Genomic DNA, 144,179 nt, shown 5'->3' on the forward strand with positions numbered 1-144,179 from the left:
TCCCCCGCTGCAATACTGTAATGCTCCTATACTGAATAAAATCGTTTAAAGAGCCACAGTGGGCGAGTGCCATTTTTCTTCTTTTCTATGTATTGGATTATGGACTATTAGGGGCATTTATCATTGTCTTCAGAGCCGTTTTTGTGTGTAAATTTGTCTATTTAGGCGCAGTGCTGCACCCTCAGGCTATTTTTTGCACCTTTTCGTTTCACACTTTTTTTTTTTTTTTTTTTTTTAAGGTGCATACAGTCCAGCTGTTGAGGTTAGTTTATGCAGTGGTAAAGAATTTATTAACAGACTTTGTGTGAAAAGGCGCAAAAAAATAAATAAAAAAGGCGCAAAGCAACTGAAAAGTCTCTAAACTTCACCAGCTCAGACTTCGCTTAGCTTAGCTTTTTGGTGTATGTGAAGAGTGAAATGTCAGTCGCGCAGCAAAAATAAAAATAGCTAAAAAAAAAAAAAAAAATCACACACATCTTAGTAAATGCCCCCATTGTTCTGAAATCGAGCACCCCCCGGTAAGTGGTGAAGAGTGCAGTCTCCAGCAAGAACGGGTGTATTAGGCTCTAGCCTAGGTAGTGCAAGACTTCTATTTGCTACTACAGATTAGCATAATGTGAACTTTAGCCTTACTGGAACTGATATCAGAAAATGACCTATTGTTTTTATCAGGTTTTTATTTTAGACATCAATTTGTATTGCATTTCTATGTCACTAGCTATATTAAAAATATTAATAATATAAAAGTGAATATCTGAAGTTTTCACTCTGGCTACTGAATCTCAATAGGCAGATATGTCTTGTTTTGACATGTTAACAGTCATATTTTCACAGGCAGGATTACATTGCATTCATGTGTGTATAGATATAGAATTCCTCAGAACATGCCCACTTAGAAGTAAATTCATCCAGGCTACATGTTTCCACGGTCCATGTGGTTGCCATAAAGCATATCTCCGAAAAGATTTTTTTGTACTCACCGTCAAATCTCTTTCTTGAAGCCTTCATTGGGGGACACCTATACTGATAGGTTTATGCTCTTGCCACTAGGAGGCGCTGACACTAGGAAAAAAGTCAGCTCCTCCCTGGAAGGATATACCTGCCCACTGGAAGTGAGGTAATCAGCTTTGTCCCAAAGCAGTAGTAGAAGCTAACAAAGACAAAAGTCTGAAGGACCCTGTAAAAGAATCACGGAAAAAGAACCAGAAAAGATCATCCGGATAAAAAAAAAAATCAAGATATGGGCGGGGAACCCACTCATCTGTAAGGTCTGCGGACAAGACCCCGGGCCAGAGACAACCGAGGCCCAAAACTGAGCTCCTGGAAGATTCCCCCGTCCATTGAGATGGACTAGGACGCCAAAACCAGAACCATCCTGGAAGGAAGTAGGAAATCAACCCCAAGGAACACAGAACCAGACAGAGGACTAGCCCGGCTAGGAAACAAAAATGGCAGAAAAGAGAACCCAGAGTGAATTGAAGGTTCCTGCGTCTCCTGGAGGACTCACACCTGAAGGGTACGTAAACCCAACGTCCGAGAAACGTTCCGGGAGACAAACTTCCATGCTGAGACAAGAAGTGCGGTACAGAAAGACCGCCCCACAATGGGATAACAGAAGTCTGGTCAGGAGAGCTACACATGCCCGAGACCTCAACCATCACTAGGGCCCAAAAGAACCAGTAGGGCCAACCTAGAAAAGAAGGCACGCCACAGCATACTAGGAAGTGTCCAAGGCAAGGAGACTAACCAGACATGGACCCAGTGGTCTGAGTGGACCGAAGCAACATCCCGTCAGGACGGGAATAGAGGAGGAACAAAAGTGAAGGTACCTCCAGAAGACTGTGGGGTCAGTGTAGCGCAGCTTACACAGACAAATAGAAAGAACAACAAACCCCTCCACTGCAGAAAAAATTGTACAACTAGACTTGACATATTTTGTAACGGACCAGAAGATGCATTATAATGGCAGAAATAACTAAAGTCACAAAAATTAAATAAATGTAATAGTGATGATAATAGTAACGGAAAAGCAGAATAGAGAGGAGAGAAACCATAAAGGAGAAAATTCAGCATCCAACGCTTATTTTTTGTGATTTTTGCGACTTTTGTTATTTCTGCCATTATAATTCATCTTCTGGTCCATTACAAAATATGTCAAGTCCAGTTGTACTATTTATTCTGCAGTCAGGGTCCTTGTTTCCCCTCGGATTTTCTTGCTTTTCCATGCTGTGACTGGTGTTTACATTAATATAATGTGCACCAATTATATTTGGTGCGAGAAGGATTTAATTATGTCACACCAGAACAGCAAGATTTAGCAGTTGTTTTTATTTTGTTATTATAATAAAAATTTAAAGCATTTTTTCTCTTTCTATTTGTGCTACGTTTTTAAATAAGTATATGTAATTATATGTGCAGGTGTATTGTGACGTACCCCTGGCACTGTGACCATCACTTCCCTACTGCACATAAGCGATCCAAATGTGTGGAACAAGTGTATGACTAAGACCTTTCGAGAGCGAAACACGTCACATTACCTGAGTTCAAGTGATGGGGACTGGGGAGACTCACTCGTAACTACACCTTGGCAGTAGGTTACCTGAACTTCCGTCCTCGGTGTGCGAAGTGTATAGTAGTGGACTCGACGTAGTAGTAGACCATGCAGACAACCGCCTGGCTGACTGGTATAGGAGTCCTGACTGCTCAGGGTCACTCCATCGAACCCCCCTACAGAAAGTGGGGTATTGGAGCATGACCTAATGTGTGACCTGGGGGTGTAAGAGACCCAGCAGATGAAAGTCTTGCTGACTGGCATCAGTCCCGAGTACCTGCAGGGACCCTCATCCAGAGTCCCTATACCAGCAGAGAGGAACGTGAAACCTGACCATGCCCCCGGCAGCCCAGAGATGGGAGACCAACAGCGATGGAGACTGTGCAGACAACAGTCTGGCTGAACAAGTACACTTCCAGGCGCTGAAGAAAAGGGGACAGCCAGATAGACGATCACTGTGCCCCTCTGTCACCTGTGGGAGGGAGGGGCAGGCCTAGGAGCTATGGATAGTTTCCCCAACACTGTGGGGGATCGGGGGAGGCTGAGGAGCCGTGGAATGCATCCCTGTTACCCCGACCAGGGTCCATAGGACACACTGGGACACTACTTTGCACGCCTCGCAGAGCAGTGAGGTACACGAACTCCAGCCTCAGATGCATCAGCTGTGTGATGTGAGGAAACCACGGAGGCCACTGTCTGGCTTACAGTTATGGGTCCATATTATACAACGGGTCACTCCTTCGGACACCTCGTACAGCAGTGGGGTACCGGAACTCCAGCCGCAGATACATCAGCTGAGTGATGAGGAACAAGGCGATGAAGGAAACCATGCAGACCACTGTCTGGCTGGTATGGGTCCATAGTAGACAACGGGTCACTCCGTCGGACACCTGCACTATTAGTGGGGTACCAGAGTGCCAGCCGCAGCAGCTGAGAGAGTGATGATGGATGACCAGCGGACCTGACAGAGCGTCCTTAGAGTCTGCCAGGAATGCAAAAAACTCTTCCAAGGGCACCCGACCAGTGTCTCGCCTCTGTAGGTAGGGACTGGAATTTGACCGTGGCTGCAGGCACAGCATGGCACTCAGTATTAGGGGGGTGACAGTCATCAAATATAACCCTGAAATTTAAGGGATCATGAAGAAAATAGGTGCGCCAGAGGCATACCTCAACTGACAACGTACAGGGCGACTGAAGGAATAAAGTGGCCCCCAATAACGTCCCAAGAAAAGGGACCCTGCAGATATTAAACTGATAAAAACAGATGTGTCAGACCAAGGCTGTAATAGCGCTTGGTTGCCACAAGGGGGAACCCACATCAATCAATGAAAAAATCCAGGGTGCCATATAATTGATTGACTCAAGAGGGCGCCGAATACCATTTAATGGTCTGAGAGACCAGCTGTGTTTTTTTTTATTTTTTTATTTATTTATAACATTGACAGATAGCGCAACAGATTCAGTCTTCTCATACTCACCCTGAAGTCTTCAACCAGCTTATGGCCACGCTGCAGCATAGCAGGCTAAGATAGCAGGGCGAGCAGGGGCAAGTGGGGGACCCGGACTCAGGGTACAACCTCCAGGCGCTGGCCGTTGTCGAGAAGGAGTTGTTCGCTGCCCTGCCTTTCGTGGCTCCGCTCGCAGTGTCTGGAAGTTCATTACTCCGAAAGCTGTGTGCAGGCTTCCTTGTTCGCGGCCGCCCCCTCGTGACGTCACGCCCGCCCGCCCCCTCAATGAAAGTCTACGGGAAGGGGGCGCGACCGCTGTCACGCCCCCTTCCCATAGACTTTCGTTTAGAGGGTGGGCGCGACGTCACGAGGGGGCGGACGCAAACACGGAAGCCTGCACACAGTGTTCGGAGTAATGAACTTCCGGACGCTGCGAGCGGAGCTCCGGAAGGCAGGGCAGCGGACAACCCCTTTAACAGTACATACTCTATATCTGTGCCCCATCATCGCATATGGGGGAACAGGGAGCGCCATGCTCCTGAACCCCCACCTGAAAAAAGGAAACAAAAGGGAGTAAAGAACCTAACTAAACAGCCCTTACTAGAAAATAATAAAAAAGACCAGGTCTGATGAGCACCAGACCTGTGTCTTGCCTCCTACTGACACTAAGCTAAAACCGATTACCTCACTTCCAGTGGGCGGGTATATCCTGCCAGGGAGGCGCAGACTTTTTTTTCCTAGTGTCAGCGCCTCCTAGTGGCAAGAGCATATACCCATCAGTATAGGTGTACCCCAATGAAGAGTGACCGAGAAAACTCATTTTTTGCACAAATCATTTAGACATTAAAAAAAAAATTTGCTTTTTGCAGTGGTCTGTGATTTATCAACTGCAACTTTTTTAAATTGTCCTAATTTTTAGTGAAATCTTACCCCACCCCAGGCCACACTTGGAAACTTGTCTACATATAAGCTATTTTGCTATTTTTACGAAGAACGTGCACCTCTTTGATAAATTTGAGTAAAGTTCACATGACATACACTCTGGGGTAAAAAAAAAAAAAAAAAAAAAGCTTGTATTACACAGACAATGATAAATTCCCTGCATAGTGTTCTATGGGACAGTGTCGTGGGCATGCTCTGTGACCTGTGCAATGGTCAGTGTGCAGGAAGGAGAGAGCAGGAAGTGATCTGTGTCCACTAACTATTGTGAATGATTGATCTACATATAGCTGTTACTTTCAATTATAATCCTGCAACAATGATGACCATGAGGGCTCAACTGCCACCTCTACAAAATAGCAAGTGTCAGCTTATTATTAGGCTTAGTAGCCAAAGTTAAAACGACAAGATTTTAGAGTTTTTTTTTTTTTTTACATTTTGAAAGGGATATGAAGAATTTGAAAAAAACAAAACAAAATATCACCAAAAATACTGTGAAAAATTTATGTTTAACTTAAAGACGTAAATCATTGTTTGACGAAACATTCCCTTTAAAAATCACATAATGCAATTGTCGACTGGTCTCCAATACCGAGTATAGATCTATTTTAATTCTAATATATTATGAAATTCACCTACAGCATTTATAGTAAATATGCACCAGTATGTGGGATTTAAACAGAATGTATATACAAAACAAATGAAAATTTAGCAAAGTGTATATATTACATGAAATTTCTTGGCGGCTATTTATTTTTTTTTCTCTTCAAGTTCTATGACAACAAAAAGTCGAAGCATGACATTTCTTTCTTCTCCACTATATTTGGCAAACAGTGTTCATTTCGCCTCCTGTAGTCTTCTGGTTTGCTTTTCTTTGGCCTAAGAAACAAAAACAAGAAAAATCATGAACTTTACTATTGAATATTTTTATGCAATCGACGAATCTTGCCTAAAGATACTTCTAATAAATGGTCTGGAAGTGAAACTCAACACAAGCTTACATCGTCTTTATAACAACACTAGCTTTTGCCCGCGGCTTCGGTCGCGTTAAATTTGAGGCACCATAGATCTACTTGTAAAGTAATTGTCCCCGTTACTATCGTGGGACATAATGGAAAACGCTTCCCAGTTAGCTGAATACACTAAGAAGAGAAGAAAGGAAAGTTCCGGCACTGCTACTATTTTGCCCATTAACATAATCCGACATCAATATACTGCGTGTACTGCTAACAAATATATGCCAAACTGTGGATCAACATGGGTGGTGCTACACGCTGGCAAAAGATATGGAATCCTTACACAAAAGAGAAAAGTTGTGGAGCAGCTCACCAGGTCCGATGTCTGTGGTTCGAGATGAAGCATCGCGGTCATGCGGCAGAAGGACGTGGAGGCTGTGATGTTACGGGGGGGGGAAATCGGGCGTCGGGCCACAGCCGTATCGCACCGTTTGGTGCTTCGTCAGGCCCCAAGGGGCCTGACGAAGCACCAAATGGTGCGATACGACTGTGGCCCGACGCCCGATTCCCCCCCGTAACATCACAGCCTCCCCATCCTTCTGCCGCCTGACTGCGATGCTTCATCTCTAACCACAGACATCGGACCCGGTGAGCTGCTCCGCAACTTTTCTCTTCCCTTTAGCTACTACATGGCTAACGATTTGCTCGCGAACCTCCCTGGCCATCACTTGTGTGTCATACAATATATAAGAAATGGCCCGAAACAAACAGGTTCCATCTCCAACTACAGGAATAACGTTGTGGGGCACCATAGTCCATTCTATTTTCAACAATTCTACATTCATTGTGATAGATACCAAACTAAAAAGGAGAATTATAGTCAGAATAAAGAAACAAAAAGGGGGAACCCGCCTTCTCGCGCTGCTTATATACTGTCCGGGTGCAGCGCGTGCATGTCACATTTATGAGGTGGCCCGCCTTCTCGCGCTGCTTATATACTGTCAGGGTGCAGCGCGTGCATGTTGCATTTATGAGGTGGCCCGCCTTCTAGTGCTGCTTACATGCTGTCAGGGTGCAGCACGTGCATGTTGCATTTATGAGGTGGCCCGCCTTCTAGCGCTGCTTACATACTGTCCGGGTGCAATATTATTTCATGTTTTGATTGATCATTCTTTGCAGTGAAGCAGGAAATTGTCCCAGGTGTGCTTCAATTGGTGGGGTGGCTGATGTGTAGGAGGGAGAAAAGTGACCTCCCACTTACAAACAAGGGATCAGGGATGCTGGGATGGTAGTTGGAGGTAGGGAACGCCAACAGGAAATAGCCATTTTACATAAACAAAAGCATTAGTGTTTTAGTGGACAGTGAACAGCCATTTATCCTCAAGACAAGCACGGATCCTTCCTAATCATACTCATTACTATCTGGCAGGTAAGTACTTAAATCACTTTATGATGGAGAACCCCTTTAAGGTCATACTGTAGTAACTCACTATCTTCACAGTGAGATAGTACTAAAGCAGGGGATAAACACCCTGATCTTATGTCATGTATGCCTCTACACACCAGATCACCACTCTGTTAACCCCAAATTTCCCTCCCACATCAGAGTTCTCTGCTCATGTATGCACAAGCTACAAGCCTCTTAAAGAGCCAGCGCATGCTAAGTGCCCCTGACTCCAGCCATTGCCCATGTGCAATGGCTAAAGTCCGGGGCCAGCAACCCAGCTTGTTTTGATAGCAAAACTATTTAACACCGATATTAAACATGCCCAATTTCCTCTTAGGGAAAGTCAGCACACTCAAATGACTTTGTTCTTAAGTGTATGGGCAGCGTAACACTTGAGCAATGCATTTACCACCCCTAAGCTCCCACTGTCCTTCCAGGAGTTGCACATATCACAAAATATATTCGTGAAGGCACACATGCTTCCCATTAGCATAAGTACCAGAGAGACTACATAAAATTCAGCTTGGCAACACATCAGATTTTTCTGGTGTATGCACAAAAGCTTAAGAGAAAGACGTACATAAAATTGCGGAACGTACCTTTTCTACTAGTGGTATTAACTGCTGATGTTCTGCTAACGTTTTCAACAATTCCATGATAAATGGAAGGTAGTTGTGCTTCCGTCTGATGTTCTCAATCTGGTTAAAGAAAATAAAACTTAAACAACATTCATATTGATATATATTTTATGCATATATTTGATACATTTTATATTTAGTGCAGTGTTTCCCAACCAGTGTGCCTCTAGCTGTTGTAAAACTACAACTCCCAGCATGCTGAAAGTTGTAGTTTTGCAACAGCTGGAGGCACACTGATTGGGAAACCTTGATATAGTGGATTTTTTTAAGCAGGTAAGGATGCATTCACACTAGGGATTGACCGATATAGATTTTTTTAGGGCCGATACCGATAATCTGTGGAGTTTAAGGCCGATAGCCGATTATTTATACCGGTATAAATTATCGGCTATTTCTCTCCCCCACCCCTGAAGCCGCTGCAGATCATTGATTTAAAGCGGGCGCTTTAAATCAATGAACTGTAGCGGCTTTTGCAGTGCCAGAGACCGCCACCCGCTTCTCTCCCCCTGCCTGTATAATGCCCCCTGTCCTGTGCCCCTCATATATAATGCCCCATGTCCTGTGCCCCTCATATATAATGCCCCATGTCCTGTGCCCCTCATATATAATGCCCCATGTCCTGTGCACCTCACATATGACCCCTGAGGGTGCAGAACAGGGGGCATTATATGTGAGGGGCACAGGAAATGGGGCAATATATATGAGGGGCACATGTCAGGGGGCATTATATGTGGGGGCATTGTATGCGAGGAACACAGGACATGGGGCATTATATGTGGGGGTCACAGGACAGGGGGTATTATGTATGAGGGGCACATGACAGCCCATCCCTGTCATGTGCCCATATAATGCCCCCATGACTTATAATACCCTATGTCCTGTGCCCCTCACATATATTGCCTCCTGTCCAGTGCCCCTCACATATAATGCCCCATGTCCTGCCCCCTTAGGGGGCATTATATGTGAGGGTACAGGACATGGGGCATTATATGTGAGGGGCACAGGACAGAGGGAATTATAAGTCAGGGGGGCATTATATGGGCACATGTGCCCTCACATATAATCCCCCGTCCTGTGTTCCTCACATATAATACCCCCCTGATATGTGCCCCTCACTTATATTTGCCCGTCCATCCATACAGCGCTTGAGCAGTGCTCACCTTTCTCACGCTGCTATGTTCTTGTACTGTGAGTGAGAGCTGCAGGGACGTGATCTCCGGGCGCCGGTGCGATGATGTGATGTCATCACGCCGGCCTGCCGTGCCGCGGCTCTCACTCCCACTGCAAGAATGAAGCAGCGTGAGAAAGGTGAGGGAGTGGAGGAGCGGGACAGCTGTCAGGCAATTGCTCCGCACGGCAAAACAAGGCGTGCGCACGAATCGCGGGACTTCAGTACCGGCCTGAAGTTCGGGGCCGGGACTGAAGTCCCGCGATTCGTGCGCACGCCTTGTTTTGCGCATTATTGGCAGGTTAGAAGACGGTAACGGAAAAAAACGTGAATATCGGCCGTGCCGATAATCGGTCGATCCCTAATTCACACCACTTTTTATGCTTCCAGGGGCTAAATCCAGCAGGAGCATTTTTAAACCGTCTGCTGCCATATTCCTGCCGGACCCCATTCAACTCAATGAGCTGAACAGAGTCAGCTAGTGACTGCAGTTGGGTAATTTTCTGACCATATTCGGCTTATGGCCCTGGCTGAACACCGCAGAAGACCAGGGTGTTTTCAGTCTGGCCAAAAGCGGATAAGTCCTAAAACGTCCCAACTGAAGTCACTCTCCAGATGCAGCCACAAAGTGCACAAAACATGGTGTGAATGCACCCTAAGTAATCTGTATTTATTACAAATTAAAAAAAATAAAAAAAATGGATGCAAAACAAATAATTTTAAACTCCTATTGTGTAGAAGGACCTTGGACAGAAATCACTGCTCCATATGACTATTAACTTTTCCCCCTATTATTTCCACAGCATTGTCATATTGCAGGGCACCATAAAGCAGACAACTACTTTTCAAGTCTAACCATAAAGTCTGAATTATTAGCAACATTATGTATAGCTTATATTGGGTAGAAGCCTCTAGTAGGTAGGTAGGGAACCCTCGCCTTTTGGGTAGAAGCCTCAGTAGTTTAGGTAGGTATGGAACCTACTGCCCTGAGGCTTCTGCATCCTTAGCAAGATAAAATTACATAATCAGGCAGCAAGTCCAGCACCACTCCAGATAACGGAGCGAAAAATAAAGAGGTCTCAGCACGGGAGAGTAGGATAGGGATTTTTTTTTTATGGTCTGCAGGTATTGGGGACATTTGCAGAAGTCCGGTACCAGCATCAATACCAGTATCGGGAGATCCCCAATTACAAGAGTCACCACAAGGAAAATAATAAAAAATATATTTTTAAAGAAATTTATATATATATATATATATATATATATATATATATATATATATATATATATATATATATCCACAGAGGGAGAGACACACACGTTATACTGCGGAATTCTTAATGTGGAACCAAAAAAAAATAAACAACCGAGTGAAGGGTCATTTCCATTTCTCTGTTTGGATACATATTTTTGTTTAATATCATGGAATAAGTGTTGCCAAAATATTTAAAGTCACAAAAAAAAAAAAAAAAAATAAGTTAATTCTTCAACAAAAAGCTGAATAGATACGGAAGAAAAATAGAAAACCTAAAATACCAGGGGCATTCATTAAAGATTTCCCCTGACCCACTTCAATTTTACACAGGACGCTGAAACTGCACGTGTAATGACATAAGTCCCAATAGGTTACGTGCCAATTTGCAACTCAGAACTGATAACGGTCTTGACTTTACAGGTGCTGAAGTGGTGTGAGGTTGGATACAGAGCAGTCACCAAGTTCCTTTACTTGAAAGGCCGCACACCAAAGGAGACGTTCGATGAGATGAGGTTTATGGTGATGATTCCCCATCATGTAGTCAACAACTTGCATCGTCAATTCAAATGTGGTCGGACTTCGGGGCAAACAGCTCCAATTCCAGGGCGACCCCACTCTGCTATTGATGAACACACCTTCCAGCAAGTGGAGATCGCAATTTTGGAAAATTGTTGCATAACCATTCGCCACCTAGCCCAAAATGTCAAGGTTAGTGTGGGGTTCATGGAAAAATCATCCAAGACCATCTTCATATGCATAAGGTATCCGCTCGCTGGGTTCCCTGGCTGCTCACACCTTTCCAGAAGAAGGAACGAGTCGAATGCTCTCAGGCTCGATTGACGATGTGCCATGGAAACCAGAAGGACTTTTCAACAGACTGAACACACAGGATGACAGCTGGGTCCATCACTATCATCCTGAAACTAAAGTCCAGTCGATGCAATGGAAGCATCATGACCACCTCCAAAGAAGGCACAAGCCCAACTCTCAGCAGGCAAGGTCATGCTCACAGTATTTTGGGACCAGCACGGAGTAGTATTGATTGATTTCCTAGCAAAGGGTACCATGATCACTGGGGCATACTATGCTTCACTGCTGCCGAAATTGCGGGATGCCATCAAAACAAAGAGACACGGCATGTTTACCAAAGGTGTCCGCCTTCTGCGAGACAATACACCAGTTCACAACTCACATGTTGCCCAAATGGAAGCATGCTCCTGTGGCTTTGAAATTCTACCGCATCCCCCTTATTCACCCGATCTCGCACCATCGGACTTCCACCTCTTTCTAACAATGAAGTAATTTTTGAAGGGCAAGCATTTTCCAGATGCGGAGACTGATTTCCGAAGTCACAACGTGGATCAACCTGTCGACTTCTACAAGCGAGGTGTTTACAGTTACTTAACCCATTCCCGCAAAATGTCATATATAAACGCCGGGTTGTGCAGTGCGTTCGCGCATCCCGGCGTTTATAAATGACATTCAGTTAACCCGGCGATGCGCAGCATCGCACGGGTTAACTGGCAGAAGTCCCGCTGTTTCCAGCAGGGGACAACTTCTGCTTCACCCCCAGGACCATCCATTGATGGTCCTGGTCAGCGATCACTGTGATTGGTCCCTGTGGACCAATCACAGTGATCTGGGGTGAAAGTTCAGATCCCCCGCACTGCCCGCCCCTGGAAGTCGGGCAGAACGGGGGACGAAGGCTGCAGGGGCTCGCGGGGACCTGCGGCACACGGGGGGAACACGGGGGGAACACGTGGGGACCGGCGGACTTACATGGAGCAGCGGCAGGACCGAGGATCAGCGGCAGGACCGGCCACGTGGACGAGCAGCGACGGGACCGGCAGGTAAGTATGTAGTCCTCAGAGGCAGCAGTGAAGATCTTCACTGCTGCTTCTAGGAGTCTGAAAACTACAACTCCCAGCATGCCTAGACAGCCTTTGGCTGTCTGGGCATGCTGGGAGTTGTAGTTTTGCAACATCTGGAGGGCCCCAGTTTGGAGACCATTGTATAATGGTCTCCAATCTGTGCTCTTCCAGCTGTTGCAAAACTACAACTCCCAGCATGCACTTCAGCTGTCTGGGCATGCTGGGAGTTGTAGTTTTGCAACAGCTGGAGACACACTGGTTGGGAAACATTGTTTCTAACTCGGTGTTTCCTAACCTGTGTGCCTCCAGCTGTTGCAAAACTATGACTCCCAGCATGCACTAAAAGACCATGCATGCTGGGAGTTGTAGTTTTGCAACATCTGGAGGGCCCCAGTTTGGAGACCATTGTATAATGGTCTCCAATCTGTGCTCTTCCAGCTGTTGCAAAACTACAACTCCCAGTATGCACTGACTGTCCAGGCATGCTGGGAGTTTTAGTTCAGCAACATCTGGCCCTTCAGATGTTGCCGAACTACAACTCCCAGCATGCCCTTCAGCTGTCTGGGCATGCTGGGAGTTGTAGTTTTGCAACAACTGGAGACACACTGGTTGGGAAACATTATCTGTTTCTAACTCAGTGTTTCCTAACCTGTGTGCCTCCAGCTGTTGCAAAACTATGACTCCCAGCATGCACTAACAGACCATGCATGCTGGGAGTTGTGGTTTTGCAACAGCTGATGCAAGCGCCCCCCCCCCCCCCCCCCCCCGCCCCGCCACCCCCGTGAATGTACAGGGTACATTCACATGGGCGAGGCTTTTACAGTGGGTTTCTCGCATCTTGAGATGCAGCAAATTTTGCGCTGGGAAACTCGCTGTAATCCCCCGCCCATGTGACTGTACCCTAAAAACACTACACGAACACAAAATAAAATAAAAAGTTAAAAACACTACATATACACATACCCCTACACAGCCCCCCTCCCCCAATAAGAACGTCCGGTACACCACTGTTTCCAAAGCAGAGCCTCCAGCTGTTGAAAAACAACAACTCCCAGTATTGTCGGACAGCCGTTGACTGTCCAGGCATGCTGGGAGTTTGTCCACCCCTATGCAAATCCCTAATTTAGGCCTCAAATGCACATGGCGCTCTCACTTTGGAGCCCTGTCGTATTTCAGGGCAACAGTTTAGGGTCACATATGGGGTATCGCTGTACTCGGGAGAAATTGCGTTACAAGGTTTGGGGGGCTTTTTCTTCTTTAACCCTTCATGAAAAGGAAATGTTGGGGTCTACACCAGAATGTTAGTGTAAAAATGTTTTATTTTTTACACTAACATGCTGATGTTGCCCTATACTTTACATTTTCACAAGAGGTAAAAGGGAAAAAAGCCCCCCAAAATTTGTAACGCAATTTCTCCCGACTACAGAGATACCCCATATGTGAGCGCAAAGTGCTCTGGGGGTGCACAACAAGGCCCAGAAGGGAGAGCGCACCATGTACATTTGAGGTGATTTGCACAGGGGTGGCTGATTGTTACAGCGGTTTTGACAAACGCAAAAAAAAAAAAAAAACACATGTGACGCCATTTCGGAAACAACACCCCTCATGGAATGTAATGAGGGGTGCAGTGAGAATTTACCCCCCACAGATGTCTGACGGATCTTTGGAACAGTGGTCCATGAAAATGAAAACTTGTACAGCCCACTGTTCCAAAGATCTGTCAGACACCAGTGGGGGGGGCAAATGCTCACTGTACCCCTTGTTACGTTCCTCAAGGGGTCTAGTTTCCAAAATGGTATGCCATGTGTGTTTTTTTTTGCTGTTCTGGCACCTTAGGGGCTTCCTAAATGCGACATGCTCCCCGAGCAAAATTTGCTCTCAAAAAGCCAAATATGACTCCTCCTCTTCTGAGCATTGTAGTTTGCCCATAGTGCACTTCAGGTCAACTTATGGGGTACCTCCATACTCAGAAGAGATGGGGTTACAAATTTTGGGGGGTATTTTCTGCTATTAACCCTTGCAAAAAGGTGAAATTAGGGGGGAAACACACATTTTAGTGGAAATTATTATAATTTTTTTTTTTACATATGCAAAAGTCGTGAAACACCTGTGGGGTAATAAGGCTCACTTTATTCCTTATTACATTCCTCAAGGGGTCTAGTTTCCAAAATGGTATGCCATGTGTTTTTTTTTGCTGTTCTGGCACCATAGGGGCTTCCTAAATGTGACCTGCCCCCCCGAGCAAAATTTGCTCTCAAAAAGCCAAATATGACTCCTTCTCTTCTGAGCATTGTAGTTCGCCCATAGTGCACTTCAGGTCAACTTATGGGGTACCTCCATACTCAGAAGAGAAGGGGTTACAAATATTGAGGGGTATTTCCTGCTATTAACCCTTGGAAAAATGAAATTTGGGGGGAAACACACATTTTAGTGAAAAAAAAATTTTTTTTTTACATATGCAAAAGTCGTGAAACACCTGTGGGGTATTAAGGCTCACTTTATTCCTTGTTATGTTCCTCAAGGGGTCTAGTTTCCAAAATGGTATGCCATGTGAGGGTTTTTTGCTGTTCTGGCACCATAAGGGCTTCCTAAATGCAACATGCCCCCCAAAAACCATTTCAGAAAAACGTACTCTCCAAAATCCCCTTATCGCTTTTTCCCTTCTGAGCCCTCTACTGCGCCCACCGAACACTTTACATAGACATATGAGGTATGTGCTTACTCGAGAGAAATCAGGCTACAAATATAAGTATACATTTTCTCCTTTTACCCCTTGTAAAAATTCAAAAATTGGGTCTACAAGAACATGCGAGTGTAAAAAATGAAGATTGTGAATTTTCTCCTTCACTTTGCTTCTATTCCTGTGAAACACCTAAAGGGTTAAAATGATGACTGAATGTCATTTTGAATACTTTGGGGGGTGCAGTTTTTATAATGGGGTCTTTTGTGGGGTATTTCTAATAAGAAGACCCTTCAAATCCACTTCAAACCTGAACTGGTCCCTGAAAAATAGTGAGTTTGAAAATTTTGTGAAAAATTGGAAAATTGCTGCTGAACTTTGAAGCCCTCTGATGTCTTCCAAAAGTAAAAACTCGTCACTTTTATGATGCAGACATAAAATAGACATATTGTATATGTGAATAAAAAATTTTTTTATTTGTAATATACATTTTCCTTACAAGCAGAGAGCTTCAAGGTTAGAAAAATGCAAAATTTTCAAATTTTTCATCAAATTTTAGGATTTTTCACAAGGAAAGGATGCAAGTTACCACAAAAATTTACCACCATGTTAAAGTAGAATATGTCACGAAAAAACAATCTCGGAATCAGAATGATAACTAAAAGCATTCCAGAGTTATTAATGTTTAAAGTGACAGTGGTCAGATGTGCAAAAAACGCTCTGGTCCTTAAGGCCAAAATGGGCTTGGTCCTGAAGGGGTTAAAGAGATGGGAGAAGTGTGTGTGTCCCTAGGTGGCACCTATGTAGAGAAGAACTAATAACTGTGCCAAGTTTCATTACTCTCAGTCCACAGAAAGTGGGTCAAGGGAAATCTTTAACCCCTTAAGGACCAAGCCCATTTTGACCTTAAGGACCAGGCCAATTTTAATTTAACGTTTTCTTTTTTTCCTCCTCGCCTTCTAAAATCCATAACTCTTATATTTCCATCAACAGACCCATATGAGGGCTTGATTTTTTGCATGACCAATTTTACTTTTTAATGGCATCAATCATTTTACTATAAAATGTACAGCAAACCCAAAATATTTTTTGGGTGAGGAAATTTTAATGAAAACTATTTTGCAAATTTTGGAGGGTTTCGTTTTCCCACTGAACACTTTACGGTAAAATGACATGTTTTCTTTGTTCTGTGAGTCAATACAATTAAAATGATAACCATGGTTACTATTACTGTATAGCTTTAAAAAAAATTCAAACTTTTAAACCAAGTTAGTACGTTTAAAATCCCTCTATTTTGACGACCTATAACTTTTTCATTTTTCCATATAAGCGGGGGTATGAGGGCTCATTTTGTGCCGTGATCTGTACTTTTTATTGATATAACATTTGCGTATATAAAATGTTAAAGTTTTTATTGATTTTTTTTTAATATGATGTGACAAAAAAAGCAGCAATTTTGTCTTTTTTTATTTACACGTTTACACCGTTCATTGTAAAGGTTCATTAATATTATATTTTGATAGCTCAGACACTTACACACGCGGTGATATCAAATATGTTTATACTTTTTTTTAACGCTTTTTGGGGGTAAAACGAGAAAAAGGAATGATTTAAATTTTTATTGGGGGATTTTTTTTTTTTACACTTTTTACGTCCCCATAGGGCACTATTTACAGCAATCATAAGATTGCTAATACTGTTCAATGCTATGCATAGAGCATCGCACTGATCAGTGTTATCGGCTATCTTCTGCTCTGGTCTACTTGATCTCAGAGCAAAAGACCCCAGGAGATGGCCGGAGGCAGGTGAGGGGACCTCCGTCTGCCATTTTAGATAATCGGATCTCCGCAGAAATGCAGCGGGCGATCCGATCATCCATTTAAACATGCACATTGCAGCAGATGCCACGATCTGTATTGATCACGTCATCTGAGGGGTTAATGGCGGATATCAGCACGATCGCTGATGTCCGCCATTACAGCTGATAGCAGCCGGGACCTGCAGGGCATGACGCAAGCATCGCTCCGATGCTCGCAGTCATGTACAAGACAAAAATGTACATCCTGGTGCGCAAAGTACATTCTGCACCAGGACATACATTTAGGTCCATGGTTGTTAAAGGGGTATTCCAGTCAAACACATTTTTTCATATCAACTGGCTCCAGAAAGTTAAGCAGATTTGGAAATTACTTCTATTAAAAAAATCTTAATCCTTCCAGTACTTATCAGCTGTTGAAGTTGGGTTGTTCTTTTTTGCCTGACCACAGTGCTCTCTGCCGACACCTGTGTCTCAGCAACTGTCCAGAGCATGCGCACATCCCCATAGCAAACCTTTCCTGTTCTGGACAGTTCCTGACATGGACAGAGGTGTCAGCAGAGAGCACTGTGGTCAGACAAAAATGAACAACCCAACATCAACTTCAACAGCTGATAAGTACTATAAGGATTAGGATTTTTTTAATAGAAGTAATTTACAAATATGTTTAACTTTCTGGAGCAAGGTTGTTTGAAAAAAAAAATATATGTTTTTAACTGGAATACTCCTTTAACCCCTTCAGGACCAAGCCCATTTTGGCCTTAAGGACCGGAGCGTTTTTTGCACATCTGACCACTGTCACTTTAAACATTAATAACTCTGGAATGCTTTTAGTTATCATTCTGATTCAGAGATTGTTTTTTCGTGACATATTCTACTTTAACATAGTGGTAAATTTTTGTCGATACTTGCATCCTTTCTTGGTGAAAAATCCGTAAATTTGATGAAAAATTTGAAAATTTTGCATTTTTCTAACTTTGAAGCTCTCTGCTTGTAAGGAAAATGGATATTACGAATACATTTTTTTTTGGTTCACATATACAATATGTCTACTTTATGTTTGCATCATAAAATTGACGTGTTTTTACTTTTGGAAGACACCAGAGGGCTTCAAAGTTCAGCAGCAATTTTCCAATTTTTCACAAAATTTTCAAACTCGATATTTTTTCAGGGACCAGTTCAGGTTTGAAGTGGATTTGAAGGGCCTTCATATTAGAAATACCCCACAAATGACCCCATTATAAAAACTGCACCCCCCGAAGTATTCAAAATGACATTCAGTCAGCGTTTTAACCCTTTAGGTGTTTCACAGGAATAGCAGCAAAGTGAAGGAGAAAATTCACAATCTTCATTTTTTTACACTCACATGTTCTTGTAGACCCAATTTTAGAATTTTTACAAGGGGTAAAAGGAGAAAATTTTTACTTGTATTTGTAGCCCAATTTCTCTCGAGTAAGGACATACCTCATATGTCTATGTAAAGTGTTCGGCGGTCACAGTAGAGGGCTCAGAAGGGAAGGAGCGACAAGGGGATTTTGCAGAGTACGTTTTTCTGAAATGGTTTTTGGGGGGCATGTTGCATTTAGGAAGCCCTTATGGTGCCAGAACAGCAAAAAAAAAAAAAAACACATGGCATACCATTTTGGAAACTAGACCCCTCGGGGAATGTAACATGGGATAAAGTGAACCTTAATACCCCACAAGTGTTTCACGACTTTTGCAAATGTAAAAAAATAAAAAAATTAATTTACCTAAAATGCTTGTTTTCCCAAAAATTTTACATTTTTAAAAAGGGAAATAGCAGAAAATACCCCTAAAAATTTGAAGCCCAATTTCTCCCGATTCAGAAAACACACCATATGGGGGTGAAAAGTGCTCTGCTGGCGCACTACAGGTCTCGGAAGAGAAGGAGTCACATTTGGCTTTTTGAAAGCAAATTTTGCTCTGGGGGCATGCCGCATTTAGGAAGCCCCTATGGTGCCAGGACAGCAAAAAAAAAAACACATGGCATACCATTTTGGAAACTAGACCCCTCGGGGAACGTAACAAGGGGTTAAGTGGACCTTTATACCCCACAGGTGCTTCACGACTTTTGCATATGTAAAAAAAAAATTTTTTTTAATCTAAAATGCTTGTTTTCCCAAAAAATTAACATTTTTAAAAAGGGTAAAAGCAGAAAATACCCCCCAAAATTTGTAACACAATTTCTCCCAAGTACGGCGATACCCCATATGTGGCCCTAAACTGTTGCCTTGAAATACGACAGGGCTCCAAAGTGAGAGCGCCATGCGCATTTGAGGCCTAAATTAGGGATTGCATAGGGGTGGACATAGGGGAATTCTACGCCAGTGATTCCCAAACAGGGTGCCTCCAGCTGTTGCAAAACTCCCAGCATGCCTGGACAGTCAACGGCTGTCCGACAATACTGGGAGTTGTTGTTTTGCAACAACTGGAGGCTCCGTTTTGGAAACAGTGGAGTACCAGACGCTTTCATTTTTATTGGGGAGGGGAGGGGAGGGGGGTTGTATAGGGGTATGTGTATATGTAGTGTTTTTTACTTTTTATTTTATTGTGTGTTAGTGTAGTGTAGTGTTTTTAGGGTACAATCACACGGGCGGGGGTTCACAGTAGTTTCTCGCTGGCAGTTTGAGCAGCGGCAGAAAATTTGCCGCAGCTCAAACTTGCAGCCAGATACTTGCTGTAAACCTCCACCCATGTGAGTGTACCCTGTACTGTTGCAAAACTACAACTCCCAGCATGCACTGACAGACTGTACATGCTGAGAGTTTTAGTTTTGCAACAGCTGTAGGCACACTGGTTATGTATCACTGAGTTTGTGACCTAACTCAGTGTTTCACAACCAGTGTGCCTCCAGCTGTTGCAAAACTACAACTCCCAGCATGTACGGTGCATGGTGTACATTGACTGCTGAGAGTTTGAGTTTGCAACAGCTGGAGGCACACAGGTCGTGAAACACTGAGTTAGGTAAAAAAAAACTGAGTTTCACAACCAGTGTGCCTTCAGCTGTTGCAAAACTACAACTCTCAGCAGTCACCAACAGCCAACGGGCATGCTAGGAGTTGTAGTTATGCAACCAGCAGATGCACCACTACAACTCCCAGCATGCACTTTCGCTGTTTGTGCAAGCTGGGAGTTGTAGTTACACCATAGAAAAAGTGTGCCTCCAGCTGTTGCAAAACCATAAGTCCCAGCATGCCCATAAGGGAATGCTGGGAGTTGTGGTGGTCTGCCTCCTGCTGTTGCATAACTACAGCTCCCAGCATGCCCTTTTTGCACGCTGGGAGCTGTTGCTAAGCAACAGCAGGAGGCTGTCACTCACCTCCTGCTGCTGCCGGCACACAGGTCAGTCCCTCGTCATCGCCGCCGCTCCTGGGGCCCCGATTCCAACATTGACGCCGGGGATCGGGGTCCCCAGCACCCGGGGTGCACGTCCCGCACCCGCTCACGTCCTCCGGAAGAGGGGCGGATCGGGTTGCGGGAGTGACACCCGCAGCAGGCGCCCTGATTGGTCGGCCGGTAATCCGGCCGACGAATCAGGGCGATCGTGAGGTGGCAGAGACGGCCCCGATCAGCCAGTAATTCCGGGTCATTGGAGACCCGATTGACCCGGAATCGCCGCAGATCGCTGGACATGTGAGGGCATAATGACCCCCCCTGGGCGATATGCCAGCTGAACGATTTCAGCAGGCATCCGGCTCCAGTCCCCAACCGGCTAGCGGTGGGGACCGGAATTCCCACGGGCGTATGGATACGCCCTCGGTCCTTAAGGACTCGGAATGCAGGGCGTATCCATACGCCCTATGTCCTGAAGAGGTTAATGAACACCTCTCGTATGATTTTAGAATAGATACAAAACAGATAACACAATTTTTGTGTAGTGTAAAAATAGTCTGTATAACGCATTCACATTTGATTTGTATATTCATACTGAAGACAAATGATTCTCGTACACACAACTAAAATGCTAATGAACCTAAACCTAACCTTGTATCGTTTAGTCTTCTGTTGTTCTTCATCTAACAGGAGTTGGTATTTAGCAACTTCCGACTGAACTGAGTTTATGAGACTGTTATGGTCAGTTTCCATGGGTTCAACCTGACACACACAAAAAAATAAAGAAAAGTTATACCATAACCAATACAAGTAATAAAACAATGCCATGTTACTTTTAACTATTGTATGACATTTACAAAAAAAAGAATAAAGAGTAGAAAAGTATCCCTGCCATTTAACAAAACTTTTGACCTGACACAGACATATAAACAATTTTGATCAACGTGGGTGTTCAGCCCCCACCAATTACAACGACTGGTGAGAAGTTGGTGGCTTTGTGCTTCACTACCTGGCTGGCTTGCTGAGACCGGCTGTGTTAAAAGTCTATGGAGCCTGAAGGTGATGTCCGCCATTACTGGCACGCCTCTGATAGAAGCCGGGACCCACCGTGCATGGAGTTAGCACAGCTTCTGCACTCACTTCATGTCCAGGATGTAAACGTACATTCAGGTGCATTAAGTACCAGGGCGTACATTTACGTACAATGTCGTTAAGGGATTAACCCCTAAGGGATTGTTTATTTTTGCATTTTCATTTTTACCTCCTCGCATTCTAATAGCCATAATGCTTTCAATTTTCTCAATACAGACCATTTATTTTACTTTTTTAAATTGAGAAAAAAGACTGATTTAACTGGACGGGAGAGAGCCAGGTAGGGACCTTTTGCCCATCATTACAGCTGATCAGGACCGCAGGTGTCCTAATCGGCTCAGCTGAGCTGCCAGGATTCGATTTTTTGCATTTTAGACGTCGCTATCAACTTTGATCTGATTTGAACCAGATGGAAGATGTCTGACATTAACTAAGGGTACCGACTGCTGATGGCAGCAGAGACCATCCCGCTATGATGCGCGCTCAGCTCCTGACCTCGCTTCACAAACTTAAAGTGGGCGCAGTGCGCCCTGCATCCTTAACATGTTTAATCTTGTAAAAAAAAAAAAAAAAAATGTTAAATACATGATATCTGTTGAAAAGAATAAACTACATTGTTATGCCAAATCCTCTTAAGGTCTAATACCCTTACAAGGAGTGATATGGACAGAGGAGCCCTAATAGGACAAACACTAACGCATTAAAAATAAAAAATAAATTATATGGAGAAAAAAAAAACAAAAAAAAAAAACACCTCTGTACAAACCTCTGAAAGTTGTTTCTGCAATTCAGAAATTTTCTTTTCATATATTTTCTTTCTATCTGAAACAATGGCCATCAGATTGAATCGTATTTCCCCTTCACAATACCTGTATAGCAAGAACAGCAGCATTTCCATAGTCAATAACACTTTACAACCCAAACACTTGCACATTTGTTTTTTCCTTTTATGTTCAGACAGGGAATTCTTATATGCCCATATATGCCATACAGCACCCGTAAGTGGAGTTCATCATTATCAAGATCAAATGGCTCTATGGAAACAGTAGAAAGCGAGGAAGGTATGTATACTTTTTTTTTTTCTTTTACCATCTGCCTGAGCACTATTATACAAAACAACTACCTGGACAACCCCTTTAATGGCTGGAAGTTTCCCCAAGAACTCTTGCCAGCTAAACAAGCCCAAGTCACAGCGGTACATTGATAAGCTTTATCAGACCAAAAGATATTATAAGAAAGGGCTGTAGGTATCTTGAAGTAGCTATGTTTCCATGAACGAATTTACTTCTAGCACTAAGCCCTGTATGTCAATCATGCAGAGCAAAAAAGGGTGGGGGAGGGAGGAGGCATGCATGCTGCAGCTCTGCCTGTCCTCTATGGCACTTGAGCTTGGATGGAAAACATGATTTTATTACTTTGCTATAAGCTAAGAGACAGGTTTGTTTTATCTCCCCATATGACAAGGTCTGTAGCTCTGAGCATGATATAGAGCTGACAGATTCCCTTTGAAAGACAAAGATAAAAAAAAATTACATGATAAAAATTATTACTTTTGCATCCGTTTCTCAATCACAGGTCTGACAACACCGATCCAGTCATCCTGATTACAAGGACCTTTAAAAAAAAATTAAATAAAATTGCTTGACAATATAAAACTTAATATAAAGATAAGTACAGATTGCAGACTTTCATATATAGCTAAACATTATCGCAGTGTGAATCCAAAGTTTCTTTTTAAAGAGAAATCACAGATACCTCAACTCAGTGTTTTCCAAATAGTGTGCCTCCAGCTGTGGCAAATCTACAACTCCCAGCATGCCCGGACAGCCAAAGGCTGTCCGGGCATGCTGGAAGTTGTAGTTTTGCAACAGGAGGTTATATTCTGGAGGTTTGTGGAGTATCACCAGTAGTTTGTCTCTAAATAAAACAACCAGTTCCACTATACCGAGGTCAATTGGTCCATCCCTCAAACCATCCAGCTCATACAATCTTCCATTTACAGGGACATAGCTGACAAAGTGAAAAGCATCGTCATCTTTTGTAGAGAATTTTGCATCAAATTCGAACATTTGTTGCCTGTAGGAAAAATAGAAAGGTGTATCACCATCTGAAAGCATCGGCATATCGATAAGACATGTTATCTCTTTATGATTTGTAGGGACCCCTGAAGACTGTCTTCCCCTGGACCATGGAGTTTCCATTCACTTGGCTGTGCAGGGATATGCAGCTAGCCTTGAATAGAGGTGTACTTAAAGACGAATGGAAAAAAAAAAATCAGATCATAGGACATTAACCTTTTATCTATTCTACTGTGACCTTTTTATCTCCTTTACGTGGCTCTAATACACCTTTCTGCCCTCCTAATTTACTAGTTGTTCACTTCCCGCACGCTGTCTTTAAACTACAGGTCCCAGCATTCTTTGCTGCTGCTCTGTGTTCACTTCAACCGTACTACCATTTTCTGCCCCAGTCCCTTGTCCCCAACACTCTAAACAACCATTCCCATCCTGCTTTTATCTGGAAGAAACCTGTTGTACGGCCCGGTCCTTTCACAATACTAACAAGGTAATTTACTAAATATGTGAATTTGCCCTTCTGCCGATATATATATATATCTCTATCGGGTTATAACATGCATCGGCCCACCCTCATTTTTCCAACGCACAACGGGGGTCCAGGCAACACTGTGCAGTAATAGACTAAGGAGGCTACAGTAAAGTACGGTCTTAATTTTCAGGATTGGTGAGAATCTTACACCAATCAAAGTAATGGCAAATCCTAGTCATCCTATAAAGAGATTAGGAAGGTTTATAGGAACTAAAGTTTAGTAATGTGGTCTAGCAAACACGAAGTCAGTGTGAGATGCTGATCAGTGGAATAGCAGCTGTATACAACTAGGGTGGTATGTTTAAAAAAAACAAAAAACCTGCCGTAGAGACATGTTAAAAAGTTTGGGTTTTTAGTGTTCAGACCCCGACTAAGAAGTAGGACAAGTTGGGAGAAGTGTGCACTGAGCATGTTCTTTCCCAGATAAACTGCCACTGTAAGTCTATGGGACAGTATTGGACACCCAGACACAGAGCGGGGAGAGAAACGCTCTGCCACAAGCGTCCCTCTCCAGTCGTTCTAGATGTCTATGACATGTAAAAAAAAATATTAAAAAAAATCACACGTTTAAGTGACATGTAAGGTAAAGTAGTCTTGTGCAACCAAACTAAAGGGTAAAGGCAAACTCCTTGAGATCATCCAGAGCCGCTGCAGGTTTGTGGTGGCTTTTTTTTATTGCCATTTCATCAGTTGCTGCCAATGTACCGAGGATATTATACAAGAAGGATAACAAAACTCTTCCTTCTTTCTGTTCCGATCGGTCACCGGTCTCTTCATTTATACAGGTGATCACTTAAAAATCTATACAGGATGACATCATGACCTCTAACCAACCTACCACACATCTTCATTTCAATCAGTGGCTTAAAAATAAAAAAAGGCATACCTTGCAAAGCTGTTGTGTACTTGGCGAATTACTTCAGAGTTGCTTAATGCCAATCCCTTCATCTAAAAATAAAAAAGCAGAAATATTGATGAACTAAATTCTAACCAAAACACACATTAAAAGGGGTATTCCAGGAAAAAAAATTTTTTTTAGATATCAACTGGCTCCAGAAAGTTAAACAGATTTGTAAATTAGTTCTATTAAAAAAAAATCTTAATCCTTCTAATAATTATCAGCTGCTGAAGTTGAGTTGTTGTTTTGTGTCTGGCAACAGTGCTCTCTGCTGACATCTCTGCTTGTCTCAGGAACTGCACAGAGTAGAAGAGGATTGCTATGGGGATTTGCTTCTACTCTGGACAGTTCCTGAGACAGGTGTAATCAGAGAGCACTTAGAGAACAACTCAACCTCAGCAGCTCATAAGTACTGAAAGGATTAAGATTTTTTAATAGACAATTTACAAATCTGTTTAACTTTCTGGAGCCAGTTGATTTTATTTATTTATATATATATATATATATATATATATATATATACACATACACGTTTTTTTCTGGATGACCCCTTTGAGCTCCGTTGTTTCCTATACGTAAAAAAGGTGCGGTGACAAAGGTATAATCAACAAGAGGACATTAGACAATTATTAAGGACTCACTACAAATTAGGGCTACACGGTTTATCGTGATACTAGAGATTCGCTATTAAATCCAGTGATTACCACCTTGCATTTAAATTTCAGTGGTGGCCTGACCCCAGACCCAACTCTGTGTGCGCGTTTAATAGACTCCTTCCCCCGTTTGTCTGCTGCAGATCCCATTCTCCTTGTACGGTCCTGATGTTTTCTGTGCTTCCTTTTTTTAGTGACAAGAAGGACCTTCCTGCACAGCCAATCACTGCCCGCAGTGGTGTTCTGTCTCAGCCAGTAATTGGCTGATCCAAAAGGTCCTCCAGCACCCTGTTTGTCTCTGAAGGAGGAAGCACAGAAGACACCAGGACGGCAGAGGATCAGGAGCATTGGGCGGCCGTGACATGGGGCAAGGACCGGACAGGACTAATTAAAATTGCCATATTTACATCCGTAATCGCAATTTAAGTTTTTATTCAATTCATTCAGCCTTACTATAGATCCAGCAACAGACCCGACATGGAACTTACCGCAGAATCAAAACTTTGGGTGAATTCTTTAAATTCAGAAAGTGTTTCTCCTAAAGAAACATCAGGATGTGTTGTGTTGAGTAATATGCTTACAATTGCTTGTGTGGCACATGCATTATTTATGACCTGGATGGGAGGAAGAAAAAAAAACCATTAATTATTGTATTGTGTGTTAAAATGTAAAACGAAGACAGTAAAAGACCAACTAATACCCTAGGGGTACTCTACAGGAACTGAACTTATCAGACACTTATCCACAGGATAGGAGATACATTTGTAATCACTAGACCAGTGTTTTTCCCAAGCAGGGTGCCCCCAGCTGTCGCAAAACTACAACTCCCAGCATGCCCGGACAGCCGTTGGCTGTCCGGGCATGCTGGGAGTTGTAGTTTTGCAACAGCTTAAAGGGGTACTGCAGTGGGAAAAAAAAAAAAAATTTCAAACCAATTAGTGCCAGAAAGTTAAACAGATTTGTAAATTACTTCTATTAAACAAATGTTAATCCTTCTAGTACTTATTAGCTGCTGAATACTACAGAGGAAATGCTTTTCTTTTTGGAACACAGAGCTGTCTGCTGACATCACTAGCACAGTGCTCTCTGCTGACATCTCTGTCCAGAGTAGAAAAAAAGAGAAAATCACCATAGAGAACATATGCTGCTCTGGACAGTTCCTAAAATACACAGAGATGTCAGCAGAGAGCACTGTGTTCCAAAAAGAAAATAATTTCCTCTGTAGTATTCAGCAGCTATTAAGTACTGGAAAGATTAAGATTTTTTAATAGAAGTGATTTACAAATCTGTTTAACTTTCAGGCACCAGTTGATGTAAGAAAAAAAAAATTTATATAATATAATATATAATAAATATAAAATATAAAATATAAAATATAAAATATATATATATATATATATATATATATATATATATATATATATATATATATATATATATATATACATATATACATATACATACACACACACACACACACACACACACACACTGACTAGTGCATTGTGAACCATGCAGGGTGCCTTAAAGGGGTACTCCAGTGGAAAACTTTTATATATATATATATATATATATATATATATATATATATATATATAAAAGTTTTCCACTGGAGTACCCCTTTAAGGCACCCTGCATGGTTCACAATGCACTAGTCAGTGTTATCTATAAGTTTCCAGTCAATTTCTGGAGGCCTTTTTGAATAACCATAAGGCTGGGTTCACACTGCAGAATTTCCGGGCAGAATTTCTGCCAGAGATGGAGCCGGCGGTGCTAGGACCGAGCAGACTGCATTGCTGACCCCATAGACTGCAATGCATTTCTGGGTGTTTTTTTTTTGGGAGATCTGCTCAGAAATGCATTGCCATCTATGGGGACGGCAATGTAGTCCGTGCGGTCCTAGTGTCGCCGGATCAATCTTTGGCAGAAATTCTGCCCAGAAATTCCACAGTGTCAGCCTAGCCTTAGAGAAAATCAGCAATAGGAGACCGTAGAAAAACAATATATCCATGCACACAAATAACAGATCTACCTGTTTTGCAAAAAATAAGGTATCCAGCCTGGAATCTTGGACTACAGATCCTGAGGGCTCTTCCCCCGGTTGCCATTTGAAAAGGAAAATTAAACCTTGCACAGGCCTAAAAGACAGAATGGTACAATGTTATACTGAAGTGTCTATGTATAGCATGAAATGCAGTTCACATGCCTTAACAAAAAAATTAAAATATTTAGACCGTATTAGTAGCCAAATGATAACATGTACAGGTGTTGATGAATGCGCCTTAGGCAGCCGACCAAGTGGCAGGACGTCTCGCTATTGCTGCAGCGCCATAAACAAAGACTGACAGGGAGCATGTAAATCACGTTCATTTGCACTCATTTATAGCCCATTTAATCTGCAGAAACCGTAAAGCATGAACGTCACTTAAAAGGGGTAATCCCCTGGGAAACTTTTTTTTTTTTATTTTTATTTTTTTTAAAGTCAACTGGTGCCAGAAAGTTAAACAGATGTGTAAATTACGTCTATTAAAAAAATCTTAATCCTTCCAGTACTTAGCTGTTGTATGCTCCACAGGATGTTCTTTTCTTTTTGAATTTCTTTTCTGTCTGACCACAGTGCTCTCATGTGACACCTCTGTCAGTGTCAGGAACTGTCCAGAGCAGGAGAGGTTTGCTATGGGGATTTGCTCCTACTCTGGACAGAGGTGGCAGCAGAGAGCACTGTGGTCAGACTGGAAAGGACAGTAGTATACAGCAGATGATAAATACTTGAAGGATTAAGATTTTTAAATAAAAATAATTTACAAATCTGTTTAACTTTCTGGCACCAGTTGGTTTAAAAAAAAAAAAAAAAAAAGGCTTTCCAGAGGAGTACCCCTTTAAAGGGGTTATCCTTAGTTAAAAGTTATTACTTATCCGCAGTATCTGGTGGTGGTCAGCCCTTGTCTCCCAGGTGAATGGGCACATGTAAGGAACTTCCCAAAATAGATAAGCCTTGTACTCAGCTATTCTTTGGAATCCTGTAGAGCAGTGTTCCCAAACCAGAGTGCCTCCAGCTGGTGCAAAACTACAGGGTGGGCCATTTATATGGATACACCTTAATAAAATGGGAATGGTTGGTGATATTAACTTCCTGTTTGTGGCACATTAGTATATGTGAGGGGGGAAACTTTTCAAGATGGGTGGTGACCATGGCGGCCATTTTGAAGTCCGCCATTATTAATCCAACTTTAGTTTTTTCAATATGAAGAGGGTCATGTGACACATCAAACTTATTGGGAATTTCACAGGAAAAACAATGATGTGCTTGGTTTTAACGTAACTTTATTCTTTCATGAGTTATTTACAAGTTTCTGACCACTTATAAAATGTGTTCAATGTGCTGCCCATTGTATTGGATTGTCAATGTAACCCTCTTCTCTATATACTGCTATATACTACTATATACACCGCAGGAGAAATGCTAGCACAGGCTTCCAGTATCCGTATACACTGCTATATACTACTATATACATCGCAGGAGAAATGCTAGCACAGGCTTCCAGTATCCGTATATACTACTATATACACCGCAGGAGAAATGCTAGCACAGGCTTCCAGTATCCGTATACACTGCTATATACTACTATATACACCGCAGGAGAAATGCTAGCACAGGCTTCCAGTATCCGTATACACTGCTATATACACCGCAGGAGAAATGCTAGCACAGGCTTCCAGTATCTGTATACACTGCTATATACTACTATATACATCGCAGGAAAAATGCTAGCACAGGCTTCCAGTATCCGTATACACTGCTATATACTACTATATACACCGCAGGAGAAATGCTAGCACAGGCTTCCAGTATCCGTATACACTGCTATATACTACTATATACATACACCGCAGGAGAAATGCTAGCACAGGCTTCCAGTATCCGTATACACTGCTATATACTACCATATACACCGCAGGAGAAATGCTAGCACAGGCTTCCAGTATCCGTATACACTGCTATATACTACTATATACACCGCAGGAGAAATGCTAGCACAGGCTTCCAGTATCCGTATACACTGCTATATACTACTATATACACCGCAGGAGAAATGCTAGCACAGGCTTCCAGTATCCGTATACACTCCTATATACTACTATATACACCGCAGAAGAAATGCTAGCATAGGCTTCCAGTATCTGTATACACTGCTATATACTACTATATACACCGCAGGAGAAATGCTAGCACAGGATTCCAGTATCCGTATACACTGCTATATACTACTATATACACCGCAGAAGAAATGCTAGCACAGGCTTCCAGTATCCGTATACACTGCTATATACTACTATATACGCTGCAGGAGAAATGCTAGCACAGGCTTCCTGTATCCGTATACACTGCTATATACTACTATATACACCGCAGGAGAAATGCTAGCACAGGCTTCCAGTATCCGTATACACTGCTATATACTACTATATACACTGCAGGAGAAATGCTAGCACAGGCTTCCAGTATCCGTATACACTGCTATATACTACTATATACACTGCAGGAGAAATGCTAGCACAGGTTTCCAGTATCCGTATACACTGCTATATACTCCTATATACACCGCAGGAGAAATGCTAGCACAGGCTTCCTGTATCCGTATACACTGCTATATACTACTATATACACCGCAGGAGAAATGCTAGCACAGGCTTCCAGTATCCGTATACACTGCTATATACGACTATATACACCGCAGGAGAAATGCTAGCACAGGCTTCCAGTATCCGTATACACTGCTATATACTACTATATACACCGCAGGAGAAATGCTAGCACAGGCTTCCAGTATCCGTATACACTGCTATATACGACTATATACACCGCAGGAGAAATGCTAGCACAGGCTTCCAGTATCCGTAGTTTCAGGTGCTGCAGAATGGGCAAAACAAAAATTGGAACAGGACACTGAGTTTACGCAGAAAATTTTGTTCAGTGATGAGGAAACTTTTATGTGAATGGTGAAGTTAACAAACAAAACCACCGCTATTGGTCTGACACTAACCCACATTGGATAGATCCCTCCAAGACTGTGGGAACACAAACATTGACGGTATGATGTGGTATATGGGGTACAAAGATAGTGGGGCCATTCTTCATCAATGGAAACCTCAAGGCCACTGGATATGCGAAATTGCTACATGATGATGTGTTTCCCTATTTATGCACTGAAGCTGCACGTTCCCTAAGTTTTTCCAGCAAGATGGTGACCACCACATTATGGGTGTCAGGTCCGAGCATTCCTAGATGAACAGTTTCCTGGAAAGTGGATTGGTCGTCGTGGGCCAGTTGAATGGCCCCCAAAGTCTCGCGATCTGACCCCCTTAGACTTTTATCTTTGGGGTCATCTGAAGGCAATTGTCTATGCTGTGAAGATACGAGATGTGCAGCACCTGAAACTACAGATACTAGAAGCCTGTGCTAGCATTTCTCCTGCGGTGTATATAGTAGTATATAGCAGTGTATACAGATACTGGAAGCCTGTGCTAGCATTTCTCCTGCGGTGTATATAGTAGTATATAGCAGTGTATACTGATACTGGAAGCCTGTGCTAGCATTTCTCCTGCGGTGTATATAGTAGTATATAGCAGTGTATACGGATACTGGAAGCCTGTGCTAGCATTTCTCCTGCGGTGTATATAGTAGTATATAGCAGTGTATACGGATACTGGAAGCCTGTGCTAGCATTTCTCCTGCGGTGTATATAGCAGTGTATAGCAGTGTATGCGGATACTGGAAGCCTGTGCTAGCATTTCTCCTGCAGTGTATATAGTAGTATATAGAAGTGTATGCGGATACTGAAAGCCTGTGCTAGCATTTCTCCTGCGGTGTATATAGCAGTGTATGCGGATACTGAAAGCCTGTGCTAGCATTTCTCCTGTGGTGTATATAGTAGTATATAGCAGTGTATACGGATACTGGAAGCCTGTGCTAGCATTTCTCCTGCGGTGTATATAGTAGTATATAGCAGTGTATACGGATACTGGAAGCCTGTGCTAGCATTTCTCCTGCGGTGTATATAGTAGTATATAGCAGTGTATACGGATACTGGAAGCCTGTGCTAGCATTTCTCCTGCGGTGTATATAGTAGTATATAGCAGTGTATACGGATACTGGAAGCCTGTGCTAGCGTTTCTCCTGCGGTGTATATAGTAGTATATAGCAGTGTATACGGATACTGGAAGCCTGTGCTAGCATTTCTCCTGCGGTATATATAGTAGTATATAGCAGTGTATACGGATACTGGAAGCCTGTGCTAGCATTTCTCCTGCGGTGTATATAGTAGTATATAGCAGTGTATACGGATACTGGAAGCCTGTGCTAGCATTTCTCCTGCGGTGTATATAGTAGTATATAGCAGTGTATACGGATACTGGAAGCCTGTGCTAGCATTTCTCCTGCGGTGTATATAGTAGTATATAGCAGTGTATACGGATACTGGAAGCCTGTGCTAGCATTTCTCCTGCGGTGTATATAGTAGTATATAGCAGTGTATACGGATACTGGAAGCCTGTGCTAACATTTCTCCTGCGGTGTATATAGTAGTATATAGCAGTGTATACGGATACTGGAAGCCTGTGCTAACATTTCTCCTGCGGTGTATATAGCAGTTTATAGCAGTGTATACGGATACTGGAAGCCTGTGCTAACATTTCTCCTGCGGTGTATATAGTAGTTTATAGCAGTGTATACGGATACTGGAAGCCTGTGCTAACATTTCTCCTGCGGTGTATATAGTAGTATATAGCAGTGTATACGGATACTGGAAGCCTGTGCTAGCATTTCTCCTGCGGTGTTGCTATCAGTCTCATGAAAGAATAAAGTTACATTAAAACCAAGCACATCATTGTTTTTCTTGTGAAGTTCCCAATAAGTTTGATGTGTCACATGACCCTCTTCCTATTGAAAAAACAAAAGTTGGATTCAAAATGGCCGCCATGGTCACCACCAATCTTGAAAAGTCCCCCCCCCCCCCCTCACATATACTAATGTGCCACAAACAGGAGGTTAATATCACCAACCATTCCCATTTTATTAAGGTGTATCCATATAAATGGCCCGCCCTGTACCACTCCCAGTATGCTCATGTGGGAGGTGTAGTTTTGCAACAGCTATAGGCATATTAGTTGGGAAACACTTGCAACAGCTGTAGGCACACTGCTTGGGAAACACTGCTATAGAGCACCTGAAATGAAGGTATTCATCTGGAGAGTCCCATCTCATGGTTGGTTGGGGTCAGCTAGTCCCATGATAGTCCCATAACCAGTTCCTGATATCACTTGATATAAAGTGTTAATAAACCTGCCCCACCCAGGAATATATTAGTAGACATTATGCACATAGGTTTGTGTTTCTCTGTATAGGCCTCACGTCCTCTGAACGCTGCTTCATTTGAATGGTAGAGAGCAGGAAACTATTAGATACTATGGCAAGAACCCGTTGGGTTTTCAGCCCAACATAAAAGACAGACACAAAAAAATAAAGTTCACTACACATTAGTTTACCTTGCAACTTACTGTATACCTTTATTGTTCATGAAAAGTGACTTACAGCTGTGCAAACTAAGCGCACCAGCTCAGACATGTCTCGGGGTGTTCATGGTTTCCTATCAGTGAATGAATCTGTTCAACCCCACAATCATCCTATTATATATCTGGAGTATTAATGTGGTATACACCTGGGGGGGTGTTCTTAAATGAAGATCATGCCAACATGAAGCACCAAGTGTGAATACTCTAAATCTTCATTTATAGCAGGGTTTTTTCCAAAAAGGGTGTCTCCAGTTGATGCAAAACTACAACTCCCAGCATGCCCGGACAGCTGGCTGTCCGGGCATGCTGGGAGTTGTAGTTTTGCAACAGCTGGAAACACCGTTTGGAAAACCCAAATTTATAGAATGTGATGTGATGATATATATATATATATATATATATATATATATATATATATATATATATATATATATACATATATATATATATACACACACATATACACACACACACATATATATATATATTTATATAATCTTCTCCATTAGGAGGAGCACTGCAAAATGACCTCCAGCAGGCCACAAATGTGCATGTGTCCACTCAAACGGTCAGACACAGACTCCATGAGGGTGGTATGAGGGCCCGACGTCCACAGGTGGGGGTTGTATTTACAGCCCAACACTGTGCAGAACGTTTGGCATCAAGATTGGCAAATTCCCCACTGGTGCCCCGTGCTCTTCACAGATGAAAGCAGGTTCACACTGAGCACATGTGACAGACGTGACAGAGTCTGGAGACGCCGTGGAGAACGTTCTGTTGCCTGCAACATCCTCCAGCGTGACCGGTTTGGCGGTGGGTCAGTAATGATGTGGGGTGGCATTTCTTTGCGGGGCCACACAGCCCCCCATGTGCTTGCCAGAGGTAGCCTGACTGCCATTAGGTACCGAGATGAGATCCTCAGACCCCTTGTGAGACCATATGCTGGTGCGGTTGGCCTTGGGTTCCTCCTAATACAAGACAATGCTAGACCTCATGTGGCTGGAGTGTGTCAGCAGTTCCTGCAAGAGGAAGACATTGATGCTATGGACTGGCCCGCCCGTTCCCCAGACCTGAATCCGATTGAGCACATCTAGGAATCATGTCTCGCTCCATCCACCAACACCACATTGCACCACAGACTGTCCAGGAGTTGGCGGATGCTTTAGTCCAGGTCTGGGAGGACATCCCTCAGGAGACCATCCGCCACCTCATCAGGAGCATGCCCAGGCATTGTAGGGGGGTCATACGGGCACGTGGAGGCCACACACACACTACGGAGCCTCATTGTGACTTGTTTTAAGGACATTACATAAAGTTGGATCAGCCTGTAGTGTGGTTTTCCACTTTGATTTTGAGTGTGACTCCATATCCAGACCTCCATGGGTTGATAAATTTGATTTCCATTGATCATTTTTGTGTGATTTTGTTGTCAGCGCATTCAACTATGTAAAGACGAAAGTATTTCATACGATTAGTTCATTCATTCAGATCTAGGATGCGTTATCTCAGTGTTCCCTTTATTTTTTTGAGCAGTGTACATTACTATCTATATTTACACTTTAAAATATCTGTACGCTGCAGCATAAACAATATGATCCACTGATAAGCAACCCTATTCAGCAATCCCTCCTGCACATTTTAAAGTAAGCTCTATACATTGTAGTTAATAGCATTCTCCAGGCATCTGAAAGCAATCTCTTTATCATAGCAGATACTGATAACTTTATGTAAGTCAATTAGGGGGAAGGATCTGTAAAGTAAATGTATTTTTCTCCAGTAGAAATACGCTTTAGCACTTAAAGGGGTACTCCGCCCCTAGACATCTTATTCCTTATCCAAAGGACCCCCCACGATCTCTGCTGCTGCACAGCAGTCATCCGATGAACGGAGCAAACGTGGTCGTGACATCACCAGCCTCCGGTGCCGCAGCCGGCGTTCTACAGTGTTTTCCCAAAAATAAACCCTACCCCGAAAGTAAGCCCTAGCAGTATTTTCAGGGTGGGCTGCAACACCGAAAATAAGACCTAGGCCAGGGGTAATCAACTGGTGGACCGTGGCCACATGTAATGCCCGCAGACACAACCCCCCAACCCCCGCCCGCCCTCCTTTGGCTGGTCCCATATCTCAGTGTTTTCCAACCAGGGTGCCTGCAGCTGTGGCCAAACTACAACTCCCAGCATGCCCGGACAGCCTTTGGCTGTCCGGGCATGCTGGGAGTTGTAGTTTGGCCACAGCTGGAGGCACCCTGGTTGGAAAACACTGCCATATCTATCTATCCTACAATACTGTACGGAAGCTGAAGCGGGACCTCCTTCTGTTGCTTAGCAGGCGGGGGCATCCTCCACACTGCTACAGCCCCCATCTTCCCACAGCCCCCCATCCTCCACACTCCTGCAGCCCCCATAAATAAAATAAGCCCTACCCTGAAAATAAGCCCTAGTGCGTTTTTTTGGGACTAAAATTAATATAAGACCCAGGCTTATTTTCGGAGAAACACTGTAAACGAATGCTGGGTGCTGAAGGGAGATCACCGGGAGTCCCAGTGGCAGGACCTCCACGATCAAACATCCTACCCCCTATCCTTTGGATAGGGAATAAGCTGTCTAGGGGCAGAGAACCCCTTCAAAGTGAATCTTTATAGTGAATCTGTCAGCTCTATATCATGCTCAGAGCTGCAGACATGGACAGCTGATACCGGTCTCAGCTGATGGCTGTTTGCAAAGTTATACATTTATGTTTTTCTTCTAAGCTCAAGTGGAAGAGGACGTGGTGAGCTGCAACATGCATGCTTCCCATCTTCCCCACCCTTCCCTGCTTGGATTCAAGCAGCGAGCTCTGTACATCAATCATGTAGGGAGGGGAGGGAAAAGGCAGGCATGCTGCAGCTCAGCATGGCCTCTATGTCCCTTGAGCTTAGAAGAAATACATGATTTTATAAATTTGCAAACAGCCATCAGCAAAGAGACAGGTATCATTTGCTTTATCTCCCCATCTGTAGTTCTGAGCATATTATATAGTGATGAAAGATTACCTTTAAAGTATGCACTTATGAGCCTGCACAACTTTATTATGTATTAGTCTTCTGAACAAAATAAAAGCTAATAAAACTGAGCTTACTGAAGATCTTCAAAGTGATCTTGATCTAAACTCCAAATTTCTTCTACTTGAACTCCTTGACAGCCTGCAAAAGAAAGAAACAATTTTATCTAGTTTCTGACATCCTAAAAACAGAATATATATTATACACACAGTATATATTGTCAAGCATCCCATGAATGAGTCAGATTCTCTATTGCAAATGAATAAGGAAATCAGCAATTTAGAGTCCACTGCCCAAAACTGCTGACAAATCCGATCACCCACATGACGGATCTAGCGGATTCCCGTGTCACAGGACAAGCTAGAGCAGTCATTCAAGAGCAGAAGAGGGTTTGGGAGATTTTGCTGATAAAATCTTCTACTACAGTGATCCCTCAAGTTACATTATCAATTGGTTCCAGGACGACTATTGTATGTTGAAACCATTGTATGTTGAGACCATAACTCTATGGAAACCTGGTAATTGGTTCTGAAGCCTCAAAATATCATCCAAAAATAAGAAAAAAGTGAGAATTAAAGAAAAATAAGTAGATAACTAATATAGATAAAGCAAATCCTTACACATAAAAGTAAAAAAGATCTCCTGGGAGCTGTAACTCTTTTTATTATAAAAATGAAAAACAAATCTGATACAAAACATAAAACAAAAACAAGCTTAACCAGCTATAACAAACATAACATAAATAAAATTACAAAAACAAAATCTGCCTAACCGGCCAGCCCAAATTTACTAAAATATACTTTTACTTTTTTCACATACCAAAAAACGAAATATCACACTCAAACACGCATTCCAAAAAGAACATAAAAATAGCCCAACTTGGCTTATAAAAATATATAAAACATAAAATAAGCACGACTTGGCTATAAAACAAAAGAAAAGGAACATAAAGGTAGCACAACTTGGCTGTAACTCAAAAATGACCCTTACCCAGGGGGAAAAAAAATAAAAAAATAAAAAATTTCAGCACAACTTGCTAATAAATAACACTCTGCCTCACAGCCAGAGATCCACCGGTGAAAGAAGGGCAGGGAAAAGCAGCGCGGAGACGCGGCCGGAGAGAGGGCCCAAAGAGCCCAGCCCCACGCACCGCCCCCGCACGGCCGCAAGGCCCGCGAAGCACGCCCAGCACGGCAAGGAGCCGAGGACGGCCAGAGAGGATCCGCGCGCGGCCCAGAAACCGGCGAGAGCCGGACCCAAAAAGAGCAAGCCACAACCGAAGAAAAGGACAACACCGCCGAAAAGCGAGACCGCGAAGCCGGAGGCGAGGAGAACAGAGACACCGGAGGGGAGCAGCCCCCCCAAGGAGGAAAAAATAAAATATAAAATTTTATACACAAACATGTATACATGCATATACGCAAGCATACACATACACATACATATGCATACATATATATATATATATATATACACATATATATATATATATATATATATATATATATATATACACATACACATGCATATACACATAAACGCACACATATACATACACATAAACACATATGACACGACTTAACTACTGGCCCGACTGCACTATACACTATATAATATAAAACAATATAAATACAAAACCCAATATATACAAAACACAATATATACAAAACTTACTGAAAATACACAAAAATATACTACAGAAAACAACGGAAAACACCTACACTAAAACTGTCCCCTCACCCACACCACCCCTCCTGTACATGGGTCAGAGTCCATACCGTCCATACCGTCCATACAGTTCTCAAAGTCCAGTCCTTAACTGACCCATGTCAGGACCCCAAAACACCACAAAACCACCACCCACAAATACACCCTCCCCACCTAACACTCCTCCCAACCAACTTATATACAAACTTATACATTCTGAACCACCACCCCCTTTAGGCCCAAGTTTGGTTGCCTGTAAGCCCTTCATACCATGTAAATTGAAAACAAAACAAAAAGCTAATGTGCACATGCATCAGCCCACCACCAGGGAGAAGGATGGCAGACCTGATACATAAATCATTTTATACTCTTTCCCTAACTCCCCCTACAATTCTCCCTAATTCTATCCCTACAATAAATCTGACCCTGCCCTCACCCTATCTCTACCCCTATAACACTGCCCCTAACCAAAAATAAAAGGTACTCTACCCAAAAGGTTTAGTACCTAGGGCACGTGAAATGAGAAACCTCTCCACAGGAGAGATGCCCTACTGGTACCAAGACTGCCATACTCCAGAGACCTGATCTTCCCGAGGTCACCGGTGATGTTCCTACAGACCTCCACCTCGGAGAGGATTTTCTGTTGGGTCGACACTAAGCACCGTGCGTTCCACGTGTAGTACCTAACCACTAAACTGACTAAGAATAAAGTGCCCCGATCTCGGCCACCCAGGTTCCTGAATGCCCCATAAGCCCACTCCGGATAGGCAAGGCCGGCAAGTTGACTCCAGCCGATGGAAGCGCCCACCCTGTTGTAGACCCCTATGTTAAAGGGACAATGAAGCAGGAAATGGTCCATGCTTTCCAGCGTGTCCCCGCACTCTTCTCGGGGACATCCCCGGTCATCAGAGTTCCTGTACTTCAGGTTGTCCTTTACACATAGCTTCCCCTGAAAGCAGCGCCAGGCCAAGTCCCAAAACTTCTGGGGGATCCTTTTCATGTTTAAAAGATACAACCCCTCCCTCAGATCCCGACCTGGGCAGTCCCTGAGCGCCAGAGGCTTCTGGAAGTGGGTCAACAGAACCCGTTTGTCAAGGAACTGCCTCGACTGGGTCCTGATCTCCCACACTCTCAGACCCCACCGACGTATCGCCTTCAGAGTCGGGGTAGCGTAAGCCGGAAGATATCCATGGGGCGTACGGAGGTCCTTCACTTGCCCTCCTGTCTCCCATTCCTGGAAGAAAGGCCGAAACCACTCCTTGCAGGAGAGTACCCACGGAGGAGCCCTCTCTTTCCAGAGGTTAGCAATGTTGGCTTTCAAGAAGGTGTTCGTTAAGAACACCACGGGGTTTACCATAGATAAACCCCCTAGTCTCCTCGTGCGGTACGTAACCTCCCTCTTGACTAGGTTCAACCTGTTCCCCCATAACAGTTGGAAAAACAGGCTGTAGACCCTAGTGTAGTAAGCCTCTGGTAAGATACATACACTGCCCAGATAGATAAACAAGGGGAGCAGGTACGATTTGATCAGGTGTACCCTTTCCCTGAGGGTCACAGACCAACCCTTCCACTGGTTCACCCTCTGAGTGGCATCCTGGAGCTTACCGTCCCAGTTTTTGGTGGGATAATCATACTGGCCGAATGTGATGCCCAGAATTTTTGCTGACTCTTGGAGCCCTGGAAGGGTGTCAGGGAGATCAAACGTGGGATCTCCCCCTCCCAGCCAGAGACTTTCACACTTATCCCGGTTGATCTTGGACCCGGATGCCTCCGAGTAGCGGTCCACCTCTGACATCACCACATCGACCTCCTCCCGTGAGGAGACGAAAATAGTGACATCATCAGCGTACGCCACTACTCTCTGGGCGACATCCGGCTCCGCCAGAGTCATCCCGACTCCCGCCAACGGCCCACAATCTACCCTCCGGACGAAGGGATCGATTGCGAACACGTATAACAGCGGGCTCAAAGGACAACCCTGACGGACTCCGGACCCCACCTCAAAAGAGCGGCCAGACCAACCGTTCACCAGCGGGAAACTCTCTGCCCCTGCATATAAGGTGACAAGCCAATTCACAAAAGTACTCGGTAAGCCATATCTCAGGAGGACGGACCAGAGGTACTCGTGGTTCACCCGATCAAATGCTTTGGCCTGATCCAAGGACAGCATGTACCCCTTCCAGAGACCCGCACTACTCCGCTCCACTGCCTCCCTGACACTGAGGACAGCACTTAAGGTGCTTCGGCCCGGAACAGAGCAGTGCTGAGCTCCCGAAAGGAGCCGGGGTGCAAATTTCACCAACCGATTAAACAGTATCTTGGCCAGAAGCTTCCTGTCCGTATTGAGAAGAGCTATGGGCCTCCAATTCTCAATCCGGCTAGGATCTTTACCCTTTGACAGAAGAATCAGGGCTGACCTCCTCATTGACTTTGGTAGAGTGCCCGAGGAGAGACACTCATTGAATACCTCAGTCAAGAGGGGAGCTAAAGTATCCTTAAAGGTCCTGTACCACTCGGATGTTAAGCCATCCGGACCTGGCGACTTCTTGGGGGCGAGCCCCTCGATCGCCAGTCTCACTTCCTCTTCCCTGATTTCTTCTGCCAAAACATCAAGAGAGGTGTCTACCCCTGGCTCAGGAATAGTTTCAGCCAGGAAAGCCGACATCCCGTCTCGATCTAGATCCTTCCTTCCCAAGAGGTGCGAGTAGAAGGATCTGACGACCTCCAGGATCCCTGATCTGGACCGATTCAGAGATCCCGTACTATCAATCAGTCCTGAGACCACTTTACTACTCACTGACATCTTACAGTTCTTGTAAGGGTCGGGCGAGCGGTACCTCCCGTAATCCCTCTCAAAAACCAAAGATGCGTGCCTATCGTACTGACACCCCATCAGCAAGGATTTCACTCTGGAGATATCCTCTCGGCTACCTCCAGTCGAGACAAGGAGCTCGAGTTTCCTCCTCAGACCCCGATACAGGCGGTACCTATTCAGGGACCTGAGGCTCGAGAGCTGGCGGAAGAACCCCGCAACCCGCTTCTTGAATATCTCCCACCACTCTGACTTACTACTACAAAAGTCCAGTAAAGGTACCTGACTCTGAAGAAAGTCCTCAAAGGACTGTCTTATCTCCGCTTCCTCTAGGAGGGACGAATTCAGCTTCCAATAACCTTTACCCATCCGGGGGGTCTCTGAAACATTCAAGGAAAACAAAATCATACAGTGATCGGAGAATTCCACCTCAACCACGGACACTGTGGAAGAGACGGCTTCCTCCTTTAAATAAAACCTGTCTATCCTAGACCTGCAGCTACCTCGATGATAGGTGAAACCCACGTGGCCTGAGGGGCTCCGGATGTGGGCGTCCTCTAGGCGAGCTTCCCTAACTATATTATTGAGGGCCACGCTATCGTAAGCCAGCGGACCATTGGAACCTCTCCTATCTTGGGACCTCGTGACATTATTGAAGTCCCCTCCAAAAATCACTTGCCGCCTAGTAAAAAGGAAGGGCTTAATCCTCATAAAGAGATCTTTGCGGCCCCACTTGGTTTGTGGGGCGTAGATGTTAATGAGCCGGAGCTCTTGCCCCTTCATGAGGACATCTAAGATCAGGCACCTCCCCATTTCTAACTCAATAACCCGTCGGCATTCAACCGGAGCGGTAAAAAGGACCGCCACCCCACTATACGGCTCAGCCGCAAGAGACCAGTGGGAGGGACCGCACCTCCACTCTCTTCTGGCTTTTACCAGGGAGGCTGAATCTGACAACCTGGTCTCTTGCAGATACAAAATGTCGGCTTCAACACGGCCGAGAAAATCAAAGGCTGCGAATCTAGCCGTATCAGACTTTATGCTGGCACAGTTAATGGATGCCAGCGTCAATGGGGTGAGTGCCGCCATCATGGGTGATTAAGTTAGATGGCCTCACCTTTATTTCTTCTTCCCCTTCTTCTTCGTGCCCTCATCCCCAGAAGAAGAAGAAAGGGCAGGACCGCTTTTACCCCTTTTTTTGGACTCACTCTGGTCCATATGGTCCCCGTCTCCGTCCGACCCCGGTCTAGCCCTGCCCTCTGAGGAAGGTGCCTCAACAGGACAGGGCCCAGTTCCCCCCAGAGGCTCTCTCTCCCTAGGCACCTCGCCCTCACCTTCCCCCTCCAAGGAGGGGGAGGAGATGTTATCAAGGACGAGGTACCGGTTTGACAGGTCAACCAGAGGGGGGGCAGTCAGGCTTCTGCTTTGGACCCGGCCCGCAGTACGAGGGAGAGAGGGCTTGGACCTCTTCTTTCTCCCTTTCCTTTTGCCCTTGTCTTTCTTTTTGGCCTTCTCTACACTCTCCTCATCCACACTTTCATAGTGGGAGGAATCGGAAGAGTCGGCCATATTGCCTTCCTCTTCGCCCAGTCTCCTGACCTCCTCATCCAGCACGTCCTCCTCCAGGGCTTCAGTCATTTCAGGGCCAGCTTCAGGAGCAGGGGCCGGAGCTACCCCCGTCACTTGGGCACTCTCCTGCTCCCTACTCCTCCTCCGATTTTCCTCCCGCCTTAGTTTGGCGGGGCCCTTCTTCCTCACTAGCCCTGGTGCGCCCCCATCCCTGCTCGTACCCTCTCCAGCCGAGGCAACTTCACAGCTCTCCCCAGCCGGAGCGGCCGCCGCACGGGCGAAGGCGCTAGGACAACGGCTGAAAGGGTGCCCGAGGACACCACACAGATGGCAGCGGATCTGCCTACAGGATGCGGCCAGATGACCCACCCCACCACACAAAGCACAGACCTGTACAGTACAAGCTGCGCTAAAATGGGTGGGGCTACCGCACCTGTGACAGACCTTAGGCTGCCCCTGGTAGAAGACCTGGATCCTGTCACGTCCAAGGAAGGCGGCTGACGGAATGTGGGCAACCGTACTCCCTGAACGCCTGAGTTTGACGGAAAACGTCCAGGCCCCGGACCAGATCCCGTGCTCATCAATGTTTTTCTTGGGCATGTCCGTCACATCCCCATACCGACCGAGCCAGGTCATGATGTCGTAACAAGAAAGTGACTCGTTACGGGTCAAAACGGTCACCTTCTTGACCGAGTTCTGACGGGAAATTGCCTTTACGGCAAAATCCCGCCAGCCGGGCTCGTTCTTCGCCACCTCGTAGTTTGACCAGAAGAGTTCGAGACCCTCTGGCCGAACGAAACTGACGTCAAACTCGGACGTACCGTAGGGGTGGATCAGGGCAAAGATGTCACTCGCCCTGAATTCCATCTGGAGGAGGAGCTCAACCACTTTAGCGCGAGGTGGGCACGCATCCTCACCCCTCCAAATCAGACGGACCACATTCCTGCGGTTATTGTCCTGCCCGGTTGTCGGGAGGGACCAGACCACCTCCCCATTCTGCTCTCGGAAAGCCCCCAAACCGTGCCTCTCTATCCAGAAAGGCAGGTCGACCTCACCCCTTCCCTCTACCTGGATCGACCTGTCTCCCCTACGCAGAGCCTCCAGGAGGCGCTGTTGCAAGTAACCCCCGGGGACGGACGGAGACGGGGACCCCCCTGGACCCCCGGCAGCGACATTAGCATAGCTCCTAGGAGCAGTCACTGCCGGGGGGGCAGCCGGGCCAGACCCAGACCCAGACCCAGAACCACCATTCACACCACCACTCACACCACCACTCACATCATCCTTTTTCCCATTCATACCACTACTCCCACCAACATTCACTCCACTGACACTCCTCTCATCCACAACACTACTACACTCAGCATTCTCACTCATACCCTGCCTAACTGATTCTGGGCTGGCTGGGATTTGTAGTACCACTGGCTTAATTTCCGGCTTGGCTGCTGCTGCTGCTGATGATGGCTCCTCCTTCTGAATGATCAATGGTGCCTCCTGAGTCTGGGGCTGCCCCACCGAGCGCACCCCAGCTCCTCCCACGGCGCCATTGCCGGACACTGATCCCGACACCGGGACACTCCCCCCCCTCACAGGGGAGTGCCCTGCAGTGCCCGCAGAACACACTGTACTCGGGGGACCGCCCCCCGAGCACACAGACACAACGCTCTCTGGCGCCCGGACACTCCCCCCCCTCACAGGGGAGTGCCCCGCGGCGCCAGTAGTGCCCACAGTACTCGGGGAACCGCCCCCCGAGCACACGGCAGCGTAACTTGCCCCTGGCACTTGGACACGCCCCCTGCCACCCTGGGGCGGTCCTGCAGTGTCAGAGCTGCCCGGCATGTGCCCATCCTGCCCTTCCCTACCGACAGGATGGGTGGGCTTCACAACTATTGCGCCCTTAGCCTTTCCTGACGCCTTACTGTACTCCCCGTGCTGGCCCCGCTCCACCACAGGAACGGGGTCTGGCAGTTTGGGGGAGCCCGCAGCCTGAACCAGCTTTGCAGCTGGCCCAGACTGCTGGAAGGGGACAAATACATATTGTACCGTCTCCTTTGTCTTCCTTTTCTTGGACCTCTGCTTGACCACCACATCTTCACACTCCTCGTCCCCAAAGGTGAAATTCTGGAGGTGGGCTGGGGACTCCTGCATCACAATTGCCCTCAGCAGACCCCCAGCCTCACCCTCCACGTCATCCTCCTCACTCTCGCTTGGCGGAAGTGCCACCTGTCCAGCCTCAATGTAGCTGTCCTGGGTCTGGGTGTCACCTGGAGTAGCTACAACTCCCACACTTTCCTCCATCTTCTCCTCTTCACCACCATCCTCACTATCTTCGCCGCCACTACTCTCCCCATCATCCACCTCCACCTTACCTGGGGATTTCGTGGCGGCAAACCGATTGCTGTTGATCAGCTTCTCCTTGAAGAGACCGCTCCCCTCCAGTATCTCCGCTCTCCTCGCCTCCAGCCTCACAATCTCGCCTTTCAGCGATGTTATCCTCTTCTTCAGTTCTGGCTTGCTCTTTCTGGATCCGGTACTCATCAGACTCTGGGTCGCACGCAGATCCTCTCTGGCCATCCTCAGCTCCTTGCTGCGCTGCTCGTACTCCGCAAACCTTGCGGCCATGCGGGAGCAGTACGTGGAACTGGACTCGCCGGGCCCACTCTCCGACCACATCTCCACACTGCTTTTCCTTGCCTTTCTTCCACCAGTGGATCTCTGGCTGGCATCTGTAGCCTGGGTAGCAGAGCCTGCATTGCTGCAGACTCTGCCCGATCTTCTCCCGGCCGGAACAATGGCTGTCGAAGTTTTCACTCCACTTCCCGCCAGCCTGGAACGGGGAGTGGAGCCACGAGGCTCCATTGCAGGAGCTTCTTCCCCAGGAATCTGCCACAAACCTGGGGAAGGCTTGTTGGAAATCTCTGCTTGGCTCTGCTCTGCTGGAAGTCTCAGGAGACACACCCGCACACACCCTGCTGGGAGCTGTAATCACTGTCTGTGTCAGTGTTTCCCAAGAAGGGAGCCTCCAGCTGTTGCAAAACTACAACTCCCAGCATGCCCGGACATCCTTTGGCTGTCCGGGCATGCTGGGAGTTGTAGTTCTACAACAGCTGGAGGCACCCTGGTTGGAAAACGCTGGTCTATGTAGAGGACAGGAGCTTCTTCAGGGTCCTGTACAGTACACAGTGTCCTAAAAAAAAAAAATGGAGCCGCCCTCACCTGGTGTCCAAAGGAGCAGCTAACCCTGGTACAGGTAAAGAGTATAGAACATGTAATACCTCCCTGTACTGTAGGGGGTGCTACCAGACACCAGTCAGTGCATGCACTTCAGTAATACAGGGGTTTTATCAGTAAATGCCCATTCTGATTGGTCGGTTCTTCCAGCCATTGACACGTTTCACACATACGGACTGTCTGTACATTGTATGTTGAGTCTGGTTTCAAGTTACAATGGTCCAGAAAAGACCATTGTATGTTGAAACTATTGTATGTTGAGGCCATTGTAAGTTGAGGGACCACTGTATATACAATTTTTCTTACATACACTGACAGCAGTGAGCACTACCAGTGAACATTAAAATTCTTCACAAGTATCTCCTTTGCTTACGAGATTGAACACTACTAGCCACACAGTAGACTAAGAGTTTTTCAAGACTAGCTAACGCGGGAAAAAAACTAAACCAGAGAAGGTTTTCTCATGAACACACATGGCCAACTTGATCTCAGGAACACCCCATCAACCAAACAGTCCCATGTCTACGTAATGCGGAATGTCACATTACGTAGAACTGGAATTCCGCTGCTCAGTTAGTAGCAAAGCTTCCAAAAAGGAACTGGATTCCTGGGGAAGATTGAGTCCCGCGACTGCGATTATGTCCTTCGTTAATTGCAGTGGACATAAGTGCTGTTTCTGGATCATTTTAAAAGGCACAGATCCAATGAGGAACAAGGCCTAATTCCGAAACCTTAAGGATGCGTTCCCACAGGGTGTATACGCAGCGTATTTGACGCTGCACAAAATTTATGGCAGCAGCGGGAAATACGCTGCGTATTCCTTGCTCACTATACACACAGGGCTTTCCGGTGGCAGCCCTATGTGTGTAGTGAGTTTTGGAGGCGGGGCCGCGCGTCACAGTCACGCCGGCACACGGCCCCGCCTCCAAAACTCACTTCACACATAGGGCTGCCGCCGGAAAGCCCTGTGTGTATAGTGAACAAGGGATACGCAGCGTATTTCCCACTGCTGCCATAAATTTTGCGCAGCGTCAAATACGCTGCGTATACACCCTGTGGGAACGCACCCTTAAGGTTTCGGAATTAGGCCTTGTTCCTCATTGGATCTGGATTCCCATAAATTTTGCGCAGCGTCAAATACGCTGCGTATACGCCCTGTGGGAAGGCACCCTAAGTGTACGTTCCCACCTGGCGTATTTGCTGCGTATTTGCTGCTGCGTATTTTATTTTCCCATTGAAGTCAATAGGTAGGAAAATACGCAGCAGCAAATACGCAGAAAAATACGCCAAGTGGGAATGCACCCTAAAGGAGTATTCTGGCCAAAGACATCTTATCCCCTACCCAAAGGATAGGAGATAAGGTGTCTAATCTCCACGCAGAACCAGCATTCTATGCGGGGCTGCTACTCATGTCTGGGAAACCTCTGTGTTTCTGAAACTGGAGACGTGATGTCACGCCACGCCCCCCTCCATTCATGTCTATGGGAGGGGCAGTGATGGGGGCGTGGCGTCACGTCTCGAGTCTCGGAAACAGAGGTTTCCGAGACTGGAGCAGCAGCCCCGCATATAATGCTGGGGACCCCCGTGATCTTGCACACGGCACCCCATTTGTGATTAGTCCCCGGAGCGTGTTCGCTCCGGGTCTGATTAGCGGCGACAACAGGGCCGACGGCGTGTGGCGTCACGCCTGTGCAACATCACGCTACGCCCCTCAATGCAAGCCTACGGGAGGGGGCGTGACAGCTATCACGACCCCTCCCATAGACCGCCGGCCCCGTGATCGACAGTAATCAGACTCCCCCCGATCAGGCATCTTATCCCATATCCTTTGGATAGGGGAAAAGATGTGTAAGCACCGGAGAACCCCTTTAAGGCCAGTCCAAATATTTTACTAGAGTGCATAACCATCACCCAAAAAAAAAATAGGCTCTTCCCACAGTCTTAGGTATAGATCCACAGATTTCAACTACCAATTCTCAATCCATGTAGGTAACCATAACCAAATATAATCATTCATGTAGATGCACAATAACCCATATACATATAGTAAACAATGCCCAACGTGTTTCTGTTAGGATTCTTTCACACTACAAAATTACTGTTTTACTATTGCTTTGAAGATCCGTAGGAAGTTCTGTCTGTAAATCAGCTGTAAAACGGCAGTTACAAAATCCTATACGGCCGTTAGAAAATCCCATTGTAGCCTAAGGGATTTTTCTGATAGCCGTTTTAACCCGTTATAGCCCGTTATTAATAACGGACGTTATTTTGTGACGGAAGATAGTAAAGGGAGAAATAGTGCATGCAAAAAATGCTGTCTCTGCAGCTATTGCCTCCAAATACAGGAAGTGAGGGCAGGAGCTTGTCCTCGGCGCACAGAGCCCCGCTTGTCCTCGGCGCACAGAGCCCCGCTTGTCCTCGGCGCACAGAGCCCCGCTTGTCCTCGGCGCACAGAGCCCCGCTTGTCCTCGGCGCACAGAGCCCCGCTTGTCCTCGGCGCACAGAGCCCCGCTTGTCCTCGGCGCACAGAGCCCCGCTTGTCCTCGGCGCACAGAGCCCCGCTTGTCCACCCTCACTTCCTGTATTTGGACTCCTCATGGAGACACACAGGCAATAGCTGCAGGGACAAAAATATACATATTTTTTAACCAATGTATATTACAAATATACATGTAATGGTATTATCCACATTATATAAAACTTTTGGTTGACGACAGGTACACTTTAATTCCATTCCTTCTTGGTTTATTCCAAACCTCTCATTTTTAATCCCAGCTCAGATAACTCTTTTACCAATCCAGATTAACTAGCATCCTCCCATACTTTTTCAAAAATTGTGAAAGTCGCACCAATAAGGAACCATATGTTGTCCCCTTTGCCCTCTACAGTAAGTGGCCTGTATCATACTCACCTACCCCAATATCCTGATGCTAGCTTTCCTATATATACCTCCCGGCCTCGCTCTTCACTGCCTCTTCCATTCATTTATTTATACTTTTTTATATCAGATTTGTGTGATTATATCAACATCCAACAAGACAGTAGTGATATTACAATTATGGCAACAATAAATGCCTAAACAAAGGGGGAGATTTATAAAACCTGTGCATAGGAAAAGTTGACTAGTTGTCCATAGCAACCAATCAGATCACTTCTTAAATTTTTCAGAAATGAAAGAAATGATCTGATTGGTTGCTATGGGCAACCTTTTCTATTGATTAAGTTCTGATAAATATCCCCAAAAGATTAGCTGTATGATTTACTTGAGATACAATAAGACAATAATCCTCTCATATTGTTCAGAGCAGTGTTTCCCAACAGGGGTGCCTCCAGGTGTTGCAAAACTACAACTCCCAGCATGCCCAGACAGCCAAAGGCTGTCTGGGCATGCTGGGAGTTGTAGTTTTGCAACACCTGGAGGCACCCTGGTTGGGAAACACTGGTTTAGAGAATAACCTAGTGGTTGGAAAGGAATAATTAAAGGACATCTGCAGCGTGCTTAACACTTATCCCCTATCCATAGGATAGGGGATAAGTGTTTGATCGCGGGGGGTCCGAACGCTGGGACCCCCTGTGATCTCCTGTACGGGGCTGCGGCTGTCCCGTACAGGGGGCGGGCTGGCCGCAGCATGACGTTACAGCCGGCACGCCTCCTCCATACATCTCTATGGGAGAGGCAGCGTTCGTGCCTTCCCATCTCCCCCATAGAACTGTATGGGGACGGGGAGGAAACGAGGCGTCAACGTCGACCTCTAGGTCAACGCCACGCGCCTTAGCGCTCACCATGAGCGCTAATGGCGGCGCCTCGTTAGGGAGATCGAGGGGGGTCCCAGCGGTCGGACCCCCCGCAATCAAACACTTATCCCCTATCCTGTGGATGGGGATAAGTGTCATTCCGCTGCAGTTGTCCTTTAATACAGCGAACACTGATCATAGTGTACAACAAGTGGAGAGCATTAGAGATGAGCAAACTTACAGTAAATTTGATTCGTCACAAACTTCTCGGCTCGGCAGTTGATTTGATTTATCCTGCGTAAATTAGTTCAGCCTTCAGGTGCTCCGGTGGGCTGGAAAAGGTGGATACATTATCTCCTAGGACTGTATCCACCTTTTCCAGCCCAGCGGAGCACCGGAAAGCTGAACTAATTTATGCAGGGAAAGTCATCAACTGCCGAGCCGAGAAGTTCGAGACGAATCGAATTTACTGTAAATTCGCTCATCTCTACAGAGCATCTGTCAGGTGGCAGTGGAAACATAGGGAGGTATTTATCCATTTTGCCTGTTGACCGTTTCTTTTTACCCTTCTTTTTTTCACTTTGGTTTTCGTGGACATGCACCAAATTTATCATTTGGTGCAAGTTGTTAGTAATTTTGGCTCAAATGTTGAAATCAGCCGTTCACAGCGCCTTTTACACAGAACTTACCGCCACAGAGGACGCGTATTTTACCCTGTAGAGCAGCCATTTTGGGGTCCCTCCTGCAGTATATCAGCAGGCGACATGAGGTATTTTCTTTTGTGGGGTTTATAGCCACCATGTGAAATGGATTTTATTTTCAACTTGAGTAGTTAATTTTTTTATTTTTTGGTTACTTTAGTGCAGTGGTCTTCAACCTGCGCAGATGTTGCAAAACTACAATTCCCAGCATGCCCGGACAGCCGTTGGCTGTCCGGGCATGCTGGGAGTTGTAGTTTTGCAACATCTGGAGGTCCGCAGGTTGGAGACCACTGCTTTAGTACTTACCTTTCCTGAACCTGTGCGGCCATGTCCAATGCTGGCTAAACGGAGGGTGAAGGTCCCACAGGATAGTATTGAGAAGCCCTTTTTAATGTATTTTGACGCCTTTACATTTTCTGACATTGCTAAGTGAGTTTTCCAAGTGCAAAATTTCTTGGTGGTGATTTGCGCCCCAAAAAACGGGATTTGCGCTAAAAATTGCGATCTTTGGCGCAAATGATGAATTACTGACTAAAGTTGAAATCACATACAGGACCGTGTGATTTTGAGAAAGTTGTAAAAATGACAGTGGAGAAGATGCGCCAAACTTTGGCGCAAAAAGACACTGCGCAAGTATTGCACCAAAGTTACGTAAAAAAAACACATAAATCCTTTGATAAATACCCCCCATAGTCCATAATAGGTGTGGAGTCTGGTAAAAGAACACATATGGCCCAAAACAGGTCACAAAATGACACTGTCCAATCCATAAAAAAAAAAAAAAAAAATTATTATATATATATATATCTATCTATCTATCTTTTTGGGTGGCAGCACTTCCGAAAAAATGGATATGGTGCAAGCAGTCTAGGGGCCCTGGTCTTGGGTCCAATTCATACAAAACATAAAGGATGACCGCAGTACTCAGAGTGCTGCGGTCATCATAATATATTATATATACCGTATATACTCGAGTATAGGCCGAGTTTTTCAGCACGATTTTTCGTGCTGAAAACACCCCCCTCGGCTTATACTCGAGTGAACTCCCCCACCCGCAGTGGTCTTCAACCTGCGGACCTCCAGAGGTTTCAAAACTACAACTCCCAGCAAGCCCGGGCAGCCATCGGCTGTCCGGGCTTGCTGGGAGTTGTAGTTTTGAAACCTCCGGAGGTCCGCAGGTTGAAGACCACTGCGGCCTTCAACATCATCCAGCCCCCTCTCACCCCCTTTAGTTCTGAGTACTCACCTCCGCTCGGCGCTGGTCCGGTCCTGCAGGGCTGTCCGGTGAGGAGGTGGTCCGGTGAGGAGGTGGTCCGGGCTGCTATCTTCACCGGGGAGGCCTCTTCTAAGCGCTTCGGGCCCGGCCTCAGAATAGTCACGTTGCCTTGACAACGACGCAGATACGTCGCTGTCAAGGCAACGGCTCTATTCCGGGCCGGAAGCGCGGAGAAGAGGCGCCCCCGGTGAAGATAGCAGCCCGGACCACCTCCTCACCGGACCACCTCCTTACCGGACAGCCCTGCAGGACCGGACCAGCGCCGAGCGGAGGTGAGTACTCAGAACTAAAGGGGGTGAGAGGGGGCTGGATGATGTTGAAGGCCGCAGTGGTTTTCAACCTGCGGACCTCCGGAGGTTTCAAAACTACAACTCCCAGCAAGCCCGGACAGCCGATGGCTGCCCGGGCTTGCTGGGAGTTGTAGTTTTGAAACCTCTGGAGGTCCGCATGTTGAAGGCCGCAGTGGTCTTCAACCTGCGGACCTCCGGAGGTTTCAAAACTACAACTCCCAGCAAGCCCGGACAGCCGATGGCTGCCCGGGCTTGCTGGGAGTTGTAGTTTTGAAACCTCTGGAGGTCCGCATGTTGAAGGCCGCAGTGGTCTTCAACCTGCGGACCTCCGGAGGTTTCAAAACTACAACTCCCAGCAAGCCCGGACAGCCGATGATGAAGGGGGGGGGGGGGGGTGTGGGGATGATGAAGGGGGGTGGGGATGATGAAGGGGGGGGGGGTGTGGGATGATTACAAGGGGATGATGAAGGGGGGATGTGTGGGATGATAAGGGGATGTGTGGGATGATGACAAGGGGATGATGAAGGGGGGATGTGTGGGATGATAAGGGGATGATGAAGGGGGGATGTGTGGGATGATGACAAGGGGATGATGAAGGGGGGATGTGTGGGATGATGACAAGGGGATGATGAAGGGGGGATGTGTGGGATAAGGGGATGTGTGGGATGATAAGGGGATGATGAAGGGGGGATGTGTGGGATGATGACAAGGGGATGATGAAGGGGGGATGTGTGGGATGATAAGGGGATGTGTGGGATGATGACAAGGGGATGATGAAGGGGGGATGTGTGGGATGATGACAAGGGGATGATGATGAGGATGTTAATGACGGGTCTGGATGATGACAGGGGGGGATGAGGTATTTCCCACCCTAGGCTTATACTCGAGTCAATAACTTTTCCTGGGATTTTGGGTTGAAATTAGGGGTCTCGGCTTATACTCGGGTCGGCTTATACTCGAGTATATACGGTATATATATATATATATATATATATATATATATATATATATATATATATATATATATATATATATTATATATATATATATATATATTTAAAATGCAGTATGAACCTAGTTATATTAAACATCTGCATGGGGTTTCTACAAATCTATAGAAAGCCAGGGGTATCAAGCCAACAACCCCAAATCAAACTTAAGGGGGACTTTACATTTAAGGTAGCATTTGGTGGTGTTTGGTTTAAAGCCGATGACAGTGCGCAAAATGGAGGGATTCACAGTAGAAGTATGACAGGAGTTTTCCCGCCAATTTTGCTGTTGCTCTCTGGGCAGATGTACTCAAGGTAGCAACAGTTTATCATTGGTCAAAGCTGGAGCATCATGTGATCTAGCAACAAGGGAAGATCTTTCCTCATACCCAGTAACAGGTCGGTCATTGGGCCTTGTTATTACCATGTGACCCAGGAACAAGGGAAGATCTTTCCTCATACCCAGTAACAGGTCGGTCATTGGGCCTTGTTATTACCATGTGACCCAGGAACAAGGGAAGATCTTTCCTCATACCCAGTAACAGGTCGGTTATTGGCCCTCCGTATTACCATGTGACCCCATTGTCAAGTGTACCTGTCGTCAACAGAAACTTTTTATATAATGTAGATAATACAATTATATGTATATTTGTAAGGCTGGGTTCACATCACGTTTTTCCCAATACGGGGCCGCATACGGCTGGGGGGGGGGGGGGGGGGGGAGCTAAAACCTTGCGCTCCCGTATTCCTGCCCGTATGTAATTCATTTCAACGAGCCGACCGGAGTGAAACGCCGAGTCCGGTCGGCTCATTTTTGCCCCGTATGCGGTTTTCCCACCGCACCTAAAATCGTTGCCTACCACGATTTTTGGTCCGGTGGAAAACTGCATACGGGGCAAAAATGAGCCGACCGGACTCGGCGTTTCACTCCGGTCGGCTCGTTGAAATGAATTACATATGGGTAGGATACGGCAGGCTCATTGAAATGAATTACATTTGGGCAGGGATACGGCAGGGATACGGGAGCGCAAGGTTTTAGCTCCCCCAGCCGTATGCAGTCCTGTATTTGGAAAAACGTGATGTGAACCCAGCCTAATATAAATTGCTTAAAAATGTGTATATTTATGGGTGAAAAAGTGCTGTCCCTGCAGCTATTGCCTGTGTGTCTCTATGAGGAGTCCAAATACAGGAAGTGAGGGCGGGACAAGCAGGGCTCTGTGCAGGCTCCTGGCTTGTCAATCATGTCACAGACCCTCACTGCACAGAACCCCACTTGTCCACCCTCACTTCCTGTTTTTGGACTCCTCATAGAGACAGGCAATAGCTGAAGGGACAAAAATATAAATATTTTTTAACCAATGTATATTACAAATATACATATAATGGTGTCTAAATTATATAAAGTTTTTGTTCATGTCCAAAGTTCAACTCCTGCCTTTTCTATAGATATTGGGGGAGATTTATTAAAACCTGTCCAGAGGAAAAGTTGCTGAGTTGCCCATAGCAACCAATCAGATCGCTTCTTTCATTTTTCAGAGGCCTTCTCAAAAATGAAAGAAGCGATCTGATTGGTTGCTATTAGAGATGAGCGAACTTACAGTAAATTCGATTCGTCACAAACTTCTCGGCTCGGCAGTTGATGACTTATCCTGCATAAATGAGTTCAGCTTTCAGGTGCTCCGATGGGCTGGAAAAGGTGGATACATTCCTAGGAAAGAGTCTCCTAGGACTGTATCCACCTTTTCCAGCCCATCGGAGCACCGGAAAGCTGAACTTATTTATCCAGGATAAGTCAGCAACTGCCAAGAAGTTTGTGACGAATCGAATTTACTGTAAGTTCGCTCATCTGTAGTTGCTATAGGCAACTCGGCAAATTTTCCTCTGGACAGGTTTTAATAAATGTTCCCCATAGTATGGAGAGATGTAGTACACACTAGGTGGTACAGTTGCTGCGGCACCCATACGACGCCCCGCGAGTCCCATGCACAAAGCTTATTTCTAATTTATAGGACTTGAGTGTTGTATGGGCACCTCCACAACCCGACAGCCCTGTCGTCTTCTTTCTCCCCCCCAATCTAAAGAACAAGAGGAGATGAACTTTAAAAAGGTACAGTCCGAATTGCCGATCAGGCAGCTGGCTTGGATAAAACCACATTTTACCGCAGTGTTGTGACACAAGTTGACAACACCCCTGAGGAAGTCACCTTGGTGTGACGGAACGCGTGGGGTCCGGTGGTCCTGTCTTGCACTTTTATACCTGGCTGCTCCTCTGTCTGCGGTTTGCTACCTCATCATCTATATTCATATGTATTTATATTTTGTACACTTACCTTGCATTTTTATATCTCATGCTAATTTATTATACCTTATTATGGTTCTGAGTGTCCCTTAAGCAATTTATGCTTCCCGCATTGTGCACTTTGTAGAAGCAGTTTTGTTGTTATTTTGACTATTCTTGCAGGACGGGACTTGGGTGAGGGGGTTCATGGCCCCTCCCCGTGTTGTACTGTGTCCCATTTTATGGGTCTTTTAAATGTTTTTAGATGTCTGTCTACATTAGAGTGTGATGTAATTAAATGTAACCTTTTGTACAATAAAGATTATTGTTAAATACCTTGGGTGTGCACTGTTATACAGTGTTTCTCTTTTCTTGCTTTGTGACACAAGTAGCGCCACATGTGAACCCAGCCTAAAGGAGCACTTAAACAGTTTACCGCCACCTGCGTGTATTTGCTGCAAATCCACAAGCACCCGAATCTCTTCAGCTTTGAATTGATTATGCCAAGAATAAAAGATCTTCTCTAAACACAGGATGGGGGGGTAAGTATCTGATCGGCAGGTGTCCAACCCAGTGGCTCAAATGTTCGGAAGAAAGCAGGTGAAATGTCCCAAGATCAGATGGATGGCAGCGCGCACGCTAAGGCACTCTAGGGCTGGGCGGTATGGCCAAATATGTGTATCGCGGTATTTTTGCAACTTATGGCGGTTCCACGGTATATAACGGTATCCCACCCCCAATTATTAGCCCAGCGCTGCGCTGTCCCCATCGGGGTACTACTCACGTCACCCGCAAACAATGCTATCCTTGTCCTCCTGTTTGTTGCGGCCACCGGCACTGACACACTATACTGTATCCCTATGCCCGGGCTGCAAAAGGTAGACAAAAATAAACTTTAACGCATGTTCCTACATCGGCCTTACGCTCTTCCTGGGGACATGAACGTCGGACAGCTGTCAGCCTATCACCGGCCGCCGCGATGTTCCGCCTCGGCCGGTGATAGGCTGACGGCTCTCCCACGTTCCATTCCCTAGGAAGGTGGTCTGGACCGTCGGGGGAAGGTGAGGTAAAGTTTATTTTGTTTACCTTTTGCAGCCCGGGCAAAGGGATACAGTATAGAGCAGTGGTCTACAACCTGCGGACCTCCAGATGTTGCAAAACTACAACTCCCAGCATGCCCGGACAGCCAACGGCTGTCCGGGCATGCTGGGAGTTGTAGTTTTGCAACATCTGGAGGTTGAAGACCACTGGTATAGAGTTTCAGCGCCGGCGGCGGCAACAAACAGGAGGAGGAAGAGGGCAGCGCTTGTGGGTGATGTGAGTATTTACCCCGATGGGGACAGAGCAGCGCTGGGCTAATAATTAATTTGGGGGGGCAGAACAGCGCTCGCGGGTCACATATGATTAGTTCCCCGATGGGTACAGCGCAGCACTGGGCTGATAATTCATTCCCAAGGGGGAAGGGGCCAAACCGGTATTGCGATATGGGTTAAAATTCATATAGTGCAGCACAAAAATTTCGGTATGAACCGGTATACCGCCCAGCCCTAAGCCCCGCCTCCAGTCATTCTGTATGTGACTTCTGAACACTGGAGCCACAATGTTTGGACATTCAATAGAACAACTCTGTGCCCCAACATATGCGCTGCGGATTTATTCACTCCGGGGATAAACGATCTCCATTCATGTGATCAGTGGGGGTCCCTGCGGTCGGAGCCCCATTGATCATGTACTTATCTTCAATTCTGTGGATAAGGGGTAACTTTTAGGCTAGGGCTACATGGCAAGTCATATACATGAGCTTATAATGCATACTGTACTGTATCTTCACAGCAGAATCCATTTCACATTTACTTTGCGGGTTCACACTGCGTTTTTGTCACCATTTCTCTGATTCCATCAGGGCTTGAGAAATCCTAGGTGCCAGGTCACCACGGCGACTAAGAATTTTGTGTGGCGTCCAGGTTTTTGTCAGCCCCTTTTAATAATGACTGACCATCTTTTAAGAAAACAAACTGATTTACTTACCTCTGACTCCATTCCTGCACTGATCCCCCGTTCTGCCTGAGGTCGGCGCTCTGGTGTTACAGGAGCAACGGCCTCGGCGTGACGCTCCATACTGAGGAGTAGGTAGCTTCACGACTTGGCTGCGGCAGTCACATGACACCGGAGACATCAGATGCTGAACACCAGAGACAGAACAGGGAATCAGAACGAGGAGGCAGAGGTAAGTAACAGTCTTCTATTTGTTTTTCTTATAAGATGTGAGAACAGATCAACAGGAGATGAGGGGACAGTAATGACTGACACACAAGGGGGAGATGAGGGGACAGTAGTGACTGACACACAGGGGGGGAGATGAGGGGACAGTAGTGACTGACACACAGGGCGGAGATGAGGGGACAGTAATGACTGACACACAGGGGGGAGATTGAAGGGACAGTAATGACTGACACACAGGGGGGAGATGAGGGGACAGTAGTGACTGACACACAGGGGGGGAGATGAGGGGACAGTAGTGACTGACACACAGGGGGGGGAGAGATGAGGGGACAGTAGTGACTGACACACGGGGGGAGAGATGAGGGGACAGTAGTGACTGACACACAGGGGGGGGAGGGGAGATGAGGGCCCCAGTAGTGACTGACACACAGGGGGGGGGGAGATGAGGGCCCAGTAGTGACTGACACACAGGGGGGGAGATGAGGGGACAGTAGTGACTGACACATGGGGGGAGATGAGGGGACAGTAGTGACAGACACACGGGGGGGGGAGATGAGGGGACAGTAGTGACTGACACACAGGGGGGGGAGATGAGGGGACAGTAGTGACTGACACACAGGGGGGGGGAGATGAGGGGGACAGTAGTGACTGACACACAGGGGGGGGGGGAGATGAGGGGACAGTAGTGACTGACACACAGGGGGAGATAAGGGGACAGTAATGACTGAACACACAGGGGGGAGATGATGGGACAGTAGTGACTGACACACAGGGGGAGATAAGGGGACAGTAATGACTGACACACAGGGGGGAGATGAGGGGACAGTAGTGACTGACACACAGGGGGGGAGATGAGGGGACAGTAGTGACTGACACACGGGGGGGGAGATGAGGGGACAGTAGTGACTGACACACGGGGGGGGGGGAGATGAGGGGACAGTAGTGACTGACACACGGGGGGGGAGATGAGGGGACAGTAGTGACTGACACATGGGGGGGATATGAGGGGACAGTGATGACTGACACATGGGGGGGATATGAGGGGACAGTGATGACTGACACAGGGGGAGATGAGGGGACAGTAATGACTGACACAGGGGGAGATGAGGGGACAGTGATGACTGACACACAGGGGGGGGGGGAGATGAGGGGACAGTTAGTGACTGACACACCGGGGGAGATGAGGGGACAGTGATGACTGACACACAGGGGGGAGATGAGGGGACAGTAATGACTGACACAGGGGGGAGATGAGGGACAGTAATGACTGATCATATGAGGTCCTAGATCCATTAATTCCATCAATCCCTGCATTACAGTCTGGTTTATTTTGCTGTATGCAACAACATGGTGAACCGCGCTATTATGTACAACTAAAAAAGGAGGGGATACATTATAAGCTAAAAAATAAACAAAACACCAAGTCAATGGGAAACAAATTATGCTGTATGAGATAAGGCTCTTTGGGCATGCTGGGAGTTGTAGTTTTGCACCTGCCATAGTCGCCCTGGTTGGGAAACTCACGTAATATGGAAATAAATAACGCAGAGTAACCCTATAACCAAAATCTATGTGATTTCTATGCATTTTCTTGCAAATCGCATTGGATTTTTCTGCATGGTGTGAACGCAGCCCAAACACATTCACAGCTGTCAGCTTGGTGCAAAACAGCATCAAATCTGCAGCATCCGACCGCACAGTGTGAATAGTGGCCTAAAATAAACCGCTAAATGGAAACGATTTACAGAGATGAGATATCGGCAACATATACTGTCACATCGAGCAGTATAATTAACCCCTAAAACCCTGTATAGGATTAGTCCCCCCTTGGAGAACATACTATGTATCTATATACGGGCAGAAGGACATACCCCCCTCTCCTAAAAGGCACACAATCCCCCAGTGATATGTCCCGACAAATTATCGCACATATCGCGATATCTGCTTCCTCCATTGATCTCGCCGGTGAATGTTACGCACCGAATCCTTTGATGAGCTCGGTGAACACCCCGGGGTCGCTCTCCATCAGGCACCATTCTCCGGCGCTGCCCGCCATCTCTTCCTGAGCCGCTTCAAGACATGCACAACTCCCCTGACCATGTGTACTACTGAGTCACTCAATCACAGGCTGCGGCCACTAGAGGCCGCACCGCCCCAGCGACTTCCTGTCTCCACCACGACGGAGCCCAGCCTGTCGTCACTGCGCATGCGCGGCTCCATGCGGATCGTCCCGTTGACTGTTTGTGGGACGTTCGGTGACGTTCTCTGTTCTAACGCTCTGCGTGTGTGTCTCCGGGTCAGGAGGCGGCCATGATACTGGAGCCCAAGCTCATCCTTAGGATTCTATCGGGAGGACGTAATGCAATTAGCTTCTACAGATTAGTATATATTCGACAAATTGGAATGTTTACATTAGAAGGAAATAATTCTTAATCTTCCATCAGGACTCATTAATGGCTCGGGATTTCTTTTAGGGATTGCCTCTAGATTTCTATTATTCTAGTTCCGGGGCAAAGGGTAATTTTATTTATTTATTAATTTTTTTCCCTTTTTTTTTTTTTTTACATTAAGAAAGTCATGTGACTAGTTAGTCACGTGGTTACCCTTGCAATTTTGAAAGGACTGATATAGAGCAGAGGTTAGTGGGGGCTGCAGACTGATCTGCATGATTTTTCTATACTATAGCTCTTAGTTTTCTAACCAGGGTGCCTCCAGCTGTTGCAAAACTACAACTCCCAGCATGGCCGGACAGCCGTTGGCTGTCCGGCCATGCTGGGAGTTGTAGTTTTGCAATATTGAGGCGCCCTGATTGGGAAACACTGTTTTAAGGCTTTGCTCACATAAGATGTGATCAGTAGAGATTGATTTTATTGTATGGCGGTGTTCACACCAGCGATATTTTACATGCAGACAATCCCACATATACGGCATGCAGCGCTTACATTAGTCATACTGTCTGACGTAAATGGCGCCAGTATAGGATGGTACAGACTGTAATATTGTCATGACCCCATTATATGCCATCTTTCTCTGGGTCGCGTTCACACTACAGTTCGCACAAATTACGTGCAGAATTCACGATTGGCTTCAATGGGAATTTCGCTGCACTGTTCACACTGCAGGATTTCCATGGCAAGAATTTGCAATGTGGATCTGAAATCATTCGCAGGGGGAAAAAGACCATTAGTTAATGGGACTTCGATTACAAAAAATTTTGGGCAAAATATGCACATGGATTTCCTTAGTCTTCATGAGAATTTTAGTTTTTTTTCTTGCTGTTAGATTTAAAGGGTACCTCTCATCAAAAAACTTTTGATATATTATAGATCAATGGGAAGGCAAACAAGGTGAAAGCCAGCTCACCCCGCCCCAGACAGTAGAGCGCGGATCCAGGTGCTGGACGGCACCAGCCGATATCAGGGAAATGAAGGAGATCAGATCCAGCTCAATGCAGGTAAAATCAGGTTTAGGAACAAGTAACGCGTTTCAAGCGCTGTAAGCGCTCTTAGTCATGACTAAGTGACTTAGTCATGACTAAGAGCGCTTACAGCGCTTGAAACGCGTTACTTGTTCCTTCCTTGTCCTATGGATTAAACCTGATTTTACCTGCATTGAGCTGGATCTGATCTCCTTCATTTCCATTATAGATTAATGTATGCAGAATAACTTTACAATTGCATGTTATTAAAAAATATGCTTCTTTCTATTTAATTTTCCACTTTGAAGAAATGACCACTAGGGGTCTCCCTACCATTCCTGGCAGCAAGCATTTCACACTCATGCTGGAGTCCTAAACACTACGAGCTGCCAGTCTCCTTTGTTCACCAAGGAGAACACTCAGAGCTGCCAGCCTGCTTTGTTCACAGCCTGTTTGGCTGTGAACAAAGCAGGCTGGCAGCTCTGAGTGTTTAGGACTCCAGCATGAGTCAGAAATGCTTGCTGACAGGACTGATCGGGAAAAATACAATAGAAAGAAGCATATTTTTCATTAACATGCTATTGGAAAGTTATTCAACATTCATTAATCTAAAATATATCAAAAGTTTATTTGATGAGAGGTACCCTTCAAAGGAATACTGTAGTGCAAAATAACTTATAGATAAGTTATAGATAAGTTATAGATCGCGGAGGGTCTGACCGCTGGGACTCCCCGCAATCTCCTGTACGGGGCCCCAGCAGTCTGCATGAAGGGAGTGACATTTATGGGGGAGCATGTCGGCCGCCGTGTCATGCTGGGAACGGACACACTCCCTTCCTGCTGACTGCGGGGGCCCCGTAAAGGAGATCACTTGGGTCCCAGCGGCTGGACCCCCCCCCCCCGCGATCTATAACTTATCCCCTATCCGAATTGCATAGGGGGGGATGACGACATTTTTTGCACTACAGTATCCCTTTAAATGGGTACTCTCATATAAAAAAAAAAAAATACATTTTTATTAAATAGATTAAGTAAAAAGAAAAATGTTTGTAATATATATATATATTTTTTTTTAAATCATGTTATACATCTTTTTTTACATTTGAAAACCTGGCCACTAGGTGTCACCCTATATGGCTCAGGATTACTTCTCGCCCCCCCCCCCCGATGTTGATCACGTTCGGACCAACGCTGTCCGGGCTGCGTGAAACAGCAGGGTCCAGAATGCGCGTCCACATGAATGAGGAGAAAAATATTTAAATTTTGCGCACCGTGCACGCACGAGTGCTGTGCTCGCTCTCTGCCTGTTTCCTATACAGACAGAGAGCGAGCACAGCACTCGTGTGCGCGCAGCACGCAAAATTTAAGTATCCCTGCCCCCCCTGCATCTCCCTCTCCTCATTCATTGCAGCGCACGAGCTGCAGGAGAGAGAGGAGATGGGCGGAAGCAAGCCCCAGCCAGGCTTCAGATGACATCGTGCCTGCCGGGGCCGCCCACTTCCTGCCCTCACAAGAGAGCTCAACTCTGAGCTACCGAAGCTGATCTAAAAAAGGTATTTTTATGGGGATTTTGATAAAAATAAATACAGGGATAGATGGGGAGGGGGATCAGGGAAATTTAAGTTAGTGATAGCTACTCTTTAAATTTGTTGGGGTTATCCCAATCTTACAAGTTGTACCCTAACCTCAGTGTAAGTAGCTGATTGGTTGGGGCCTGACTGCTGAGCAACCCACGAGGACAGAGAACTGCTGTGATCGCGAGTGGCAGCCAGGTGAAGTACATGGCAGCACTCTTCACTTCTATTAAAAAATCCTAATCCTTTCAGTACTTATGAGCTTCTGAAGTTAAGGTTGTTATTTTCTGTCTAAGTGCTCTCTGATGACACGTGTCTCGGGAAACGCCCAGTTTAGAAGAGGTTTGCTATGGGGATTTGCTTCTAAACTGGATGTTTCCCGAGAAACGTGTCATCAGAGAGCACTTAGACAGAAAAGAACAACCTTAACTTCAGAAGCTCATAAGTACTGAAAGCATTAAGATTTTTTAATAGAAGTAATTTACAAATCTGTTTAACTTTCTGGAGCCAGTTGATATATAAAAAAAAGTTTTTTCCTGGATAACCTCTTTAAAGGAGAACTACGGGATTGAAAAATGTATCCCCTATCTTAAGGATAGGGGATAAGTTTCAGATCGCGGGGGGTCCGACCGCTGGGGCCCCCGTGATCTCCTGTATGGGGCCCCGGCTCTCTGGTTAGAGTGGGCATGTTGACCACCGCACTAAGCAGCGGCCGACACTCCCCCTCCATACACTGCTATGGGAGAGCCGGAAATTGCCGAAGGCAGCGCTTCGGCTCTCCCATAGCAGTAAATGGATGGCGCCTGTCAGCCGCCACCTCGTGCGGTGGTCGACACGTGCTCTCTATGCAGAGAGCCGGGGCCCCGTACGGGATATCGTGGGGCCCCAGCGGTCGGACCCCCCCGAGATCTGAAACTTATCCCCTATCCTTAGGATAGGGGATAAAATGTTCAATCCCGTAGTTCTCCTTTAAAGGGGTATTCCAGGCCAAAACTTTTTTTTTATATATCAACTGGCTCCGGAAAGTTAAACTGATTTGTAAATTACTTCTATTAAAAAATCTTAATCCTTCCAATAGTTATTAGCTTCTGAAGTTGAGTTGTTTTTTTCTGTCTAACGGCTCTCTGATGACTCACGTCCCGGGAGCTGTTCAGTTCCTATGGGGATAATCTCCCATCATGCACAGCTCCCGGGACGTGACATCATCATTGAGCAGTTAGACAGAAAACTTCAGAAGCTAATAACTATTGGAAGGATTAAGATTTTTTAATAGAAGTAATTTACAAATCTGTTTAACTTTCCGGAGCCAGTTGATATATAAAAAAAAGTTTTTGCCTGGAATACCCCTTTAAGACTGAGACCCTGTGCTATATAAACTTTTGACATATCTGGATGATTTCAAGTGGCGCAGATCCGCTGGGGAAATTCAGCCTTGCTGGATTTCCTCAGTGTGCATGAGCCCTTATGCCCCATTCACACAGAGGAATTTCTGAAAAATTCCATTGCAACAGACTCCCATTGTTTTCAATGGGATTCTGCTGCACCGTGCACACAGCAGAATTTCCGCAGCGGAATTGGCCTCGGTGGAATTCAGCATGGAATTACCTTGGTGAATCCGTGCCATCTGGAATCGGCACATAAAGGATTACTCTGGTGCAGACTACTCCTGCTACGTCCTGCCACCTCCCAGACACCTTATCCCTAAATAGTCAGATGGGCAGAAACTTTACTTCAAAAAAGGGGCGTGAATGCTAGACACTGGGGGGGGGGGGGGCAGGGGTGAGCCAGATTCATGAACCCTCAGCCTTATATACATACAAGCACTGAATGTTATATACACCCCCCCTGAACCTAGCTTCCATACAGCATTTTGAAGTTCACGCCCACTTGACTACGAACTTGCAGTAGTTATAATGCAAGAACCTGAGTATTCACTTATAAGGTGTGTCCGGTCTACTGTATGATGTGTCCAGTGTCTTCAGATCTATGCATCTTTTATTACAGAGATGTTGGTGTCCAGAGGATACAGTCGTTTTTGTATAGAAAAAAGGGATTGACCTTTCAGGTTGAATTGCATTGTCACTGATTGGTATAATGGAACAGCTAAAGAAGAGGTAAGTGATTGTACACCAGGACAGAATAAACTCCACACGTTTAAAGAAGTCTTAGGGGCGACCTAATAACTATGTATAAATATATCAGGGGGCAGTACAGGGATCTCTCCCATGATCTATTTATACCCAGGACTGTATCTATAACAAGGGGGCATCCTCTACGTCTAGAGGAAAGAAGGTTTCTACACCAGCACAGACGGGGTTCTTTACTGTAAGAGCAGTGATACTGTGGAATTCTCTCCCAGAGGAGGTGGTCATGGGGGCCTGGATGCATTTTTGGAGAATAATAACATTACAGGTTATGTATATTAGATTTATATGGACAGAACTTTGATCCAGAGATTTATTCTGATGCCATATTTGGAGTCGGGAAGGAATTTTTACCTCTAGTATGAGGGTTTTTTGCCTCCTCTGGATCATCTCAGTAGGAACTCATTAGGGTTATAGGTTGAACTTGATGGACTCTGGTCTTTTTTCAACCTTATGAACTATGTTACTATGTTACGTCATTTTGGCCCAGATTTACTAAAATCGCCTGGTCTTACAAATCACGTCATATTAGGATTTTAATTTCACATCCTGGTAGATTTATAATGTTCTGATTTCCGTATAGTGTATTTTCACCTGTGCGCTTACACTAGTGTGAAAACTGACCAATTTAAAGTTGGCCGGAAAAGTTCAAACACCATGTGGTTCCATTGCGCCATTATGAGACAAACTGTAGGGAACCGCTTAGTAAATATCTCAAGGCTGTCGGCTAAACCTACAGCCGGGCTTGACAAATTAATTTTGAATGTAGAAGCCAATAAAAAAAGTTATGACGATCTCATTAAATGACCAGCGTGATTTTTAGCTTTTTACATCATGAGCTGTTCTGCTTTTTGGTCATTTTTTTTTTCTGGGGTAGGATGTGATCAAAAATCAGCAATTTTAGCTCTTGGGGGGAGATTTATCAAAATCTGTGGACAGGCAAAGTTGCCCAGTTGCCCATAGCAACCAATCAGAGCCCTTCTTTAATTTTTCATAGGCCTTGTTAAGAATGTGAGAAGCGATCTGATTGGTTCCTATGGGCAACTCAGCAACTTTGACTCTCCACAGGTTTTGATAAATCTCCCCCTTGGAATTTATCTTCATTTACGCCGTTGACCATGGAAAAATGTATAATGTGATAATTTAATAGTTTAGACAATTCAACAAGCGGTGTTACCAAGTATATTTTTTAATGTGAAATTTTTATTTGTGAAGAGGGGATTTATTAAGAATTATTTTTTAATCTGAATTTTTTTTTTTACACTTTTTAATTATTCAATTGCTTATAAGAACAATGTAATGCATAAGTGATAAGATTGCCGCCCTATTGCTACAGTATGCCATGAGCATGTAAACAGTTGAATGGGTACTTACTTCTATTTAACCTCTTCAGGACACAGGGCGTATGGATACGCCCTGCATTCCGAGTCCTTAAGGACCGATGGCGTATCCATACGCCCGTGGGAAATCCGGTCCCCACTGCTAGCCGGTTGGGGACAGGAGCCGGATGCCTGCTGAAATCATTCAGCAGGCACCCCGGCACATGGCCCAGGGGGGTCCTGAGACCCCCCATGTCGGCGATCAGAGAAAATCGCATGTCAATTCAGACATGCGATTTTCTCCAATTCCAGGCTGATCGGGTCTCTGGTGATCCGATCACCCGGAAAATAGGGCTGATCGGAGTTGTCAGCTGAAAGTGAAAGTAAATCGATCTTTACTGTGGCAACCACTAGAGGGGCCAAACTGCAACTCCCAGCATGCCCAGACAGCCAAAGGCTGTCTGGGCATGCTGGGAGTTGCAGTTTTGCAACATCTGGAGGGTCACAGTTTGGAGACCACTGTTACAGTGGTGGCCAAACAGTAGCCCTCCAGATGTTTCCAAACTACAACTCTCAGCATGCCTCGACTGCCCAGGCATGCTGGGAGTTGTAGTTCTGTAACATCTGTCCCTTCAGATTTAGCAATTTTCATGACATTTTTGAAAATTGCTGCTCTACTTTGAAGCCCTCTAATTTTTTCAAAAAGCAAAAGTATGTCCATTTTATGATGCCAACATAAAGTGGACATATTGGGGGAGATTTATCAAAGGATTTAGACTGTTTTTTTTTGTCTAAATTTGTCGCACAGAAAGTCGCAGTCTAAATCTGTGCGACTTTTCTGCGACTTTTGCTCTAGAGGATTTTTAGAACATGATGCATGTTGGTCTATTTTAGACTGAAATGCATTGAAAAATGCATTGGTGCTGAATTTATCAAAAGCGACTTTTCAGCGACAAGTCGCATAGGCTGAAAGTACGCCGAAATGTCAGACCATGTTGGAGCAGGTTTAAATATAGACTAAAGCATAGATCATGCAGTCTGTGCACAGAATTTATCAAGAGCTGTGCGCCATTTGATAAATTAAGCGCACAATAGACCAGACTAACCCTCTGTAGTTTGGTCTATATTGATGCGGGACATAGACAACTTTGATAAATATCCCCCACTGTGTTTGTGAAGAAAAATAAAATTTATTTGGAATATCCATTTTCCTTACAAGCAGAGAGCTTCAAAGTTAGAAAAATGCAAAATTTTCAAAATTTGCATGAAATTTTGGGATTTTTCACCAAAAAAGGATGCAATTAACGCCGAAAATTTACCACCAAAATAAAGTAGAACATGTCACGAAAAAACAATCTCAGAATAAGAATATTCGGTAAAAGCCTTTTCGGGTTATTAATTCGTAATGTGACGGTGGTCATAATTGCGAAAAAGGGCTCAGTCCTTAAGGTGAAAAAGGGTTGCGTCCTTAAGGGGTTAAAAATCTTAATCCTTCCAGTATGTATCAGCTGCTGTATGCTCCAGAGGAAGTTGTGTCGTTTTTTCCAGTCTGACTACAGTGCTCTCTGCTGAGACCTCTGTTCATGTCAGGAACCGAAGGTTTGCTATGGGGATTTGCCCCTGCTCTGGACGGTTCCTGACACAGACAGAGGAGGCAGCAGAGAGCACTGTGGTCAAACTAGAAAGAACTACACAACTTCCTCTGGAGCATACAGCAGCTGAAAAGTACTGGAAGGGTTAAGATTTTTAAATAGAAGTAATTTACAATTCTGTATAACTTTCTGGCACCAGTTGATTTTAATTATTATTATTTATTTTTTTCCGGAGTACCCCATTAGCTTCTTGGCAAAGTGGGGGGGAGAGGGCTGCTGTAGACTACTGCTGTCCACCATGTGATGAATGTATTAATTTTGTTGTACTGCTAAAATGGCAAGGGAATTCTTTATTATAACATTTGTATATACAGTGGTCCCTCAAGTTACAATATTAATTGGTTCCAGGACGACCATTGTATGTTGAAACCATTGTATATTGAGACCATAACTTTATGGAAACCTGGTAATTGGTTCTGAAGCCACAAAATGTCATCCAAAAATAGGAAAAAGTGAGGAGTAAAGAAAAATAAGTAGATAACTAATACAGATAAAGCAAATCCTTACATATAAAAGTAATAAAGATCTGCTGGGAGCTGTAAATCACTGTCTATGTAGAGGACAGGAGCTTCTTCAGGGTCCCGTACAGTACACACAATGTCCTAAAATATTAAAATGGAGCCATCCTTACCTGGTGTCCAAAGGAGCAGCTAACCGTGGCACAGGGAAAGTGTACAGAACATGTAATACCTTCCTGTACTGTAGGGGGCGCTACCAGACACCAGTCAGTGCATACACTTCAGTAATATAGGGGTTTTACCAGTAAAATGTCCATTCTAATTGGTCAGTTCTTCCGGCCATTGACACATTTCGCAGATTTGGACTGTCTGTACATTGTATGTTGAGTCCGGTTTCAAGTTACAATGGTCCAGAAAAGACCATTGTATGTTGAAACTATTGTATGTTGAGGCCATTGTAAGTTGAGAGATCACTGTATATACTTTTTTATTCCCTTCTTTCTCTTGTGCAGGATGCGGGTTGTTGCGGTAATTTTTCTTCTCCCCTCTGTGTTCTCACATCCCATCACCCATGATTACTGTATACTGGGTGCCGGTCCTGGAGGACTACAGATTGCTAAATTCCTTGAAGAAGCTGGAAGAGATTACATGGTATTTGAACGCAGTCGGGGACCTGGTAGCTTTTTTCAGCGTTTTCCGAGGCACCGTAAGCTGATCAGCATAAACAAACGCTTTACGGGGCGCACGAACAAGGAGTTTAATCTCCGCCATGACTGGAACTCCCTGCTAAGTCGGGATGAGCGCTTGCGGTTCTACCATTACTCTCGTGACTTCTTTCCCCATGCAGATGACATGGTCCGGTATCTGCAGAATTTTAGTTCTGGTCTCAATGTCTATTATGGCAAAGAAATCAAAAATGTAAGCATGAGACCCTGTTTGGAAGCATGGAATGGGCATTACTTTCATCTAGAGGATCAGACAGAACAGGAATACATGTGCAAGTAAGCGGAAACCAGCTTGTCCTTAATAAAGCGGGGAGGATAAAAGCTTTTACTATTCCTTCCCAGCTCAATGTCTGTCTAGGACAGTGTTTCCCAACCAGTGTGCTTCCAGCTGTTAAAAAACTACAACTCCCAGCATGCCCGGACAGCCAACGGCTGTCCGGGCATGCTGGGAGTTGTAGTTTTGCAACAGCTGGAGGCACACTGGTTGGGAAACACCGGTCTAGGGATTGTTGTTGGGATATTTAGTCTAGTTGATGTCTGAAAAAACTTAAAGAAGCACTTCAAGTTGTTTTTTTTATTTTTGTCCATATCATGCACACTCTCCATCACTAGTCCTACAGTACCATCTGTTTTATTCCAGCACAGCCGCTTGCTGGCGTTTCATTATAGTAACTTTGGTGCACTATATAGTACTGTAGTCTTAAAGGGGTTATCCAGGAAAAAAACTTTTTATATATATATATATATATATATATATATCAACTGACTCCAGAAAGTTAAACAGATTTGTAAATGACTTCTATTAAAAAAAAATCTTAATCCTTCCAATAATTATCAGCTGGTGAAGTTGAGTTGTTCTTTTCTGTCTATGTTCTCTCTGATGACACGTGTCTCGGGAGCTGTCCAGAGAAGAAGCAAATTCCCATAGAAAACCTATTCTGCTCTGTGCAGTTCCTATGGGAATTTGCTTCTACTCTGGACAGCTCCCGAGACACGTGTCATCAGAGAGCACTTAGACAGAAAAGAACAATTCAACTTCAGCAGCTCATAAGTACTGAAAGGATTAAGATTTTTATAATAGAAGTAATTTACAAATCTGTTTAACTTTCTGGAGCCAGTTGATATAGAAAAAAAAGTTTTTTCCTGGATAACCCCTTTAAGACTTTTCCCTTTAAGATGACAGTAATATATAGTGGAGAGAAATGCTGAACCTGGAGATGAAAATCAGAAAAAGGGGCGATCCACCCCTGACAGGTACTATATGTACATTTAAAGGAGAACTCCGAAATAGGAAAATCATCGTCCATACTGCCGGCTCCGGTCTCCTTCCTGGTTGCCGGTGGTCGGCGAGTCATACTGCGCTCGGCCAATCACTGGCAGCAGCTAAGTCCGACTCGGCCAGCGATAGGCTGAACGGCAGTGTGAGAACGCTTCAAGACCCACAATTCTTCACTACACCGGCACCTGCTGCCGGGGCCGAAAACATCACACTGCTGCTCAGCCTATCGCCGGCTGAGGCCGGAGCCGGTTACCGGAAGCACCGGCGGAGCGAAGGAAGGTATGTACCTGTTTATTTTTTTTACTGCCGGCAGTATGGACGATAATTTTCCTATTCCGAAGTTCTCCTTTAAGGCCCCTTTCACACTGCCATTGCTCCCTGTCGAGAACGGGCAACAATTTACTATTATGGGGGCTGTCGGGCGCTGTGTTTTTTTGACGGTAATAGCTGGTGAAAAAGACGGCACAAGCAGTAATTTTTCTCCCGGCTCCCCTGCCGTGTCATAAAGGTAGTGTGAATGTAGCCTAACACATACATAACTTGGCATCAGGGGAATGTCAAAAAATCTATTATTATTTTACTGATAGAGTAGTAGATACTTGGAACAAACTTCCAGCAGATGTGGTTGGTAACTCTGTCTGGGATAAACATCTCTGGGGGAGATTTATCAAAACCTGTCCAGAGGAGAAGTTGCCCATAGCAACCAATCAAGTCACTTTCATTTTGCAGGCATTTTCAAAAATGAAAGAAGCGATCTGATTGGTTGCTATGGACAACTCAGCAACTTTTGATAAATCATGTCTGTCTTAAGATAATAATAAAAAGTGATTTTTTTACTCTGTTTCAGTGTTGTTTTAGTGGCCACCGGATTGTCTATATCGAATACACTAAAGTTCCCCGGAGAAGAGTATACAGAGGGCTATGACACCGTTTCCATAGACCCGTCTAATTTCACAGGGCAAAGTGTACTCATTTTGGGTCGTGGGAATTCTGCATTTGAGACGGCTGAAAATATCCTGGGATCCACTAATTTTATACATATGATTGGGCGATCCAGAGTACGACTATCCTGGTCCACGCATTATGTTGGTGACTTGAGGCAAGTACATGATGGATTGCAAAACAAACGTGATTTTGGTGAAGTTACAGTAAACTTATTCTTTAACCCTTAGCGAGTTTTCATTTTGGCGTTTGTTTTTTCCTCCTCCTTTTAATAGCCATAAGTCTTTAACTTTTTTACCTACAGGGCAATATGAGGGCTTTTTTTCTGCGTGACCAATGTACAATACTTTTGTTTTCTTTTATTTGACTACTTTTTGTCTAGGGCATATATTAGGGCATATATTTTGTACACCACTTCTGATATTGCAAGAAATGCACCCTATATTTTATTAAGCTGCTCGGCCCGTGTTTGGAAATATCCCCACTTAGGCCATATTTGGTTCCTTGGTCGCGTGGTAGGACCCTGAAGGCGAGGAGCGCCATTTGGCTTTCAGGGCATCATTTTAGGCGGAATGGATTATAGGCTGCACTTCATGCCTGCAAAGGGTTTTAGCTGTCAGAACCATACAGCTAAAAGTATTCACCTAGACCAAAAGTGAGTACTTTGAGTCCTTTATGTGTGGCTGGAATGGATACAAAGTCGGTGTAAAAATTAAAATTTTCTTTTTTTTTCACAAATGCATTATTTGTGGGACATATTTTTGTACATTGCATCTGAAAAGTAGAAAATGCGCCCCATATTTTATCACATTGTTCGTCCCGTGTTCGGTAATACCCCCGCTTAGGCCATATTTGGTTGCATGGCCACATGGTGGGACCCAGAAAGAGAGGGGCCCCATTTGGCTTTCAGGATATCATTATACAGATTATAGTCCGCTCTTCATCTTGCAAAGCATTCTAGCTGTCTGAACAATACCGCACCCCCAGATGTGACCCCATTTTCAAAACTACACCCCCTAAAGTATTCACCTAGGGCAAAAGTGAGTACGTTGAGCCCTTATTGTGTGGCAAGAATTATTTCAAAGTTAGTGGAGAAAATAGTAATTAGCTTTTTTCCCACAAATTCTTTATTTGTGGAACATCATTTTGGAACGTCGCTTTTGAAATGGAGGAAATGCGCCCATATTTTATCACGCTGTTCGTCCCGGGCTGGGCAGTACCCCTACTTAGGCCATATCTGGTTGCCTGACTGCCTAGTAGGACCAAGAAGGAGAGGAGCCCCCTTTGGCTTTCAGGGTATAATTATATGAATAGTCCCCATTCATAATGCATTTCTGCAGTACAGGTGTCCGTTGTCATGTCAAAAAAAGGGATCCAATGTATATTGTAGTAGTCTCATTCAGAAATAAATGGAGCGGTTACATTATACGTCAGCATCACTTTTTTTGACGTGATGCTGACGGATACCTCTAACACTGCGGAAACGCAGTATGAACGGGACGCAGTGTAGGGTCACATAGAGCGCATCCGCAGCATATTTCACACCGCAGATGCCCCCCCAGCAGTAACAAGGGCGAGATCACTGCTGCGGCTGGGTAGCTCAATGTGTCTGCTCATGACTGCCGGCGGGAAATCTGCCACTATGAGTGGACACACAAAGCTACCAAGCCGCAGCAGGGAGCTCATTATTGTGACTGTTGGCGGGCATCCCCAGCATGTAATATGCTGCGGATGTGCGCCATGTGATCCTACACATTATACATTTTTATTTTTTATTATATTTATTTAATAAATGTATTTTTATTTTATTTTTTCACCCTTTTTTTTTCACCCTTTTTTTTACACTTTTCACACTTTTTATTTTTTACACTTTTTTTTATACTATGTTTTTACACTTTTATTTATTGAAATTTTTTTTTCACTAATGCTTTGGAATACTTAGTATTCCAAAGCATTGCAGATATATGCTGCCTGCCAGTTTTACACTAGCAGGCAGCATATCAGGACGTGCCTCTAGGGTGCTACAGGAGAGAGACAGAGGGAGCCCCCTCCCTCTGTCAAAACTCCTTACAGCTCGCGGTCGCTTTCAACCTTGGGTGTAAGGGTTAAACTGCCGGGACCGAAGTTTTCTTTGGTCCCGACAGTGCGGCAGGTCCCAGCCCGCCAGGGATTACACACAGCACCCCGCGATCGCGCTGCCCCCTCCCTCTGTCATAACACTTACAGCCAGCGGTCACTTCCGACCGCGGCTGTAAGGGTTAAACTGCCGGGGTCGAAGTTTACTTCGGTCCCGGCAGTGCGGCAGGGTCCCAGGTGTGTGTTGCAGCCGAGTCCCTGCCGCGATCTCGTGGGTGCACTGAGCAGCACCCACGAGAACCATGGATGAGTATACACGTCCTGGTGCGGCAACGTGCATCCCCCCTGGATGTGTATACAATGTCCATGGTTCGTTAAGGGGTTAAAATTGTCCTCTTCTGAACCTAATAACACTTTTATTTTAATGTATACGGGGCTGCATGAGGGGTCATTTTTTTGCGCTGTGATCTGTAGTTTTTATCAGTACCACTTTTGTTTTGATGAGACTTTTTGATCACTTTTTGTAAAAATTAATTTGTTCTGAAGGACATCATTGAGTTCACTGATGCCCGCCACTAGCGATATGTCCCAGCTGCTTGTGAGAACGTTTCATACACCTTGACTGCCACCAGTGGGTACATGTACTACCTCACATCATCTGAGGGTTAAAGGAAAGGTCCACCTTGACAACATTTTTTTGTTTTTGTTTCCAGTTTACATAAAAATGAACATTACTCCCTTATATCCATCCCCAGGGCTCCCACTGTGATGTCATCTGCTGCCCAATCAAGATGAGCTCTTTTTCTGCAGTGAGGGCCTGCTCAGCCAATCACTAACTGCTGAGCATCCCGCTTCACTTAGTGATTGGCTGAGTGAGCTGTCACTGCAGAAAAAGAGCTCATCAAGTAAGTAGGTGGAGCTGCAGGAGACTATGGAACCAAGGTAGATAAGTGTTCTCTCTTTTTTTTATTTTTTTGTGTGAATTTTTGCCTCTTTTTAAATATTGTCTTTACATTAATGAAGATCCAGTCCTATAGAACATTGCCCATTACTGTAGAATACAGCAATTTTTTTTTTCAAATCAACTGATGCAAGAAAGTTAAATAGATTTGTAAATTACTTCTATTAAAAAATCTCAATTCTTCCAGTACTTATCAGCTGCTGTATGCTCCAGAGGAAGTTGTGTAGTTCTTTTCTGTCTGACCACAGTGCTCTCTGCTGACACCTCTGTCCGTATCAGGAACTGTCCAGAGCAGGAGAGGTTTGCTATGGGGATTTGCTCCTACTTTGGATAGTCCCTCACACGAACAGAGGTGTCAGGAGAGAACACTGCGTCAGACAGAAAAGAACTATACACCTTTCTCTGTAGTATACAGCAGCTGATAAGTACTGGAAGGATTAAGATTTTTTTATGGAAGTAATTTACAAATCTGTATAACTTTCTGGCACCAGTTGATTTGAAAAAAAAAAAATATAGCTTTCCACAGGAGTTGCCTCTTTAAAGGGGTATTCCAGGATTTTCTTATTTGACGATGCTACAGGGGCTATAACGTTTTTGTAGTTCATAATATAGTGTCTGTACCTGTGTGTGACGGTGGGAAAATGAAAGAGATCAGATCCAGCTCAATGCAGGTAAAATCAGGTTTAATCCATAGGACAAGGAAGGAACAAGTAACGCGTTTCAAGCGCTGTAAGCGCTCTTAGTCAGTGTGTGTGACGGTGGTCTCGCAATTCTTCTGTGATTTTTTTTTTTTTTTTTAAACAGCATACAAAATGACTGTTCTCTCAGGTTTTCCCAGGTTGCAGTGCGGACGAGACATTACATCACTATTTAGGTGATGACAGGGAGCCTGTCCTGCTTCAATGAAAGGATTGATTTTTGGGTGGGAAAGACATTGTTGTGCAAGTAATTGTATTTTTGCAACAGCTGTAGTCACCCTTGTTAGGGAGGCAAGAAAGTGACCTCAAGCTTACAAACAAGGAAGTATGGGTCTTGTAGTTGAAGAAGGGAACTCCAACAAGAAATACCCAGTTCACAAAAAAGATAGCCACAGTGTTATGGTAATCTCACAACACAGCCATTTAGCCCCAAGACAAGCGCAGATCCTTCCTAAGCATGTCCATTACTGTCTGATAGGTACATACTAAAATCACCTTATGGGGGATAACCCCTTTTAAAGGAAGACTGACAGATGAATCAGCCACACTAACCTGACTATACAGGTGGTTAGTGTGGGTGATCCTGAGTAAAACAGTATATTCCTTACCCCAACGCGATCAGCTGTTTCAGAGATAAAGCACAATATTTCAATATGCAAATCAACTCTTAACTGCATTGGAGGTGGGTTTGAAGTAGGGATCGACCGATATCGTTTTTTTAGGGCCGATACCGATAATCTGTGCAGGTTAGGGCCAATAGCCGATAACTTATACCGATATTACGGTATAAGTTATCGGCTATTCATCCCCCCGTGACACCGCTGCATATCATTGATTTACAGCGGGCGCTTTAAATCAATGAACTGCAGTGGCTTTTGCCGTGCCATAGACCGCTGCCGCCACCCACGTCTCTCCCCCTGCCTGTCCGCGGGTCCTGAGTCCTATCACCGCCACCGCGACCGCCCCCCCACCGCTCCGCGCCCCCTACCACCCCACCGCGCCGCGTCGCACCCCCCACCGCACCGCCCTGGCCCAATTGCCTCCCACATCCCCGGTTTCATAATTACCTGTTCCCAGGGCCCGGGGTCCACTCTACATCTGGCTCCGGTGGCGTCCTCCTGAGCTGTCACTGTGCGCACTGACGGTGACGTCACGTCGCGTCACTCGTCATTGCGCACAGCGTAACGCAGGACGCAGGAGGAGCCAGAAGTAGCGTGGACCCTGGGAACAGGCAATTATGAAACCGGGGATGGGGAGGCAATGGGGTCAGGGCGGTGCTGTGGGGGGGGGGTGCGACGCGGTGCGCAGGGGAGGGGAGGGGGGGGGGCGGTCGCGGCGCGGGGGGCGGGGCATTATCGGCTTATCGGCAAGGTAATTGTTGATACCGATAATGACCAAAATCGTGATTATCGGCCGATAATATCGGCCAAACCGATAATCGGTCGATCCCTAGTTTGAAGTCTATCTACACCTCTGACACAGTCCCCTGGGTCTTGTTCCTGCCACCCAGCTCATAAATAGTCATCCCCTTCATAAGCCGCAAGAACGGGACTCATGCGATGGCATTAGAGGCGACCATAGTCTTTAAATCCGCCCCCAGTGCTTTTAAGAGTTAATTTGCATATTGCAAGATTGTGCTATATCTGGGGAATGGCTGGTCGGATTGGGGTAAGGAATACAAGGTTATACTCACCCACACTAACCACCTGTATATGCAGGTCAGTGGGGTTGATCCATCTGTCAGTTTCCCATTAAATATTAGAAGGCAAAGAAAGAGAGAAAAATAAAACGCGTCCCTAGTGTAGTAAGCTTGTGAAATGGTAGGGAAACAAAGTAGAAATCCACACACCAAAGTGTGTTTCACTGAAGGCACAACACCATATAGTGTGTTAATGAGGGATGACACCCAGAAGTGCACCCTTGATCCTCCCGGCAAGAGACTAGCTTATCCAGCTCCAAACACCAATAGAAAAAAGCAGAAAACAAGATCTTTCTCGAGCTGTTTCGGTGTCAATCATAGGGCCATTATAGTCATCGATTCTTGCTAAAACAGATTTATTAAGCACAGTAAAACGCATTTCTGGCCCAAACAGAACCCTTCATCAGGTATTGTGCATGTTTACCTGACGAAGGGCCCTGTTCGGGCCAGAAATGGGTTGTTTTACTGTGCTTAATAAATCTGTTTTAGGAAGAATAGATGACTGTAGTGGCTCTATGATTGACACCGAAACTGCTCGAGAAAGGTCCTGTTTTATGCTTTTTTCTATTGATTTAGTATCAGAAATGACGGTCTGTCTATCATTGTACTTAAAGGGGTACTCCGGTGAAAACCTTTTTTCTTTTAAATCAACTGGCTCCGGAAAGTTAAACAGATTTGTAAATTACTTCTATTAAAATATCTTAATCCTTCCTGTACTTATTAGCTGCTGAATACTACAGAGGAAATTCTTTTCTTTTTAGAATGCTCTCTGATGACATCACGAGCACAGTTCTCTCTGCTGACGTTATTATAATAATAATAAGGCTTTATTTATTTATTGTTGTCCTTAGTGGGATTTGAACCCAAGGCCCCAGCACTGCAAGGCAGCAGTGCTAACCACTAAGCCACCATGCTGCCCTTAGCATACATCTGCTATGCACGGTTGCTAAAATGGACAGAGATGTCAGCAGAGAGCACAGTGGTCGTGATGTCATCAGTGTTCCAAAAAGAAAGGAATTTCCTCTGTAGCATTCAGCAGCTAATAAGTACTGGAAGGATTAAGATTTTTTTAATAGAAGTCATTTACAAATATGTTTAACTTTCTGGCACCAGTTGATTTAAAAGAAAAAAGGTTTTCACCTGAGTACCCCTTTAATTAATTTAGGACACGGGTGAACACCATCTGGTTTATTTAAATTTTATTATATAAGGCGGTACTACAGTTCTTCTTGGATCAACATTTAGTTGCAAGTTACTTTTGGGGAGATTTATCAAACTGTGTGAGAGAGAGAAAATATAGATTTTCCCACAGCGACCAATCACAGCTCCGCTAAAGAGCTGTGGTAAAGTGAAAGCTGAACTGTGATTGGTCGCTGTGGGAAAATCTCTCCATGTTTTCTCTCACACAGTTTGATAAATCTCTACATTTCACTTGACGTTTCATTTTTCCCTATGAACCCAGTGCAAAAAATGTTAAAGGAGAAGTATCAAAAAACGCATCCCCTATCCGAAAAATTGGGGATAAGTTTTAGATTGCTGGCGGTCCAATCGCTGGGCCCTGCGCGATCTGCTATTTGGAGCCCAGGCTCTCCATCACAGGGGCATGTCACGACCCTGACCCAAAGCGGGAGCTGCCATGCCCCCTCTTTATAACTCTATGGGAGAGCCGAAGATTGCAGAACGACTCTCCCATAGAGCTATATGGAGGGGGCATGGCGTCCCCGCTTCGGGCGGGGGTCATGACATGCCTCTGTGATGTAGAGCTCCAAACAGGAGATCGTGGGAAGCCAGAGCGGGCCGGACCCGCAACAATCTAAAACTTATCCACAATCAACAATTTTTTTAATGATACTTATCCTTTAAAGGGGTACTCTGGTGAAAACCTTTTTTCTTTTAAATCAACTGGTGGCAGAAAGTTAAACTGCTTCAGCTGCCACCGGATAGCCGTTTACGGTGCCCCGTGTGGTCCGCTGATGATCACTCACCTGTCCTCGGGGCTCCAGCGCGTCCTCTTAGGGATCCCCTGCATCATCGGCGCTCTCCATCGTCCTCATCACGTCGCTGCGCACACCGTCCCGTCATCCAATAGGAGCGGCGTGCGTAACGACGTGATGGCGGCGACGGAGAGCGAGGATGCGGGGGAAGCAGAGGCCTTGTCGGAGCGTCGGGGACACCTCGGGGACGCGGCGACAGCGATGGACGGAGACATCCAGGGCAGCGGTGAGGAGCGGTGACGTCCGGAGCGATGGGGACACGTGAGTATAACCTCCAATACCAGTGGTCTTCAACCTGCGGACCTTCAGATGTTGCAAAACTACAACTCCCAGCATGCCCGGACAGCCGTTGGCTGTCCGGGCATGCTGGGTGTTGTTGTTTTGCAACATCTGGATGTCCGCAGGTTGTAAACCACTGTCCTATACTTTACATTGCACGGATCCCTCAACATACGATGGTTTCAACAAACGATGGTCCATTTGGAACGGATTACCATCGTATGTTGAGGGACCACTGTACAGAAAACGTACTTTTCTATAACAATGTTGTTTTAAAAATAGTGTTGAATTACACTGACACCACACATCATTTGCTTCTTTCTCCTCTTTAGAGCTATTAACAATGGACTATTGGACACCTACCAGCTGAAGTCCTTAGATGGTCTCCTGGAGGGAGATCTCTCTGACTTGGCTTTAATCCGGGATGATTCTGGAAAGTTGTATGTTACCCACAAGCTTTATCTGAGGGGCAATGACACAATGAAACCTGCTTACACGCTTCTGCAGGACGAGATGGACAACTTTGCAGCTCGCGAACCATATGACCGCGTGATCCGTTGTCTGGGTTGGAAGTTTGACTTCTCCATTTTTGACAAGTAATAAATTCATATATGATTAAAATATATTAATAGTTCATTTATTGCTAAATAGTCTATTTATATCTAAAAGAAAACAATGGCACAGCACTCTCAAAAATAGTGAAAAAAAACCAAACAAGTTGTGGATTTATTGGCTCACATCACAGCAGCAACGTTTCAGTCCTACTATAAGACCATTTCCAAGCTGGTCCTGTAGAAGGACTGAAACGTTGCTGCTGTAATATGAGCCACTAAATCCACAAGTTATTTCTGAGAGTGCTGTGCCATTGTTTTCTTCTACTATTAAAGGGGTACTCCCCTTGGATACTTTTTTTTATTTTTTTTAATCAACTGGTGCCAGAAAGTTAAACAGATTTGTAAATGACTTCTATTAAAATCTTAATCCTTCCAGTACTTATCAGCTTCTATTTTCTCCACAGGAAGTTATTTTCTTTTTGAATTTCCTTTTCAGTCTGACCACAGTGCTCTCTGCTGACACCTCTGTCCATTTTAGGAACTGTCTGGAGCAGGAGAGGTTTGCTATGGGGATTTGCTCCTGCTCCTACTGAACAGAGATGTCAGCAGAGAGCACTGTGGTCAGACAGAAAGGAAATGCAAAAAGAAAAGAACTTCCTGTGAAGCAAATAGAAGCTCTGTGATCAGACAGAAAACAACAACTTAACTTCAGCAGCTGATAAGTACTAGAAGGATTAAGATTTTTAAATAGAAGTAATTTACAAATCTGTTTCTGGCACCAGATGATCAAAAAAAAAATTTTTTCCAGGGGAGTACCCCTTTAATGGAACCTTGATCAAGTCTGGGGCACTGGCACCATACTGTACATTCGATAAGTAGTGCTGAAAATTTCTTGAGTGTGTATATGCACCATATGGGTGAATAAAGGAAATATTTTTCTTCTTGAAACTCCTGGAGTGCCGCTGTTTTGCTTCCCATTGGAGTTTTGCTATAAAAAAAAAAAATATATATATATATATATATATATATATATATATATATATATATAGATGCAAAGGAAAAAAATGTTGCAGTATCTTGTAAAACCTTTTTTATTGGACAGAATTTTGTAGAGACAAGCTTTCGGGATTCGTCCCTTTATCAAGTCCAAAGCATAAATAAAGGGAGGAATAAAGGGAGGAATCCCGAAAGCTTGTCTCTACAAAATTCTGTCCAATAAAAAAGGTTTTACAAGATACTGCAACATTTTATGATTTGCATCTGCATCACTGGACTAATACGGCTACTCAAATTTACTATATATATATATATATATATATATATATATATATATATATATAAATGTAATAAGAATGGAGGATGGCACTCACCCAAGATGGCAGCTTCAAAAAGGTTCTTTATTATATGAACACGGTGGCGGTGTCAGACAGGGGAATAAACAGGAACGCCGAGGGCCTCAGCGTGCAGGTAACAGCTGTGTCCAGGTCTGACGAAGTACGGAAGTATGACACAGCTGTTACCTGCCCTCGGCGTTCCTGTTTTTTCACCTGTCTGACACCGCCACCGTATTCATATAATAAAGAACCTTTTTAAAGCTACCATCATGGGTGAGTGCCGTCCTCCATTCTTACTACATTTACATTGGATTTGATCTGCTGTTTTTGGACTGAGCACCACAGATTTGGGTTTGTGCTTCTGCCTTTCACCTGCTGCCTGACTAATTGCCGTATATACAGCAGTGCCGGATTCTGTATCTACATTTTGAGATATATATATATATATATATATATATATATAAAATTGTAAGGGTTTCACCCTAAGGATAGCTCTGGAATCGTCCTAGACACGCAGGCAAACAACAGTTCTTTATGCAAGTCCGGTCCCTCGCCAGCTTTATTAGATAGTTTTTTTTTAATAGAAGTAATTTACTAATCTGTTTAATTTTCTGGCACCAGTTGATTTAAAAAAAAAAAAGTTTTCCACGGGAGTATTGTTTTGCATTACACTTTTGTCGCCATTTTGCAGATCCGTTAGACTAACGCGATCTTCTGGGCTAAAAAGGAAGTACCCCTTGCTAAATCCAAATTATGAAGCAAAACATACCCCGGGTCTGTTTGTTGTGGGAACGGCCAGTCATGGTATTGATTTTCGGAAGTCGGCCGGTGGATTTATTCATGGATTCCGATATACAGGTGAGGCAGTCTTACAGCGCCAGTTCGTTATTATGTGTCAGAACATCTGATCTGCAGGGGTACTGGGAGGTATAATAGATATTATCAATATACAATGTTTTTGAAAAGTTTTCAGACCCTTTTACTTTATCCACATTTCGTTATGTTACAACTTGTGCTAAAATCAAGGAAATTCAAGTTTCTCCCATCATTATGCACTCAATACAAAGTGAAAACAGAATTCATAAATAAAGAAAAAAAAAACTTAAAGGGGTATTCCAGGGAAAACCTTTTTTTTTTATATATATATATAAACTGGCTCCAGAAAGTTAAACAGATTTGTAAATTACTTCTATTAATTAATCTATTAGTTACTTCTATCTTAATCCTTTCAATAATTATCAGCTGCTGGAGTTGAGTGCTTGTCTCTGGAACTGCACAGAGTAGAAGCGGTTTGCTATGGGGATTTGCTTCTAAACTGGGAGGTTCCCGAGACACGTGTCATCAGAGAGCACTTAGACAGAAAAGAAAAACTCAACTTCAGCAGCTCATAAGTACTGATTTTTTTTAATAGAAGTAATTTACAAATCTGTTTAACTTTCTGGAGCCAGTTGATATATAAAAAAAAAAGTTTTTTCCTGGATAACCCCTTTAAACTTTGCATGGACATGAGTATTCAGACTCTTTGTTATGAGTCTTGAAATTTAACTCTGGCTCCTCCCATTTCTCTTGATCATCTCTGTGATGTCTCTGCATCTTGATTGGAGTACTACTTTAAAGGGATACTCCTGTGAAAACCAATTTTTTTAAATCAACTGGTGCCAGAACGTTGAACAGATTTGTAAATGACTTCTATTTAAAATCTTAATCCTTCCAGTACTTATCAGTTGCTGTATGCTCCACAGGAAGTTCTTTTCTTTTTACATTTCTTTTCTGTCTGACCACAGTGCTGTCTGCTGACACCTCTGTCTGTCTCAGGTACTGTCCAGAGCAGGATAGGTTTGCTATGGGGATTTGCTCCGGCTCTGGACAGTTCCTGAGACAGACAGGTGTCAGCAGAGAGCATTGTGATCAGACAGAAAATACATTTAAAAAGAAAAGAACTTCTTCTGTAGTATACAGCAGCTGATAAGTACTGACCGGATTAAGATTTTTAAATAGAAGTAATTTACAAATCTGTTTAACGTTCTGGCACCAGTTGATTTAAAAAATAAATAAATATATATATATATAGTTTTTCACCAGAGTACCCCTTTAATGCAAAGAAACAACTACAGTGGTCCCTCAAAATACGATGGTAATTTGTTCCAGGCGGACCATTGTATGTTGAAACCATCGTATGTTGAGGGATCATATTCACCTGTGATAAATTCAGCTGATTGGATATGGAAATACAAAGTCCTGTCTATATAAGGTCTTACAGCTGTCAATTTTTATCAGATAAAAAAACAAGCCATGAGGTGGAAAGAGCTGCTTGCAGAGCTTAGAGGCAGGATTGTTTAAAGACACAAATCTGGAGAAAGGTACACAAAAAAATTCTGCTGTACTGAAAGTTTACAAGAGCACAATGGGCTTCATATAGAGGTTTGGAACAACCAGGACTTTTCCTAGAGCTGGACGCCCCACCAAACTAAGTATCGAGGAGAAGGGTCTTGGTAAGAGAGGTGGCAAAGAAACCCATTGGTCACTCTGGCTGAGCTCCAAAGATCCTGTTTGCAGATGGAAGAAACTTCCAGAAGGTCGCCCATCACTGCAGCCTCCATAATCTGGGCTTCATGGTGGCCAGAAAAAGTCCCCCCCAGTAAAAGAAAGGTGTCTGGAGTTTACAAAAAAAAAAAAACACCTAAAGGACTGTCTGACTGTGAGAAACAAGATTCTCTTGTTGACCTGAAAATGGCCTCCACCGACCGTCCCATCCAACCTGACAGAGCTTGAGAGGATCTGCAGAGAAAAATGGAAAAAAATCCCCAAATCCACGTGTGTAAACCTTGTGGCCTCATCCCCAAGAAGACTGGAGGCCGGAATCACTGCTATTGGGGCTTCACCTAAGTACTGAGTAAAGGGTATGAATACTCATGTCACTGCAAGATTATACCGTATTTTTCTCCGTATTAGACGCACTTTTTCTTCCCCAAAACTGGGGGGGGGGGGGGTAAAGTCGGTGCGTCTTATACGGCTAATACACACCTATCGCGGCGGTCCCTGCGGCCATCAACAGCCGGGACCCGCGGCTAATACAGGACATCACCAATCGCGGTTATGCCCTGTATTAACCCTTCAGACGCGGCGATCAAAGCTGACCGCCGCGTCTGAAGCGAAAGTGACAGTAACCCGGCTGCTCAGTCGGGCTGTTCGGGACCGCTGCGGTGAAATCGCGGCGTCCCGAACAGCTTACAGGACCGTACCTGCCTCCTCGGTGTCTGTTCCCTGCTGGGATCCCCTGCATGGCCGGCGCTCTCCTTCGTCGTCATCACGTCGTCGCGCACGCCGTCCCGTCATCCAATAGGAGCGGTGTGCTTAGCGACTTGATGACGGCGAGGGAGAGCGTGGATCCCGGGGAAGAAGACGTCCGGAGCGTCGGGGACACCCCGGGGACGCGGCGACAGCGATGGAGCGACATCCAGGGCAGCGGTGACGGGTCCGGAGCGGCGGGGACATGTGAGTATTACCTCCAATGCAGTGGTCTTCAACCTGCGGACCTCCAGATGTTGCAAAACTACAACTCCCAGCATGACCGGACAGCCAACGGCTGTCCGGGCATGCTGGGAGTTGTAGTTTTGCAACATCTGGAGGTCCGCAGGTTGAAAATCACTGTTGGGTGCAGAATCTTTGTTTTCAAGATTTTGCACCTTTAAAATTGGGTGCGTCTTATATGCCGGTGCGTCCTATACGGCGAAAAATACGGTAGTTTTTCCTTTTGCAATGAATTAGGAAAGATTTCAGACGTTCTGTTCTCACTTTGTCATTATGAGGTACTGAGGGCAGAATCAGAGATGAGCGAACTTACAGTAAATTAAATTCGTCACGAACTTCTCGACTCGGCAGTTGATGACTTATCCTGCATAAATTAGTTCAGCTTTCCAGTGCTCCCCTAGGCTGGAAAAGGTGGATACAGTCCTAGGAGACTCTTTCCTAGGACTGTATCCACCTTTTCCAGCCCACCGGAGCACCGGAAAGCTGAATTTATGCAGGATAAGTCATCAACTGCCGAGCCGAGAAGTTCGTGACGAACCGAATTTACTGTAAGTTCGCTCATCTCTAGGCAGAATGATGGGGAAAACTTGATTATATATGAATATTTTTTATTTTAGCACAAGGCGGCAACATAAGAAATTGTGATAAAAGTGAAAAGGGTCTGAAAACTTTCTGAATGCATTGTGTATATATAGGTGCAGTTTTAGATGCTGATCTGTCTGTATCTCTATGTACATTTTTGGGCACAGTTGCAGTTTACCATTTTGCGTTATCAATATTTAAACTAGCAATGAAAACTATAAAAATGTACCTATCTGTATATACACAGGTAAACTTTTCGGTTCTGTTTCTTCTTAGCTCGATCTGTACATCGTATGATGGAGAATCGCTACCACAACATTCCCTGGCCCTCAACTCATTATTCCATCTCCCAGCTATTAAATGTATTATTGAGGCGCATCAATGAGGCGTCCGGCCTTTACCAGATGTTTGAGGTTCTGGTTGATGCGATCTTTCTTGGAGAGTAAGTCTTTGCTTATTGTGTAAATTTACAAGTATTTGCCAAAATGTGTCTTTTTACATTGGATGTCGGACTGCATTGGCTGATCGTAGACATTCAGTAGTTTGGCCAGTCATTGCCACCAGGTCCCCCATTAGCATGCATGTTCGGCTGTTATGTTATTTTAGCAGGTAAGGATCAGATGGATAGAAAGTCATCATCTCCCTCAAGAAACCATATGATGACAGAAGAAGCTACCGTATTTTTTGTCATATAAGACGCTCCGGCATATAAGACGCACCCAATTTTAAAGCATAAAAATCTAGAAAATAACGATTCTGAACCAAATACAATGTAAAGTATAGGACAGTGATCTTCAACCTGCGGACCTTCAGATGTTGCAAAACTACAACTCCCAGCATGCCCGGACAGCCGTTGGCTGTCCGGGCATGCTGTGAGTTGTTGTTTTGCAACATCTGGAGGTCCGCAGGTTGAAGACCACTGGTTTAGGAGGTAATACTCACGTGTCTCCGCCGATCCGGACCCGTCACCGCTGCCCTGGATGTCGCTCTCCATCACTGTTGCCGCGTCCCCAGGGTGTCCCCGTCGCTCCGGAATGTCTCTGCTGCCCGGTATCCTCGCTCTTTGTCGCCGCCATCATGTCGCTACGCACGCCGCTCCTATTGGATGACGGGACGGCGTGCGCGATGACGTGATGACGACGAAGGAGAGCGCCGGCCATGCAGGGGATCCCGGCACAGAGCAGACACCGAGTAGGCAGGTAAGGTCCCTCCCGGTGTCCTGTAAGCTGTTCGGGACGCCGCGATTTCACCGCGGCGGTCCCGAACAGCCCGACTGAGCAGCCGGGTTAGTGTCACTTTCGCTTCAGAAGCGGCGGTCAGCTTTGACCGCGATCGGTGATGTCCTGTATTAGCCGCAGGTCCCGGCCGCTTTTGGAAGCGGGGCCGTGTGCCGGCGTGTCTGTGACGCGCGGCTCCGCCTCCAAAACTCACTGCACACATAGGGCTGCCGCCGGAAAGCCCTGTGTGTATAGTGAGCAAGGAATACGCAGCGTATTTCCTGCTGCTGCCGTAAATTTTGCACAGCGTATTTGACGCCCTGTGGGAACGCACCCTAAAAGGACATTTAAACCATCCCTGGTGGTCCAGTGGCAGAACCAGGCTTTATCGAGCGAAGAGCACACAGATCAATGTGGTTCGATGAAACCACATTGATTTGTATGAGGAATCTAATGATTCCTCCTAAAAGTCCCCTAAGGACTGAAAGTGTAAAAAAAAAAAAAAAGTTGAATAAAAAGTTTTAATAAACACCCATTAACCCCTTCCTTATTAAAAGTTTAAATCACCCTCCTTTTCCCAAATTCCATATAAAATATAAAAAAAATGTAACCATAATAAAAATAAACATATGTGGTATCACCGCGTGCACAAATGTCCAAACTATAAAAAATATATTGTTAATTAAATCGCACGTTCAATGGCGTACGCGCAAAAAAATTCCAAAGTCCAAAATAGCGTATTTTTGGTTACTTTTTATAGCATGAAAAAATTTATAAAAGGCGATCAAAAAGTCCAATCAATACAAAAATTGTATCGCTAAAAACTTCACATCACGGCGCCAAAAATTAGCCTGTATACGGAAAAATAAAAAAGTTATAGGTGTCAGAAGATGACAATTCTAAACATATTAATTTTCGCGCATTTAAACTTATTCATTTTCCTGCAGAAGTAAAACAAAATCAAACCTATATAAGTAGGGTATCATTTTAATCGTATGGACCTACAGAATAAAGATAAAGTGTCATTTTTACCGAAAAATGTACTGCGTAGAAACGGAAGCCCCCAAAAGTTACAAAATGGTGTTTTTTCTTCAATTTTGTCACACAATGATTTTTTTTTTTTGGGTTTCGCCGTTGATTTTTGGGTAAAATGACTGACGTCATTACAAAGTAGAATTGGTGGCTCAAAAAATAAGCCATTATATGGATTTTTTAGGTGCAAAATTGAAAGAGTTATAATTTTTTAAAGGTAAGGAGGAAAAAATGAAAGTGCAAAAAACAGAAAACGCTCGGTCCTTAAGGGGTTAATGATACTACCATATTGGTAAGTTTATATATCTTGGGGTAATAGTTTTTTTTATTTAAAAACAATTGTTTGATACTGGAATACCCCTTTAAAGAACACTGGATGGTAATTCACTATTGGTTCCCCTTAATTTCTCATTCAGATTGATAGATCTATCCTTATTTGTATATAGAGTTCAACAAAAAGGACCGCACTCCCAGGGGTGTCCACGGGTGCAAGCTGGTCGGGCCCAGGTCAAGAGCCCCCACAAACAGGCAGCAAAGCAAAACAGCAGCACTCCGATTTAGATGAAAGCGTGTCAGGCTTTATTCATCAGATGCCACGACGTTTCAACCGTCTCTCACGGTCTTTCTCAAGACCGTGAGAGACGGTTGAAACGTCGTGGCATCTGATGAATAAATCCTGACACGCTTTCATCTAAATCGGAGTGCTGCTGTTTTGCTTTGCTGCTTATTTGTATATAGGGAGGAATCTATCACTCAGGCTGGGACCACCCAGGTCACTCAGATCCCCAATTCCAGAAGTTTTTAAACTATGATTTGACTATGATATGAAATGCTGCAACCGTTCAAAGCAAATCATATATTATTGCAATAAGGGAGCCCGTCCATGTTTCCTGCAGCCTGTGATTGCTTTAATAACCTTTTTTAAATTTTTCGATATATTAAGGGATTCTACCACCTTTGAGTATCTAGAGGAGGTACCAGCTGGAACTATTCCCACTGTAGAGAAAATCACCGGAAGGAAGGTATATGACACAGGAGTATTTATTTTGATCATGGAATATGGAAAGAATTTTTCTGGACCAGACAAAGACGTCTTTTATTATAATCGTGCAATTGGTGATGCAAGAGCTGCGTGGCGTTCCAACTTCCTGCATCCTGTCATTTACTATTACAGACAACTTCCATCAGGTATTTAAAAAAATAGGAATAAATGGCTGTAATATTTCCCCTATAGTATTTGTTCAGATGGAGATTTTTACGGGTGGTATCCCAAAAAGATTAAAGGGGTACTCCGGCGCTAAGGCATCTTATCCCCTATCCAAAGGATAGGGGATAAGATGTCTGACCGCGGGGGTCCCACCGCTGGGAACCCCCACAATGTTGCATGCAGCACCCACCCGTTTCTTGTCCGGAAGCGCTGGAGGGTCTCGGTCGTGACCACTGGAACGGAAGTCCGTGACGTCAGGACTCCGCCCCCGTGTGATGTCACACCCCGTCCCCTCAATGCAGGTCTATGGGAGGGGGTGTGACGTTACACAGGGGCGGAGTCCTGACGTCACGGACTTCTGTTCCAGTGGTCGCGACCGAGACCCTCCAGCGCTTCCGGACAAGAAACAGGTGGGTGCCGCATGCAACATTGCGGGGGTCCCCAGCAGCGGGACCCCCGTGGTCAGACACCTTATCCCCTATCCTTTGGAAAACCCCTTTAAAGTGTAGCTCTTATTTTAGGTGACTTTTCAAGCTGTCCTCTGTGTGTGCACAAGGAGCAGAACAATTTCTAGCCATTATATAACAAGTATATGGTATTTTCAGTAGATTTCCGCTCTGCAGGCTTCAACACCAACTTGCAGTTCTCATAGAGCTGTTGGGCAGAGCTCCTCCTTTTCCCTCCATAGACTTGTATTGCTTGTCTTGCAGACACAGGACAAAGCTAAGCTGATTTTCCGTGTGGAATACAGTCTCTGAGGAAAGGAGGGAGAGGGAAGAAGCTTGATAGAGAACAAAAGATTTTTGTCTAATAAGATATATTACAAAGTCTCTTATTATATTATCTTGTACTGTAGATCTATGCAAAGTTTGTTCACATGACAGGGTCTATTTAAAGGGGTGTTCCATAAAAAAAAAAAACATTTTATTTCATATCAACTGGCTCCAGAAAGTTAAAAGGATTTGTAAATGACTTCTGTTAAAAAATCGTAATCCTTCCAGTACTTATCAGCTGCTGAAGTAGAGTTGTTCTTTTCTGTCTGACCACAGTGCTCTCTGCTGAAACCTCTGTCTGTCTCAGGAACTGTCCAGAGTAGGAGCAAATGTCCATAGCAAACCTCTCCTGCTCTGGACAGTTCCTGAGACAGACAGAGGTGTCAGCAGAGAGCTCTGTGATCAGACAGAAAACAACAACTTAACTTCAGCAGCTGATAAGTACTGGAAGGATTAAGATTTTTTAATAGAAGTAATTTACAAATCTGTTTAACTTTCTGGAGCCAGTTGATAGGAATTTTTTTTTTTTTTTACTGGACTATCCCTTTAAGCCTCTCTTCATTACACATGTGGACCCAAGACACTTAGTTCAAATAGTCCTTTATTTGATGGTGGTTAAGAGCAGTTCTTAATGTGCAGTTAGCTGTCGTTCTGTTTTCTTTTTTTGTGTTTGTTTTTAACACACAATTTTTTTATTTATTTCCAGAGCAGCAAATGAAATTGCGCCCGCAGGGTTGGCCTCTGCCACGCCCTGACCACATTCATCATATTGTAGAGGATTTTCTCACGGACTGGACAGGCCCTAAATCTCATATTCTCCCCTTACGTCGCTTCCTTGAAAACTGTTTACAAAAAGACCTTAGAACGTTTTATGCGGGTAAGAGGCAAATCCTTATTTATACACAATTATTTATCTATCATTTAGGTGTATAGAAAACAATGATTTTTAAATAGTTTTTCAAGAGGACCAGTGGTCTCTTCTTTACTTCTTTTAGTAAATACAGTGATCCCTCAACTTACAATGGCCTCAACATACAATAGTTTCACCATACAATGGTCTTTTCTGGACCATTGTAAGTTGAAACCAGACTCAACATACAATGTACAGACAGTCCAGATCTGTGAAACGTGTCAATGGCTGAAAGAACTGACCAATCAGAATGGGCAATTTACAGGTAAAGCACCTGTATTACTTAAGTGTATGCACTGACTGATGTCTGGTAGCGCCCCCTACAGTACAGGGAGGTATTACATGTTCTGTACTCTTTACCTGTATTACTGAAGTGTATGCACTGACTGATGTCTGGTAACGCCCCCTACAGTACAGGGAGGTATTACATGTTCTGTACTCTTTACCTGTATTACTGAAGTGTATGCACTGACTGATGTCTGATAGCGCCCCCTACATTACAGGGATGTATTACATGTTCTGTACTCTTTACCTGTCCCAGGGTTAGCTGCTCCTTTGGACACCAGGTGAGGGCGACTCCATGTTACTTTTTTAGGACATTCCGTGTACTGTACAGGACCCCGAAGAAGCTCCTGTCCTCTACATAGACCAGTGTTTCCCAAGCAGGGTGCCCCCAGCTGTTGCAAAACTACAACTCCCAGCATGCCCGGACAGCCTTTGGCTGTCCGGGCATACTGGGAGTTGTAGTTTTGCAACAGCTGGAGGCTCCCTGCTTGGAAAACACTGACATAGACAGTGATTACAGCTCCCAGCAGATCTTTCTTACTTTTATACGTAAGGATTTGCTATATATATATATATATATATTAGTTATCTACTTATTTTTTAATCCTCACTTTTTCCTATTTTTGGATGACATTTTGGTGGCTTCAGAACCAATTACCAGGTTTCCATAGAGTTCTGGTCTCAACATACAATGGTTTCAACATACAATGGTCGTCCCAGAACCAATTAATATTGTAACTTGAGGGACCACTGTACTTGTATTCCCAATTAAATAACAATCTTAGAAAATCTTTTCTTTCCATTTTTGTTTGGCTAATCCTATAGCCGGAAAGGATTTCTCCTAGAGCGACGCCACGTTACCTCAGTATAACTGGTTTTATTACAATATTCTTGATCATCCATTTGACTATTGCTGCTGTTTTGTTTTGCAGATTCCTGTTTTATATTTTCACTGACGCACCAGAAGTTGCCGATTTTCTGCCAGCAGGGTTATCTGCAAAACCAAGGCCTCAAGGGAAAAGAACAGAGGAATTATACCAATCCTCTTGAATTTACAAAGGAAAATATGGAAAGGAAAGTTAAAGATGATATCACGTATAGTCAGAGAAACGGGAAAGATGAACTTTGACATTTCATTTACTATTGTCTCCTGTTACTGCATTTTTGTCACTCCAAACATACTGCTTGATAAAGGGAACTTTACTAAAACAAAATATTTCCTAATTTTTATTTAACTTATTCAAAAAAAACTTTAATCTATTCATAAATCAGCTTAAAAGATCATACAAAAGAGGAGAGGTAAAGGCTGGAGACAGCTGATCACACTGAGGAAAATGTACAATACAAGAAAAAAATTGTAAGGCCTTTAACCCCTTAAAGGGGTACTCCGGTGCTTACACATCTTATCCCCTATCCAAAAGATAGGGGACAAGATGCCTGATCGCGGGAGTCCCGCTGCTGGGGACCCCCGTGGTCATGCACGCGGCACCCCGTTTGTAATCAGTCCCCGGAGCGTGTCCGCTCCGAGTCTGATTACGGTCGACCGCAGGGCCGGCGGCGTGTGACAACACGCACCCGCCCCCGTGTGATGTCACGCTCCGCCCCTCAATGCAAGCCTACGGGAGGGGGCGTGATAGCTTGCATTGAGGGGCGGAGCGTGACGTCAAACGGGGGCGTGACGTCACACGCCGCCGGCAATGCGGTCGACCGTAATCAGACCCGGAGCGAACACGCTCCGGGGACTGATTACAAACGGGGTGCCGCGTGCATGATCCCGGGCGTCCTCAGCTGCGGGACTCCCGCGATCAGGCATCTTATCCCTATCCTTTGGATAGGGGATAAGATGTGTAAGCACCGGAGTACCCCTTTAAAGGGGTTATCCAGGAAAAAACTTTTTTTTATATATATCAACTGGCTCCAGAAAATTAAGTTATGGATTTTAGAAGGCGAGGAGGAAAAAAATGAAAACACAAAAATTAAATTGTCCCTAAAGGAGTTATCCAGGAATAGAAAAACAGAGCTACTTCCGCTCAAAAACCGCTCCCCGTCTGTCTCCAGGTTGGTTGTGGTTCTGCAGCTCTGTTCCATTGAAGTGAATGGAGCCAAGTTGTAAAATCACACCCAACCTGGGGACAGACATGGAGCTATTTTTGAATGAAATTAGCTGTGTTTTTCTATTCCTGGACAACCCCTTTTAAGGGGTTAAAGGGAACCTGTCCGGGGATTCATGCTGCTCAACAGGGAACGCAACCCTGACACTAGGATTTCTTCTAAAACACTTGGGTGTTTCAAAGAAATCATAGTTTAAAAAAGTTGTGGTAAACTGGGCAGGTAGGTATATTTGGTTGCAGTCCCCATAGCTGCTCTCTGTCCCACTGCTCTGAGTGACCCTGTTACGTCAGCCCCAGCACTGCCACTTAAAGATCAGAATTTAGGGACTGTGACCAGCGGCTGCTGCAGGACAAAATCTGGAGAAATTTTGATTTTGTCCTGAACAAAATAGACATTTGTTATATAAAGACAGAACAGTCTAAAATAAAGAAACACCAGGACTCTCCCAATTAAACCAGGACGTATGGTCAGCCTATCAATAAACAGCGCCCCTAATAAGCCACACCCCTCATTGTCAAATCCAGTGTCCCTGGAAAATATATGTAAATGTTGGAAACTATGCATACATACAGATAAACGCTGCAATACATTCCTTTAGTCTATGGATAAGTGCACACTTGTAGGAGTTGTGCAGTCCACTGTGCCATATGCTGTGCCAGAGCAGGGGCACCCTCTGAGCCAAAAATGCACTCACTGGGCAGGTTGGGGTTGCAAGCAGATGTCTGATGGTTGCAAGCTCTGTGACTTTGCACTGTGTGATAGGCCCCAAATTCCCAAGCCAAATGAATGAATGAACCTAAAGAGTGCAAAATAAAGACACGAAAGTCACTAAACACTCAGGAGAGGAAAAGGGAGATTTTATAACACTTACTGTAAAATCTCTTTCTCGAAGGATACATTGGGGGACACGTGGGTGTATGCTGCTGTCTCTAGGAGGTGTGTGACACTATGGCAACAAAAACAGTTGGCTCCTCCCAGCAGGATATACCCGCCTTCAGGCTCTGAGCTAATCAGTTTAAGTTCCAGAGCAATAGGAGGAGACTAACAGGTCAAGAAAAACCCCAAACTGTCCGAGAACCAGAAGAAAAAACATAACTGAACACACCCTCGGACAGAGAACCAAGGAAAATCCCAAAAGGGTGGAAGCTGTGTCCCCCAATGGATCCTTCGAGAAAGAGATTTTACGGTAAGTGTTAAAAAATCTCCTTTTCTCTATCGGCTCCATTGGGGGACACAGACCGTGGGACGTACCAAAGCCATCCCTTGGGTGGGCAGATAAGCAGTCAGGCAGACGGCCGTTCCACTGCCGCCTGCAACACTTTACGGCCCAGACTAGCATCAGCCGATGCGAAGATATGAACTCGGTAGAACCTCGAGAAAGTGTGCAAAGACGACCAGGTAGCCGCATTGCAAATCTGCGAGGCCGAGGCTCTATTCTGGAGAGCCCAGGATGCCCCAACAGAAAGGGTAGAATGAGCCACAACCCTGAAAGGAGGAATCTTCCCCTTACAGTGATAGGCCTCCGAAATGGCAGACCAAATCCACCGAGAAATGGTGGCCTTGGAAGCAGGTTGTCCCTTGCGACGACCTTCCGTAAGGACGAAAAAGGAATCACACTGACGAAACGAAGAAGTGATGGAGAGATAAGACCGAACAGCCCGAACTACATCCAGCTTGTGTAGTTAGCGCTCCTTAGGATGAGAAGGAGCAGGACAAAAAGATGGGAGGACAATGTCCTCATTGAGATGAAAAGCCGAAACCACCTTAGCAAAAAGGAGGGATCTGGCCGGAAAACAACCTTGTCTTGGTGGATCACCAGAAACGGAGAACGGCAGGAGAGAGCTGCCAATTCAGACACCCTCCGGATGGAGGTGATAGCAACAAGAAATCCCACTTTCCAAGAAAGGCGGCGGAGAGACACCTCTCTAAGGGGCTCAAAGGATGCACCCTGGAGGGCACTCAGAACCAAATTCAAGTCCCAAGGGGGAGAGGGTGACCGATAAGGAGGAACAGCATGCGTCACTCCTTGATGGAAAGTCCGGACATGAGAATTAGAAGCCAGGGGCCGCTGGAAAAGAACAGTAAGGGCCGAAACCTGACCTTTAAGGGAACTGAGAGACAACCCTAGTTCCAACCCCTACTGCAAAAAGGAGAGAAGAAGGGGAACCGAGAAGGTTACCGGGGAGAAGACCGCCAAGTATGGTGGTAAATTCTTGCAGAGGAGGGCTTACGAGCACTCAAAACCGCGGTCTCAACCGCCGCGCCGTCAAATGCCGCGACTGTAAATTGGGGTGGCAAAGAGGACCCTGAGAGAGCAGGTCCGGACGGAGCGGAAGGCGCAGTGGAGTGATGTCCAGGAGTCTGACTATGTCGGCGTACCACGACCTTCGGGGCCAATCTGGAGCTACCAGAATGGTGGGGACGTCCTCTGCCTTGAGCTTCCTCAGCACCCTGGGAAGGAGCGGAAGAGGAGGGAACAGATAGGGTAGGGCAAACCCCGCCCAAGGAATCACTAGGGCGTCCACGGCCAGAGCCTGAGGGTCCCGGGACTTGGACACAAAAGGAAGGATCTTCCGATTGTGCCGGGATGCAAAGAGGTCCACGTCCGGAATGCCCCAGAGGTCGCAGAGTTGTGCGAAGACCTCTGGATGTAGAGACCACTCGCCGGGGTCGGGTGAGGACCGACTGAGGAAGTCCGCTTCCCAGTTGAGCACCCCCGGAATATGAATCGCCGAAATGTCCGGAACCTTGCTCTCCGCCCAGGTGAGAATCTTGGTCACCTCGGCCATGGCTGCCGAGCTGCAAGTGCCGCCCTAACAATTTATGTACGCCACGACGTTGTCCGAAGAAGGGTCTCCTGGGGAGACCAGAGTCCCTGAACCATTCAATCCCTGAATACGCCGCCCCAGCCCGACAGGCTGGCATCCGTTGTAACAACCTGCCAGTGAAGGGGAAGAAACGACCGCCCTTGAAGAAGAAGGGGGGAGCGGAGCCACCAGAGCAGAGACTGACTGACCCTGCGAGGGAGAACAATCTGACGATCGAGGGACAGAGGAGACCTGTTCCATCGGGAAAGAATCACCAGTTGAAGGGGGCAGTAATGAAACTGAGCAAAGGGTACGGCCTCCATACATGCCACCATCCGACCCAGGACTTCCATACAAGTGCGGACGGAGACTGATACCCGGGACCGAAGGGAGCGGACCCCCGACCGGAGCGCCAGACGTTTGTCCGGCGGAAGACAAATCCGGGCAGAGGCCGTGTCGAATTGAAGTCCCAGGAAGGTTAGAGACTGGGTAGGGCGGAGGACTGACTTGTCCTGGTTGACCATCCACCCGAAGCGAGTCACAGTGTGGAGAGTGACGTCCAGATTCTCCAGAGTCTGGGCTCTGGTTGGAGCCTTGATGAGAAGGTCGTCCAGATAGGGTATCACCATGATTCCCCTCGACCGTAACAGGCCCATCACTGGCGCAAGAATCTTTGTAAAGACCCGAGGAGCCGTGGCTAGACCGAAGGGGAGAGCTACAAATTGAAAGTGCCCCTAAGGAACCGCAAAGCGGAGGTACCGATGATGGCCTGGGAATATTGGCAACCACAAAAAGGGAACCACAAAAAGATTTGAATAGAAACCCCGAAACCATTCCCCTGGAGGAACGGAAACAATAACCCCCTGAAGAAGCAGAGACTGGAGTGCCGCTCGAAATTGCTTCGCCAGAGGAGGAGACCAGGGGGCCCGGGAGCGAAAAAAGCGATCCCTCGGAAGGGAGGCGAATTCGATCCAGTAACCGTTGGACACCACATCCCTGACCCAAGAGTCCTGAATGTGAGAGGTCCAAATGTCTCGAAAAAACAAGAGATGACCTCCCACCCTAGAAGAAACCGCGGGTGGGGGCCTCACTTCATGCAGAAGTGGGCTTGCGGTTGCCTGATTTGGGCGCAAAGCAGCCGGACCGGTTGGAGTCAGACTTCCAAGACGGGCGTGGCCGGAACAAGGGAGCCTTCCTGTCCCGTGAGGGCGCCTGCCCGGATCCTTTGCTGGAGCCAGAGGTCCGAAAGGACCGAAAGGAAAAGGGCTTCCTTTGGTAAGTAGGGCGAGCCTTATTTTGAGGTAACAAGGAACTCTTACCTCCCGTTGCCTCAGAGATAATTTCATTAAGGCGTTTTCCAAAAAGACGGCCGCCCTTAACCCCTTAAGGACCGGAGGTTTTTCCGTTTTTGCATTTTCGTTTTTTGCTCCTTGCCTTTAAAAAATCATAACTCTTTCAAATTTACACCTAAAAATCCATATGATGGCTTATTTTTTGCGCCACCAATTCTACTTTGTAATGACGTCAATCATTTTGCCCAAAAATCTATGGTGAAGCGGGAAAAAAAATCATTGTGCGACAAAATTGAAAAAAAAACGCTGTTTTGTAACTTTTGGGGGCTTCCGTTTCTACGTAGTACATTTTTCGGTAAAAATGACACCTGATATGTATTCTGTAGGTCCATATGATTAAAATGATCCCCTACTTATATAGGTTTGATTTTGTCGGACTTCTGGAAAAAATCATAACTACATGCAGGAAAATTAATACGTTTAAAATTGTCATCTTTTGACCCCTATAACTTTTTTATTTTTCCGTGTATGGGGCGGTATGAGGGCTCATTTTTTGCGCCGTGATCTGAAGTTTTTAACGGTACCATTTTTGCATTGATAGGACTTATTGATCACTTTTTATTCATTTTTAAATGATATAAAAAGTGACCAAAAATGCACTATTTTGGACTTTGGAATTTTTTTGCGCGCACGCCATTGACCGAGCGGTTTAATTAATGATATATTTTTATAATTCGGACATTTCCGCACGCGGTGATACCACATATGTTTATTTTAATTTTTATTTACACTGTGTTTTTTTTTTTATTGGAAAAGGGGGGTGATTCAAACTTTTAATAGGGGAGGAGTTAAATGATCTTTATTCACTTTTTTTTTTCACTTTTTTTGTGCAGTGTTATAGGTCCCATAGGGACCTATAACACTGCACACACTGATCTTCTATGTTGATCACTGGTTTCTCATAAGAAACCAGTGATCAGCGATTCTGCCGCATGACTGCTCATGCCTGGATCTCAGGCACTGAGCAGTCATTCGGCGATCGGACAGCGAGGAGGCAGGAAGGGGCCCTCCCGCTGTCCTGTCAGCTGTTCGGGATGCCGCGATTAGCCGCGGCTATCCCGAACAGCCCGACTGAGCTAGCCGGGAACTTTCACTTTCACTTTTAGCCGCGCGGCTCAGCTTTGAGCGCGCGGCTAAAGGGTTAATAGCGCGCGGCGCCACGATCGGCGCTGCGCGCTATTAGAGGCGGGTCCCGGCTTCACTATGACGCCGGACCCGCCATGATATGACGCGGGGTTACTGTGTAACCCCGCGTTATATCAGAAGAGCAGGACCAAGGACGTACCGGTACGTCCTTGGTCCTTAAGGGGTTAAAGGTAAGCTCAGTGAGAGACCTTTTGGAAGCGGCATCCGCATTCCAATCTTTAAGCCACATAGAGCGGCGGAGAGACGCTTGGTGACCCACAGCAAAAGCAGAACAACGGGCTGCCTGCATGGAAGCTGTGCACAGGAAGTCCCCAGCTTTAGAGCATTGGAGAGCCAGAGCAGATAGATCCTCTGGGGGGGGGGGGGATCCCGCTAAGATATCTTGATGGAGCTTTTGGCACCACTCCGCCAGGCCCTTTGACACCCATGTCGAAGCAAAGATGGGAAGAAGAGAAGAGCCAGCTGCTGCAGTGGCAAAATTCGCTAAGGATTCTACCTTCTTATCCGTGGGATCCTTGAAGGCAGCGGCATCTGCCAGAGGCAGTGTAGTCGCCTTAGAGATCCGGGAAATTGGTGGATCCACTGAGGGAGGGGAAACCACCTTAGTGACAAGGTCCTTGTCAAATGGATCACGTTCTTGAATTGTCTTGATTCCCAGAAAGCTCTTGTCTGGATGTTTCCATGCGGTTTCCAGAATGTCGTCAAAGTCAGCGTGAGAGCTGAACCTTTGAAGTGCCGGCTTAGCACGATGAAAGGATACTCCTGGATTGACATCCGGAGATCCTGGGTCCTATAAGTGAAAGGTGTCTCTTAGGGCTGTCACCAAAGAGTTCACCGTTGCAATTGAGTCCAGGCGGTCCTCCGAGTCAGATGCCGGCTCGGAAGCCTCGTCCACCAGTTCACCAGGGGAATGAGAATGAGTAGAGGCAGTCCTGGAGGGGGGCGACCCTGACCGAGTACGCGGCTCTGGCGTGGCAGAGCGGCGACTCCGAGAACGTCCTCTAGAGGAACGACATTTGTGCCCAGATGACCGGGGGGGGGGGGGGGGCGGGACCCACGAGGGGAACACTCACTTCTATCTGAAGACTCAATGGAAGAGTCAGACGAGGCACCCCTAGGATGCTTGTGAGAGCGTGAAGTATGTGGAGACGAGGAATGGGCCCTTCCAGAGGTCCTGCGCAGGGAAGACCCCTTCAAGGCGGACACCACTTCCCGGGAGGCATTGGTGGATGGAGCGAGACATGATGTCCCAGATGTGCTCAATCGGATTCAGGTCTGGGGAACAGGCGGGCCAGTCCATAGCATCAATGCCTTCCCATTGCAGGAACTGCTGACACACTCCAGCCACATGAGGTCTAGCATTGTCTTGCATTAGGAGGAACCCAGGGCCAACCGCACCAGCATATGGTCTCACAAGGGGTCTGAGGATCTCATCTCGGTACCAAATGAGAGTCAGGCTAACTCTAGCAAGCACATGGAGGGCTGTGCGGCCCCCAAAGAAATGCCACCCCACACCATTACTGACCCACTGCCAAACCGGTCAAGGCTGGAGGATGTTACAGGCAGCAGAACATTCTCCACAGAGTCTCCAGACTCTGTCACATGTGCTCAGTGTGAACCTGCTTTCATTTGTGAAGAGCACAGGGCGCCAGTGGCGAATTTGACAATCTTGGTGTTCTCTGGCAAATGCCAAACGTCCTGCAGGGTGTTGGGCTGTAAGCACAACCCCCACCTGTGGACGTCGGGCCCTCATACCACCCTCATGGAGTCTGTTTCTGACCGTTTCAGTGGACACATGCACATTTGTGGCCTGCTGGAGGTCATTTTGCAGGGCTATGGCAGTGCTCCTCCTCGCACAAAGGCGGAGGTAACAGTCCTGCTGCTGGGTTGTTGGCCTCCTCCACATCTCCTGATGTACTGGCCTGTCTCCTGGTAGCGCCTCCATGCTCTGGACGCTAAGCTGACAGACACAGCAAACCTTCTTGCCACAGCTCGCATTGATGTGCCATCCTGGATGAGCTGCACTATCTGAGCCACTTGTGTGGATTGTAGACTCTGTCTCGTGCTACCACTAGAGTGAAAGCACCGCCAGCATTCAAAAGTGACCAAAACATCAGCCAGGAAGCATAGGAACTGAGAAGTGGTCTGTGGTCACCACCTGCAGAACCACACCTTTATTGTGTCTTGCTAATTGCCTATATTTTCCTCCTGTTGTCTGCTCCAGGGTGCCGCCTGGAGATCGTAGGGGTGGGGGGGTCTCAGCAGCCGGATCCCCCGTGATCAGACATCTTGTCCCCTATCCTTTGGAAAGGGAATAAGATGTCCAAGGGTGGAATACCCCTTTAAAAGACGACAAAGGAAAAACATAAAACGCTAAAATTAACTGTGTCATAGTGGCAAAGGGGTTGCGTCCTTAAGGGTTTAAAAAAATTGGGGCAGATTTAGCAAAACCTGTGTAGAAAAAAGAGTGGTACAGTTGCCCATAGCAACCAATCAGAGCATTTTTTTTATGGCCTCGAGGTTGCTATGGGCAACTGTACAAGTTTTGAGAAATCTCCCCCCTCTGTGATTACAATATGCCCTGAAAACTTTCCTTTCAAAAAAAATAAAGAAAAAGGCATTGATTGTTTTGACATCTGGACAAAACCGCATAATGTGAACAGATCATAAAGTGTGAAAAGAAAGCTGCTCTGTCATTAGTTGTTATGGACAACTGATCTCTTCCCACACTATAGAGAGGTAACGCACATAACAGACGCCACTAGGACGGGTCACGTGGTACACTGCCTAGTGGGGGGGTCTTTTAAACCGGTCACTTTAAAATGACGTCACGCGCGCGTCCTTTTGTCACGTGGTCGCACGTCACACGAGCTCCTCGTCTTTCTCAGGAAGTGACGGTTCTCAAGGTGAGCGGCGTGGGTGACCGTGTGCGCGGTGTAATGTGCGGCCGGGAGACGCGTAGTCAGCGCCCGACACTGGGTGTGTGAATAGGGGGACAGGTGATGCCACTCGCGGATTAGACGGCCGCACTGTGTGTATAGTGTGCTAGGAATCAGATATCATAAGCAATGTTTGTAAAGTCGAGTTTCCAAAGCAGGGTGCCTCCAGCTGTTGCAAAACTACAACTCCCAGCATGCCCGGACAGCCTTTGGCTGTCCGGGCATGCTGGGAGTTGTAGTTTTGCAACAGCTGGAAGAACACTGGTTGGGGAAAAACTGCAACAAGTGTTACATAAATGTGGACAAGAGTTGTCACATTGTGTGTGTGTACTGCTCCAAAAAATAAAGGGAACACTTAACACAATGGGGGAGATGTATCACTGCCTTTACATTATTTTTCCCATTTACAAATTTTGCGCATTTGTGTATTTTTTATTATTATTATTTTTTTCTTTCCCATTTGTGGATGGTTTTCTAAAGTTGTCACTAGAGATGAGCGAACTTACAGTAAATTCGATTCGTCACGAACTTCTCGGCTCGGCGGTTGATGACTTTTCCTGCGTAAATTAGTTCAGCTTTCAGGTGCTCCGGTGGGCTGGAAAAGGTGGATACAGTCCTAGGAGACTCTTTCCTAGGACTGTATCCACCTTTTCCAGCCCACGGGAACACCGGAAAGCTGAACTAATTTATGCAGGATAAGTCATCAACTGCCGATCCGAGAAGTTCGTGACGAATCGAATTTACTGTAAGTTCGCTCATCTCTAGTTGTCACCTATTTGGTGTATTGTACACCACTTTGTGCAGTGGAATGGTATGTATCATCTGCACAAAAAAATGTCTCTGGATTTATTTATTTGCGCAATTGCGCTTTTTTTTTTTTTTTTTGCCCAAAAAAAAAAAAAAATCTATGACTGCTAGCAAGGACACGTAGAAAAGTGTCAGACGCTACACTGTTTTAATCCAAGCTTGAAAAAGGCTTGCTAGCCGAAATGTCGCACTTTATGCTGTGATGTAAATAAAGACCTTGTAGTCTGCATAATACCTGGACTTCATGTTGGGTGCTGTTTCCTAGAGGTAGGTAGGTAGGTAGGTGTGTGTGTGTGTGTGTGTGTCAATTACTCTTTCAGTATAACATTTCTATTCAGTTTTTCCTTGTATTCTTGAGCGTCATTTTTGGATGTTGTGTTTTTTTTTTTTTTTTTTTGCACATTAGACATAAGCCAACGTGTGTGTGTGTAAAATAATCAAATGCAGGAAAAAGTGACAGAATAAAAAAAATAAAAAATAACTCAATGAAAATAAGAGTAGAAAACATAATAAGGGACACAGATTGTGAAAAAGTCTCCAGAAAGCCGTGACAACATTTCGGATAAATAGCTGAAAGTGACAACTTTTTTATTTTTTATTTTTTTTTTAACCCCAATTTATTCAGAACTCCTAAAAGTAAGCCCCTGTTCACAGTCTGGAGAATCTGCACTGAATATCCACAAGGAATTCGGCCTTGCAGCGCGCTCCTGTTGATTTCAATGGGAATTCAGCGACTCAGTGCACAAGTTGGAGGTTCAGTAGCAAAACCTCCAAAAAGTAAAATTCCGGTAGAAAATTAAAGGGGTACTCCACCCCTAGACATCTTATCCCCTATCCAAATATAGCATGTGGCACCCACCTGTTTCTGCTCCGGAAAAAGCTGGAGGGTCTGGGTCCTGACCACAGGAATGTAAGATCGTGATGTCACGACTCCGCCCCTGTGTGACATCACGCCCCTCCCCCTCAATGCAAGTCTATGGGAGGGGGCGTGACGGCAGTCACGCCACCTCTCGTAGACTTGAATTGAGGGGGCGGGCGTGACGTCACGATCTTCCATTCCCGTGGTCGGGACCCAGACCCTCCAGCGCTTCCGGAGCAGAAACAGGTGGGTGCCGCATGCTATATTGCGGAGTCCCCAGCAGCGGGACCCCCGCGATCAGACATCTTATCCCCTATCCTTTGGATAGGGGATAAGATGTCTAGGGGGTGTAGTACCCCTTTAAAGGGGTATTCTAATTAACTGGCTCCAGAAAGTTAAACAGATTTATAAATTACTTCTATTAAAAAATCTTAATCCTTCCAGTACTTATCAGCTGCTGTATGTTTCAAAGGGTGTTGAGCAATTCTTTCCAGTCTGACCACAGTGCTCTCTGCTGACCCCTCTGCCCATGTCAGGAACTGTCCAGAGCAGGAGAGGTTTACTATGGGGATTTGCTTCTACTCTGGACAGTACCTGAGACAGACAGAGAGCACTGTGGTCAGACAAAGGAAAAACTCAACTTCAGCAGCTGATAACTACTGGAAGGATTAAGATTTTTTTTTAATAGAAGTAATTTACAAATCTGTTTAACTTTCTGGAGCCACTTGATATAAAACAAAAAAATTTTTCACTCCGGGCGGAGATTCCGCAGTGTGAACCTAGCCTCACACTTATCCCCTATCCGCTGGATAATTATCATTGGTGGGACAAATCCTTAAAAGGGGTAGTCCCATGCCCCAGCGATCTCAATATTTTGTTCAGAACGCTTGGAGCGAACGGCCACGCCCCTCATGATGTCACACCCCCTCCCATAGACATGAATGGAGGGGGTGTGGCATGACATCACGGCCATCCGCCCCAAGCGTTTTAAACAAAATGTTTAGAATTCTGGGGCACGGGAGTACCGCTTTAAAGGAGTAGTCTCATTTAGAAAGTTTTTGTGCCGTCATCCCGGGGCTGCCAAAATATAAAACAACAAACTGGACTCACCGGCTACAGCTCCCTCGGTGTCCTGGTATTGCCTTCCTCCTGGTTGCCCTTGATTAACGCGTCACTCTGCTGATTAGCAAATCCCAACCCTAGCGTTGTCCCGCACACCAACACACTTTATTTTTTTTTTTTTTTGCTTTACAGCCGACTCCCTATTACTTCCTAATCCTAACCTCTAATCTTAACCCTAATTCTAACCCTTAAAGTGTAGCTCCCACCATCCCTTTTTTTTTTTTTTTTTTTTTCTGTCCATGCCTATTGTCCATGTGTATTGCCTTTAATTTTTTTATTTTATTTTTTAATTTTTTTACTATATTAAAAATGCTTTTTTGTCTGCCTGGTAGTGTGCTCACTACCAGGCAGACTTCCCCAGCTGGCGCGACGTCACTGATGCTTGCTGGGGGGGCCGACTTCCACCCTTAGTTCTACACAGGGTGCCTCCAGCTGTTTCACCACATCTATTGGCTGTCAGGGCATGCTGGCAGTTGTAGTGGTGAAACAACTGGAGGCCCCCTGTGTTAAAAACAATATTGTTCCATAGTTGCGGCCAACCCCACCGCGCAACCCGCTCCCCCTCATACCAAACTGCAGGACAGTCAACTGTGCAAAATTCACGCTATAATACCCCCCGAACCCCGCCGCGCAGCCCGCTCCCCCTCATACCAAACTGCAGGACAGTCCGATCTCACCTCACACCAGCAGCAGCGACGGGATGCCGGGAGGCGGAGCCGGCATGGGAGGCCAGGGAGCAGGGGAGCCAATGCGTACTTCTGTTCTCAGTGCTCTCTCTTGCCTGTCTGATTGACTGGCAGGGAGCGAGCGCAGCCTGTATGAATTCGGACTGATTGCCCGGCTGGCATCGGTCCGAATTCAGGCGTGACGTCACGCCAGGCTGCAGCCGGCCACTAGGAGGGAAACCCCTAGTGGCCGGTTTTCAAATGTAAAATACATGATGTTAATAATAAAAAATAAAATACTACAACATGTCAACAAAAAAAAAAGTTGGTACAGTGCCCATTTAACCCTAACAGGGATCAGCGCTAAGAGTGCTGAGCTGAGAAGCTCAGGTCACATTCGGCTACGGGTCAGTTTTTTTCACTTCACTGGCAACCGGGAAGAAGGCAAAGCCAGAGGACTGAAGTAAACAACCTGGGGCCGCCGGTGCGTCCATTTTTTTATTTATTTATTTTTATTTTTTTTTATATGCCGGCATATTTAAAAAAATAAATAAATATATAAGGATGTGAGAATTTCTGCATTGCAAAGTGTACAATATATTGGGCATAGTGCAAATCTGCATTGTATCCTAATAACACAGTTTTTTTTATTTTTTATTTTTTCCTATAACTTGTAAAACCCAATCGTCGGTCTTGTTAGAACATCCCGCTCTGTGTGCTGATTTCCATGTTTTGCTAAAATAATAAACATTTGTAAACATTTTAATCTTCTCACATTCAAGGCCCCCCCCCCCCTTATCTTTGGGAAGTTGTTCCTTCTTTACGTTGTATTTCTCTTTGCAGATGGCACAGAGGTTGATGTTAAGACGACTTATTTCTTCATTTGGGAGAAGTGTAACTGGATCTGCACAGCCCATCCCCCGCTACCAGTCACAATGTCCACAGACACGGGGTCTGCTGTCTACGACCTCAACACATCCTGTCCTTACCGCTGCTCGCACCTTTCACATATCGCCTTCCTGTAGAGTGACGTTCAACGTGCAGAATAAAGACGACTTTGAGGATCGAGTTGTTGGGAGTGAAACGCCAGTGGTAGTGGATTTTCATGCACAGTAAGTTAAATATTCATGGTAGAAATACAATGTAGAGATGTTCTCCCTGTCGCCCCCTGTGTCCGCTTTAGGTCATAGCTCAGGACCCTGTCATCAGTTTTATGCTGCTGGCAATATAAAACTGGTGCTGGCCGTCCAATGAGGACACTATGAATTACTCGGGTATTAAAGAGGAATTATAGTCCAGAAATGTCGCTGGGACCCAGGTAAGTAGCCACTGGGGTGGCTCCCAGAGGCTGCTCTCTGCCCCGCCAGTATACGCAGATAGAGATGTGTCACTCAGAACAGGGGGGACGGGAAGCAGCTGCTGGGACCTCGTCCATAACTAGTTACACGGGTCCTGGCAGCATTCTTAAATTGTGATTACACATTGGTGCTTGTGTAAATAGTCACACAAGCGCCCGCAGCTCTTATCACAAAGGCCACTGGGGAACCTATTCAGTTCCCATATACATGTTCAATTTGAAAACCGTATGGAATCGTATTGAAAACCGTATGCCAAACGATCAAACAATGCACCCAGTTGTGTCCGTATTGCACCTTGTACGGTTTTCTCCGTTTTTTTTTTTTCCGTACCCAAAACAGCAGCCTACCACAGTTTTTGATCCGGGTTAAAAACCGTATACTTTTTTTTTAACATGGGAGTCAATGGGAACCGTACAGAACTGTATGTGCGTACGGTTCCATCTGGTTTGCGCCATACGGTTTTTGACTTTGCACATTTTTTTTCTTGGAATTTCAATCAAACAAGTGAAACTTTATTCATAATGGAGTGAAAAGTTAAAAATGTAAGTTTCCCCCCCCCCCCCCCCCCCCGCAAAAAAAAGGATGCAACCGGACATTATTTTTCAAACCGTATACGGGTTAAAATTTGTACAATCCTTTTGATACAGTTTAATCCATTTTTCATCCAAAATTTTGATACGGAACTGTATTGCAAAAATGTGGTGTGAACCCAGCCTTCTTGAGACCACTGTAGGTCCCTGGGGTTGGACCCCCTTAGTGATCCCACATGGGGAAACAACAAGGTAAAATCTTGATGGCCAGAGGTGACATAGATGACCAAACTGATTGTATTAGTGAGACAAACTGTATATTTTAATACTGTGCTTACCAACCAGTGTGCCTCCAGCTGTCGCAAAGCTACAACTCCCAGCATGCCCGGAGTTGTAGTTTTGCAACAGCTGGGGGCACACTGGTTGGGGCACTGCACTATTAACCAGCCCTCCTACAGCTACATCATAGAGAAATGAAAATGATAGTGCTCTTGGAACAAGACAAGAAAAAAAAGGTGGCAGATCTTCAATGGGTTAAGCAAAGAACACTATAGGTTATGCTTTACGTTGTATATGTCAGGGAATGTTCTCCGCACTTTTTATGGGCCTCTAAAACATATTGTAACCTATTCATAGCTTATACTGTGCTGTAAATGTCACTTTATATATAGCTGGCAGCAGCTGCAGAATATTATACTTCAGCCATAAAGCAATTTCTGCTACAATTGACTGTAAAGAGGATCAATAAAAATATAAAGTTTAAAACATGATTATCGAGGTCACACATGTCCCACAACATCTAAACAATTTTCTATAATTAATGTAACTCAACACAACATATATAGCAGTGTTTCCCAACCAGGGTGCCTCCAGCTGTTGCAAAACTACAACTCCCACCATATGGGATAATTAACAATATATTTTAATAGTTCAGACTTTTACGCACGCGGCGATACCAAATGTGTAAATGTTTTTTTTTTGGTTTTTTTTTAACGCTTTTTTTGGGGGGTAAAATGGAAAATACAGACGTTTTTTACTTTTTTTTTTTATTGGGGGAGGGGATTTTTCAAAATTTTTTTTTTACACTTTAATAGTCCCCATAGGGGACTATTTATAGCAATCATTTGATTGCTAATACTGTTCAGTGCTATACATAGGTGAGGGGACCTCCGGCTGCCATGCTGGATGATCGGATCCCAGCGATCCGATTAGCCATTCAAAGCACCGCACTGCCGCAGATGCTGTGATCTGTATTGATGATGGCATCTGAAGGGTTAATGGTGGACTTCCGCGCAATCACGGATTTCCGCCATTACCGGCGGGTCCCTGGCTGCTGATAGCAGCCGGGACCTGCCGCACATGACACGAGCATCGGTCCGGTGCTCGCGGTCATGGCGGTGTGTAAATATACGTCATGGCGCGTTAAGTACCACGTCACCATGACGTATATTTACGTCCTTTGTCGTTAAGGGGTTAAAATCCATAACTTTATTTATTTTTTTCACCTACAGACCCATATGAGGGCTGGTTGTTTTGCGACCAATTGTACTTTGTAATGACATCTTTCATTTACCATAACATCTACCATTAAACATAAAGAAATTCATATTTGTGGGTGGAAAACTGCAATTTTGCAACTTTTGGGGGGTTTGGTTTTTACGCAGTGCACATTATGGGAAAAAAGGTACATTATCTTTATTCTGTAGGTCAATGTGATTTAAATGAAGTACCGTTTTTATCGGCGTATAACACGCACTTTTTAGGCTAAAATTTTTAGCCTAAAGTCTATGTGCGTGTTATACGCCGATACACCCCCAGGAAAGGCAGGGGGAGAGAGGCCGTCGCTGCCCGCTTCTCTCCCCCTGCCTTTCCTGGGGTCTAGAGCGCTGCTGTCGGCCCTTTTCACCCCCTGGTTATCGGCGCCGCTGCCCGTTCTGTCCCCCTGACTATCGGTGCCGGCGACGATAGCCAGGGAGAGAGAAGCGGCGCCGACAGCCAGGGGGAGAGAAGGGGCAGCGGCACCCATTGCCGGCGCCGCTGCCCCGTTGCCTCCCCCCATCCCCGGTGGCATAATTACCTGAGTCGGGTCCGCGCTGCTCCAGGCCTCCGTCGTGCGTCCCCGGCGTCATTGCTATGCGCTGAACGGCGCGGCGCATGACGTCAGAGCGCCGCGCCGTGCATAGCAACGACGCTGGGGACGCACGACAGAGGCCTGGAGCAGCGCGGACCCGACTCAGGTAATTATGCCACCGGGGATGGGGGGAGGCAACGGGGCAGCGGCGCCGGTAATGGGTGCCGCTGCCCCTTCTCTCCCCCTGGCTGTCGGCGCCGCTTCTCTCCCCCTGGCTATCGGCGCCGGCACCGATAGTCAGGGGGACAGAACGGGCAGCGGCGCCGATAACCAGGGGGTGAAAAGGGCCAACAGCAGCGCTCTAGACCCCAGGAAAGGCAGGGGGAGAGAAGCGGGCAGCGACGGCCTCTCTCCCCCTGCCTTTCCTGGGGGTATATCGGGGTATACACGCGCACACACGCACCCTCATTGTATCATGGATATTTGGGTAAAAAACTTTTTTTACCCAAATATCCTTGGTAAAATGAGGGTGCGTGTTATAGGCCGGTGCGTGGTATACCCCGATAAATACGGTATATCGTTTTTCTGTTATTGTGCTACTAAAAAAAAAAAAATATTTTCTGGCCCCTATACCTTTTTTTTTTTTTATTTATTTTTTCTCTTTGTTTACGGGGATGTATGAGGCTAATTTTTTTTTTTTTTTTTTCATGCCGTGATCTGTCGTTTTTATTGGTACAATTTTTGCTTTGATGGGACCTCTTTATAAAAAAAATTTTTTGGGGGATTTATGTTGTGATTAAAAATAATTTTTTTTATTTTTTTTTTTTAAATGTTTGCACCATTTACCGTGCGGGATCATAAACAATATATAGTGAATTGTTTGGATATTTACGCACACAGTGATACCAAATTTGTAAATATTTTTCCTTACAAGGGGGAAAAAAGGGTAATTAGTTTACTGTATAATGCTATGGCATAGCATTATACAGTGTGATTGGCTATCCACTGATCTATCCTGGCTAAGCCAGACCACATCAGTGAATCGGAGGCAGGTAGTCACCCCGTGATTAGAAACTTATCCCCTATAAGTAGAGGGCTATGTTTTATTTCCCTGGAGTACCCCTTTAAGGAACAGTGATGTAGACCAATAAAAGTATTTTTCGTCTGTCAGGTTTATGTAGCTAGAATATGAACAGGTATCACCAACTAGGTTGTTAGCATTTATCTGTATAAACATTTCTGATGCGGAATAATTGTATTGTCATTTCCCCAGATGGTGCGGTCCATGCAAAATTTTGGGACCTCGCCTGGAAAAGATGGTGGCGAAACAACAAGGGAAAGTCTTGATGGCCAAAGTTGACATAGATGACCATACTGATCTCGCTCTTGAATACGAGGTAGGTTTTTGTACATTTAGCTGGACCACATAGAAGATTTTCTCTCCTTTTATATTACTCCTTTCTATATGTCCTACTAGGAAATATTAGTAGAATCCATTTTTCTCTAGAAACAGAGATTTTTGGCATATGGCACTTTACCCCTTCCCTGCCAAGGATTTATGTCATACATCTGGGCAGGAAGGCTTTTTAGTAGTCGAGAACATATTTGAAGAAACACTTGTCTATAGGAAGAGCAGAGGAAGGCCAATGGAATACATGCTGACAAATAATGTAAAGAGAGGAGGATCGGTCATCCTTCTTGTGCCCCTTTATTGCTTTAAATGACCCCAATGGGAGCAGAAAGGTAACGTTCACACTGCTGCCGTGCTCCACTAAAGGGAGCTCCATCACTTAGTCCATTGGAAGAACAGGAGTTGAGCAGAGAAAAACGTACTGCGTCTGATCTTTTTTTTCTTCTCCTCTCCTGTAAAATACCAGACATGCAACGGACCCTATTCAAGTCAATGGGATCTGTCGGGACTCAACAGTATCAATTGTGCTCAGACCTTGTCCAAGGTCAGTTTAGCTTAGAGGGAAAAAAAGAGCCCAACAGACCCTGAACGGGTTGGAGCACAACAGCAGCGTGAACCTAGCCTAGGGGTATTTTCTGCTGCATATTTTCCTACCCATTGAAGAAAATGTGTAGGAAAATATGCAGCTGATTTTAATACCCATTGACTTTAAAGGAAGGGGATATGTTTTTGAGCATGAGACTTATCCATTAATGAGAACAAAAATATCCAGCAGCAATGTGACCCTTAGGTTAGGTTCAGACTGCGGAATCTCCGGGCAGAAAATTTCCACCTGGAGATTCAGAGTGCAGCCAGCGCTGACTGAATCAGTCGGTGCTAGGACCGCGCGGATACTGCAGTCTCCAATAGACTCCAATGTGTTCTGCAAGTATTTCCGCCTGAAGAATGAGCAACGCCATTCTTCAGGTGGAAATTTCCAAGCGGATTTTCCATTCACAAATTCCACTTCACAAATTCCGAAGTATGAATTTGTGAACGGAAACCCATTCACTATACAGTACATTTTAGTAAGTGGAATTTCTGCCTGTAATTTCAAAGCGGAATTGCAGGCGGAAATTCCGTAGAGTGAACCTAGCCTTACCCTTACATGGAGTTTTGTATAGAGTGTATACCTTCTCCATGATTGTCACATACAGGAGTCTTTCTTTCATCTAATCGCTCCTTTGTGCCTGAATAGAACATTTATTGACTCCATGACCCCAGACATTCACCATTCTGGTGTCAAATGTATCTCACCAAACACTTCCAACCACACGACTAAACATCAGTAGACTTCAATATCGTGATTTTTGCCCTGTGCAACAGAATCCTATTGAAATCAATGGGACTCTGCTGCAGCCGAATTCCTCCATGTGAACATGGCCCAATCATATCTGCTGGAAGGTGTTGCCCCTGACTAAATCATTACAATGCATTCCAAGGTTTTCTTACTTTTTTTTTTTCTTACCACCTTTTCTTCTCGCACAGGTATCGGCCGTGCCCACAGTTCTCGCAATGAAAAATGGCGCTGTTGTCGATCAGTTTGTGGGCGTCAAAGAGGAGGATCAGTTGCAAGCTTTTCTTGAGAAACTCATTGGACCCTAAATCCCTCAGTGATCTACAACTGTGATATATAAAATAGGACTTTTAGATCCTTTTTTTTTTTTTTTTTTTTTTTTTTTTTTTTTAAGAATTATGGCCCCAAGTGTCCTCTCTTACCCCAGTGCTGCCTTCCTCATGTCAGCCTGTTTATTTTTATTTTTTTTTTTTTTTGGGGTTAAAATGTGAAGTCATATAATATTTAACAGTACATAAAATACATATATATTACAATAGTAATATATAATAGAAGTGAATATTTAACATTTTACAGTACAACTTGACTTTTTTTTTTTTTTTTTTTGTCATTATTCTTTGAACAGAAAGTTTGCAAAAAATGTTTTCTCTTCTTCCATGAAATTTAAATGGCTCCTACTGGAGTGAAGCCATCGCTTTAGTTTTTTTATGTAGAGTGCCTCAATCTTTATATGTAGCTTTGCATGTTTCTATAATATAACACAGAACAGCATGCACTCTCTAACGCTGTGTTTCCCAAACAGGGTGTCTCCAGCTGTTGCAAAACTACAACTCCCAGCATGCCCGGACAGCCTTTGGCTGTCCGGGCATGCTGGGAGTTGTAGTTTTACAATGTGCTGGATGCTCCCTGGTTGGTTTTAGGCGTCAGTAAAGTTTGGCGGTAACAGCCAAAGCCACCAGCAGTATTTCCCAACCAGGGTGCATCCAGCTGTTGCAAAAACGACAACTCCCAGCATGCCCGGACAGCCTTTAGCTGGGAGTTGTAGTTTTTCAACAGCTGGAGGCACCCTGGTTGGGAACCACTGTTGTTAGGGTATGTTCACACTAAAGAATGTGGTGATTGGACCATAGGTAATAAGACCTTTTGGGCATCAGTAACGTTTGGCGGTAACAGGCAAAGGGGGAGATTTATCAAAACCTGTGCACAGGAAGAGTGGTGCAGTTGCCCATAGCAACCAATCAGATCGCTTCTTTCATTTTTAAAGAGGCCTGTGAAAAATGAAAGAGGCGATCTGATTGGTTGCTCTTGGCAACTAAACAGGTTTTGATAAATCTTCCCCCTTTTCACCTATGGTCCAACAGTGTTTCCCAGCCAGGGTGCCTCCAGCTGTTGAAAAACAACTCCCAGCATGCCTGGACAGCCTTTGGCTGTCCAGCATGCTGGGAGTTGTAGTTTTGCAAACAGCTGAATGCACGCTGGTTTGTAAATACTGCTGTTGGCTTTGGCTGTTACCGGCAAACAATACTGATGCGTAAAGAATTTTGAACCTATGGCAAGGTAATCTAATGCGACATTCGTAACCTTTATGAATAGAATTCACCAAGATGGTGAAGAAGACCGCATCCTCCATTAATACTTTTTAATTTTCCCCAGAAATGTATACAGATAAGCTACTGTCCCTCAAGGTGGTTGGATTGAAAATGTTGAAGTTGGGCATATATTCCTTGGGCATTTCCACTGCCTTTGTGACACGGCCGTGTGACGTCCGTCGGGGAACCCGGGGAGAATACCGGGAGGAAAATACATTAAGTAACATTTTTTTTTCCTTCCGCTAATTTTGTCTGAAAACAATGGCGCCCCACGGAGCCCATAATATTAAATGGAATCTGTAGGGACCGTTGTTTCCCGTTGTGCCTCGTCAAAAATAACGTTTGTTAACGCACAAAACAATAAAAAGTGCCTGATGGACGTTTGCCGACTGGGTACAACAGCAGTGTGCAAAGGGCCTTATTCGTATGCTTTTCCATTAACCTTTTCACGGGTTTGGTGCTTAATCCTTTCACCACGATGGTGGCACTGTAGGAGCCCATTCACACTATGGAAATTCCATACGTATTCCACTTGCTGCAGCCTCCCATTGATTTCAATGGAATTCTCCTGCTCTGTTCACACATCGGTTGTTCCATCACAGACCTTCCAACGAGGAGTTGGAGTCCATAGAAAGATTGAGCATGTTCATTCCTCCAGGGGAATCCACCGTTACTGCGCTGTAGTGAGTGGATATTGCTGGAATTTTATTAATATGAACTCGGCCTTAGGGAGATCAGGGGGCATCTAGCACAAGGGATAAGATATAGACACTTGTATCTTAAATAGTTTAGGATTTAATCATGATGGTGAAAGCAACGGCATTGTCCTTTTTATAAATCTTAGTTTTTTCCTAAAATGCGTACAGATAAGGGACATTTCAACGAATAGAGGGAGATTTATCAAAACCTGTCCAGAGGAAAAGTTGCTGAGTTCCCCATAGCAACCAATCAGATCGCTTCATTCACTTTTGAAAAGTCCTCTGAAAAATGAAAGAAGTGATCTGATTGGTTGCTATGGGCAACTCAACTACTTTTCCTCTGGACGGGTTTTGATAAATCTCCCCCTTAGTGTATGTTCACACTACAGAATCTTCGCAAGGAATCAGCTGCCCTAGTATATAGCATTGGTGTGAATGGGTCTTTTTCTGATCTATTCACATTGTGAAAATCTGCAGCAGAAATTTGCACGGCAGGGTCATTCTCTTGGTGGAATTACGTTCCGACTGCATTGCCGTCCGTGGTGACAGTGCTGGTCCACTCAGTCCTAGCACCGTAGGTTTTGGGAGGTGGATGCTCAGACAAAATCTTTGAGATATGTGAATATACCCTTCAAGATTCTGTGTATGTTCACGCAGATTTCTCGAATATAAAAATCCGACACCGATTTGCAAGAAAATGTTAAGCAGAAATATAAAGGGCAGCATTTGATTACCGATATGGATGTACTGATTGTTATATCACTGATCCACAAACACATTGGCCTCATTCGGAGGGGGCTTACCTTTTTCAACCTGAATCCACCCTAAAAGACCTATTCATCGCCGAAAACAGCCAGGCGCTCCAGTGCACATCATACACCAATGGATCCCGACGGGTTTCCATCTGGTGTTTGTTTATGTAGCAAGATGTCAGTGGGCAGAATATTGCTTGCTGCATTGTTTTGTCCACTCAGGGCTATTTAAAAGGATTCTGGTTAACAGATGTTAACCAAAGGGTAAAAATATTGCTTTTCTGTATCAATTTTTTTAAGGGGAAAATAAAGTATTAAGGAGAAGGTTGTCACCATGAATTTTCTTTTTGTGGGTATTCTGGAGAATGTTTCCCCTACTGTGACTTACTGTATCCATGAAACTTTTAGCGCTATCCCTATCTTCTAAATTATTTCGTTATAATGGTGACTAGAGATGAGCGAACTTACAGTAAATTCGATTCGTCACGAACTTCTCGGCTCGGCGGTTGCTGACTTATCCTGCATAAATTAGTTCAGCTTTCAGGTGTTCCCGTGGGCTGGAAAAGGTGGATACATTCCTAGGAGACTCTTTCCTAGGACTGTATCCACTTTTTCCATCCCACCGGAGCACCTGAAAGCTGAACTAATTTATGCAGGAAAAGTCAGCAACCGCCGAGCTGAGAAGTTTGTGACGAATCGAATTTACTGTAAGTTCGCTCATCTCTAATGGTGACACTAAAGGGCTTACACCTGATCTGGATTTATATATATATGCAATGAATGGAAGTAAAAAGTTTTCAGTATTTCTGTTAATACTTTGCACTAGGTGCATTTTATTGATCCACAGCTGAATGTGTCTTTTGGTCATGACTGAAAACCATAAAGAAAAGTTATCATGTTAGACGCATCCCAAGCGGCTGAGCATCTTTAGTACAAAAGGCTTTGTTCACATGGCACAATTTCAGCATGAGAATTCTGCAGTAAATACCGCAGAAATTAATTGCTGATTCACTTCAATGGAATTCCTGCCAAGGAGATTCTGCAGCAGAAATTCTGTGAGAATGGGACAGCAGAATCCCATTGAAGTGAATTGGCTATAAATTCATGCAGAAATTCTGCAGTGTGAACATAGTCTTAGGCCGGGTTCACACAGCAGAATTTCTGTACTGAATTATGCATGAATTGATAGCTATTACACTTCAAAGGATTCCGCTGTCCTTTCTGCTGCAGGAATTCCATTGAAGTGAATGGGCTATAAATTCAGCGCAGAAATTCTGCTGTGTGAATCCAGTCTTAGGCCACGTTCACACGGCGGAAATTCTGTATGTCCGCATCAATTCTGCGTTAGCATTTGTTTTTGCAGAATTCTGCATTTGCGGAATTTGTGCTGCAGAATCTGGATGCTTTCTGCATGATTCTGCAGCACAGTTAAAAATATGGAATACGTGCGGAATTCTGTTGTGTGAATGACCTTACGGAATTCCATAAAAGTGAATGGGCAATAAATTTAAACAGATTTCCATGCAGAAGAATCATGCGGAATTCCCTGCAGAATTTCTGTTGTGTGAACCTTAGCCTTAGGCTATATTCACACTACGGAATCTCCGGGCAGAAAACTTCTCCAATAGACTGCAATGTGTTCCGCAAGTATTTCTGCCTGAAGAATGAGCAACGTCATTCTTCAGGCAGAAATTTCCAAGCGGATTTTCCGTTCACAAATTCTGAAATGTGAATTTGTGAACGGAAACCCATTCACTATACTGTACATTTTAGTAAGCGGAATTTCGGCCTGCAATTTTAAAGTGGAATTGCAGGCGGAAATTCCGTAGGCTGAACCTAGCCTAAGGCTAGGTTCAGACTACGGAATTTCCGCTGGAATTTTCGCTTTGAAATTTCCGGCAGAAATTCCGCTTACTATAATGTATAGTGTAGTGAATGGGTTTCCGTTCACAAATTCACACTACGGAATTTGTGAAGCGGAAAATCCGGATGAAAAATCCGCTAGAAAATTTCCACCTGAAGAAAGGGGTTGCTCTTTCTTCAGGCGGAAATCCTAGCGGAACACATAGCATTCTATAGGAGACTGCAGTGTCCGCGCGGCCCTAGCGCCGACTAATTCAGGCGGAACTCGGTAATTTTCTGCCCGGAGATTCCGTAGGGTGAACCTAGCCTAAGAGGGAAGAAATTCCTCTCTGAAATTCTAGTGCAGTAGCCTCACATTGTTTTCAGCTGGACTCTGCCGGGACAACAATCTTAATTTTTTTGGCTAAATCCGGTCACATTAGCTTTGCTGTCTATGGAGACTGCGCGTGTCCAAATGTCCTGGTGCCTGATTCAGGAACTGAATAGCGGAGATTCCATAGTGTGAACGTATTTGTATGAGGGAGATTTATCCAAACCCGTCCAGAAGAAAAGTTGCCGAGTTGCCCATAGCAACCAATCAGATCACTACTTTCATTTTTCAGAGACCTTTTCAAAAATGAAAGAAGCCATCTGATTGGTTGCTATGGGCAACTCAGCAACTTTTCCTCTGGACAGGTTTTTTCTTCAAAATGCTGTACAGTAAGTACCTAATTACTTTCCAGAATGCAAATTGCCAGCACAGGCAAACATTAAGGCTATGTTCAGATGGCATATTATTTTGCGGAATGTCCGCCTGGAAAATTTTCCGCCAGACATTCCGTCTCCATAGACAGCAATACGTTTCCGACAAGTCGATTCTTTCTGCGGAAGCCGTAATCTGAATTCCTACAGCAGATGTCCCTGCCGCGGAAATTCCGCCATGTGCACGGTGCAGCAGAGTCCCATTGGAAACAGAATTTTTGAGTGAAATTTTTCCGCCAGATTTCGCTTAGAAATTCCAGTGTAAATGGGGCCTTAGTCAGCAAGATATTCTGGGATTATAGCCTGCAGAATTATGAATGGCGCTCTGGAGTGTATTACAGGCTCGTTACAGAAGAAGTTTATATATATATATATATATATATATATATATATATATATATGCCTATAATGTAAAAAAAAAAATATATATATATATATATATATATATTAGCCAAACTCTTGTTTTATCATTCAATTTTGATCTATTAACCCACGAGTATTTGTCTTGTATAAAATTTAGATCAGAACGACTTAAAGACAAGCAACTAGAGATGAGCGAACTTACAGTAAATTCGAATCGTCACGAACTTCTCGGCTCGGCAGTTGATGGCTTTTCCTGCGTAAATGAGTTCAGCTTTCAGGTGCTCCGGTGGGCTGGAAAAGGTGGATACAGTCCTAGGAGACTCTTTCCTAGGACTGTATCCACCTTTTCCGGCCCACGGGAGCACCTGAAGGCTGAACTAATTTTACGCAGGAAAAGTAATCAACTGCCGAGCCGAGAAGTTCGTGACGAATCGAATTTACTGTAAGTTCGCTCATCTCTACAAGCAACCAAAAGAAGCCTAAATCTGATTGGCTGGCCCCTCTCATCAGTTTCAGGCTTTGTTCACACATTGTAGTAATGCAAAAACGCAGTGTGAACACGGCTTAAATGACCCATTGTGCGCTATTTAGACTGTGAATATGTTATATAACTCTAGTGTTGTTACATTGTATTAATAAAGAAATTCAATTCTTTAAAAAGAGTTTAGGGCTTTTGTGTTGTTTTTTTTATTTGTATTAATTCTGTATTACAGCAGTTGTCAATATATTTATGTTCTAAGGCAGTGTTTCCCAACCAGGTTGCCTCCAGCTGTTGCAAAACTACAACTCCCAGCATGCCTGGACAGCCCAAGGCTTTCCGGGCATGCCGGGAGTTGTAGTTTTGCAACAGTTAAAGGTACACTGTTTGGTACTCTTTCACAATTGACTAGGAGGGTCCTGAAATAGAAAAGGTCCGAAAAGCAAGGAAGTCTTCTGCCTCTAGGGGGCTCTAGCTTCATATGTATTTATACTATACCCACTGATACGTGAGCGTTCCCTCGAGCCAGAATTTTATTATTTGTGGCGTTGCGAATTAAACCTGGCACGTTTTATATGGGATATTCTGCTGGGATACTATGTATTGTGGGGCGATACTCTGCAGAATGCGTCTTCATTTATCATTGCCTGCAGAGTCTAGGTGGGATATATATATATATATATATATATATATATATATATATATATATATATATATATATATATATATATATATATACACACATACACTACATAGCAGGGCTCTACTTGGATGACTTTAGTTCCAGTCAAAAAAAATTTGAAAGCAAATGATATTTTAATCTTTTTTTAACCCCTTCCTGACCTTACATGTACGTCAGCGCTGCAGAGTCAGGTCCATACCATAACAGGCAGATTGCCCCTGACATCTGCTGGTAATGACGGACATAGGTGATCATGCTGATGTTCTACCTTTAAAGGGGTACTCCAGTAGAAACCTTTTTTTTTTTTTTTTTTTTTTTTTTTTTTTTTAATCAACTGGTGCCAGAAAGTTAAACAGACTTGTAAATTACTTCTATTAAAAAATCTTAATCCTTCCAGTACTTTTTAGGGGCTGTATACTACAGAGGAAATGTTTATCTTTTTGGATTTCTCTGATGTCATGACCACAGTGCTCTCTGCTGTCCATTTTAGGAACTGTCCAGAGAAGCATATGTTTGCTATGGGGATTTTCTCCTGCTCTGGACAGTTCCTAAAATGAACAGCAGAGGTCAGCAGAGAGCACTGTGGTCGTGACATAAGAGAAATCCAAAAAGATAAACATTTCCTCTGTAGTATACAGCCCCTAAAAAGTACTGGAAGGATTAAGATTTGTTAATAGAAGTAATTTACAAATCTGTTTAACTTTCTGGCACCAGTTGATTAAAAAATAAATAAAAAATTCCATGGTAGTATCCCTTTTAACTTTTAATGCCGCGATCGCAGCATTTAGGGTAGAGTCACACGTAGCGTAAATGCTGCGTATTTGACGGTGCTAATTTCTACGCTATCAAAGTCTATGGGAGTAACAAACACCCATAGACTTTGCTAGCACTGAAATACGCAGCATAAACCATGAATCCCCCTAGTGCCCCATTGACATCCCCCTGCCCCCCCCCCCCCCTTGCTATGTAATCGGCGCTGATGGGTTGTCGTTAATCAGTGTCGGGGTCTTCCGCGGGTCGGCGATTGTTAGAGCCTGCATTACATTGATCTATAGTAAGCAATTGACTGACCGCTTATAAAAGGCCCCAAGGGGAGAGGCTAAATTGTGTGTAAAAATAAATAATAAAAAAATATATATATATATATATATATATATATATATATATATATATAATATATATATATATATATATATATATAGCTTTTAAAATATATATAAATCACCTCCTTTTTCCATTTTCAAAATAAAATGCTTCAAAAAAAAAATTTCATGTATTTGGTACCACTGCGTGCGGAATTGTTAAAATTATTACATTTTTCACATACTTGATCCTGGACGGACAACAGCGTACATGCAAAAAAAAATTTAAAAAAAATTCCAAATGACCCAAATTTTTATTATTTTTGCTCACATTACAAAAAAAGTGATCAAAAAGTCAAAAGTATGCAAGAACAGTACCGCTAAAAACTACCGCACACAATGCAAAAATAAGCTCTTCACCAGATCCATAGTAAGAAAAATAAAGTTAGAGGGGTCAGAATATGGCAGTGAACAGATTTTTTTTGTTAATTTTTTCAAGTTGTTTTTTTTAGGTTTCTTTGGAATCGTACTGACCCGTAGAATAAAGTTTGCATGTTAGTGTTACTGCATGATGGACTCCTGGAAAAAAAAATTGTGATCCCCCCCACCCCACTATATTGCACAATTCCATTCTTATTTTTCAATTTTGCCCTACATTATATGATAAAATAAAAGTTGCCAATAAAAAGTAGAACTTGTCTAAGCCCTAATCCAATTTCATCAGTGGAATAATGAAATCATTAAGCCAAAAATGTAAAATTCGGGGGTCAGGAATTGGTTAATTGGCACCTTCATAGTTATATATTTACTTGGGATGAAAAAAAAAAGACACATTTGACAAGTTTATCTTTTTTCACATCAATTATACATCATTTAGTGCTAAATTATTCATACCCCCTCAGTGCCATTTGTATAACTGTAAAAAAATATTTCCTATATTAATGTTTTAACACCTTTCCTTTACGTGTGATCAATGACCCTTTTACAGCTCCTGGAATAAATAAATCATGGAAAGTTCTTTGTATTGACTATGCAGATTATCACCTCTGAGGCGTCTTTGTTCAAAGCAAAAACATGCCAATTTTTTTAGCTCATTTTTTAGGCCTCCTATCACATTTAACCCCTTAAGGACCAAGCCCATATTAACCTTAAGGACCAGGCCAATTTAATTTTTGCGTTTTCATTTTTCCCTCCTCGCCTTCTAAAATCCATAACTCTTTTATATTTCTATCTACAGACCCATAATAAGGGCTTGTTTTTTGCGTGACCAATTTTACTTTGTAATGGAACCTCTAATTTTACCATAAAATGTATGGCGAACCCCAAAAAATTATTTTTTGGTGCGGATATTTAAATGAAAACCACAATTTTGCACATTTTGGAGGGTTTCGTCTTCACACTATACACTATACGGTAAAAATGACGGCTTCTTTATTCTGTGGGTCAATGCGATTAAAATGATACCCATGGCTAGATACTTTTATATTTTTGTACCGCTTAAAAGCTTAAAAAAAAAATCTAAAACTTTTTGTACAATTTTCGCCATATTTTGACCACCTATAACTTTTTCATTTTTCCGTATATAGGGCGATATGAGGGCTCATTTTTTGCGCCGTCATCTGTATTTTTTTTAATCAATACCACAATTGCATATATTAAACATCTAGATCATTTTTTATAATGTTTTTATTGGAATAAAATGTGACAAAAGCTGCATTTTTGGATTTTTTTTATTTTTACGTTTACGCCGTTCACCTTACGGGATCATTAACATAATATTTTTATTGTTTAGACATTTACACACGCGGCGATACCAAATATGTTTATTAAAAAAAAAGTTACGCTTTTTGGGGGTAAAATGGGAAAAACGGGCAATTTTTTTTTTTTGGGGGGGGGAGGGGATTTTTCACTTTTCTTACTTTTTATTTTTAAATTTTTCAACTTTTTTTTTACACTATTTATGTCCCCATAGGGGACTATCTATATCAATCATTTTATTGCTAATACTGTTCTGTGCTATGCATAGAGCATAGCACTGATCAGTATTATCGGTGATCTTCTGCTCTGGTCTGCTCGATCTCAGACCAGAGCAGAAGACGCAGGGAGACGGACAGAGGCAGGTGAGGGGACCTCCGTCCACCATTACAGATTATCGGATCGCTGCGGGCGATCTAATCATCTATTTTAACGTGCGCATTGCCGCAGATGCCGCGATCTGTACTGATCACGGTATCTGAGAGGTTAATAGCGGACATCCAAGCGATCGCGGATCTCGGCCATTACCGGCCGGTCCCCGGCTGCTATTAGTGTAGAGCACCGCTCCGATGTTAGCGGTCATACACAGGACGTAAATGTACGTCCTGGTGCGCGAAGTACCACCAAACCAGGACGTACATTTACGTCCGTGGGCGTTAAGGGGTTAAAGGCATATTCCAGGATTTCTTTTTATTTGACTGTGCTACACAGGGGCTGTAACGTTAGTGTAGTTTAGAATATAGTGTATGTACCTGTGTTTGATGGCTGGCCTTGCAATTCTTATGTGATCTTTGCCCCTAAGTTTGTTAATAGCATAAAAAGTGACTGTCGTCTCAGGTTTACCCAGGTTGCAGTGTGGCCCAAGACATTACATTACTAGTCAGGTGTTCAAAGGGAATCTTGCTTTGCTTCAATGCGGGGAGCGACCGCTGGGTGGGTGGGGGGTCTCCACAGGGCTGCAGGGAATTGTCCCAGGGGTGCTTCAATGGGTGAAGTGGCTGATATGTGGGAGGGTGAAAAGGGACCTCACACTTACAAACAAGGGATCCTGGGACTTGTAGTTGGAAGGAGGGAACTCCTACAGGAAATAGCCATTTCACAAAATAAAAGCAGCAGCATTATGGGAGACTCAGGAAAAAATTACCTTATGGTGGAAAACTCCTCTAATATTCTAGTTGCCCTTGATAGAACCCCTTTAAACTTTCCTTTAATGTGTATAGCGTTGCCAACCAGGGTGCCTTCAACTGTTGCAAAACTACAACTCCCAGCATGCCCAGACAGCCTTTGGCTGTATAGGGTTATATTGGGATTTTATGTTTTTTTTTCTCTTTATACATTCTAAAATTTGTATTCCTGGACGTCCTACGGCAGCACAGTATGGGTTAAAGTCTGTCCCCCTGAACTTGCCAGAAGAGATAATTAGCATAATAAAAACATTTGCATAATTAATTAGTGCAATTAACTGGGACCTCCCAGTGTATAAGTAACCCCCACAGACAACAGACAGCAGAGTTTTTTTCTTCTGCTTCCAGAAGGATTTTAGTATATTCAAGGATTCCAGACATCTGAGGGGAGACTGTGAAGTTCCCCTTATCAGCGACCCCTCTGTGGACTACTGTGAAGGATCTTGGGGTCTGCTGTACACTATCGGCGCTGTGAAGTCCCGTGTGTATTAAGCATTATTTTACCCGGTCTTACTTCCGTTTCGAGCGGGCGATGATGGAGACGCGCGGTCATCTGGAGGCTGCCGTAACTATCAGGTAAGTGAAGCAGTCCTCGTGCGGCAAGGGCAGCATGCGTGCGGCCATCTTAGGACTCCCGGAAGTATCGGGTAAACACAGCTCCCTCGTGCGTACGGCGTTCCGGAAGTGCGTCACACAGGGGGGCGGTGTTAGGATTGCCCGGCAATAGCGTCTATATCTAGAGTGTCTCCGGTGCATTCCGGAGCTGAGGCACGGACCAGGGCAGCAGGACTACCTGAGAGCTAAAAGTAAGTAATCAGTCAGCTCTATGCAGACTCTGTGAAGTGTCTATTTTTGATATAAAAGAGAGAGTTACTGTGAAGCACTCAGTCTCTATTTTGAAAGTACATAGGGTATCTATGCAGCAGCTGCCTGACATTGACACAGTCTAAATGTGATCCCAGTTTTTATACCTCCCAGATATATTTACTGCACCATCTAAGTGATTAGAAGTAGAATGCAGTTCCCGTCTGGCCTCCAATTGCCCCTTTTACCACACAATCGGAAAGTGATCAGCCAGAGGACTTCTGAAGGCCTCCGTGGTTGCCATTATGGGACTCATTTTAAACTCTGTCAGACCAGATGTATTGGGAGATTTGACAATCTGACAGTGAACAAGAATAAGCAATCAGCTAGTTGAGTAGTGAAATCCCTTAAAGGGGTACTCCGGTATAAAATTTTTCTTTGAATTCCTGCCCAGCTGCTGGCATTTAAAAAAGACAACCCGGACTTACCTTCCACTACTTCCTGGTGCAGCTGGTTTCATGTTCCTGGCCTCCGATGCAGTCTTCTTCCTGGTTCTTGTGGTTAACTTGTCAGACTGCAGCGTTCAGCAAATGACTCCTGAAGAGGGAAATAGCTGACCAGTTGACCACAAGAACCAGGAAGAAGACAGCATCGGAGGCCAGGAGCAGGATACCGGATGTATGTGGGGAGCGGCAAGAGGTAAGTCCAGGCTTTTGTTTTAATGCCAGCAGCCTGGGCAGGATTTTTGTTAATTTTAAAGCCAGAGTACACCTTTAAGGGACCTAAATAGTTTATCCAAAATTGTAAAAAAAAAAAAAAAAAAGTCTGTCATGTACCAATAAAAACTATATAAAACTACAGATTTTCACCAAATAAAAATGTTATGGGGTCAAAATATGTGGGTGCAAAGCTATTTTTTTTATTTATTTATACATTTTTTATTGTATTTTATAAAAAGTAGTAAATTGAGGCTGCAGCACTTGCCAGTTCAACGTATTCATACTTTGGTGAAGTAAACATTTTTGGGATTGCGGGGGGTCCAATCACTGGGGCCCCCCACAATCTCCTGAAATTTAGGTCTAGGATACATTTTGGGTTGTACACATATTGTAGGGCAATAGAATGCTAACAGCACACCAAATAAGCTTCTCATGGCAAGTGAGTATACATAGAATACATGACTCACGATTTCTTTGGAAATATTCTCCCGATTTTATTGCATCGTTCTTTATTGCACAAGGGTTCGTCTCACAGGACAGAATCAAGCAGCTTAATTCTGTCCTGTGAGACGAACCTTTGTGCAATAAAGAACGATGCAATAAAATCGGGAGAATATTTCCAAAGAAATCGTGAGTCATGTATTCTATGTATACTCACTTTCCATGAGAAGCTTATTTGGTGTGCTGCTAGCATTCTATTGCCCTACAATATGTGTACAACCCAGTGTGCTTTATAGAGTTAAAGGGATACTCCCGTGGAAAACTTTTTTTTTTTTTAAATCAACTGGTGCCAGAAAGTTAAACAGATTTGTAAATCACTTCTATTAAAAAATCTTAATCCTTCCAGTACATTTTAGGGGCTGTATACTAAAGAGAAATCCAAAAAAAGAAATGCATTTCCTCTGATGTCATGACCACAGTGCTCTCTGCTGACCTCTGCTGTCCATTTTAGGAACTGTCCATAGCAGCATATGTTTGCTATAGGGATTTTCTCCAGCTCTGGACAGTTCCTGAAATAGACAGTAGAGGTCAGCAGAGAGCACTGTGCTCATGACATCAGAGGAAATGCATTTCTTTTTGGATTTCTCTTTAGTAAACAACCCCTGGAAGTACTGGAAGGATTAAGATTTTTTTAATAGAAGTTATTTACAAATCTGTTTAACTTTCTGGCACCAGTTGATTTAAAAAAAAAAAAAAAAAAAAAAAAGGTTTCCACGGGAGTACCCCTTTAAGTGGAGCTCTTATAGTGTGGGCTATTCATTTGAATTATAAGCCTTACTATGAACTCAATTGTTGTTGTTTCTAGGATACATTTTGTCATTTCACTTTAGCTTCTCCAAGGCCAAACATATCATTGTTACCCCTACCCCTTAAACAATACACAGCTTTACTTATGACAAATGTATAAAAACTATAAAAAAAAAAAAAAAAAAAAAGTCTTGTTTGGAAGGAAAAGGAAACGTATACAGCATGGCTGGAACACAATGGATAATAATAACTATTGGGAATAAAGAAGATGTGATCATAGGAAAGACCACTGCGTTCATTCAAACCCAGTCCTAGTGTTATCGACCTCATAATATATATTGTTTCCCTTTTTTAGGAATTCCTTATGCCTTTCCCCTCGTGATCTTGGTGCTTGTACAAACTTAAATGTCTTCCGACCTTTTCACTTTTTTCGCATTTTGCAGCCTTGTGCTAAAATAATATAATTAAGTTTTCCCCCATCATTCTGTACTCAAAACCCCATAATGAGAATGGGAACATTTTCAATATTATTGCAAATTAATAAATTATTATTATTATTTTTTATTTTTTGCATGGATATAAGCATTCAGACCCTTTGTTGTATATTTGTATACTTGAATTGTTCTGGCTTCTCCAATTTCTCTTGATCATCTCTGAGATGTTTTTCCACCCCCATTGGAGTCACCTGTGGTAAATTCAGCTGATTGGACAGGATTTGGGAAGACACAGCCCTGTCTATAAGACTAACAGCTGACAATGTACATTAGAACAAAAAGACAGGATTGTGTGGAGACACAGATGTGGAGAAGGGGACAAAAAAAAGAGCCGAGTGGCCTCCTTAAAGGGGTACTTCAGTGGAAAACTTTTTTATGAACTGGTGCCAGCAAGATATACATATTTATAAATCACTTCTTTAAAAAAATCTTTATCCTTCCAGTACTTATTAGAAGCTGTATGCTACAGAGGAAATTCTTTGCTTTTTGAATTTCTTTTTTGTCTTGTCCACAGTGCTCTCTGCTGACACCTCTGTCCATGTCAGGAAATGTCCAGAGTAGCATAGGTTTGTTATGAGGATTTTCTAGACAGTTCCTGATATGGGCATCAGGTGTCAGCAGAGAGCACTGTGGAAAAGACAAAAAAGAAATTCAAAAAGAAAAGAATTTCCTCTGTACCATACAGCTGCTAAAAGTACTGGAAGGATAAAGATTTAACTTTCTGGCACCAGTTGATTTAAAAAAAAAAAAATATATATATATATTTCCACCGGAGTACCTCTTTAACTCTTAAATTAAGGTCAGGGTCACAATGGGTGCATCTGCAGCGTATTTCACACTGTGGATGTGCCGACAGCAGTCACGAAGGGACTGTAGAGCGAGATTCCGGCTGCTAACGGGGAGCTCCGTGTGTCTGCTCGTAGTGGCAGATTTTCAGCTTTAAAATCCGCTGCTACAAAAGGACTCACAGAGCTACCTGGCCGAATCCAGAAGCCCGCTCTGCAGTCCCTCTGTGACTGCCACAGGCACATCCGCAGAGTGAAATACGCTGCAGATGCGCCCCGTGTGACCCTGCCCTAACTAAGTAATCGGGGAGAAGGGCCTTGGTAAGAGAGGTGATCAAGAATCCAATGGTCACTCTGACTGAGCTCCAAGGATCCTGTGTGCAGATGGAAGAAACTCACAGAAGGTCAACCATTATTGCATCCTCTACAATATAGACGTTATAGCAGAGTAGTCAGTAAGACGCTTCTCCTCAGTAAAAGACATATAAAAGACCCTCAGACTGTGAGAAACAAGACTCTCTGACCTGATGGAACCAAGATGATATTTTTTTGGCCTCAATTCTAAGCGTCATGTCTGGAGGAAACCAGGCCCTGCTCATCACCTGCCCAATACCATCCCTACAGTGAAGCATGGTGGGGGCAGATTCATGCTGGGGGGTGTTTTTCCTGGTTGAGAAGGGAAGACTGATCAGGGTTGAGGGAAAGCTGACTAGAGCAAAGTACAATGATGAATTAGAAAATGGTTTCTATTAAGATTTGTTTTCATTAACTATATTCAATAAAAACTCTATGCTCAGAGGTTTATAATACTATAAAATTAATTACACACAATCAAGATGCAAGATGTACTTCAGCATGGAAACCCGATAATCTGGTCAGCTGAACACTGTTATGTGGCATGATGGTAAAGAAGAATTGCTCGCCTGCCTAAAAAGATGTGGCTGTAGGACATGCTTAAAGGGAGCCAGCACCGGGAGCTTGTGACGTCATAGCCCCGCCTCCTCACATCACACCCCGCCCCCTCAATGCAAATCTACAGGAGGGGGCATGACAGATGTCACATCCCCTCCCATAGACTTGCATTGAGGGGGCGGGGTGTGTCATCATGAGGGGGCGGGGCTATGACGTCACAAGCTCCCGACGCCGGCTCCAGCGTTCAGAACAGTTTGTTCCAAACGCTGAGCAGCGGAGTACCCCTTTAAAGCAATTGATGTACGGAATAATTCCGATTGTCTTTGATGTTGCATGAGAAAAGAGATGGTTGTGGGGGTTTGGATTATGGAGGATCTTGGTCTTTGATTACTAGCAGAGTGTAGAGGGCAGGTAGGATGGTGGACAGAGATGAGTAGATGTAGGGAGGTGCAGCACTGGGGAAAGCTTTGTTGGTGAGCGCGAGGAGTGTAAATATTATTCTATAGGGAGGCATCAGCGGCTTAATATATTAAAGATAAAGTGGAGAGGGGAAAGTTTGGAGAAAGTAAGACCAATAAGTAAAAGGTTACAAAAGTCAAGACGGGGGTGAATCAGTGCAACAATAAGGCTATGGTTACAAGTTGGAATGTCCGCACGGAAAATCTCTGTGCAGACATTCCACAGACCGCGGGCGCCTGTATGACATGCCGGTGCTAGGACCTCACGGGAATGCACCTTCTCATAGACGGAAATGCATTCCTTGCAAAGTCCGCAGAAAGAATGGACATGTTAATTTTTTCTGCGGACACCGAAATCTAAATTTCCATTCCGGCGTAGAACACATGCAACAAAAAAATAAAAAATTAAAATCGACTCGGAAAAGCCTTAGTTAATGAGGCCCAGTGTGCGTCAAAATATTCAAGAATGAAAAACACACAGAATTCACAGAAATTCACTAGAGTAAATAAATGAGTTTCATTAGATTCCTCTTTTTTTATTTATTTTTTTATTATTAGTCGAAACAGAGTTTTAATTTTTAGTAAATTGTGAAAAGATGAAGTGTTTTTGCGCAATACACTGCTTGTAAAGCTCAGAGACAGGATTGTGTGGGGGCACAGATGTGGAGAAGGAGACAAAAAAAAAAGCCCAGTGGCCTCCTTAAAGAGTACCTGACACCTTTAATATAACGTTCCCTGTATAATTAGCAGACACTTTCCCATTCACTTTCTTATCAACATAAATATGTTGAAAATATAATCGAAAAAAACAGCCACTAGGTGGCTCTGTTCTGTTTCCTGCCACAATTAATACAGTGAGTTGGGTCTCCTCATGGCCAGGCAGGAGACCAAACTCAGGATGTGCTTCTCTGCACTGAGCTTGATTGACAGCTGCACAGAGCCTCACTTGAGGTCTTCTATTCATCACAGCACTGCAACGATGTAAGGGCGGAAGTGGTCCCCCAGCAGACTTCAGTGATGTGTGATAAGAATATTTCACCACTTTCAAGTTCACATCTTCTCTGCCACACTGACCTCTACATCAGTGTTTCCCAACCAGTGTGCCTCCAGGTGTTGCAGAACTACAACTCCCAGCATGCCCGGACAGCCGAAGGCTGTCCGGGCATGCTGGAAGTTGTAGTTCTGCAACAGCTGGAGGCACACTGGTTGGGAAATTCTGATGGTCCTGTCACTGCCCAATGACCACCATCAAGCTAAGTTTCCAGCTGCACAGAGCCTCACTGAAACATGCACAGAGCTTGAGGTCTTCTAACACATTCATCACAGCACTGCAATGATGTGAGGGCGGAAGTGGCCCCCCAGCAGGCTTTGGCTGTTCAGGCATGCCTGGTGTTGTAGTTCTGCAACAGCTGGAGGCACATTGGTTGGGAAACACTGATGGTCCTATCACTGCCCAATGACCACCATCAAGCTAAGTTTCCAGCTGCACAGAGCCACACTGAAACATGCACAGAGCTTGAGGTCTTCTAGCACATTCATCCCAGCACTGCAACGATGTGAGGGCGGAAGTGGCCCCCCAGCAGGCTTTGGCTGTCCGAGCATGCTGGGAGTTGTAGTTCTGCAACAGCTGGAGGCACATTGGTTGGGAAACACTGATGGTCCTATCACTGCCAAATGACCACCATCAAGCTAAGTTTCTACTTTTTTTTTTTTTTGTTTGCAAAAAAGCCTATAAAAACGCCACAAATGCCGCATGGCGCCTTTTTGTGGCATTTTTTTTGTTTTTTTTACAGGTCAAGAAAACAACAAAAAGAAGAAAAAAACAAGTAGAAACGGCCTCAGAACCTACTTTGGTGTACTTTCAGCCAGCCACCTCTAGGGGGTGCACCTTTCATTTAGATTGATGTTGTCCATATTGAGTTCAAAATGATGACTTTGTGTGTAGCTGCCCCTAGTGGCGGCTGCAGGCAGCTACAATTTATCATGTAGCAGGATTTGGAGCTCTGTATCTGGAAAGCATCTGAACCTCCTTTGAAGGTATATTTATTCACGGGACCTATTTAGAGTAGATAACATTACACAAGAATGCTTTAATCCCTTTACAGCTGTAAACCAACACAAACAATACTATTCACCCCTTTACTGTCCTAAACACATGGATCTCCCCCTCCCCCGAGAGAGACATGGCATTCATCAAAAACCGCCACCCCACTGCACTATTGCAACATAAGTGATTTATTTTTTGTTCCCTGTGTCCGTGAAAAGGATTTAACTAGCAGAATGTGGTTTCCATATAACGTACAGATGTGGAAAGAAGCACGCACCGTTTAACTCTATGTGCCCCAAAAATGTCTATTTGTAGCTGTGACCCAATATACCGACCCAGTGAGCCCTGCCCGGCTAACAACGTTTACATTGAGATTATCAATGTAAAGACAAAAAAAATAAAAAATACTTGACACGTCAAAGATTTAATCATGGCCTAGACCCCTACCGATCAACAGTATGGTTGAAATTAAAGGGGTACTCTGGTGGAAAACTCTATTTTTTTTTTTTTAAATCAACTGGTGCCAGAAAGTTAAACAGATTTGTAAATTACTTCTATAAAAAAAATCTTAATCCTTCCAGTACTTATTAGCCACTGAATACTACAGAGGAAATTATTTTCTTTTTGGAACCCAGAGCTCTCTGCTGACATCATGAGCACAGTGCTCTCTGCTGACATCTCTGTCCATTTTAGGAACTGTCCAGAGCAGCATATGTTTGCTATGGGGATTTTCTCCTACTTTTGACGGTTCTTAAAATGGACAGAGAAGTCAGCAGAGAGCTCTGGGTTCCAAAAAGAAAAGAATTTCCTCTGTAGTATTCAGCAGCTAATAAGTACAAGAAGGATTAAGATTTTTTAATAGAAGTGATTTACAAATATGTTTAATTTTTACCCCTTTAAACATGCAGTTTTGGGTGTTTTTTTTTTTTTGAGCCAAATGTGCCCACAAAACTTCATGTGTGATTTTAGCTTAACTCTATGTGGTCCATGCACACTATGGATTTTCCAAAGCGGAAGTCCACTTTGGAATTCAACTTGAAAAATTCAGGCGCAGCAGAGTCTTATTGCAGTCAATGGGATTACGCTGCACACTACGGAATTTTAGCAGCAGAGCTTTCTGATGCTGAAATACACCCGTCGTAGGGCTCTGTTCACATGGCAGAATTTCTGAGAATAACCTGGCCCGAAAAATACCGTTTAGAAATAGGATTGTTTTTAATGGGATTCTGCTGCACCGGGTCACTCCGCAGAATTTCTGTGGCAGAAACTTTCTGCTGTGGAAATTCTCATTCCAGCCTCTGCACAATGAATTGACATATCAATTCTTTCTGGGGAATCTTCTCGGAAATACATTGCTGTCTATGGAGACAGAGCAATTATGAGAGATCCTAGCGTCTGCATGTTCTGCCAACATTCACTGTCTGCGGAATGTCCACGGAAAATTTCCGGCCAGACATTCTGCCACGTGAACATGTTCATTCTTATACTGGAATATTGAGCAGAATGCACTGCGGCTATGCCAGCAAAGGTCCTAGTGCCGACTGCTCCGGCCGCCTATAGCATCTTCTCCCTGATACATTCGGTAGTGTGTATGGACCCTAAGGGCCGCTTTAAATCCCCTTTTTGTTCAAATTTTTATTGTTTATCACAGCCTCTTTACAAGTGTTTTTTGTGACGTCTTTATATAGTGTATGTAGAACTAAAGGGGTTTATTTTTACTATATTTAAGATGTGCGCCCCTGATGCCAAGTTATGTAACTTTGAAATTAACTTGTAGAACCTGTCAGGGGTGGATCATCCCTTTTTTTAGTTTTTTGCTCTAATAAAGATGAGCAGGAGACGGAGTGTGGATTTGGGAATGGATTGTGGTTAGAATCCCAATGGGCCTGACGAAGCGCTACGTGCGCGAACACGGACTGTCGCCCTTAGCCTCTCCCCCACCTATTTGTATTGTCCGCTCTCCCTTTCATGTTTATATGTTGTCAAGCAAGATGAAATAAAGAAGCTTGAATTGTCCCCCAACACCTGGTGAGTGCTCCATTTCTTCTTTGCTTATTGTGGATTTGCCATTGCACTTACCTGATGTGAGAACCGGGAAGGTCTGATAGAGTGCAACGTTAGCAGGTTCAGTGGACTGCTACATAGCAGTGCTGGGCGCCTTTCTGTTTAAAGGGGTTATCCAGGAAAAAAACTTTTTTTAAATTAAATATCAACTGGCTCCAGAAAGTTAAACAGATTTGTAAATGACTTCTATTAAAAAATCTTAATCCTTTCAGTACTTATGAGCTTCTGAAGTTGAGTTGTTCTTTTCTGTCTAAGTGCTCTCTGATGACACCTGTCTCGGGAACCACCCAGTTTCGAAGCAAATCCCCCATAGCAAACCTCTTCTAAACTGGGCAGTTCCCGAGACACATGTCATCAGAGAGCACTTAGACAGAAAAGAACAACTCAACTTCAGAAGTTCATAAGTACTGAAAGGATTAAGATTTTTTAATAGAAGTCATTTACAAATCTGTTTTACTTTCTGGAGCCAGTTGATATATATATATATATATATATATATATATATAAAAGTTTTTTCCTGGATAACCCCTTTAAGGACTGTATAATTAAAAAATATTTTGTGAGGTTTACTCAACTGTACATACAATACTATTATATGACATGAGAGGAAGGCAATATACCTACAGAGGAATCTCCAAAATCAAGCCAACTAACATAATGGGCATTTTACAATTCACCACCTATGTCAAGAGATTCCCCAGCAAGTAATGTCATTGGGTGACAAGAATAAAAAATATCAGCAACATCCTAAATAAACCAAAACATATAGTATAAAAAAAGTAAAGTAGTCAAGCTGCAGAATAAAAATCACTCTATCCCACATAGGCAAGTAAGAAATAATATTTACATTAATATCATCCTGTAATAGGTTGGCGCCACTGCATAACAACGTGCCACAACAGCACAACATATACCCTAATACCCACACACAGTGCAAAACTTCAGACAAACCTAATCCAGAATTACAAGTTTGATATTGAAATAATATCTGACATATAAATAGGCCCTTATTACTTTTTCACATAATATATTTTTTTTTTTTTTTAATTGGAGTCAAGTTTGTTTACAAAAAAAAAGTACTACAAGAGACAAACGCTCATTATGGTGCGATCAAACCTAGTGCTACAGAAAATATATATCTAAAAGAAAAAAGATTCAGAAGAATGATGAAAGGCCATCATTCATTCCTGATAAAAAGAATCACACACTGGTCCATGAGGAGTTTGTTCATAGGAATTTATTTCAACAATAATAGCAAATACTAGCAGTGGGGGCTGGGGGCATTATAACCATATGGGGCATGAGGGGCACTATTACTGTATGGGGGCATTATTACTGTATGAGACACAGGAGGCATGATAAAGGTATGGGGTACAGGGGGCACCATAACTGTATAGGGTTAGAGGGAGCATTATTACTGTATGGGGGCACTATTACTGTATAGGGACTCAGAAGGCATTATTACTCCATGGGGTGCAGAGTGTAGTGTACTGTACAGGGGCACATAGAGCATTATTACTATATCGGAGGCACAAGAAGCATTTTTACTGAATGAGGACCACAGGAGACATTGCAACGTTGTGGTGGCCACAGGAGGTCATTATTAATGAGTGGGCAGTATGGGGGCATTATTACCATATAGGGGAGCACAGGGGTAACTTTTACTGCATGAGGGCCACAGGGGCAATATAACTATATGGGGAAAATATTTCTGTATGGGACACAGGGGGTACAGGGAGGGCAATATTACTGTATGAGGACCACAGGGAGCATAACTACTGTATGGAGGCACAGGGAGCATTTTACTGCACGAGGACCACAGGGGGCATGACTACTATGTGGTGAGCACAGGAGGGGGCATTACTACTATGTGTTGGGCACAAGGAGTATTATTACTGCATGAGAGGCACAGAGGCAATATTATTGAATGGGGGCATTATTACATAGATCACAGGGAGCATTATTACCAAATGAGGGCATTATTACTGCATAGGGGTATTACTACATGGAGGTTCAGTGGGGGCATTACACAGTGCCACATGGGGCATTATTATTGAGTGAAGTTACTGTTGGGGCATTTTTTGTGAATGAAATCACAGTAGGGGCATTATTAGTGAGTGAGGGGCACAATTGGGGCATTATTAGTTAGTGGGGGGGGGGCACACAGGGCCGTTATTAGGAAGGATAGTATTACAATATGGTACACTAATACTCTGCAGAGAAAATGAACAACACCAAACAGAGAAAATGTCACCTGTTGTTACTAGATGTGACTGTAATGACTTATACTGTATGGTCTGCAGAGCGCCTATGTGACAGTATTTATCGCTATATGGGCACTGTATGGGGGTAATAATATACCGCAGATACCTCCTCTTTCAGATCCATCTGCAATCTATATGGGATTAGGATATATAGCAGTTATACACCTCCCCTGAGGCTGTGTTTTTTTTTTTCTGTACTTTTTCTAACATTGTGGGAAAAATAGTAATTTTATAATGTATTTGTGCATATCAAGGTAAAAGCGTGTGATTTTTACTACTATTTTGAAAAATCACAACAAAACCAGACAAAATGCAAAAAAAAAAAATTGTGAAAAATCTGAAGAAAGAACACAGCCTAAACACTGTAGATCTTCATATCACTTTTGCCTCATGGCAATAGTTCTCTAAAACAACACACTTTGAATAAGAAAATTGCACATTAAGTGAACTGACTTGGTGCAGCCCTGTGCGTGCATTCACTCCCTCCCTGAGTCTGCTGTGCTGGGTCTCTTCATCCAATCACTGCAGGCCGCTCTGTAACCCCCTCCTCTCTGAGTGAACACAGAGGAGTGCTAGTCCTGCCCTCACTTCAAGGACTTTATGGTTCTGTGGTTCAGCTAGGACAAAGATAATGCTGCAGCCAGACATGACCATGTTCTGAACGGTATAGGAACTTGTAGTGATCTTTTTTTGTAAGCCATGATTTCTATAAAAAATGGATAACATTTTCTTATGAAGTACTGTAGTAGTAGTAGTATTAGAAAGGTTAAAGGAGTAGTCCGGCGCGCACTTTTTTCATGTTATCCCGTTCGGGCTGCAAAATAAAAGAAAACACACTTTCTCTTACCTGCCAACGAGCCCCCGGAGCTCCGGTACAGGTGTTCGGTCCCTGGGCTGTATTCTTCTTACTTCCGGTTAGCCCGGCACGTCACACGGAGCTTCAGCCTATCACCGGCCGCAGCGATGTCCCGCCTCGACCAGTGATAGGCTGAAGCTCCGTGTGACGTGCCGGGCTAACAGGAAGTAAGAATAATACAGCCCGGGGACCGAACACCTGTACCGGAGCTCCGGGGGCTCGTTGGCAGGTAAGAGAAAGTGCGTTTTCTTTTATTTTGCAGCCCGGATGGGATAACATAAAAAAAAAGTGCGCGCCAGAGTACTCCTTTAATGTTTTGCCAAGATGTACAACATATAAAAAGTTTTTCATTCTGACAGTGCACATTTACGGTCTGTTGGTATAGATTGTATTGTGTTTGTGTTCGTATTAAAATATATCTGAAGTAACTTATCCAGAGAGTTTGCTCAATGATTCATACTCAAAGTTCTCAGAATTGAACCTTGGAATATTACACATCACAGGGACAAATAATTAAATTTTTTTTAGTAATGCTATAATGAACAGGATCGATAGCATGGTTTATATTTTTGGCAGATGACGCTAATAGTGTAGTAGAGTGCAGTCTATAGATCAGTGTTTTCCAAACAGTATGTCTCCAGCTGTTGCAAAACTACAAAGCCTTTACTTTCCTCCAGCACTCCTGCTGTGTCTCCGGTGTCCTGCTCCCGTCCCCGGCTGTAACCCCCTACTGTCAGACATCATGGGGCTTGGGCCCGGAGTGACGTCGGGGACTAAAGTGTCATACTGCTGCTCAGCCAATCCCTGGCCGAGACAGTAGGACACACTGGGCCTGGATGTCACTTTAGGCCTAAGCCTCGCGATTTCTGACAGGAAGAAGATCGCCGCTGGGGACCGCAGCAGAACATTGGAGGCACCGCAGGAGCGCTGGAGGTAAGTAAAGGTTTATTTTTTTATATTATGTATAATGGGCAAAGTTCTAAAACCCCAAACCCCCCACCGGATAACCGCTTTAAAGGGATAGTCCAGTGGTGAAAAATGTATCCCCTATCCTAAGGATAGGGGATAAGTTTGAGATCGCGGGGGGTCCGACCGCTGGGGCCTCCTGTGATCTCTCTGTATGGGGGCCAGGCTCTCCGGCCAGATAGCGGATGTCGACCTCCGCACGAAGCGGCGGCCGACACGCCCCCTCAATACATCTCTATGGCAGAGCCGGAGATTGCCGAAGGCAGCGCTTCGGCTCTGCCATAGAGTTGTATTGAGGGGGCGTGTCGGCTGCCGCTTCGTGCAGAGGTCGACATGCCCCCTTCCCGCGGGCTGTCGGGGCTCCATACAGGAGATCGCAGGGGGCCCCCGCGATCTCAAACTTATCCCCTATCCTTAGGATAGGGGATAAGTTGTTCACCACTGGACTACCCCTTTAAGTTTGCTGAGGAAAGTGGATCATGGTAACACCTCTTTAATAATTTTATCTCTCACCTACTCTAAATAGCCTTGAGAACGAAATAATATTGTGTATCTCTTTACTGAGTTCCCTTATCTCCAAGGGTATAGGAGTTTTTCTTCAGTATCCTCAGCTGAGCTAGATTTTCCTTTTTCTACCACATAAAGGCAGCGAGCTGCTCAAACTTAGTTGTAATATGATTGAAGATTCTCAAGAAAGACCATCAATCATTGATCGGTGGGGTGCTAACACCTGGCACCCCTAAAGATCAGTCTTTAGGCACCCATATTTCCATCAATGTTGCATTAATATATACATACACACACACATATATATATATATATATATATATATATATATATATATATATTATACTGTACGATTTTAAAAGGCCTTTTACAGGAAGGGTTAAAAGTGTCTGTCTCACGATGACAACCCTTGTCTGTATGCTCTTTATGAATGTTTTGGTGGTCTTGAGCTGTCCATGTATTACAAGGATGGCCATCTGAATAGCTGAGCTGTATAGTTGGCTGGATCTTTGCCTTGGCAGCTTCCAGGATTCTTTTATAGCTGTATAATTTGACATCTGCACAAGCATGAAAAAGAGTTTGTGCAAAGAGGGTAAACAGTCAATTCTTTCTTGCAGGATTAATCTTTCTATAAATAGGTGCCCTGTCACTTTAAGGGTTTATTCACACGTACAGTATCCTGTGCATATTTGCATATATATGTGCATTGCAGAATTGAAGCGATGTTCAGTTATTTAATTTACATCGAAATCTGAAGCATTAAATCTGCAGCTTCAATTCCTGTACATCAAATATGTGCAGGATACTGTACGTGTGATTACACCATTAATTGCCATTTTGAATAGTTTTGTATGCTGTGACTTTCTAAGCGTTGGTTCTGCCAAACAGTAGGCCTCAGTGCCCAGTGGCTCCACTATGTTGGATTATGATATATATCATAATTCTGTAATCTTGTATGATATATATCATAATTCTGTAATCTTGTATGATGTATCTTAATTCTGCCGTTTGTAACCACAAGGCTCGTACCGTACTTCTCGTTTTCTCAACTGCTGATTCCTAACTGTTGTGCACGTACATCCTGTTCTTGTGTACTGCTGACTTGTAACTATTAAGCAACATGGTATATATATATGAACGTTGGCAAATAGTAAAACAGAGCGTACTTAGACGGCATCTTGTGTGCATGTATTTTTTCCACACCTGATAAGACGCTCTCCTGGCCAGTACAAGCCTTAAGCCAAATTGGACCTAGTACCAGGGGTACAGAAAAGACAGAGAACCAGTACCAGGGGTACTGAGTAGATTATTCAGCAATACCTTTCAGCTGGGGGCTCGTCCGGGATCGAGAGGGTCATCCTCCGGACCGGTAAGAACCATATCCTTGTGTGGTATTGTCGATCCGGGGGGCACTGGCCACGTCTTGATTCCAGTAAGTATAAGAGTTACTTTCATATCGTGTCTGGGACACAGTATTACAGTATTTGCCTTCTGTTCAGGGAACAGGGGAAATGAGGAACTAAGAGTAATTTGACAATCCAGGGTGGTTGTCTTGTTTCAATTTGGCTTAACGCTTACAAAAATCTTCTTGTATTTCTGTTTAGTTCTGTTTAGTGTTTTACTTGTAACTTCCTTTTTTCCCTTTACGCTTAAGAAGACACGTGAGTATACTAACATTGCTTTAATGTATAGAGTAAGGTGCATATAACTGTTATAATATTAATACTGATAATAATAAGTAATATTCTGCTGGTTCTCAAAACATCTGTAAGACGCCCCACCCTCCCGGCTAGAGGAAACTTGTTGACCCGGGATGTGGTGAAAGCAAGTGACAGTTTGTTCAGAGATACTGTGCATGCTCAGTGATTGGTGCAATTAAATCAGAGAATCCCTAATCTGTTGAGAGGAATCCAAATCCAGAGATTGTGGTTTTGCACCAATTACGGAACATGGGTTCCAAATCATCTAAGTCATATCCTCCTCCCCTTCCCGGTGAAACATGTAAGGCTTATGTGGCCCAAGTTAGCCCTACAGGATAAGATTTAGTGAATCCGTGGGTAGATGATATAGTTGGTTGGTCAGAAGGACTCCAGCCCATTCCCAAGGGAGGGGGCCAATGATAAATACCACCTGACCCCCACTCTAACAACTACATTTGTAATCTCGAGAAGGGTAGAGAGCGTATATGGAGAGAATTAGAAGAGGAACCAAGTTTTCAAACAAAAATCATCACTGCCTATTGCTGTGGCATGCAAACAAAAACTAGGTGAAACTGTTACTGAATTTTGGGAAAGGTTCACAGCATGTTGGCGTTATGATGCAGGGCTGTGTAAATTGTTTGATAGGATTAGAGATTGTTGTCAGAAATAGAGACTCAAAGTTTTGGTGGAAAAGCAGGTGATTTGTGAAGGAGAAAGCATGTGAAGCAGTGTGAGGAATGTAGGATGAGCAGAGCTGACACTGCTGGAATAAATGAAGTGAAGATGAGTGTTCAATGCTATGGAATGGAGTGATGTGGTAAATCGCTTGGAAAGCCCTGTGTATGTGGTCATATGATGGCGTTTATAGGATGGTTCTTATGATATAAAGTATGTTATATATGTGTGAGGTGTATAGAATCAGGAGTGTATAGAAAATGACCAGTGAATGTTTTCCCTGTGAAGCTGTTGTGTTGTAATGAAAATGGTGTTAAAAGAAAAATATATTCACGTGGTATTAAATTGAACTATTTGATGATATTTCATTAATTTCTTGCCTTCACAGTAACACAGGGTTGATGCCAAAAAAAATGAAATTTATCAGGAAATGCGATTAATTGTCTGATTATATTACAGGAGTAATAAGAGAAGAAATTTGGCCAAGAAGATAAAATAAATAAAAAAGTGATCACTATTTAATTGATAAACATTACTTTAGGCATTTAAAATCAAGCTAATGGTTTACTGGATTATAAACAATGCGCATTGGAGATAATTATTTTTCAAATTTTTGAGAGAGCTGTGTACACTTTTATTTATATATCTTTGGTGAGAATGTGGGCCCTGTGTGTTGTACGTTAAGTATTTGTAAATGTCGGTATTGTTACATGTTATGTTTCTTGTATGTCTCTTGATGTTAAGTAACACAGTCAGTAACACATGTGATAATAGACGTTTCATGGTGACTGACCAGAATTAGGGAAAGACAAGAAGCCAGACTCAAAGGGGCGGTGACTGGTGACATAGAGGTTTGGGAGGAGTAAGGCGGGGTTTACAGGGAGCATGACAGCCTCTTCCTCTTCTTCGGATCTGGAGTAGTTTTGTTTTTCAGGGGATATGTATGTATGTGCATGTATATATATATATATATGTGTGTGTATATGTATATATATATATATGTCTACTGTTTGAAATTGAGTATGTTCATAGTACCTGTATATACAATGTCCCGAGGGTGACAATTTAACCTTCTATTCCTTTCGCATCATACCTGAATGCCCTGTAAACCTCCTGAGAAGAGACCTCACATGTAAACTCAAATTACATATCACTGCATCCCCGTCCAGGTTACATGTCACGTCTGACCTCGCACCCATAGTCACACCTGCAGGGTACTATCCTGCTGGACATTATCCTGTTATGTCCCCGACCCAAGTCCCACCTGAGGTAGACCCCATTGTCTGATCACATGGAGACCATGATGTGGGACACATTGACAGTACATCATACAAGGCAAGACTCAAACCAGACATTCTCCCGGTCTACCATAAACAGCACCCCTTGTCATAGGAAACAAATCAAAGGTATCCGCCCTATGATCAAACATTTCCTACACACTTGAGTTTTAGAACATACTGTCTCTCACTACTGCACTCCAATTAATCCGGTCCTCAAACCCGATGGTACTGTCTGTTTTGTATCAGACTTGAGAGCCATCAACAGACTAATTGTGCCTATTGCCCCTATAGTTCCTGATGTCACTCAACTGTTGTCATCAATCCCAGCACAGGCAACTCATTTTTCTGTCCTCGATCTGAAGAATGCTTTCTTCTCGATCCCAGTGGACAAAGAGACCAGACTCCTTTTTGCTTTTTCCTTTGAGGGACTACAGTTAACCTGGTGTGCAATGCCCCAGGGGTATGCTGATTCACCAGTTGTGTTCAGCATTGTCCTCCAAGCCTTTTTACAATCATGGCACACCCCCCAGGGTTCTGTTCTCCTCCAAAATGTTGATGATTTGTTAATGTGTAGTTTCTCTGAGGAGGCCTGCCTTGAGGATGGTGTTGTGAACAGGTTGAATATCTGGGTTTTGTTCTGCCAAAAGGGAAAAGGGAGTTGAGCAAGTCTAGAGTCCAGTCTGTAGCGGGCCTGGTCACCCCGCATGCCCAGAAGGAAATGCTATCTTTTCTGGGTATGATTAACTACTGCAGACAGTGGATTCCCGACTGCTCATAGAGATGCAACCCTATCAGGCAAACCAGATCTAATCAAATGGTCCTCATAAATGTACAAAGCTTTTAATGACGAGTCCAGAACTAGGCCTCCCAGATTACAATTTGCCTTTCCACATGTATGCACGAGACAATTGTAAAACCATGGCGGGTGTACTGATACAGTTTCATGGAGGTAAACTACGTCCTTGTGCCTTTTTTCTCAAAGGTGATGCCCGTCTCCGTACAGGGGATGCCGGCATGTCTGCGAGCTCTTGCTGCCTGTGCTATGATTGTTGAACAAGCTACCATCCTCACTTTAGGACATGACACTACCTTGTACACTTCTCATGATGTTATCTCTCTCCTTAAAGGCCTACATACACAACACATGTAAACACAACGGCTCTCTGGATATGAGGTAATTCTCCTCAGTAATCCATACTTGAAAATGGTGTATGCCTCCCCTACATCTGGCCCTGCGCACTAGTTGGCCTGAAAATTCATGATGATGTGATGTCGGACATCCCTACCATCACAATTAGTCATCATTCACTGCAGGACACACACACGTGGGACTGATCACATTTCAAAGGGCAATGCTCTAGCAGACCACACCACCAAACTGGCTGCTACACAACAACCTGTCTCACTGATGTTACCAGTTCTTACACCTCCTTCACTCGAAAAAAATAAATAAAAAAAACTCTTCTCTCTCCAGTCCTCTGTTCCCGAACAAGAGGAATATGATTGGTGTTATCCGGTATTGCAGAAAAATCCTGTAACAGGATTGATCTGCAAAGAGGGGACACCATGCATACCCCAACACAGTGCCCCAGTTTTATTGCTCATTTCCACGGAGTAGGCCACAGGGAGCACCTTTGAGAAGTGGAAACAAGTCCTTCCCATCATACTCTCAGAAATTAGAAAGACCCCCCATAAGACTTTAAAACTCTCCCCTTTTTGAGATTCTCATGGGTAGGCCTTTCCCGACTCCATGGGCCCAACAACCACTTATAACAGAAGAAGGGGACCTCAACCAGATAAGGGAACAATATGTCACAGACCTCATCCAAACCCTTGATAAAGTAGAACAAAATGTTGTCTGTAATTCTCCTTCTCTCCCACAGGAACCAACACACCAGTTCCAGGAAGGCGACACTGTCCTGGTTAAAACTCTGTCGAAAGGAAAGAAGCCCGGAGACTTCACCTTTGGACCCCCAACCACAGTTGTTGCCGTGACGAGGACGGCGGTTCTCACGGAAGACAGCCCTTCTTGGATCCACGCCTCTCGGATCAAACTCGTTCAAAATTACCCAAAGGAGGTAATAACGGGGGCAGACAGCCCTGACCTTGAAAGCCTACCGAAAGATGTACCCGCTGATGCCCTGGCCTTGTTCTGGCAGATGGTTGAAGAAACTAAGTCTCCTGATGTTTGCATTAATGACTTTATTGACTTTGATTCACCCCACGGTGACTCTACAGAATGAATTAGAGAGACACCCAAACGATAAGTTCCTGAAACACCATATAATGTTAGCACAAAACCTCACTGCGAAGGATTGTTGGATATGCACCCATGCCCCTGTGTCTGCCCAAAGCATGCCCTACTTTGCTATCCCTGTGCCCTCATATGTATTATTTCAGGGAGACTGTTTTGACATGCTTGCTGACAAGGAGACACCATATGCAAAGAACTGAAACACCTCAGTGGGTATTCCTATAGTAGGATGGGTGGGGCAGCCATGGTGGCAGGGAAACTTAAGCAGCCCAGGCCCAGGACCACACCAAATGTTGGTTTTCAAAGGGGGTTCCTGGGTAACTCGAGTGGTCACACATATACTAGACCTAGGAGCGATCCCCACAGAAGGAATAAAAGTTAGTTTTCACAGGACATCCGCAAGTACTGATCTTCTTAAGCCCAGCCAGATAGAAAGGTACTTACATGACCCAAAATGGCCAAATAACACCCTCTTTACTCAGGCTACTCAAGACGTAGACTGCTATAATATAACAGGACACCAACCATGCAATGACACGTCAGAATACCAACTTACTGATCCAATATGTAATAACCCAGATGTGGGCTACTGAGGTAGATTAGGGCAGATACCTTCCTGGTGTTACTTAACAAATGCCTCTAGACTCATTGACATAGTTAACAAACTTATCAATCAACATTCCTCTTTCTGGGAGCTCCCACGAGACATCTATTGGGTATGTGGTAGGGAAGCCTACAAGTGGTTGCCGGTAGGGGTCAAAGGCACATGCACCCTAGCTAGACTTATCCCCTCCACCTTTGTCATATCCAACAATGACATTGACATGAGAGCAGCTCCTAAACATATGTTATACCGAAGAGCAGCAGATAACAAAGAAAGGGAAAACGGTAGGCCACATGTTGTACAAATGGAAATAACCAACAAGATTTTTAGCACCATTTTTATATATCCAATGGTGATGCAAATATGGGATAAGTTAGTCGAAGCCACTAACTACCTCGACGACCAAATATATGACATTTTAGAAATTACTAATACCTCTGTGTCCGTGCAAAATCAACTGATGATAGTGACTAACCAACACGCAATAGTCTTGGACTATCTCACAGCAGTTCAAGGAGGGATGTGTCAAATCATAGGTCCTACTTGTTGCCATTACATAGACACTTCAGGAACAATTCAGATGCACCACCAGCTTGAGAACATATAAAAATTGAGGGACAAATATGCCAAAGACAATGAAATCAACAGGGATAAGTGGTGGGGGGATACCTTTTCAATATTGAATCCCGCTACCTGGCTCAAGGGCGTAGGAGGATGGATAGGGGGCGTTCTGCAGCTCATAATACACCTTACTGTCATTGCCCTTATAGTATATGTATCAATAAAACTTATTTTCTTATGTATGAAACACTGCAAGCCAAGACCTGCTGCAGATACTAAAATCCTCCTCTCCACCTCATCAGACACCCAAGTCCCTCTACTTCACCGTCACTCAGCAGAAGGCTATACTGCCTACATATACTGCCTACATATACTGCCTACATAAAGACTTTTCAAAAGAAAATAGAATACAAGAAAAACCAAGTTGTCTAAAGTGACAACTGGTTTTAAGAGGGGATTGAAGGGTACAAGAGTCTTGATAGAATAATACAGATCTGTAATCTTGTATGATGTGTATCATAATTCTGTAATCTTGTATGATATATATCATAATTCTGTAATCTTGTATGATATATATCATAATTCTGTAATCTTGTATGATGTATCTTAATTCTGCCGTTTGTAACCACAAGGCTCGTACCGTACTTCTCGTTTTCTCAACTGCTGATTCCTAACTGTTGTGCACGTACATCCTGTTCTTGTGTACTGCTGACTTGTAACTATTAAGCAACATGGTATATATATATGAACGTTGGCAAATAGTAAAACAGAGCGTACTTAGACGGCATCTTGTGTGCATGTATTTTTTCCACACCTGATAAGACGCTCTCCTGGCCAGTACAAGCCTTAAGCCAAATTGGACCTAGTACCAGGGGTACAGAAAAGACAGAGAACCAGTACCAGGGGTACTGAGTAGATTATTCAGCAATACCTTTCAGATGGCAACAGACATAAAAGCTTCCTGGGCTGTCAACCACAGGGAAGAAAATGTATGAAAATAGGCCGGGAAGTGTCCTAGCACTGCCAGATAAACACGTATGCTGAGACTGATGCACTGCGCCACCACGCTGAGGAGGAGAAACCTTGGTGCCAGGGGGGTTAGTGAGGTAACAGGCTCATCAACCATCCAGAAATTCCTGGACAGTCCATAAAAATGGTGTCTTTGTTTTTTCCAGTGTCTGTGTCTGAGACTGTTGGTACCCAAGCAGGTCATTGTGATTCAGGTTGGCACCCCTAAAATTGACGGCTTTGTGAAATAGTTAGAACTGCTATTGGCTTGTGTCTATGGAGGGTGGACCTGGACATCTGACTGGTCAGGGGGAGAGTCAGGGAGACTGGAAGCCAAAAAGGTGCCTGTGTACTGGAAGGCGGCAGACATGTGCAAGCCTGTGTGAAGCTGGTATGGAGCGTCATCTGTGCAGCAAGTTCAGGGTATTGCACTAGGAGCAGTAGCGCTGCTTTGTGAAGCGGGCACAAGACACCATGGAGCAGTCAGACAGCTAGCAAAGTGACAGCATTTACTTTTTGGGGGCTGCAGAAGGAATGTCTATATATGTGGGTGTCTTGCAGGGTGCCGTGTGGGCCACCGCTGACTTGGTGATGGTTGTGAGTAGCTAGCTCTAAGGAGTCTGGTTGTGAGTAGCTAGCTCTAAGGAGTCTGCTCTAAGGAGTCTGGTTGTGAGTAGCTAGCTCTAAGGAGTCTGCTGGGGCTGGAGGATAATGTGGGGCTGGTATGGGGAACCTGTAGGGGCGACTGTTTCAGAATCTGAAGTTAGGTCCGCTTTCGGAACTGAAGTAAAGTCCCTAGTCCTGGTGGGGCAGGGGATAGCTACAGTGGTAA

At 44.4% G+C, this 144,179-nt stretch overlaps 3 protein-coding genes across 7 annotated transcripts; 2 read left to right on the top strand and 1 right to left on the bottom strand.

Moving 5' to 3' along the window:
- Positions 1-5,428: 5,428 nt before the first annotated feature.
- UCHL5 (ubiquitin C-terminal hydrolase L5) lies at positions 5,429-58,988 on the bottom strand. 2 transcript variants are annotated; one of them, XM_056523687.1, is made up of 11 exons: positions 58,777-58,988; positions 36,063-36,126; positions 27,406-27,511; positions 25,862-25,987; positions 24,709-24,770; positions 23,161-23,291; positions 22,766-22,829; positions 21,982-22,084; positions 20,775-20,885; positions 7,941-8,039; positions 5,429-5,817 (listed from the first exon to the last, which is right to left on the bottom strand). In XM_056523687.1, the coding sequence occupies exons 1-11, from the start codon at positions 58,850-58,852 to the stop codon at positions 5,776-5,778; spliced, it is 984 nt and encodes a 327-aa protein (XP_056379662.1). In that variant the 5' UTR covers positions 58,853-58,988; the 3' UTR covers positions 5,429-5,775. The 2 variants fall into 2 exon arrangements, with proteins under 2 accessions (XP_056379662.1, XP_056379661.1); XM_056523686.1 differs by lacking the exon at positions 58,777-58,988 and adding an exon at positions 56,602-56,750.
- Positions 58,989-59,130: 142 nt separating this feature from the next.
- FOXRED2 (FAD dependent oxidoreductase domain containing 2) lies at positions 59,131-90,726 on the top strand. Its single transcript, XM_056523684.1, has 10 exons — positions 59,131-59,313; positions 63,793-63,902; positions 67,874-68,362; positions 70,213-70,464; positions 78,347-78,610; positions 80,594-80,760; positions 84,292-84,457; positions 87,208-87,452; positions 88,951-89,121; positions 90,372-90,726. The coding sequence occupies exons 2-10, from the start codon at positions 63,883-63,885 to the stop codon at positions 90,566-90,568; spliced, it is 1,971 nt and encodes a 656-aa protein (XP_056379659.1). The 5' UTR covers positions 59,131-59,313; positions 63,793-63,882; the 3' UTR covers positions 90,569-90,726.
- An 8,937-nt stretch (positions 90,727-99,663) lies between these two features.
- Positions 99,664-113,512, top strand: TXN2 (thioredoxin 2). Of its 4 annotated transcripts, none has more exons than XM_056528064.1 (4): positions 99,664-99,762; positions 104,092-104,360; positions 108,481-108,604; positions 110,146-113,512. In XM_056528064.1, exons 1-4 carry the CDS (start codon positions 99,679-99,681, stop codon positions 110,260-110,262), a joined length of 594 nt encoding a protein of 197 aa, XP_056384039.1. In that variant the 5' UTR covers positions 99,664-99,678; the 3' UTR covers positions 110,263-113,512. The 4 variants fall into 4 exon arrangements, with proteins under 4 accessions (XP_056384039.1, XP_056384041.1, XP_056384040.1 ...); XM_056528066.1 differs by having other exon boundaries at positions 99,725-99,835; XM_056528065.1 differs by having other exon boundaries at positions 99,753-99,855.
- The last annotated feature ends 30,667 nt before the right edge of the window (positions 113,513-144,179 follow it).

The sequence above is a fragment of the Hyla sarda genome, chromosome 6 (assembly GCF_029499605.1).
Source record: "Hyla sarda isolate aHylSar1 chromosome 6, aHylSar1.hap1, whole genome shotgun sequence".
Lineage (NCBI taxonomy): Eukaryota > Metazoa > Chordata > Amphibia > Anura > Hylidae > Hyla > Hyla sarda.

Bases quoted from the DNA above. Each gene is read 5' to 3' on its own strand.
- UCHL5 (XM_056523686.1), bottom strand. From the start codon at position 56,749: ATGTCTCCGGTGTCATGTGACTGCCGCAGCCAAGTCGTGAAGCTACCT. The intron at 23,292-24,708 runs GTATGCCTTTTT...TTTTTCCTACAG, and splicing joins GTACACAACAGCTTTGCAAG to GCAACAAATGTTCGAATTTG. The intron at 22,085-22,765 runs GTAATAATTTTT...CTTGCTATACAG, and splicing joins ATTGAGAAACGGATGCAAAA to GTATTGTGAAGGGGAAATAC.
- FOXRED2 (XM_056523684.1), top strand. From the start codon at position 63,883: ATGGAACAGCTAAAGAAGAG. The intron at 68,363-70,212 runs GTAAGCGGAAAC...ACTCTGTTTCAG, and splicing joins GAACAGGAATACATGTGCAA to TGTTGTTTTAGTGGCCACCG. The intron at 87,453-88,950 runs GTATTTAAAAAA...ATTTATTTCCAG, and splicing joins TTACAGACAACTTCCATCAG to AGCAGCAAATGAAATTGCGC.
- TXN2 (XM_056528064.1), top strand. From the start codon at position 99,679: ATGACGTCACGCGCGCGTCCTTTTGTCACGTGGTCGCACGTCACACGA. The intron at 99,763-104,091 runs GTGAGCGGCGTG...TTCTCTTTGCAG, and splicing joins AGGAAGTGACGGTTCTCAAG to ATGGCACAGAGGTTGATGTT. The intron at 108,605-110,145 runs GTAGGTTTTTGT...CTTCTCGCACAG, and splicing joins ATCTCGCTCTTGAATACGAG to GTATCGGCCGTGCCCACAGT.